Genomic DNA, 115,861 nt, shown 5'->3' with positions numbered 1-115,861 from the left:
CCCCATTGGTAACACAGACCATGTACTACCATGGTTTTGGGGTCCAGCACAGACCATGCAGAGTATCCACATGTCCATCGGTGGTAACATGGCCATCACTGACATCAACACAGATCCCCTCCTACAGTAGGGCCTCAGACCCTGAGGTGGCTCTCAGTGACAGCAAGGACCCATATATCACCATGGCTTCTGGTTGCAGCGCAGGTCATCCATATCTGCATAGCCCTCAGTGGTAACACAAGTCATAGAAATCAACCCAGTCCCCTGTAGGGCATGGCTTGAAGGAGCATAGGCGGTCATGGACTGGTTAGCTTGCCTGGCTGGCTACTGACTTTTTCACCCTTGTGCAACTGCTCAGATCTGGGGCAGGGAGACAGATCAAACATCTTCTTAAATCAAATATGTTTCAAAAGGGTCGTTCTGGTTAAGATGATAACTTATATATTAAGACGGGTTTCTTGCATATAAAGGCTCGTTCTGGTCAGATCTTATTTGTCTCTAAAGCCTCATTTTTTATTTACTGTCTTTTTTGGTTATTTATTTATTTATTTATTTATATTCCAGATTTTATCCCCACCCCCCTAGTATCCCTCTCCAACCCCTGACTGTTCCACATCCCATATCTCCTTCCCAACACCCTGTCTCCACGAGGATGTCCCCACCACCCACCCAACCAGACCTCTAAACTCCCTGGGGTCTCCAGTCTCTTGAGGGTTAGTTACATCCTCTCTGACTGAACCCAGACCTGGCAGTCCTCTGCTGTATATGTATTGGGGACCTCATATCAGCTGGTGTATGCTGTCTATTTGGTGGTGCAGTGTTTGAGAGATCTCGGGGGTCTAGGGTAATTGAGACTGCTGGTCCTCTTATAGGGTCACCCTCCTCCTCAGCTTCTTCCAGCCTTTCCCTAATTAACCACAGGGGTCAGCAGCTTCTGTTCATTGGTTGGGTGCAAATATCTGCATCTGACTCTTTCACCTGCTTGTTGGGTATCTCGGAGGGCAGTCATGGTATGTCCCTTTTTGTGAGTGCTCCATAGCCTCAGTAATAATGTTAGGCCTTGGGACCTCCCATTGAACTGGATCCTACTTTGGGCCTGTCGCTGGACTTTGTTTTCCTCAGGCTCCTCTCCATTTCCTTCCTTGTAGTTATTTCAGACAGGAATTATTATGGGTCAGAGATTTAACTGTGGGATAGCAATCCCGTCTCTCACTTGATGCCCTGTCTTTCTGCTGGAGGTGGACTCAATACATTCCCCTCTCCCTGTAGTCTATCTTTTTATCTAAGGCCCCCTCCTTTGAGTTCTGAGAGTCTCTTGCCTCCCAGGTCTCTGGTGCATTCTGGAGGGTGCCCCTCAATCTCCTACCTCCCGAGAATTCCTGTTTCCATTCTTTCTACTGACCCTTAGGGCTTCAGTCCTTTTCTGTCACCCAATATGAGATCAGGTTCCCCTCTCCCACCCCCCACATCACCCCCCGTCCACGTTTCCTCCCAAATCCCTCCCTCCATTCCCACTTGTGATTGCTTCCTTCTCTTTCCCAAGTGGGACTGAGGTGTCCTTATTTGGATACTTCAGCTTGTTGACCTTTTTCTTTTTTGAGTTCTGTGGACTGTATCTTGGGTATGCTGCACTTTTTTTTTTTTTTTTTTTTTTTTTGGCTAATCCAGTTATTAGTGAGTATACACCATGCATGTCCTTTTGGGTTTGAGTTACCTCACTCAGTATGATATTTTCTAGTTCCATCCATTTGATCCATTTGCCTGTAAAACTCAGGATGTCCTCATTCTTTTTTTTAATTAGGTATTTTCTTCATTTACATTTCCAATGCTATCCCAAAAGTCCCCCATACCACCCCTCCACTCCCCTACCCACCCACACCCACTTCTTGGCCCTGGTGTTCCACTGTACTGAGGCATATAAAGTTTGCAAGACCAATGGGCCTCTCTTTCCAATGATGGCTGACTAGGCCATCTTCTAATATGTATGCAGCTAGAGACACAAGCTCTGGGGGGTGGGGTGGGTACTGGTTAGTTCATATTGTTGTTCCACCTATAGGGTTGCAGATCCCTTTAGCTCCTAGGGTACTTTCTCTAGCTCCTCCATTGGGGGCCCTGTGATCCATCCAATAGCTGACTGTGAGCATCCACTTCTGTGTTTACTAGGCCTCAGCATAGCCTTACAAGAGACAACTATATCTGGGTCCTTTCAGCAAAATCTTGCTAATGTATGCAATGTTGTCAGCGATTGGAGGCTAATTATGGAATTTTAATAACTGAGTAGTATTCCATTGTGTAAATGAAGCACATTTTCTGTATCCATTCTTCTGTTGTGGGACATCTGGGTTGTTTCTAGTTTCTAGCTATCACAAATAAGGCCACTGTGAACATAGTGGACTGTGGTATGGTGGGGCATCTTTTGGGTAATATTCAAAGGGTGGTATACCTGGGTCTTCAGGTAAATCTATTTCTACTTTGCTGAGGAACCTCCAGATTAACCCTAACCATGGAATTCTCAAAGCTCCACACTGTAATCAGTTTTCTCAGACCCAGCCTTCTGCATATGCTGATCTTTCTTTACCTGCCCGATAACCAATAATAGTTCCTCTATTTCATTAAAGAAAACAATAATAACCATTTAAATATAATTTTGTATTTAACCTTTAGTCTTCATTTTAACAATACTTTTAAGTAACTGTTCTAAGAACTACTGTTGGCTTCAGATAATAAAAATGACTTCAGATACACTACGATTATTTGGCATCTTAGCAGCTTAGGAAAGATCCCATTTAAACTTAAAGGAGGTTATTAGACTAAATGATATTTAACATAAAGAAATCAGAACTGGGCTTTCATTGTGAGATATTGTTAATTAAGATATTAGCAGTGATTTAGTGATAAGAAGTTGAATTACCACAAATAGAAAGTGATAAGACTTTTATAAACTATTATGGATGATATTTTCTGGAAATGTAATATGCTATGGGCATATATTCACACAAATATACATGCTCATACTATTGAACTATAATGAGTAATAGGATTATGATGTATTAAGAGATCAGACTTACAAAACTCCTGAAAGAGCAAAGAACATAAATGAGAAACATCAATAATTATCAGAAGTTTTAACAAAACACAATAAGATCCTTAATAAATATGACATCATTTATTTCAATTAAAAACAAAATTTTTCATACAATATATTCTGAGTATGGTTTTCCCTCCCTCAACTCCTTCTAGATCTTTCCCATCTCCATTCTTTCGATCGAAATCCACAACTTTCTTCTCTTTATCTCATTTGAAAACTACCATGCATCTAAAAAAAAAAGAAGATAAAATAAAAACAAGGAATCAGAAAAAAATAGCCAAAGAAAACACACCATGCAAATAGGCACATACACAAACATGCACACACACATGCACACACACACACACACACCTACACAAAAAATACAGACTTAAACACACACAAATTTGCGTACATAGAAGTCCCAATAAAAATATAAATCAGAAACCATGATATATGTGCAAAAAACTTATAAGGTTTAAGAAAATGCTCAGACAAAGCATTGTGTTGGCCATCTATTGCTGGGTATGGTGCGTACACTTAGTTGTGGTTTATATACCCAGTGAGACTCTATTGGAGAAAACTAGTTTTTCCTTTGTGAGTGGTTATCAATTAACAGCAGCTTTTGCTTTAAGAATGGGGCTGCTGTCGACTTCCTTCTTAGTACTAGAGCACCACCTGGCTTGCCATGGTTTCTGTGAGTTCATATGTGTGTCAGTGTTAGTGTATCTAGAAGGCCTTGTTTTCTTAGAGTTTTCTGTCCCCACTGGCTCTTACAATCCTTTTTTTCTCCCCTTCCACAGAGTTCCCTGAGCCCTAAGGGGAAGAATTTGATAGAGATGATCCTTTAGGACAGAGTATTCTAAGGGTTTTCTGTCTCTGTACATTGTCCACTGGTGGGTCTCTCTATATATTTGTTCACCTCTGTTGCAGGAGGAAGCTCTTGATAGATGGCTGAGCAAGGCCCTGATCTATAAGTATAGCAGAATGTTGTTATAAGTCATTATTGTTAGGTTTCATGAGCAGAACCATGGCAGTACATTATCCCCTAGGCCCATGACCTATCTATTCGCAGATTCTTAGCCACCCAAACAGTGATAGAGCTTACATCTCACACAGTGGCCCTTAAATCCAATATCCAATCAGTTCCCACAACATTTGTGACACTCTTGCACCAGAGTGTATTGCAGATATGCCATAATTGTAGATGTAGGGTTTATAGTTGGGTTAGTGCTTACCTTTCTCCTTTAGTAATGTACCTTCTATTATCATGACCATTACTCAGTCAGGTTGAAGGCAATAGGTATTGTAAGGGTTCATGATTCACGAAAGAAGGATACCCTGGACTCAAATAGTATGCAAACATAAAGAGTGTTTTATGCTATAGAAGTCCAGCATGCTGGGTATACCATCTGCAAAGATTAAGAGACCCCAAAGTGAGCTCACAGGCCTGATCTAGAGCACATTAGGTGACCTCTATATTAATCTTGGCTCTATCTCTAGGGACATTTTGGAACATTGCTGGGAACTGAAGCCTGCTGCTGACCCATTGTCCTTGCCTCAGACCAGATTGCAAGGCAGCTTCTGAGGACTGGACTTGCTTGGAATTGCCCAGTTCTTGGAAACAGAAATTTAGGCCTAGACTTCTGAACTGCCAATTTGAAGGCTGTCATGGAGTCAGCCTAGCCTTCTCAGTAGGAAGCACCAGATGACTTCCCCATGTTCAATGGGTAATGAAGTGTTTGCCTTCATCAATAAAGTCTTGCCATCAGTTTGTAGATTGCAACCAATAACCATGGCAATAGCTTGGGTTGTTTGAGGATTTCCATGAGGCTCCTTTGGCCAACAAATAGACTATGACCCACTTCTGTCACTGGACCACTTAAAGGGTTTTATGGACACCTATTCATTCAAATCTTTTTGAAATATAGACAAACATGAAAGAAATTTAAGTGTAGTCACCAAATAATGGACATCTTTTACCACAAAATAACATCATATTTTTAAAAGGTGAGTCCATTGGAATTTGGCTAGATGATATTTTGACTGTAAGAAATAGAATATTTAGACTATATGATTTAGATTGTGTTAATCTAAGTAAGAAGTTACATACATGATAAAAATTATGATATACTAAAATCAGTAATGAATATATCATCAGTTTTGGAACAACCCTAGAAAGTGTTTTGTTTGTTCTCTTGGATTTTGTTAATCAAAACTATTATCTATGTATATTTTATGCATCTAGAGTAGAGATGTTGTTATTGTCCTGTAATTTATTTGAAATCAGAAAATCATTTTCCATATGTCACATAGTCTCTTGCACACATATGATGTTATCTTTCCATAGCACATGAGTTAAGATGGAATGGCCTGCCCTGGAGCATCTGTGGGTTTCATGAAAGATAAATGTGCTGAATGAGTAGATGGTTTTTCTACAGCATCTGGTTACTTTTCTAGAATTGATCTGTGACTTTTGAAGATCCAAAGACTGATCTAAATATAGGCTATAAGTGTATATACTCTCAATGTATACTATCAATATAAATTATACTATCAGTATATACCATCAGTAAATCCCTATGAAAAACAAGGAAATACAGTCAGGATTTTTTAAGGAGATAGATTTTTCTAAAGAGTTTGTTAATATACACCTTTAAATAATGCACATAGTATAGTAGCATCTGTGAATGTTAAGGACCTCAAATTTTCAAATAAAAACACAAAGTAGCAAGTTGTATAAAAAACATAAGACACAAATTTTTTGTTTACAAGTAATGCACATCACTGGTTATGACAAATGCAGTACAGAGGCAAGCTGAGAAATGTAAGGGAAAAACAGTCCAAGAGATTAAAATCTACTTTTTAAAAAATAGGTGTAGATAAGTTAATATCTGACAAATAACACTTGAAAATAAAATTATCAAAGAAAAGGTTATATTATATTAATCAAAGGAACAACCTATCAAATGAATATAACAATTCTATAAATATACATGCACCAAATATCAGTATACCCAATTGCCTAAAATAAGCACAACCAGATAAATAGGCACAGAGTGACAGTAATGAATTAGTGGTAGGTGACTTGGATGTACCACTCTCACTAATATACAGTTCAACCAGACAGAATAGGTCAGCAAGAAAAGATATGAGCTAAATGATATTATGGATCCATGGGCTTATCAAATATTTTCAGAATATTGCACTCTAACACTGGAGAATACATATTCTATTCAACATTCCATATCTCATCCCATATATACAACATCCCACTAACATACATCACTAACAAATAGCATATTGTAGAATGGAGAGGGAATTTCAATCAATATAAGAAAATATAAATGTTGTGTTCTATTTGATTACAATGTACTAAAACTAGAAATTAATATGAAGAGAATACATGCAAGCTTATGGGGACTTAATAACACAGTATTGAACGGTGATCAGCCATTGAAGTAAATTCTAAGAATTTCTAATTGCCCTCCTGATTGTTTCAATGACACATCACCTTTCAATACTGTGTTAAATCCCCATTAGCTTGTATGTATTCCTGTCTTGTTTAGCTCTAGTTTTGGTACATTGTAATCAAACAGAACACAAAGTTTATAACCGCTGCCAGTGTCCAGGTTGATGTGAATGGCCTGTACAACCATCTGAGGCCATGTTGATGTCTATGGTGCATGCTGCCACAGATGGCCATGCCTGGGTCCATGGACCGACTGCATCTGGGGGTTGTGTTGATATATATGGTTCATGCTACCTCCAAAGGCCATATGGATGTCAATGATTTGTGATTCCTCTTGAAGACATGTTATGGCAGGGACCATACTGGTGTCTATATCATATGTTACCCTGGAAGCCATGTTGATATCCTTGGCCTGTGCTGTGAGTGTTCTCTAATTCGCCCGCGAATAAGGACACCACACACAATAGGGTTCTTCTGCAGCAAGCTTTATGCGTCTTGAGAGGGAGAGCATAAGCTTCACAACCGGAGACCCCAGGCAATCCGAGCCCCTCCCTTTTATAAGAAATTCTCCCTGCCTCGGACGTGGCAAGCCATGATTGGCTCAACACTGATTGCCCCATCCCTGAGGCGGAGCTGCCCGGGGCGGGGATTTCCAGCACAGGATGTTTACGAGTTGTTATTGAGGAAATGACTCAGCACAGGATGTTTACGAGATAGTACTGAGGAAATGACTCAGCACAGGATGTTTACGAGATAGTACTGAGGAAATGACTCAGCACAGGATGTTTACGAGATAGCGGCGCTCCACATCTCCCCCTTTTTTGTCTAATAAAACCAACTGGACACCCAGTATGAGAGGACGGGAACATTGGCCGAATCCTCTTACTCAGAGATGTAAGAACTATGTCCGCAAGCAACAACTAGGCTTGAGTGGGACCCGAAGTTGCTCCGACCTGTCCCTCTGCCATTTTTTCGAGGAGGGGAAGACTAGGGCAGGAAACCCCCACTAGACGGCATATTCCCCAGGTGGGACGGGGGGACCACCTGTGCGATGCATTGCTCTACAATCCTCTAGGGCTGCTGAAGCTCACCCGCTAAAGCGCGGGCAGCCAGCGACCAGTGGTGCAAATCGATTTTGTTTAAGCGCCGCCAACCATACCTGTGCAGATTGCCCCTGCTCCAAGGCAGCAAGCGCCTGGGATATCATGATTTTGTCTCTATTATTTTTCTTATATAATTTGCAAATTAACCATAAGCTAGATACCGATCCGAAGCAAAGGAGAATTCCAAACAAACCCACCCCCACCCATTCCTTAAAATAAGAAACAGCAGAAGAAATCCATGACGAAAAGCCTTCGGTCAAGGAGAGGTCAAGTCTGGTGGAATTGATTTAGACAATGGCCAATCTAAGTTTCTGGAGGGTTTGATCAAAATCAGACGTCCAATTATATAGCAGCTGTTGGGACAAACTCTTAGAAAGATTAGCGGCATATGTGAAATTATAGCATCATGTTTTTTGCCTTGTTCAACCCTTCCTCCGACACGATTTTTTCATTGGACAGGGTTAGGCCCAAATGTTGCATAATGTCTCTCCCCCAAAGGTTTACTGGGAGCGGGAGCACATAAGGTTCGAATTTACCCTTTTGTCCCTCAGGAGCCTTCCAGGTCAAACTCATTGAGCTTATGGCAGGGCATGAATGATATCCCAGACCTTGTAGAGAGTGGGACGATTTTGTAGTGGGCCAAGCTTTTGGCCACCAGTGCGTGGATATAATGCTTTTGTCTGCCCCGGTATCAAGAATACCTTCAAACCTTTTTCCATTTACTTCGAGGCAGAGTTTGGGCCTTTCATTCAGGGATACAACAAGGTAGGCTGAATCAGTTCCTGACGACCCCATCGTTTTGGGACTGGGGCCTGGGGAGCCCTCCCAGAGGGTGTCGGGGAGGAGCAGCAATTGAGCTATCCTATCTCCTGCACTGATGGAAAACACGCCCCTGGGGCTGGAACATAAGACCTGTATTTCGGGGGAGTGTAGATGGTCAACAACCCCAGGATGGACCACTAGGCCCCGTAAGGTGAGTGATCCTCGTCCGAGGATAAGGCCCATGGTCCCAGGGGGCAAAGGTGACATTGGCTCTATAGGTACTGGTTGGATACTCATTTGGGGCATTAGTAGGAGGTCGGAGGCGGCACGCAGGTCCACCCTTGTGGGTCTTCCTGGGTCGCTTCTTCCGCCCTCCCGGATGTTCTGACAAACCGGTTCCCATATCTTTGAGGGCCCTGGGACCGTGGGCCCAGTGACCCGTTTTTTGACACATTGGGAGCAGGAACATTTAATGGAGGCAAAAGCCTTCCCTGTATATCTCGCACTGAGCGACATTGATCTGCTCTGTGGTACCCTTTACCACACCTCGTGCAGAGGGTCAAGACCCCCCCTTTCTTGTCTGGGGCTTTGCAATCTCTTTTGAAATGTCCAGGCTTACCACAATTAAAACAGGTCCGTTCACCGGTCTTCTTTTGTGGAGGATGCTTTTGTGCTAACATGATGGCGGCCGCGAGGCCAGTATTGCTAAGTGGACCTCCAAGCTCTCTACACACTCTTAGCCATTCTTGCAACCCTTTTGATTTTCTAGGAGCAATGGCATTCCTGCATTCCTGGGTGGCTTGTTCAAAAATCAGTTGCTCAATAAAGGGTCCTATCCCTCTGGGTCCCCAAAGATTTTTCCTGCCGCCTCCACCATGCGTGCGACGAAGTCGGCAAAGGGCTCCTGGGGCCCTTGAACAATTTTTGTAAGCTGATTGGTGGTTTCTCCCTTGTGATTAAGTGACTTCCAGGCCCGTATGGCTGTGCTGGAAATCTGGGCGTACGCCCCCCAATGGTAATTAATTTGATCTGCGGCCCACGGGCCTTGGCCTGTTAAAAGGTCAAATGTCCAATCCCGCTGCTCTTGCGTAAGGGCTATTGCGTTGGCCCTGGCCTGGGACTGGGCTGCCTCATGCCACAAGGCTTTCCATTCTATGTATTGTCCCATGGTAGGCAAGGCGGCCTTAACCACCATTTGCCAATCACTAGGTGTCATGGCAGTTTGTGCCATTCTTTCAAGAATCATAATAGTAAAATTAGCATTGGGACCATATTTTCTTACTGATTCTGCAAGATCTTTTATCTGACTATAGTCTACAGGAGCGTAGATTCTCCCCCCTTCCTGTTCATAAACAGGAAACGCTAAGTGTAGCTTGCGGAGGATCCTTTGGGGAAAAAAGGAAGTTGTGGATGACCGGGCCTCATAAGGTGGGGGAGTGGAGGGAATGGCGGCAGCCAACAATCTCCTATCCTTAGAGAAGACACCGGACGCGGGCTTACTTGACTCAGGTCGCCCGCCTTCATCTGGGTGATACCTTTCTCCTTTATATCTAACTGCTTCTTCTTCTAACTCGCCCTCTTCCTCCGAGGTCAGCTTACTATCCTCGGTTTCAGAAGAATCCGAGGTATCTCTTAGGTGGAGGGCAGCCAGTTCTCGGGTCGGATATAACCCGGGCCTGCTGCTCCCCTTCTCTCCCTTTCTATTTCTCCCGGGAGGTCCTTTTTCACTTCCCTTTTTTGCCTTTTTTACGGTTTTTGTGCGCACACCCATCCTCTCACTACGCTCGGATTCTGACATACCTTCCTGCATAGCTTCTAAAACCTTTTGCCCTTTCTTTCGGGCTAGGAACCATACAACCAAAGCCACGAAGACGATAATTAAAGCCTCGGGCAATCCCTCCCACGGCCCAGTTAGTTGAAGGGAGTGCGAAAGGGTCAGGTAAAATTCAGGCATACCTTTCTGAGACGTAGTTCCTGCAGTTCTGGACCCTCCCCGTCACCGAGGGATCTCCGACAGTGCTCACGATGTTCTTTGTTTTCCCGGGTTTTCGGCACCAGATGTGAGTGTTCTCTAATTCGCCCGCGAATAAGGACACCACACACAATAGGGTTCTTCTGCAGCAAGCTTTATGCGTCTTGAGAGGGAGAGCATAAGCTTCACAACCGGAGACCCCAGGCAATCCGAGCCCCTCCCTTTTATAAGAAATTCTCCCTGCCTCGGACGTGGCAAGCCATGATTGGCTCAACACTGATTGCCCCATCCCTGAGGCGGAGCTGCCCGGGGCGGGGATTTCCAGCACAGGATGTTTACGAGTTGTTATTGAGGAAATGACTCAGCACAGGATGTTTACGAGATAGTACTGAGGAAATGACTCAGCACAGGATGTTTACGAGATAGTACTGAGGAAATGACTCAGCACAGGATGTTTATGAGATAGCGGCGCTCCACACTGTGCTGCTGCTGAGTGCTATAATGATGTCTATGGCCCTTGTTGCAACAGAGGGCAGTGCTGATGTCCATGACCTTTACTATAACCGGAGACCATGCAGAGGTTATTAATAAACATGGAGGCCAGAGACCATGTGGATATCTGTGGTTTGTGCTGTTGCCAGAAACTATGTGGAAGTTTATTATCAGTGCTTCCACTGATGGTAAAGAGCAAGAAAACTACTTTTGCAGTGATATCTATGAAGGAAGACTCACAGTTGAGAAAGAGGGACACAGAAGGTTTCTGTGAAAACCCCTATTCCTCCCAAAAGTAACAGCCTAGACAAAAAGCCATCAAAGATAACTCTTAAAAATTGATAAAGATACTAAAGTGTAGCTCTCCACAACTGATCTCTTCTGGCAGGTGTACAAGTGGGCAAGGAGTCAGTTTTCTTTCAGGGGCTAGAGACTGGTAGTTGGAGCATGGACCAGTAAGTATATAGGCAACACAAATTGGACTTGTTCTCTTCTTCTTCCTCCTTCTCCTCCTCTTCTTCTTTCTTGGAGGAGTAGATCACAGAGGCTGGGTAGAGGTGAGAGAACTGGGAAGTAAATGTGAGCTGGGAACATAATATAAAATTATCAAATAATCAGTAATCAGTAAAAATATTTTGATGGAAAATTCATAGAATTAAATAATTACAAAATATCAGAGTCTATGGTTGTGATATAATTAGGCCTAGAAGGAAGTTTATTACCACAAATGCTTACACTAAAAAAAAAAAAATAGAGAGGTTTTAAGCAAAAATTCAATTATACACCCAGAGTCATTAAAAAAAAAAAGAACAAGGACAAAACAAACACAAGATCAGTAGATGGAAAGTAAAACCACAGCAGAACATAATCAAACCGAAATTAAGTTACCATCAATGAACCAGAGTAACTTCTAAGAAGAAATAAAATTGTCAAACCCTTAAAAGAGAAAGAAGTTCAAGTGCCTCCAAGATTCAGAAAATAATTAAGGTACAATGTAAAAATACATTGTAAAAATTGAAGAAACAGATAAATGTCTACAAATACATGGCATAACTTTGTTGTATATGTGCTCACATGCATATGTATGGCTGCATAATGTGTGTGTGTGTGTGTGTGTGAAAGCCAGAGGTTGAAACATGCTTTTTTTCTTTCATGCTTTCCATTTTATTTCTCTAGACAGACCTCTTTTGAAGCTAGAGCTCATTGTTTTAGTAAGACTAATTTGCCTGCAGACCCCAGGTAACATTCTGTTTCTGCCTTTCCATCACTGGGATTAGAGGTGTGTGTAGACAACCATGGTGAGCTTTTTATGTGGGCTCTGGGCATCTAAACTCATGGTTACACAGTAAACATGTTACTGACTAAGCCATCCTCCTTGTCCTCTTGATATGGTATGTTGTTGTAGAAATAATAATATCATTGAATATTCCCATTATTTTTATTTTTTATTTAAGGATTAAGATGACTAAAATGTTATCAATAATTAATTAACCAAAACATCTCTCATTATAAAATACTAAAATTTCAAGCAATAACTATTTTACAATGTGAATTTAGAGCCGTCTTTTATGGAAATATGAAATCTGCTTTTATATTTTGTAAATATATACGTGTGTATATATGTATATATTATATACACATAAATAATTATTATAGAATATTTCATATGAGAAAGGTATTATGAAATAAAACTTGGTCTACCTACTGCTTCTTTTCAACTAGTAACAGTCTTTTTCAGTTGTTTCTGATTGTCTTAGATAGCCTTATAATAGGTATTACTACAAACTCTGTTTACTATTTGAAGAAAGACTTCTATTCTCCCATAATGAGGACTATCAATCCATTGCTACCTGAGGCAGGCTTCTGGTCTAAGATCTGCCCTGGGCTACACACTCGAACTGTTGGACTAAACAACATTGTTCATCCCTCAGGAGAAATAGAGAGTGAAGCCAAGCTGTCAATGTGACCATTTTCTCCCCAAAGAACAGAATCTGAGAGAGGGACATAACTGTACTAGAAAGGTACAATGGTAGTTCTTCAACATTTTTCTTGTTTTGTGACCTACTTGTATATTGTCAGATAAAAATAATTTGTTTTTTTCCTGAAGCTTCTATGTCAGCTTTTGGGTGAGTTCAGATGATTTTGTGCTGTACAGAGCCTCTTGGAGTGTTTTCTGAGAGCAACACATTTACGATCACATTTCCCAGGAGCTGTACTGTGAAGCAGTATCTAGCTTAATGTCCTTCTCTCAGCTGCCCACCAACTTTCCATCTTTCGTATCAGCTAAATCACTGTGGACATTGCTATATCCAGGCATAAGACTAAACAACATAAATGCGGAACCTTCTGCAATGTCAGTTACTGAGTGGTGGATGACAGCCTTTAATGGCAAAAAGCAAGACTCCCCTGCCTAAAAAACTACTTCCCTCACATTCTACATCAGATGAGGCTTCTATATATGGATAGAGGATAAGGAAATATCTGGATATGGAATCTGATATACAAGAAATATGACAATGATCTCTCAAATTTCCATGAGTGCAATGATTATTTTAGTACAGTTCCCCCTCTGCTGTCAGAACCAAACATAATACTTGTTCTATACACACACACATTTTGTTAGGGTTAAATCTTGGTAGAGATAGAATGCTCATTTTTTTCTATAATATCATCATTTATTCTGCACATTTGTGGCAACTAAAAATTATTACGACCAGAGTTGCAAAGCAAATTGAGAATTGTAATTGGGAGAAAACACAGAACTGAACTGTTTTACATCTGGTATGCCCTGGCCCTAGTAGTTTTCAGCTATTGTCTGACATATCCATGTGTCATAAAACCACTGGTTACTATACTAGAAAACCATTTCAGTTTAAATGTATAATGAAAATAATAGGTAATCTTGGAAAAATTGAGAAATAGAGAAAAATCATAGCTATATTCTTAAAGATTTCAGTTGAGGTATTTCAGGAAATGCATTTTGTCCTTAGGTGACCATGTTTTGTGTCCCTACTCAATAGGCATGCATTGTTGGATAACATGTATTCCTATCATACTTTACTTTCTAGTACTCTGGCTTCTCTTGAATGTAGCTCTTTGAAGTAGTTTGCTTTTTCTTAATTTTCCATCCCTATTGGCATTTGACTTAATTTTCCATTGGATATTTAAGTGATTAATAAAGCCTTTTCACAGTCTAAGTATTATGCAGAAACTAATATATAAGTGAGTACATATAAAACTACCACCATAACTTTCAAGGAGGTCAAGAATGAAAATTACTACTTACTGGGGCAGACAAGAGCAAAATCCAGAGTTTTAGGTCAGCATGGGTAGCATAGAAAGATCCAGAGAAAGTAGACAGTGCAGGAGGGAGCACACTGACATTCAATGATAAAGTCTTGAAGGTTACAACCCATTATTATGAACCATCAGAATTTCACTAAGTCATTTCAACAGAGCTCTTTAGTGGCTTCCAAAACATGGAAGCAAGTCTCTTAAAAAAAGAAACCACTAGGCAGACAGAGAATAGGCTCATTGTTTAAGAGCACTGACTGCTCTTCCAGAGGTCCTGAGCTCAGTTCCCAGGAATCATATGGTGACTCACAACCATCTGTAATGGGATCCAATGCTCTCTTCTGGTGTGTCTGAAGACATACATTGTACTCATATACATGAAATAAATAAAATCCCTTTTTAAGAAAAAGGAAAGAAAACAAAACATTATATGGAATTCCAATGGGGAAAAAAAAAAAACCAGATCAGTGATCAACCTCCCAAGTAGCTGGGATTATGGATGTCGTCACCATGGCCAGCAAGAATTATAGTTTTATGTGTATGATGAATACATTGATTTGAAGTTAGTTTTGACTGAAATCCTTTCCCCAGTGTCTAGTTCTCTAAAGCAGGAATGTCTATGGGAGAGTTTTCTATGCTTTTGGCAAACAGCAGTTTCTCAGCCCCAGAAGCACTGACAGGGAAGAACAGATGAGACTCGTCACCTCCCATTCCTTTGAGCATCTTTAATGTTTCTTAGGAGAAGTGTATCGTTTTCTTCACTGAGAAAGGCACTGATAAGTTATCCATGCTCTAGTAAATAAACTCTCACCCACACTCACTTGAGAAACTCAAATCAAACTCCATGTGCCATGTACACACAAAGCATCCAAGTAGAATGGAGACTTGTAAAGGAGAAGGTATTACAAGGAGAGGGAGGAGGAGATGGTTTTACCAGGAGAAGAAAGTGATTGAGCAAGGAGAATAGGAAATGAAAATGATTGACATTCATTGTGTACATGTATGAAACTGTCCAACACTTATTTTTTTATATTTTTATTGGTTTGTTTTTATTTACATTTCAAATGTTATTTCCCCTTCCAAGTTTCCCCTCACAACACCCCCCCATCCCATCCCCCACCCCCTGCCTCTGTGAGGGTGCTCTCGCAACCCCCCAGTCCCCCGACTCCTGCCTCAGTGCCCTAGCCTTTCCCTATCCTGGGTCATTGAGCCTCCATAGACCCAAGGGCCTCTTCTCCCATTGTTGCCAGGAAAGGCTATCCTCTGCTACATATCCAGCTGGAGCCATGGGTCTCTCCCATATGTACTCTGTTTGTGGAGAATGAGATACAAAGTGCATGCCTGCAGAACTTGCATTTTATTGGTTGATGAAGTTAAAAATCTAATGTGTCCTACATATCTAGTAGACACCATGATCCAAACTGCTGGATCAATAAAAATAAAATGTGACATTTGCTCCTTCTTCTGTGCAAAGAGGTTAGATGTTTGCTTTGAAATAAAGTGTATTTCTTTTGTATTATGAACAAGGAAGAGCCCCTTGTCTTCAAAGGTGTTTTATTTGCATAAAGGTCAAGCAGGAATTAACTATATCTAACTTGTTCCTTCGACTTCTAAATTCATAGAGGAAAAGGAAGAAACCAAATACCAAAAGACATTTTGTACAAGTTTCACTTCAACAAAACCAAACGCACAAGTATTCCAATAATAGAAATGGCTTCTCATTACCCAATGCCTTTGTTTCCTCTATGAACTGCCATAGCTGTTCCCTGAGAATCTGCCAGCCACACCTTCTGAGGAAGCAGGTAGGCAACGTTTGCTCTCCGTCCTCTCCTTCAAACCCACTCCTCCATTCTCACCTCATCTCTGATGCATAATCTTCTGTAGCCTTTCCATACTTTCTGCTTCCATTCTCTAGAAATTAGGCAGATCTTGGTGGAACATGCTGCTTTCTTCCCTCTTGAGGACCCCACATATCCTCCTCCTTGCCTATCCCCATTCCTAACTGTCAGCCTCCAATACCTAGAAACATGTTCTACCAGTGGCCACCCCTGCCAGAGACTCAGAAGCACTCCTTACCAGGAAACTCACAGCCACCACATTCTCATAAGAACCAGAGAGAAGAACAGAAACTAAGTAGCAGAGGCCCTACCTAACAAAGATAAGACCAGATATCCACACCTAGAATTGCAGTTATCCTAATTCCAGATGCTTAGAAACCAGCACAAAAACAGAATCAATAACAGCCAGGAAAGCATGTCTCCACTAGAGTCCAGCAAGCTTATTGCACTAGCCACTGAGCAAGGCACAAGATAAGGACTTCAAAATAACCTTTAGAAATATATTAGAGGTCTTTAAGGAAAGTATGAATAAATTCACTAATGAAATGGAAACACAAACAGTGGAATGAAATAAAGAACAGAGTTCAAGACATGAAAGTGGAAATAGAATCAATGAAGAAAACACAAGGTGAAGTAAAACAGGAAATGAAAAATTTAGGAACTGAAAAAGGAACTTCATAGGTATGTCTCACTAACAGACTAGAAGAAATGGAAGAGAGAATCTTCGGCATTGAACACAAGATAGAAAATTGGGTACCTTTAGTCAATGAAAAAATTAAACGTAAAACCCTGGCCTCCAATAGAAGCACAGATGAAGGACGTCCACAGTCTCTGGGCGCTGCATGGACTGAAAGCATCAGCACTACCTGCTGCAGCAGCACAGACTGACTGTGGACACCAGCAAGTCCCCAGCTGTAGTGCAGATCATGGATACCACCATGACTTCTGGGCGACAGCATGAACCTTGAAGGGCTTCAAAGAATCTCAATCCAGTAAATGAACCATTCTCTCTCCAGGCATCCTCTTGTTGCCCAGAGTCAGGGTGATAGTGGGACTGGGCAGCATGCTTAGGGTCAGAGCCTGAACAAGGTCCAGGCTGTGCACACCACCCTGTCAGCCCTACGTTGCAACAACACACTCTCCTTTCCACCTCAGCCCTCTCCCACACCTGTCACTGCCATTGCATCTCAAGTTTTGCATCTCTGTACTATGCCTTACCTCCTCCCACTCCTCTATCTGTCTTACTTCTCCATCATATATTTGTTCATTGAAGTTGAAGTCACACTGGAAACTGCAGTGTATCATACAGTATCTTCTTTTTCTGCCTCAAAAGTTTTACATGCAAATAATCATTTCACCTAAAAGTTGGTCTGGTTTGACTTTCTAGAGCACTGTGTACACTGGACCATCACTGACACTCATCTCAGATACTGTGCTACTGCTGCCCAGGGTCAGGGTGACCTTGTTCTAAGCAGAGTCCAAGGGTCAGATCCACGAGAGCTCCACGCCACCACACATTTCCCTGCCTGTGGTGCAGCTATCCCAAGGCTCCCTGAGCACTATTGTGCCTGCAGCCTATTGGTGGTGCCATAGCCCCACATTCTCCTCCTCCCATCAAGGCGAGTCATAGAGACTGCAGCTGCAGTGGCAGCTCACTGCTGCCTGGCCAGCCAGCAAAGAGCTGTCTCTATTCAGTAATGACATGTTCCTAAGGAGCTCCAGGCTGAGGTATACCTCCCTGTCTTAGGTGCCACAACCTTTGCACTTGAAGCCTGTGGGAAACACCTCAGCCTCTTTCTCCCCTTCTTCCAGTAGGGTGAGCAGCAGCAGGGGCTCTGTGCTGTGGGCCAGCATCAAGGAATGACTTGTTCTTTGACCCTGACACCACATTCTTCCATAGCTCTCCCATATCATTCCCTCACTTCTCTAGTTCCACCATTCCCTGCCATACCCACACTGTTTGGGCTCTGATGCACCATCCTTTCTTCCAGTCCTATGAGACCACTTTTTAAAAGCATCTTTCCAGCACACCTGACTTTTTTAGTTGTTCTGGGTATACTGAAGGCTCTGCAGACTCCATCTCACAGCAGGGCAGTACCCCAGCTTGGACTTGGGTTCTGACACTGTTGCTTTTCCATGCTGTGTGCAGGGCTGACAGCAAAGACAGGATGGGACACTGGCCCCTGCAGTGTCTGCTGGGGCCATCAACTATGGCCTAGTGCAGGATAGCCTAAGCCAGGGGATGCAGGGAGGACTTACTTTCATCTCTGCCTCTATGCAGCCCCAGGAGCTGTGTGTACCTCCACCTTCATGGCTCTGCTTCCCTCACAAATCACCCTTTGATACTAAATGTTCCATGTCTGTTTATCATCCTGGACAAAACTCTACTCCAAACTGATCATGGCCCTTAATGTAGGTCAGATATGCAAAATCTGATAGAAGAAAACGTGGAAAATAGTCTTTAACTAATTGGCACAGATAAGGACTTTCTGAAAATAGTACCAATAGCCTAGACACTAAGAGCAACAGTTAACAATCCTCATGCAATGGAAAAGCTTCTGTATATCAAAGAATATCATCATTCTGAGAAAGTGGCTGGCTAGAAAATGGGAAACGTTTTTTTAAACTACATATCTGATAGAGAGCTAATATCCAAAATATATAAAGAAGTAACAATAACAACAATAGCAACAGCAACAGCAACAGCAATAGCAACAACAACAACAACAACAACAACAACAAAAACCCAGACATCAAGAAAACAAATAACCCAGTTACAAATTGGGTACAAATTTAAACAGAATTTGCAGAAGAGGAAACACAAATAGCTAAGAATCACCTAAATGTTCATCATTTTTAGTCATCAGGAAAATGCAAATAAAAAATAGGATTTCATTTTACATCAGTTAAAATGGTCAAGGTCAATAAAATAAATATTGCTCTTGCTGGTAAAGATGCAGCATGAGGGGAACACTCCTTCGTTGCTGATGGGAGTACAGACTTGTACAGATACTATGGAACTCAGTATAGCAGTTTCTCAGGCCACTGGGGATCAGATCTACCTGAAGAGTTTCAGCTCTACCACCCAGATTCATCTCTACCACCCAAAGGACCCTACCCCCTCCCACCTTTGCTCACTCATTTTCATTTAAGCTCTATTCACTAATGACAGAAACTGGAAACTAAATAGATATTCACCAACAGATTAATGACTAAGGAGAATGTGGTATATTTATACAATGGGATATTACTTAGATATTAAAAAATACACTTTGCAGTTAAGTGAATGGAGCTAGGAAAAGAAACTGTCCTTAGTGATATAACCCAGATCCAGAAAGAAAAATATGGTAGGTATTATATGTGGATGTTTGCTGTTAAGTCATTGATAAGCAGGGTATCATTCATGTAACCACAGTGATTAGATATAGAGTAAGGGGCTACTTGGAAGGGATGGATCTCCCTACGCAGGGTGAAATGGAAGTTTCTGGTTGTGTCATGTGATACAGACTCAAGTCTTGTTTTACATATATAACTATGACTTCTGGTTTTATGTTTTTATGGGATTTCTGTATGTGTGAACATGTGTGTCTCTGCATTTACATGTGTTTCTTTTGACTTTTCTTTGACTATTTTTCTTCTGTTGTGTTTTTTTTTTTGCCTATTCAGATTTGTTTGTTTTAATCTATCTTATTTTATTTCAGTATTAAATCATAAGCACTTCTTGTTTTTAAATGAAACTCAGAAAGGGTGTGCATCTGGAAGGGAGGAGCGATGGGGGGTACAGAGGTTAAAGAAATGGAGTAAGGAAACCATAAAAAATATGTCATATGAAAAATCAATTTTTAATAAAAATAATGACAATGAAAGCAGTGGACATTGAAGGATGGTTATAGATGCCCAAACACTCCCTTCCTACTATATCCATTTCATTTCTGAGGTCAAGATTCAAGTTACACCACAGTTCAGACAAGTCCTCATGAGCAATGTTCACTGTTAACCTATTCTGGAAGCAGAGGAGCTCCTTTGACAAGCTTCCAGAGAGTGGTAACAAGACCTCCTAGATGGCCACGTTGCTAGGTAACAGCATGTTTCTTTGGTCACGGTGAATCCATGGAAGAATTCTGTCCCCAAAGTAGCAGCAGATTCTTGGTGGACAGTTCTCATATTCTTGAAAATGTGTGATAGATCATCTACAGGAAAATAGCTTTTATGAAGCAAGAAGGACTTTTATTTTCACCTCCCAGACATGTTCAAAAGGTAGGAAAAAAAGGAATTTAAAGTAACCTTTCTTATTATTTGAGAGTGATCACAAACGTCCAGCAAGTATAGATCATGTTTCCAGACTATATTGCAATTAATGTTGTAATGTCCTGACCTGGTGACTGGTGAAGGTTGCTGCTTCTAGAGTCAAGCAAACTCAGCATCATCAGTTCAATACTTGCAACTAGCTGTAAACTCAAATGCAGTCCTAATCATTACCTTATCAAATGAAGTGTGCTGTTTTTAGTAACTATGTCTGCAGATACTCTTTAAGATGTAGGGGCAAACTTCAAGAGGATAAATGGTACAGCTAAAATGGAGTATCTATTAACCTTAACTAGGTAGGTGCAAATAAATCTATTTACTGTTGAAAGACAACTAAAGATGAGCTAAGGACAAAGGCTGTTCCTTCATTCATCATTCCACATTACATCACTGACTCCTAAGTGTTTCACAGATCTTGCAGGTAATTCTAAAATGTGCATTTTGGCAAACTGTAGGGTTTTTTCAAGTTTTTAAAAATTGTATATTGCTATATAACTTGGTTCTCATCTTTTAAAGCATGAGACTCACACTTTCTGCCTTCAATATTATGTATCGTACAACTTCCTAAGGTATAGGAATTAGTTGTGGCTTCCAGGTACTGCCAGTAGTTCAGAGAAAAGTTCTTAGGTAGGGAGCTGATGAGATGACAGAATGCTCTCTTTCCGAAAGTCAACTGTGCACACCTCAAGAAGTATCATAATAGGATAAATAAGTGCCTGATCATTTAGAGACTTGACAGGGAAAAGTAATCATCTTCAAATGGGTAGAGATTCTGTACCGTATTATGGACTTCATTTTTACCTGCCCCCGATGGAGGTAAGTTTTGAGCTCTCTGTAAGCTGACATTTACTATGAGCAATGTTATTTTTTAATGTGTCTTCATGAAACAATATTTAAAGACAATGTAAAAAAAAAGTTACACCGAGATACAATTTATCTTCCATTACTGAATATTTGAAGGACAAAAGGAGGAAGAAATGTGAAAAGGGAGGCAGGGACAGGGATCCAAAGGAATGGAGGGGGCAAGATGAGAAAAGGACAGATAGAGGAGATCTGAGAATGGGAGGGAAGTGAAGAAGGAACATATTCAGTTTTCTTAGCTTTGATACTTTTCCAGTCACCTTGTCTGCACACTGTTATCCATAATTCTTTCCCAAAGGAGTCCCCTTCATTTGGGGTTACACGGTTTTATCTTTTATCAGAGGACTGATACCTATCACCTGTCTGTCAGTATTACTCTTCTCCGGAACCTGGTTACATTTCCAAAATTGTAACGATCTATAGGAAGGACAGGGTGGAAACCCAAGCAGGACTCGTGTCCTAGGACAACAAAGGTCACCAGTTTCTAAATATGACTTTTAGAGAGGATATGGAAGTATTTCTATCTTCCTTGACCTAAGTACTTGAGCCCATCTTTTGCTTTAATAACTATCAGTGAATGTTCTAGTGACTTCTGCAATTTAAAAGCTTTTTCTTTATAGAGAAGGTTCTTCTTTGTTTTCTTGTTTTTATTGCATATAGATTTGGGAGGCACTGATGTTTATTAAGCTAGGCATAGAGATGTGGCAATGGGAGCATATAAAATTTATAACAATAAAAAAATGTTCTCATAAAATTAAAATCCAGCTCAGCTGTTAATATATGTAGCAAAAATAAACAGGATAAAATTTAACTCAGACTAAAGCATAGGAAATAAACAAATATAGTTGTACAGTTTTTCACAATGAAATATTCTTTCATCATCGCTTCTCAGCCTTTTGGCTAAGATCATGTGTAAATATTATCTCATAACAATATAAACAATCTCAGGCTTGCCTGTTGTGATCCTAGGCTTTGGGTTAATGGAAAGAATTTAGAATCTCTCTAAAAGTCAGTTTTCTAGAAGAGTTGGTTAATAAAGTATTATATGCTCAATTTATGGATTTAGTCCTAAGAATTTAATAGAGAATTATTTGAGAGTACTAGTAAATTCTGAATTTAAACCTGGTACATTTCATTTGCCACTTGAGAAATTAACCATTCTTAAATATCAGATTAAGAATTCTGCCAATTTTTCATTATCATCTCTAGCTTGCTGATAGCACAAACACTGCCAGTGTACAAGCAAACAAAATATAGTCCCAGAAAGAATTGAAATACTAGGTTAAAAATAAAAAGAACAGTGGGAGGAGGAGCAGGGCAGGATTGTGTGAGGGAGTGACCCGGAGGCGGGCAATGAGTGGGATGTAAAGTGAATAAGTCAAAAAAGTAAATTAAATTAAAATTTAAAATATCTGAAACACATTGTATCCCAATGTGATGCTCCATTTTGAAAGCATTTGTGTCATGCCTCATATTGCCTGGTAGAAATGAAAATTTCATTGGATTTCAGAGCTCAACATTCTCTCTCTCTCTCTCTCTCTCTCTCTGTATGTATGTGTGTGTCTGTCTGTCTCTCAATATGTGTGTGTGTGTTAAAAACATATAATATATAAGATTTAAATATATATATAGCATATTTTAATATTTATATTCAAGGATGAAGGAGGAGCATTCCTTGAGAAGAGTGCCATTTGTTAACTGTAAAATGAACTGAACTTTCGTTCCCCCTCCAGGAATAGAAAACCGTCATGGGAAATCCATTAATAGAAATGTAAGTCTTAGAAACTGAGTAGTACTGAGTGCTATTTTGTTCATGCTGGGTGTCATAGAGAAGCCCCTGGCCTTGATGTGGGCCTAGTGTCTCTTCTTCCGACCAAGAAGCACAGCTCACCCTGGGAAGTAGGTTACCCGCTACTTCCTCCTTAGGTTACCTTACAAGTCATGTATCTGCCGACTACACATTTTAATTAAGTGGCTCTCACTGCTGCAGACATGTTATGAGGCCCATAAATTCATGACTGTAAAGGACACCATGGTCTTCTGATGGAAGGTGCTTGGGAACTGATAAGTTTGTATTGTTATTTTTCATCCTGCCTTCTCAGCTCACCTGATGACTTCTCGTTAGTCATTCTACATGTTTAAAAACTAGAATAGATGGCCACTTCAGACAATGCCACCTATTTTTAAATACACCATAAATCAAGCCTGATGGATGCTATGTGGTTGCAGCCATGGAACCCTCTCTAGGACAGCTTTATATCATTGCATTAATAATATTAATTCTTCTGTTACAAGAGTTTAGATTTGTAATTTATGATAGCTGTTTGTTCATGGCTGGAAGAAAGATTAAAAATGAGCAAACCAATATACCAGGTAAATCACATGTGTCTGGTTTATTTCGAAGTGAGGGGATGAGGAAAGAGTTTTATAGGCAGAATGCTGCTGTCTACAATGCTCCATGTTTGAAAGTTTAACTAGTGTTTAAGGTGAATGAGACCTGTTCAGATTTGCAAGTTCTATTCAGTAATGCAATTATTTGTACATGGACAAGTGGGACACTCACTATAAGACAAATCCATGGTAATAATTTTCTTTATCAAGTGTACTCTAATAATGGCAAAGCCTTATAATTCCTTAAAGAAGTGTAATACTTATCTGATACTTGCATTTCATTTTAATCCTAGTGGTTAACTCATGAACACTTATTAAGGGGGCTTAGGAAAAACTAATTGTTTTGTATTAGTTATATCACTGTTGCTGTGATAAATTAACATGGCCAATCAATTTATAGAAGAAAGAGTTTATATGGCCTTATGGTACCCAAGGGAGAAGAGTTCATTGTGGGACAGAGATGGCAGCACGTAGGCATGGTAAATGGGGAAAGAAGTTTAAGGATCATGTGCTCAACTTCAAGCAGGAATCAGAGACTACGTAATTTTACCTCCTACCCCTGGTGACAAAATCTCTTCATCAAGGCTGCACCAACTATGTCTCCCCAAACAGTGTCAGAAGCTGGGCATGGAGTGTTTAAATGCCTGAACCTATGGGAGACATTTATCATTCAAATCATCCCACACTCTGCACGTCAACTGTGTCATCTACAAGACCAAAATCAAAATGTTTTATATTTTATTAGAAACATAGAAATGATGAAAGCATGAATCCATCCAAAATTTTTAATAGAGTGCCTTAGCAAGTAGTAGGTATTCATTAATATTGTCTCTAACATTATGTTTGTTAGTAGTATGAGCCAGCAAGATGGCTCAGTAAACAAAAATACTTGCCTGCAAGGCCGAGAATTAGAATTCAGTCCCTGGAACCCACATGGTAGAAAGTGAGAGCTGAATTCTTTGGGTTTTCTTCCTATCATCTCATATTCTGTAACACACACACATACACACACACACACACACACACACACACACACAGAGAGAGAGAGAGAGAGAGAGAGAGAGAGAGAGAGAGAGAGAGAGAGAGAGAGAGAGAGAGAGAGGTATGCAAAAATGAAAAAAGTTATTATGTGAGTAATAAGAGCTAGAACAGTCCATAACCAGCACAGCATACCCTTTCCATCCAGAATCATCTGCTTTAGCTTCTGAATGCTGAAGCTAAGAAGTGATGGAAGTAGCTGCTGAGTGCCTTGTCTGAGTCACAGCAGTCACCACCCCTCAGATGCCTCGGACTCACTTGTTCTGTACTGTTGCCCTCAACATTGTGCACGTTAAGACTGCCCTGGAGAGAGCAGTAACACCAGGTAGTTACATAACCTAGATGATTTGTTCGCTTTTTCTTCTCTCAAAGGCTAAGAACCTGTCTGTTTTATTGCTATTTCTCAATAAAACCACAGCCAAGAAAAAAACAGAATGTAAAGAAAATTCCTCCTGACATTTGGATGGAAGTAAAATCATGGATGATTTTCAGAGTTCTAGAGGCTTTATTATAATGTTGTCCCAGGGCATAGCTCTAGTCACTGCTTACAGCCATGCTGCCTAGGACTGACAGAAGAATGTAAGGGCAGAAATGCAGAGATGTCACACTTAATATGTCAAAGTAGTTACCTACTACCCTAATCTTTTTATGTCCCTTTCAGCAGCAAGAAGGGGTTGAGAGAGAGAAGTTGGGTGACGAGGCATATCAGGCAGAAAGGGTTGGAAGAGAGAAGGAGGGTATTGGATACTTATCCACTATTATTGCCAATGAAGCATAGCCTGCTTAGGTTAATAAATGATTCATTGTTATTAGAATAATGGCACAAAGGAGTTCTACTTTAAACCACAGAAATATGCACCTAAGGATGTGGCTCAGAGGTAAAGCATGGGCTTCACAATGACAATGTCCTGGCTTCAATTCCAGCACAACAAATAAAACAATGAACCAGAAAATATTAACCCAAGGTTGGGTGATAGGACATCTTTCACTTGATTCTACACTTCTTTCACATTGCACCCCCTGTCCCCAGCATACAACACAGATACACAGACACACACACAGAGACACATAGACACACACACACACACACACACACACACACACACACACACACACCAGAGAAAACCAAGTTTTCTACTCTCTGCTCTGTACATCAAGGAACTTATACACCTAAAAGGTCATGTATGAGACCCAAGAGAGAAATGTCTGTCTTGTGGCACCTCACAAATTTGGGCCATAAATGTTCCCTGAGTTTTACCATTAAAATTGGTGGCAACCAAACTTAAAAGGGAAGCTCTGTAAATAACTCTGTCCATTTTGAAATCTGCCCAGTCATTCCACTGAATTCCCTGGCTTCTTCCACTTAAGTTAACTCAGTCTCACATTTTCTGAACATAGAGTTGAGAACATTAGCTACCATTTACCTGTTGTTTACTAGCATTCTGATTTCATTTATACTTGTGGACTTTTTTTTAAATTGAATTAAAAAGTCAAACCTGCATCCACTGTTAATCCCTGAGGGTATTATTTTATTTTTGTTCTGTTGTTTTCATTATGATTATTAGCTAAAAGTGTGTTTATAGACATCAGGACCTGGTTATATTCGTATTTATGAAGGTCATAGACTGTAGTGTTGTTCTTCAAATGCCTGTAAAATTGTTTCCAAAACAAAGTAATCTGGGAGAACATCTAGAACAGGATAGAAACTGTTATACTGGGTGAGGAACAAGGACACACTTCCTGACTTTAAAAAAATATATATTTAGGAGAGCATGCCCATGGAAACAGCAACAGATTCTCAGAACCTGAAATATGACCTGCTGGGAGAGGAGATAGCTTAGAATCAGAGGGTTAGCTTCTGAACAAAAATAATGTTTATTTTAAAATTATTGATTCTTAAATTATGTCTAGCATCAATCACAGAAAGAGAAACCTATAATGATTGCTGATAGAAGTTTAAGAATAAATGAAAAAGTGTGGAATTGGCAGAGAAGAATACCAATAAAAAAAAACCAAAGACACTGTCTATTTCAGTGTGGAGACAGGGATGTACGTGAAAGAAGCCAGGGAATTAAGTGGAATGGCTGGGCAGATTTCAAAATGAGCAGAGTTATTTACAGAACTTCCCTTTTAAGTTTGGTTGCCACCAATTTTAATGGTAAAACTCAGGGAACATTTATGGCCCAAATTTGTGAGGTGCCACAAGACAGAGTAAGGATGCTGGCAGGTGCCAACTTAACTGCATAGCTCCACGGAGAAGGACATTACAGTGCATGACCTGAGCAACTTGGCATTTTATGAACTTGGTAGGTAGTATGCTAATGTATCTAACATATTTCTTTTCCTAAGACAGGCAGTTCATGCATGCATTCTTGTCTTGGAGATGAGGGACATTTGTTTTACTATGTGTGTGTGTGTATGTATGTATGTATATGTATACATTATATTATAAATTATGAAACTATGTATAATAACTCTTTGAGTATCATTTAACTCTTCTCTTGATGAAAGTTTTTGCTTATAATTTGCTTTTATTTTAAACAGAGATACTTAATTTTAGAACAACAAAAGAGACACAAAAAGACTTTAAATACATCCTTTCCCTCAGCTCCTCAGAACAAACCACAAGTTGCCAGGAGACCTGCCCGTCTATCACATCATACTACTCTGGTCCCAGGGAGCCTGAAAGCCATTCAGCTCTTTCAAGGAACAGACCATGTCCTTCACGTTCATATTCTGGAATATCATCCTTGGTAAATATTTTTTATTATCAATTTAACTTACATTATGATTCAAAAAATACAAGAACTTATATTTAACATAGTCCATGAATGTTCTTATTTCTTTCCCTTTCATTAAAATGGTTCCACTTAGCCCATAGTTTCAGATGAGTTTTATATGTCTGTTCTCAAATTATAGGACATGACTCAAACACAGTTACTATATTTTAATCAATTTTGTATTCCCAATGTCTGGCAAAAGCATGTCACCCAACATGTTCTTCTATGTGTTGGGCCAAGAATTAAAGGCATTATGGCTTTAAAGCCCACAGAAACAATTCACAGTATAGACTTACATGTGTACTAGCATGCTAGCAGTTCAAAATCTCATAGAAAAAACTTATGTTTAAATTTATATTAACCACATAAAAAAGATTATCTAGCAGTTGAAATATTTTTATACTGGTTACACAAATTTATACCTAGGAAAAACATAGGCTATGTGAGAGGTTCTGTAAGATGAATGCACTTTTTCTTAATGCTTTGAGGGCATTTTGTTAAGCCATGTGTTCTGAATTGGTCTCTTCTATCTGTGTGTCAGAATGGATAGCAGAGGAGTGAAATCTATGATTTATTTATATATTTAGCATAGTATTTCTTCAGTAATATAAATTTTGTTTATGTTAACCTTGAAACTGTCATCAGAGATACAAAATCCTGGGAATTTAGACTATCCACAACCTTTGCAATGAGGCAGAGGCACTGTAATCCCCTGAAGCCAGAATCCTAGGCAATTGTGAAACGCTTATTATGTGATATGGAAACTGAGCTTAGGTCTTCTGGAACAGCAAGAAGTGCTCTGTGAAATTTACCCAGAGATGGTTTCAGTACATATTCTGGTCAGTGCTATACTGGTCACAAAGATGAAGATGACCAAGTCTGAAATTCTTCATTCAATGAGAGCTGCCTACTTAAACTTAGCGTTAATAAAGAGAAGTGGTTTACAGCAGGGGCCATCGGGATGTGTAATAGTTTATAAACCCAGATCTGTGTGAGAACTAAATGACTTAAGAAGATAATTAACAACATCACACATTTAATATTGTAAGCACAGACTGAGAGATTATTTTATGTAATTACACAAGGGCAGATGTTGTACACGCGGAATGATTTAGAGGAGTTATACAATAAAAAGTGTCCATTTAAGAAAGCAACCTTACCACTCAGAACTGTTCTACAGTCAATTAATCCTCATGAAATAGTAAACAGACATTAAAGGGTATTTAACATAATTTCCTAAATTAGACCCATGATGCTTCTGTGCATGTAAATATATAATATGTGATATATATTTATATGTATGCTTATTTATTTATTCTATTGTTGACCATCAAACATAAATAGGTTGCAAGTGCTGGGATACAGAGCATGAAGATGCATAACGTTGACTCCACTAAGGTGACTTCCATTACAGGACACTTGGAATCTAATTTGGCTGAATGTTTGACACGTAGAAGCAAAAGAAATACATTATATTCTAGAAATACATTAAATGATATTTCTTTTCTCTCTTATTTTAAGCTTCCATCAGATTCTTACAAATACCTCCCTTGGTACTGTATAGAACAGCATGAGATTCGGGGTAGTCAGCTACATTGCCCAAGAATAAGGAAAGGTAAAAAAATCTTATTCTCTGATTAGATTGTGTGTGTGTGTGTGTGTGTGTGTTACAATTCTAATGCTGTGAAAAGACACCATGACCAAGGCAACTCCTATAATAGAAAGCATTTAATTAGGGTTTGTTTATCCTTTTGTAGCAGGCAGAGGTGGGGGATTGTGGAGACTGGGCATGGTGGGCACTTTTAAAACTTTAGAGCCCATTCTTAGGCTCTAACACATTTCCTCTAAAAAGGCCACACATCCTAATCTATTCCAAACAGTTCCACTAACTGAGGGCCAAGTATTTAAACATACAAACCTATGGTAACCATTCTCCATTCTCATTCAAACCACCACAATATATTCCTTAGGGGTGGAATTATGCTGGCATATTGAATTTTTGTGTAGTAGCAAAGGATTGCTTATGTAGTGACTTCATCTTTAAAGCATTGTATAAATAATAATATTTTGTTCCAAATATTAAATAAGGTTACGATAGATGGTTACAGGTCCTATTATCTATATATCTACATCTATATCTACATCTATCTATCTATCTATCTATCTATCTATCTATCTATCTATCTATCTATCTATATTTTGTATGCTTATGTTATCAAGTAAAACATACTTTTTAAAGTTGTATATACGTATACTACATTTACATTTAAATGGATTTAATCAATGATCATCTTATAGATATTAGATTATTAGTTTTTATGAATAATATCTCAAGTAATGAGCTAATACTGCTTTAATTTTGTATAAATGTATATTAAGATCAATAAAATATTATATTCAGTATACTAGGATTCTCCAGAAAAAGCATACCCAACAATATTTTGTCTATATATAAAATTACATATGAGTTATAATAATTGACTAACATGATAACAGAAGATATGAAGCCCCCAAATATGTCAAGCAGATGAAGAACGAGGGAAGCTGATGATGTGACTATCTTAGTTGTAGTCTCAGGGGAAAATTCTCATACAAGGCCTAGAGTCTAAATGCCAGGGCACGCGAACTTCTGATGGCTCCCAGCTCCAGAAGTGAGCATGGACTCCTTTTCTTTCTTCCATTTAGTTCTCTCTGAGACTCAATGATTGGGTGATGCCACCACAGGACCTTGAACATGGGTCTTAATTATTTGTACTGAAGCACCCTCTGACATTGTCATCCTACCTGGATTAAGGGATATATAAAGAGATGACAAATTGTTATATCAGGTTTTGCCTGTATGGATACTATTGAAAGCCTATCATTTGAATTAGTAGAGTTGGTTTTAAAAAAAAAAAATTCCCTTACCCAGAACAGGTGGAAACAATCCAGTTTTTTGAAGACCATGATAGAATAAAAGAACAGAGAAAAGATGAGTGGTATCTCTCTTTTGGGGCAGGGATAAAAGTGTACTTGGAGATGTTAACCTGTTCATTTATGTCTAACAGTAGCACTATTTAGTCACACAATACATGTCTTTTCATCAAGCTCAGCTAACAAAGGAAGACTTAAATATATTCTTTTTAATATGTTTTTATTGGCTATTTTCTTTATTTACATTTCAAGTGTTATCGCCTTTCCTGGTTTCCCCTCCACAACCCCCCTATCCCATCCTCATCCCCTGCTTCTGAGTGTGCTCCCCCACCCACCCATGCACTCATCTCCCATGCTTGGACAACAGAATCCTAGTTTCTCAAATCCTAGCCTTGAACTTTAATGAACTAAAACTGAGGCTTATATATTTCTCATGTCACTATGTATTTAAGTCAGCCATATAATGCTATGTCACTTCTATTTCACCAAACTTTTAGTTTTTATGAAATTTTAAGTACTTTGGCTTTTTCCTCATCTATATTTAAAGTATATTAACACTGTATATTATACAATTTCATAGTTATAAATATTATTATATATGATATTTATGTTATATATTTTATATCTTTATAAATAATATATAATATAGTATGTATATAGCATATGAATATAAATACATATTATATTACATAATACACATAATATATATTTTAATTATATAATGAACTGTATATTGTATAACACTATATTATGTAATTTAATGACTGATTTTGAAAAAGTATGCTTAGAGATGTTATCCTATCCATTTATATCTAACAGTAGCACTATTTACCCACATGATACATGCCTTTCACTCAAGCTCAGCCAACACAGGAAGATCTAAATACATTCTTTTTAAATGTATTTTTATTGGATATTTTCTTTATTTACATTCCAAGTGTTATCCCCTTTCCCAGTTTCCCCTCCACAAACTGCCTATTCCATCCTCATCCCTCTGATTCTATGAGGGTGCTCCCCACTCACCCATGCACTCCTGCCTCACCATCCTAGCATTCTCTTACAGCAGGGCATCAAGCCTTCACAGGACCTCCTCTCCCATTAATGCTAGATAAGACCATCCTTTGCTACATATGCAGTTGGAGCCATGGTTATCTCCATGTGTACTCTTTGGTTGGTGGTTTAGTCCCTGGGAGCTCTGGGGGTTCTTGTTGGTTTATTTTGTTGTTCTTCCTATGGGATTGCAAACCCCTTTATCTCCTACAGTCCTTCCCCTAACTCCTCCATTAGAGTCCCTAATGCTCAGTCTGTTGGTTGCCTGCAGGCATCTGCATCTGTATTGGTCAAACTCTGGCAGAGCCTCTCAGGAGACAGTTATATCAGGCTCCTTTCAGCAAGCACTTCTTGGCGGCACATGGGATAGATACTCAAGTGAGGCAGTCTCTGGATGGCCTTTCCTTTGGCCTCTACAGACAGAAGCAATTCTGGGTTAAAATTGTGGAGTTAAGTGGGTGGCCCCATCCCTCAACTGGGGATCATGTCTAACCTCTGGATGTAGTCTCTACAGGTTATCTCTCCCCTTTGTTGGATATTTCAGCTAATGTCATTCCAGTTGGGTCCTGGGAGCCTTTTGCTTTCCTGCCTTCTGGAACTTTCTGGTGGCTACCCTCTGTTCCCCATCCCTCATTGATGCACAACTTTGTTCAATTTCCTGACCCTCTGTATTCCTCCCCCACCTCCTCCCATACCTGATCCTGCCCCCTTCCAGCCTTCTTCTTACCAAGTCCCTCTCACCATTTACTTCCTGTGATTATTTTGTTCCCCCTTCTAAGTAGGACTGAAGCATCCACACTTTGATCTTCTTTTCTCTTTCTTTTTTCTTAGATATTTTCTTTATTTACATTTCAAATGTTATCCGCTTTCCTGGTTTCCCCTCTGAAAGCCCCCATCCCATCCACCTTCTCCCTGCTTCTATGAGTCTGTTCCCCCACCCATCCACCCATCCATACCCTCTTCCTTGTCCTGGCATTTCCCTACACTGGGACATCTATTCTTCACAGGACCAAGGGCCTCTCCTCCCATTGATGGGCTACATATGCAGCTGGTGCTATGGGTCGCTCCATGTGTACTATTTGATTGGTGGTTTAGTTCCTGGAAGCTCTGGGGTGTCTGGTTTGTTGATATTGTTGTTCCTCCTATAGGATTGCAAACCCCTTCAACTCCTTGGGTTCCTTCTCTAACTCCTCCAGGGTGCTTTGGGGACCCTGTGCTCAGTCCAATGGTTTGCTGTGAGCATACACTTCTGTATTTGTCAGGCTTTGGCAGAGCCTCTCAGGAGACAGTGATATCAGGCTCCTGTCAGCAAAGCACTTTTTGCAATTCACAATACTGTATGCATTTGGTGACTGTATGTGGGATGGTTTCCCATGTAGGGCAGTCTCTGGATGGTCTTTTCTTCCATCTCTGCTCCACACTTTGTCTCTGTATTTCCTCCTGTGGTTATTGTGTTCCCCCTTCTAAGAAAGACTGAAGCATCCACACTTTGGTCTTCTTTCTTCTTGAGCTTCATGTGGTGTTTGAACTGTATCATGGGTATTCCGAGTTTTTTGCCTAATATCCACTTTTCAGTGAATACATACCTTGTGTGTTATTTTGTGACTGGGTTATCTCACTCAGGATGTCCATTTGCCTGTGAATTTTATGAAGTCATTGTTTTTAATAGCGAAGTAGTACTCCATTGTGTAAATGTACCACATTTTCTGTATATATTCTGAAACCTGGTACAAAACATGCTCACATACTTTAGTGCTATTAACTCTATAGGCAGCTAAGCATTAACTCATTTCTTAAAATGCCAGTAAATAACATTAAGACACATTTTAGGCATGGCCTTTAGGAACATTAGAGTATTTTTTTGAAAAAGAGAAATTTTAGAAAATTAAGAAGGAGTGAGATCAGAAGATACAGAGACTAAGTAGGTACGAATCAAAGAGGAGTTTGCCATTGCATGGGGGTACAAGCCATACCACTGAGTGAGATGAACAGGAATCAGCTGGGATCTTTAAGTGTATTGTGTGAAAATTTTCATTTCTGAGCCTTTTATACCACAATGTGATGTAGTTCCCATAGGATGGACTTCTGGAACCTCCTTGGACTTGTTGAATGATGGCAGCAAATTCTCTTGGAGACTATCTGAAGGCCTTCTTATGAGACATACTGAGTGTTTTGAGAAGAGATATCTGATAGACAGTAAATAAAGGAAGTGCATTGGTGTGTGTGTGTGTGTGCGTGTGGTATTATATACATACACACACACACGGTTGGGAGATGCTTGATGATTTTGTCAACTGCGATGATGCAAGAAGAACTTGTATTCTGCAACTGACTAGGATTCATGGGAAATTAAGAGATCAGGAAACCTGTATGGCTCTTACCTAAGTTCTCTGCATATATGTAATGGCTGAGTAATTTAGTGTTGTTGTGGAATCCTAAAATTGGGAGCAGAGGCTGTCCCTGACTCTTTTGTTCGCTTGTGGGACCCTTTTACTCCTATTGCATCACGTCATTCAGCCTTGATGTGATGGCATGTGGCTAGTCTTAGGGTAGATTGTTATGCTCTGTTTGTTTGATGTCGTTGGGGAGACTTTTATGAGAAGAGGCAAAGGGAGAGTGGATCTGGAGGAAATGGGTAGTGTGGGAAACTGAAGGAGGTTAGGGAATGGAAACTGTAGTTTGGATGTAATATATGTGAGAAGAATGAATAAAAATAGAAGCTATAGTCTGACCATAAGTATAGGGCTGAGATGTGGTGAGAACTATAGAACTGAAGAAACATGAGGGCATGAAAACAGTAGTAAATGTGAGAGGAAAATGACAGTGGGTATATACAGAAATAGTTCGCCAAACTTCCTTCCCTCCTTGATTTAAAGGGCCAGGTCAAGTGCTGAGGTCATCAATCAGCAGATCCAATCCCACTCCATGACAACAGTAACCACTCATGCAGAGGACACCATTGCTCTTTTGCGATAAAGGCACATTTCCTTTCCTTAGATCATTAACAGAACCCAATCTCTCTTTAAGTGACTAGTCATAAAAGAAACAGAGCATTACCTAGGGGAAGGAAAACACTGGGCAAAAAAACCCATCACCTCAAACTATAATGGAAATAGATGTCCTTTCTAAAATGGCCTCGATTTGATTTAAGTTTGTTTTGTGAGATGGAAAACAAATGTTTTCAAGAGCACACAGATAAGAATTATCCTGCTCTGACATTAACTCCTGAACCACTTATCAAAACTATTTTTGTTGATCTCAAGTGTCCCAATTGTCTATTCCCAAAAGTGTTGGTAAGGAAAGCAAGGTTATCTGGTGTGTGATAAAGAGCAATTTCCTGAAGCTTTGATTGCTGGATCAAGACTGCCTTAGCTTCTTCCAATTAAATGAAGCAAAGAAGCCAATTGTTAGCAGAATCCTTCTAAAGGATAGATTTATTTCAATTGAAAATCTCCCAGCAAAGTGATTCTTTGACTGCCATTTCTAGTCATAAATCCACTGAGGAGACAAAGAATGAGCTGAGAAATAGCAAGTGAGAGCCAACATCCCTGGGCTATCAGATACTCTGCTCTATAGTTTTAGATGCTAAGATATATCTTCAATTACTAACCCAGTAGGAGAAAAAAAAAAGAAAGAAAGTCAGTTTAATGTAGCTTCTCACAGAGGAAATGACTTTGACCCCCAATACCAAAGAAATCTTTGGACTCTACTGCAAAATGAAATAATTAAAAGAGCAGAAAATCAATTGCACTCAAACAAACAGTACAGGGCAGAGCTTAAAAACTCTGGGATATTCATCACACTGTGAGCGTTACCAAATCTGGAGATGGTTCAAGACAATACCATTTGAAGGTATCTAAAGACAGTTGGGTGGATTTTTCAAGCTTTCTCCACTGTGGATTTTAGTTCCAATCATCTTAATCAGTGAAGACCATTTCCTAACCACGGCTATCTTATTTGCAAATTTGTTGACCCTACCACAGTGGGGGTCAAAAGATTTCTTAGGTTACCACAGTAGGGTTCATTTTGACAGAAATAGGCCAAATGACTCTTTGACCTATACCTCCCCCTGGCAAAAAAAGATTAATGCTTGTGTCAAAATAATGAAACAGAGGGTTTTTTCTCTTATTGCCTCCATAAATCCTTTACAAATGGAATAGTTACTTCCTGTCATTGTCTAGTGGTTCTCAACCTTCCGAATGCTGCAACCCTTTAATATAATTCCTCATGTTGTGACCCCAACCACAAATTATTGTTATTGATACTTCATACCTGTAATTTAGCTACTGTTATGAATTGTAGTATAAATATTTGTGCATTCTGATGGTGTGAGGTGACCAGTGGGAAAGAGTCATTACATCCAAAAAGGGGTTGCAATCCACAGGTTGAGGACTTCTGGACTAAACAAACATGCCATGTGAGAAATGTTGATCCTTGGTGCTTCCATATGTTGCTTTTTATGTTATTTATCTTTGAAAAGATTGGAGACATGAATTCCTTAAAAGTAGAGGGACAGAAATGAGGACAAAGGGCAGGGGTACAACACATATAAACACAATATGTTGGTGCTAGAGGCATCCTTGAAAGCTTACCACTGAGTTGTTTTAGTGCCCCTGGATGATGCAAGAATTAGCTTTGCTTGGGTAGCTCAATAAAACATGCAGCAGATTGTGGAAATAAAAAAGCATATGTTGGCCAATTTGTAGAAATAAATGTCTTATAAATAATCATAAATACAAAACAAATATGTTTTATATCCAAAGTCAGCTCACTTTGGGTCATTGCTTCTGTTCTTTCTGCTAATTTTAGATATGCAAAGAGCTGAAGGTCAGAACCTGAAAATCCATTATCTAGACTCACAGGGATCATTTCCACCCACCTTACAGTCAGAAGCAGAACAATCTTTCCTAACCTTGAGAAGTGTGAACGGAGAAGATTGGAGAACAGTAGGAAATTTCTTTAGAAATACAAATTAGGATAAGATGTGGGCAGTTCTGTTGACCGAGGTAGGGTTTGTGGGCCAGGAGTAAGTCACGCCTGTCATGTTTTGCCTGCGCATGCTCCAGGGCAAATGTTTCCTGAAAGCTTGGTCTCAGCTTCAAGTGAGATGTCTGGAAAAGAAGCTTGAGCTTTATGGGATCTGAGTGTCCAGACACTGAAAGGGAAGGGATGGAGTCTCACTCTGAAAAACGATCAGATAAAGAACTCACTGAATTAGAACATCAAAAATAAAATCAGGGATGGCTCTGCACTCCTCCACACAAATTATATCAAGATTAGATATACTACTGGCTTCACTCATTTTTGTGTGGTAGATATAGTCTATATAGGCCTATAGGCTAATTCTACATACTAATTTTTCTGTATTAGTTAAAGTAACTTCTTTACTTTTTATTAGTTGTAGAAAAGAATATTGAATTATATTTGAACTTTAAAATCTATGCCCAGAATTTAGGTTGGTCTAATAAAATGGTGGATAATATATAGTCTAATTACTGTTTTTCCCTAGTTATATGCTACTTCAAATTCTAAAGGTGAATATGTGTGTGTGTGTGTGTGTGTGTGTGTGTGTTGACTGAAGATTAAACCCAGGATCTTCTGTATGCTAGGCAATTGTTTTACCTCTGATTCACACTTAAGTCATTTTACTTATTTACTCTTAAAGATCTTTAGAAATAAGGTCCATATATATGTGTATGTGTGTATGACATATATGTTTGTGTGTGTATGGATGTGTATTATGCATATATATTAGTGTATCTAATTAATATATTTATATATATGTACATACATTATCATTGGTCCATTATATATGTGTGTGTGCATATGTGTGTATTATGCATATATATTGGTATATACATATCTAATTGATATATATTATCTTGGCCCATTATACACACACACACACACACATACACACATACACACACACACACACACACACACAATCTGCAGCTATAAATTCTCATTTCTGTAATTTCTATTGAAAATTAAAATTAATAGATTAAAAACAAATAAAATTACTTGCTAGTTCTCCTCCTATGCAATGAATCTTGTGATGGGGATATTTAGATGATAAGCCATTAGACAAGGCTTCTCCAGTAGGGGGAAGAACAGGAGAACAGGGTTAGGGGTCATATGTATGAATCTGGTTCCCTGTTTCCAAATCAGAGTCTAGCATCCTAGTTGACCTTCGACCATGGGTTATACATCCTTAGTTTCAACCAATGACCGTTAGGGAGCCTGTGGATACAGAGACTGACCTATACTTAGCAAGATATGAGAGGAAGTCCAGTGGGCAGATTTTAAGACAAACCTTTCTAGCAAGCCTTCAAAAGTGGGAAATACAGTAAAGTCATTTGATGGGGTCAAGTGATCCAGCTTCCTTCTACCTGGACTAGGCATAGAAATGGGGTAGAGCACACACTGGATGGAAGCAATATGATTAAATCATCTTATTTTCCAACCAGATAGAGACTAACGTTTCAAACACTTGACAAAAAACAATCAAGCAAAGATGGTTTCCTAACTTCTGAGGTTTCATGTTATATTTTTGGTTCAGGACCCTCTGAAGAATGGTTCCTTTCCAGACAGGTGGGATGCAGCTTGCCTTCAAAGAAAAGAGTACTGGAGAAAAAAGAATGGGAAACGTGGTTACAAGAAAACTGGGAAGACTGTAAGGTGAGCTCTGGTAAAGCCTATACCCCGTACTGATCAATTACATTACTTATTTAAAATAATAGGCTATTTTCATTAATTCACTGAAAATTCATGCAATGCATCTTTCTTAAGGGTTAATATCCAGCATAAATACCAAAATATTTAGCATCTCCAGATAAGAACCCACAATTCTATATCTTTCTTCTACTTTCCAATTTAATCTGAACAATGTTGTATATTTTCTACCTACATGGTGGTATTGTTAAGCATTGGGAAAAGTTGAAAATTAAGTTGTTCCCTCTGTTTATAAGAAAGCCAAATTTAGGGCAGGAGAGATGGTTCCATGGTTAAAAGCACTGACTGTTCTTCCACTGGACACAGGTTCAATTCCCAGGCCCCACACTGTAGCTCACACTGTCTCTAACTCCAGTTCTGGACGATCCAATGCCCCATTTGTTCTCTACCGGCACTACCTCTGTGTGATGTGAATAGACATATACACATGAAAAACATCTGCACACATAAAACAAAAATAAAAATATTTTAATGTCAAATTTGTTAAAATGGTGTGTATCATTAATTTTATGATGTTATCTAAAACTTTTTGATTGACTTATTTTGGAAAAAGTCTCGAAGAGTCAAAGGAGCCAAAGAGCTTTGCATGGAATCTGTACAAATGAACTTTTTCACTGGGGATGGTTTGAGCTGTGATTTCACAGGGTGAGGATCAGCTGACTGAGTTAGTGGAACTGAGACAGTTTGATTAGTCATCCCATTCATTGCACAGGTGATGGTGGCTGTGATCACTTGGCTCTAACTTAGTTCCCTTAAAATCTCCTGTAGGGAGAAGACTGTATATTTATGTGGCAATACCATTGGTAGCATTGCTAGCAATAAAAGAGAAAGTCACCCACTTAGCAGCTGTGTGGGAATGATGACATGACGCTGGAGGATTTTAGGACATCTAGAGAGGAACGTGAGTGCTGAAACTTCTTGTTTCTTGTTGGGTCCTCCCGATTGGTCCCTTACTTTACAACTTAACTTTGTACGTCATAGATTTAGTGCATGGAAAGGAATTTTTAGGAAGGTCTGTTTTAAATTTCCTCCTTTGAGGAGAAGTCCAATAAAACAAAGCAAAACAAGCAAACAGTCAAAATTAAAGTGGTTTTCTCAAGGTTGTAGAGCTTATTACTAGAAGATATAAAGCCATAATACCATTTACAATATAATGCTTCCTTTAGATTAATTTTAGATTGGTCCTATAAAATAAATGGATACATACTACATGCTACTGTTTTCAAATTTCACAGTGTGCGCACTCATTTATTTTGAAAGATAAACAGTTCACCAAGGCTCTGACCTCCAGTGTCAGGCTTCTCTCTGGTGGGGATTTCTTTTGTGTATTTACTGTTTACAGCTGTAATTTAAAGGATGGAGCAAGCATAAAGGTCAATGGAGCTTGTTAATCAATGATCATCAAAAACACAATCAACCCTTGAGTAACTATATAAAGCTGACATGATAAATCTAAACTACCATGGAAGACTTAATTGTAAAATAACAGAAAATAAGAAAACTGATCGATAACATTGACATGTAGGTGATGTAGTTATGATCTTGCTTCATTCCTTAGGTTTTATTTTTAGAAAAGAGCCTTTTGTGCTTATAGAAAACAGAGCTTTAAAAGCGAAATTTTATAATGTTTAATGTTAACAATGGTTCTCAACCTGGGGGTCATGACTACTTTGGCAAACCTCTATCTTCAAAAATATTCACATTATGATTCATATCCATGACAAAATTCCACTTATAATGTCAAAATGAACATAACTTCATGGGTGGGAGTAACCAAAACATGAGGAGCTGTATTAAAGTAAAGGTTGAGAACAACTGGTCTAGAATATCAAGACCTGAATCTTGTTTTATTTTACCTTCTTTTCATGTATGTATGATGTCTGTGTGCTTGCATGTGTGCATGCACATGCATTTGTGTGGGTGTGCACATGCCATGTAACATGCACACATATCTGTGTGGGTGTGCATATATATACCATGTAGAACATGGGATCAGAGGATAGCATTTGTTGTTAGTCTTTTGTGTTTTATCTTCTTTGAGATAGGAATTTAAAGGATATAAGTTTTGTTCAGACTACCCATGTCAGGCTAGCTGACCTCAGAGATTTGAGGATTTCCCTTTTCCCCACCTGCCATCTCATGGTAGAACTAGGAGTATATGTGCTTGCTGTCATGCCCAATCTTTAAATGGCTTCTGGGTGTTCAAGTTTGGGTTCTCACTATTCAGTAGTAAGTGTTTTATCCACTGAGCCATCTCTCCAACCTCAGACTTTAATTTTCTAAAGTAAGACATCTGTAGCTCTTTAAATAGAGTAAATTATTTTGCTTCAAATATTTAATAAGGAGGTTACTATGCTACTCAACAGCTTTTGTTGGCAGGAGTTAGTGGTGACACCTAGGTTGAAATGTTACATTTTCTCTAAGAAAGGAAGATTTCAAGCGCAGTGTTACCACCAGGAGTGGTACTGCTTCCTATACTCTAAAGTTGACTGATACTAAAAGTAAACCAACATTAAATTACTGCCTTGAAATAAAGTAATTTATAAATATGTGTTCCTAGTTGTTTTAAACACAGCCAAATTTCATCTTTGGATAATGTTGTCTTTTGCTGGATATTTTTTAACATTTGAATTGCAGCTTCTCCTCCCTCCTTTTGTCACCTTCTCGTCTCTGCCTCTTCGCTCACTTCCCCCTGCATCCACCACTCCCCCCCCCATCTCCTCAGAAAATATGGGCTCTCATGGATATCAACCAGCCTTGGCATATTAAGTTACAGTAACACTAGGTCCATCTCCTTCTATTCAGGCTAGACAAGGCAGCAAGGGTAGGGTAAAGAGATTCTAAGACAGGCAGTATAGTCAGAGACAGGCCCTACTCCCACCCACATAAAGACCCATTTGTACAACTATTACATATGTGCAGAGGGCATAAGCCCATCCCATGCATGCTTTCTGGTTGTCAGTGCAGTCTCTGTGAGCCCCTATGGGCTCAGATTAACTAATTCTATAGATTTTTTTGTGTTGTCCTTGACCCATCTGGCCCCTTCAATCCTTCCTCCCCATCTTCCACAGGATCCCTCAACCTTCATTTAATGTTTATCAGTGGGCCTCTGCATCAGTTTCCATCAGTTGGTGGGTGAAACCTCTCTGATAACAGTTACTCTAGCTCCTGTTTTCAAGTATAGCATAATATCATTAATAGTGTCAGGGGTAGGCTCTCTTTCATTGCATGGGTCTCAAGTTTGTCTAGTCATTGCTTGGCCATTAGCCCAAATTTTGCTCCATCTTTTACCCCTGCTCATCTTGTAGACAGAAAAATGATGGTTCTAAGGTTTAGTGTCTGGGTTGGTGCCCCAATCCCTCCATTGGAAGTCTTGCCTGGTTATAGGATATAGGTGGTTCAGGCTCAATATCCCCCATTGTTAGGAGTCTTAGCTACGGCCACCCTTTTAGATTCATAGGAATTTACATTGTCCTAGCTTTGAAGCTCAATCTATAGATATGCCCCCCTCAATCCAGTTGTGTCTCCCAGTACTTTCTCCCTCTGTCCTCCACACACCTTATCCCTTCTCTTTCCATAAGCAGCCCTCTCCTACCCAGTACCCTACCTCTGTCTCTTTTGATATCTAATCTATTTCCCCTTGTCACAGAGATTCCCGCACCCTTTCTTGGGCCCTCCTTGTAACTTAGCATGTTTGGGTCTGTGTTTGGTAGAATGTTATCTTGGACTTTATGACTAATACCCACTTATAAGTGAGTACAAAATTATCTTTCTTGGTCTGGGTTACTTTTCTAGTTCCATCCATATGTTTGCAATTTCATAATGTAACTGTTTTTAATGTCTGAGTAATACGCCACTGTCTAAATGTACCACATTTTCTTTGTCCATTCTTCAGCAGAGGGACAACTAGTTTGTTTCCTGTTTCTGTATATTATGAACAAAGCTGCTATGAACATAGTTGAGAAGGTGTTCTTCAGTCAGAATGGCTAAGATCAAAAACTCAGGTGACAGCGGATACTGTTGAGGATGTGGAGAAAGAGGAATACTCATCCATTTCTGGTGGGATTACAAGCTGGTAATCAGTTTGGCGGTTCCTCCAAAAATTGGACATAGTACTACCTGAGGACCCAGCAATACCACTCCTGGGTGCACCCAGAAGATGCACCAATATGTAATAAGGACACATGCTCCACTATGTTCATAGCAGCCTTATTTATAATAGCCAGAAGCTAGAAAGAACCCAGATGTCCCTCAACAGAGGAATGGATATAGAAAATGTGGTACATTTACACAATGGAGTACTACTGAGCTATTAAAAATAATGAATTAATGAAATTCTTAAGCAAATGGATGAAACTAGAAAATATCATCCTGAGTGAGGTAACCCAATTACAAAAGAACACAAATCATATGCACTCACTGATAAGTGGATATTAGCTCAGAATCTTGGAATACCCAAGATACAATTCAGAGACCACGTGAAGCTCAAGAAGAAGGAAGACCAAAGTGTGTATACTTCGGTTCTTCTTAAGAAGGGGAACAAAATACTCATGGAAGGAGTTACAGAGACAAAATGTGAAGCAAAGACTGAAGGAACGACCATCCAGAGACTGCCCCACCTGGGGATCCATCCCATATACATTTCCCAAGCCCAGTCACTATTGTGGATGCCAACAAGAGTTTCCAGACAGGAGCCTGATATAGCTGTCTCCTAAGAGGTGCTCCCAGTGCCTGACAAATATAGAGGTGGATGCTCTCAGCCAACCATTGGACTGAGCACAAGGTTCCCAAAGGAGAACTTAGAGAAAGGACCCAAGGAGCTGAAGTGTTGCGGCCCGCCCGCGGTCCACAACACGAACGGTTCACTGAGAATGGCGGTTCCCTGCAAAGAGAGGAATCTAGACGGGGCGGAAGAAACAATGGAGTCAAGACAAGACTCTGATCAAGACTCAATTTAATATTTCCAGACACTCAGTTTATAAAGGAATGGGGAGGGAACCCAATTTCCCGCCAAGTAACTCAGGGTCCAGTAGCAGGACGAACACGTGTGTGACTCCAGGCAGCAGAGGCAGGTTCCAGCAGTGGGCGTGGCAGGACGAATGAGCCGGTAGCTCCACCCTTGAGCAGGCAGGTTCCAGGCTGGGGGGAAGGGAGGCCACATTTCCCCCCATTAGATAACAAAACAAAAATAAAAAAGAAGGGGTGGCCTGTGGCAGAAAAATTATCTATGTTCAATAGTTCTGCCTGAGTTCCTAGGGCTAAATAAAAAACTTGTTTCCGTGGGGTTCCCTAACTTTTCTAATGGTAAACTGTATCTGGCTAAGACTGTCTTTAAGGCACTGACTGAATAGCAGCACTGGGCTGTAGGCTCTGACTTTATAATGCTAATTAGTGCTGAATAGGTAGCTACCTGTTTGCCTTTTAAGTAGGGCGTTGGAACCCTGGCTGAGTTTAGCTAAACAATTTTAGAATAACACTGAACTGATAATTATCCACAATTTTGGGTGAAAGGCAGGGAAACAGTGAGAAGAGATTAAGACTGGCTGGCTCCTAGTACAAGGCCAATTGGCTTTTTTATTTTTTGGGTGGGAGGCAGTGAAGGGCTTGCTCTTACAACAGCAAGGTCTCCAATCTCTCTCCCCCCTATTAATTAAGTTTAAATAGGCAATGCTTAACAGAGGTGATCAAATGATTTTTTTCATCCATAGATGAGTGGGCCTTAACCTTGACTTGGGTGGACATTGACCTGATTCCTCCCGTGAGCATTGTAACAACTCACATCTGTGGCTCTTGGTATCTTTTGGGGAGGGGAGGCAGAGCCTTAAGTATTTTTAGTGTTTAGCTGGAGTCAGATACCAACCTCTTTCAAATCAGGTGTGTCGCACAGGGAACTCAGATACGGTCAAACTGGACCTTCCCTCCGCAGTAATCTCCTGCGCCAAGCGGTACCCATACCGTATTCATATGATTATGAATCAGTATCGCAATTCTGAGTTATTGCGAGGTCTCTATATGAGACTTGTCAACCTCAGATTTAGCAAGGCCTAGACAAGAATTATGTCACTATTAACACCATTAATTTTGGTTAAAATAGGAGCTGAAAGTCTTTCCTCTTCATCCCTGTTATTCCCAGTAGCCTGAGGAACTAAGGACACCTTGCAGTAACAGCAAGGGTGAAAAGCCAGAGGCCAGCTAAGGGACTAAGCCTATATCTATCAAAATAAGAACTAATCTTTGTAAATATATATGAAATTTCTACTTCCCTAGCTCTCCTGGTAAATCTAAATCTTATTTTAGACTGAAAAGCCACATGCTGGGATGTCTCTGGAAGGGAGATTAGCAGAACCACCTGTTTGCTCTTAGGGGCGGGGCGGAGAACCGGAGAATGTAGATTGACCTGCTTGAGAGAAGGAAGAATACTAAACAATTAGAGTGTAGTAATGTAAATTTTCTGTTTGGAGAAGTCAAGGTACTTTATTTAGATGCAAATTGTAAAGCTAAAGTTAATCTCCGGCCTCTTGTAGGGGAATTGGCTCAGAGGAAACAGTGTTTTTTGAGAGCTTCCACTCCCAGCTCAAGAGGAATTTTAGTCTTTAAAATGATACTTACGAGGAGAGACAGAATCTGTGTTTACCTGACGAATTAATCTCTCTGGTAGCCACCGTGCTTCATCTTCATCTCGTGAAAAAACACAAACCGAGCCTCTTCCCCAGATTAGAACTGGATCTGGACCCTTCCATTTATTAGTCAGGGCGTCCTTCCATTTTACCAATGCATAAGAATTAGAAGTAACTGGGTGCCAGTGGCGTTCCGCTGCAGACTGACCTTTAATGTCAGTTTGCAAAAAGTTTAGGACAAATAAGGTAAAGGCAAGATGAGCCTTTGGTGACTTTGGGGAATATGCTCTGAATTAACTTTGCTAGGTAATTTAGAATATAGGAATCTCTAATAATTGAACTGAATATTAGACCAGTCTAAGATTGAGTTAGAATGGCTGGTCACACTGAAGAAGAGTGAAAAATCATTATGACTCTATTAAATGACTAATTTTACTAAGTCTGAATATACAGTCTCTGATGTACTATTGCCATAAAGTTAAAAGGCTAGAAGCTAGTCTAAACTGGAAAAATGACAAGCAAGGATGGATCTAAAACATGAATTTAATCCTTTAGTCCTTTTAATCAGGACACTGAGTTAACTTACCTGTCAGCTCAGCACACGAATTACCAATATGCTTCTGTAGAGTTCTGTGGAGAGAACTTGTTTTTCCCTTTCCTAATAAGGTAGCTGTTTTAGGATCAATCTATAAGCCAATAAGTAGACCCTTTTAAGATACTAAAAAGCACTTATTAAATTTGATATTTTAATCTCAAATTTTGAAAATAAAGGTATGTTTTAAATAGTGTGCATGGAAATGCACTAAATAGTATATATGGGGATACAATTTCTCTCTTTTGTCTTTTAAGAGGTTAAAGTTTAAAATTTTACAATATCTAACCTTTTGAATTAATAACTTTTTGGACAAAACATTTTAAATATTTGGCTGTAAAGGGGCAGTGACTAATTGCACTTTCAATTATTTTTCTTAAGGAACGGTTGTAACTAGAAGGCTAGAAAAGTTATTAAGAGTCACACGTGCATAATTTATTTATCTATTAACTAGAAATATGTATAAGCAATTGTAAATTTGAGAATTAATAGTATCTGAGGGACGAACAATTTTAAGTAATTATGAGCTCAGAGATATAGCATTGACTATTAATATATAAATTAAGGTTTGATTGTTCAGCATTTTAAAACACCATCTACAGCACACAACCAGATTATTTGTGCTGGAATAGGGGCAACTGTGTGTCTTAAGACTCTGCTCCACAGCAGCTAGTTGGGCCCACGTGGCCAACGATCAGCTGGGAGGATGAGAAAAATGACTTTACAATAATGTTTTTTCTGGCCAAAGAATTGTCTTCGGCACAACTAATTTTCAATTACCAATTAACAACAATTATAAAAGCTTTCTTTATTTTTTGTAAAACCTTTTGCAGCAAACCAAAACACCAAATAACAAAAGGATACTGTCTCTGAATCTTTTGGGTGAGAGCAAGGATTTAAGGTAAACTTCCCTTGAGAAGCATTAGTTAATAAAATACTTTCCACTTAGGAAACAATATATACTGAAAGATTAAAACTTTTGGCTTCTTGTAAAGAAGCAGAAACAATAAACATTTTTCTTACATAATGTAAAGCTATATTAGCCATACATAGAGGCAAAATTTTCTAGTGATTACCAGTTTACTAGAAGCAAAAATCTTTGAATTTAAGCATTATTTTAAACATCTGAATAGATCTGTAACACTGTTAAAAAGAAATTTTCTTGAACACAGGGAAAAACTTTTTTAGGCATTGTTTGCAAAACAAAAGAAAGGGCCACAAGCCGCTCTGGGACTGCCCAGAGCCCTGTATTGACTCAAAGGTAAAATACTTTTTAATCTGAGCATTAATCTTAACTTTGCAATCAAACTGCAAGCTGCAGTCAATGGAACAATGGCAGATTTAACCATAATTTTTAAGTTTTTGTGCAAGGTTAGGATAATATCTACAACTTTGGGAAAGCAAAACCTATGTTTAAAACAATTTATCACTGTTAAAATCAATATTAGAAGCATTACTATCATATTACGAAGTTTGGATATCAATTAATACCTATGAATACCTATTAAAGCAAGCTTTAACGCTTTAATAAAGAGGCATTGCTTTATATCTTATCTTAAATTTTACTATTTAGGATAGGAACCACATTTATCATTATCTAAACTAGAAATATCTTAAGAGACTCAGCCTCTAGGGCTGCCTTAGGCCACGTGTCGGAAGGACTCTAAACTTGAGTTATCAAATTTAACATTAACCATCTGTAGCAATGTAACAATTATTAATTTTAACCAACAACTTATGAGCTGAATGCGAAAACATGCAGAGCACATTTTTAATAAAGAACCAAATGAAGCAGTTAATTTTAGACCAATCAGAGAATATTAATCTTTGTAGCTACAATCATAGAATAAAAAAGCACTTTACCATTGTCAAACACATTAATCATGAACCATTTATCAGATTCGAAACTAAGAGGCTGTGTACTTGCTGCTTTTTCTTAAAACGAACATTTTTTTCCATCAGGGGCCCTCCTGCCACGTGTCTGGTTTTTGGCTGAAACACGTGGCAGCTCTCGGCCTTGCAGATAAAGTTTTTTATACCATTTTTATTATCCAACATAAAACATAGAACATTCATTCATACAGACTGGACACGAACATACATGAATTGAACACGAGAACAGATTGGTGCACCAGACATAAACAAGACACAAAATGGGGCAGAGTACTCCTGCTATTTGGGACAATTTCCTCCCTCATGATGCAGTTTTTATAACTGCGGCAATCCGCCTGTATTAATTTCCTTTTAATAAACCCTTTCCTTTCTCACACCTAACAATGTAGCTTTTTTCTAGCCACGGCCTACCGCCTGTGCTTAGCTCCTCTTAAGCTTCACTGCTGAACCTAAGTGAACCAGCGCTCAGGCTTAACGCTGTCTCAGCTTAGCCCATACCTTCTCCGGTATGAATTTCCTTTATCCTTAAGCAACTCTTGAAAACTAAACACAATCGCCTGATCCATGATTTTGAACCCTTCTTTCTTCCACCTAAGCAGTTTTCTAAAAAACTGCGGCACACCGCCTGTCTCTGTATCTAGTTCCAATTAACGAAACTGCTGACCCCAAGCAGAAACAGTGTTGGGTCAGCACTGCTTCAAACTTGTTCGTATCCTACCGCATCCCCAGCAACACCTTCAAAACTGAAATTTTTTAGGCTAGCGCTAGCATGTGTACCTGTCCGTTGCTCCGATGCTCCTCCGATACGAAGATTCTTTTCTTTCTTGTGGAGCTCCACACAGCAGTCGTTTCTCTTAACATCTCTCTGCCATTCTTCAGGTCCCAGTTCTGGCGCCAACTGTTGCAGCCCGCCCGCGGTCCACAACACGAACGGTTCACTGAGAATGGCAGTTCCCTGCAAAGAGAGGAATCTAGACGGGTGGGAAGAAACAATGGAGTCAAGACAAGACTCTGATCAAGACTCAATTTAATATTTCCAGACACTCAGTTTATAAAGGAATGGGGAGGGAACCCAATTTCCCGCCAAGTAACTCAGGGTCCAGTAGCAGGACGAACACGTGTGTGACTCCAGGCAGCAGAGGCAGGTTCCAGCAGTGGGCGTGGCAGGACGAATGAGCCGGTAGCTCCACCCTTGAGCAGGCAGGTTCCAGGCTGGGGGGAAGGGAGGCCACACTGAAGGGGTTTCCATAGGAAGAACAACAATATGAACAAACCAGTGCGCCCAGAGCTCCCAGGGACTAAACCACGAACCAAAGAATATACATGGAGGAACTCATGGCTCCAGCTGCATATGTAGCAGAGGATGGCCTTGTTGGTCATCAGCCTTTAGTCCTGTGAAGGCTCTGTGCCCCTGTGTAGGGGAATGCCAGGGCCAGGAATTGGGAGTGGGTGGGTTGGTGAGTAGGGGTAGGGGGAATAGGGGGTTTTCGGAGGGGAAACCAAGAAAAGGGATAAGAGGCAGGCAGATTTCTGAGTTCAAGGCCAGCCTGGTCTACAGAGTGAGTTCCAGGACAGCCAGGCTACACAGAGAAACCCTGTCTCAGAAACAAACAAACAAACAAACAAACAAAAAACATTTTAAATGTAAATAAAGTATCTAATAAAAAAAAAAAAGAGGTGTTCTTGTGGTAGGGTGGAACATTCTGTGGGTATATTCGCAAGTGTGGTATAGCTGGTCATGAGGTAGATTTATTTCCAATGTCCTGGGACACTGCCAAATTGATTTCCAGAGGGGTTGTACAACTTTGCACTCCTATCAGTTATGGAGGAGTGTCCCCATTGCTTTACATCCTTGCCAGTATGTGCTCTCATTTGAGTTTTGTTCTTAGCCATTAACTAGGCATCAGGTGGAATCTCATAATCATTTTGATTTGCATTTCCTTCATGGCTAAGTGCTTCTTAGCCAAAAGAGATTTCTCTATCGAGAATTATTGGTTTAGCTCTGTACCCCATGTTTAATTGGGTTATTTGATTTGTTAATGTCTAGTTTCTTGAGTTCTTTCTGTATTTTGGATGTCAGATCTCAGTCAGATATGGCATTGGTGAAAGTGTTTTTCCATTCTGTAAGCTGCCATTTTGTTCTTTTGACAGTGCCTTTTGCCTTACAGAACATTTTTGAGTTCATGAGGTCCCATTTATTAATTGTTGATATTAGTGCTTGAGCTAGATTTTTTATAAATGTTATTTCTGAGTAATTCTGAGTTAGGCCAATGGAGTGATCATTCAGACCAGTCATTCTCCAACAGATTTTTATGCACTATAATCTGTGCACCCTAGACAATTTCAGAATATTTTTTAAGGCTCCTGCCCTCTCATTCACCTCTAACTTTATATCACTCAGCAGTTCTGATTAGCACCCTAACATTTCTGGCAACACAATTATGAGTGTTTAGGAGCATGAATATTGTGAAAGAGGAAGAAGGAGATGATTTAATTAGTTCAACAAAAGATTCATTATCACATTTGAAGTAATAACTGCACTAATATTAACAACTTATTACTTTTTTTTCTTCAGAAATTGAACATTTCATTTCAGGATTTGGGGGACCCTAATCAAGTTGAAAATTTTAACAGGATTCTTAGAAGACTGATTCGAGTTGAAACCCTTTGGTTGGTGGATAATTCACTTGTCGATTTAAGTGCCATAAGATTGCCAAGGTACTACTGACTATTCTGAATTTAACATTTGCTCCTTGGATATATGTAGGTATTATATACAGAGAATACACCTCAATTTACAAAGGTCTTAGGATAATCATTTTGGCTAAATCTAAAACAAACCCAAAAATGTTTATGCCAAAATAACATACTTCAGAATGAAAAATCTGTTTTCATATATATATATAAATATACATAATATATATATAATATATATATAATATATGTATATTGAAACCAACTCTCAGCATAGGAATCTGTGATCCAAAACTCTTGCTATTTTACTTGTGTTGTAAACTTGAAAACACATTTCTATTACATATATATTATGGTTGTAGTATTTACTTAGTTGCATTTCTTCAACACTTACAAGATAATACTCTATAAAGTTGTTAACAAGAATATTATCTTCAAGGCCACATAATATAGACAGTAAGACTGCTATCCTGGAGACAGAAACAAATAAAAGACATTTTATGAGAACTTTTTTTTTCACAGACCCTTTCATCACTCAAAAGATGCCAAATTTCTTTCTTTTTTTTTTTATTACGTATTTTCCTCAATTACATTTCCAATGCTATCCGAAAAGTCCCCCATACCCACCCCCCCACTTCCCTACCCACCCATTCCCACTTCTTGGCCCTGGTGTTCCCCTGTACTGGGGTATATAAAGTTTGCATGTCCAATGGGCCTCTCTTTCCAGTGATGGCCTACTAGGCCATCTTTTGATACATATGCAGCTAGAGTCAAGAGCTTCTGGGTACTGGTTAGTTCATAATGTTGTTGCAGCTACAGGGTTTCAGATCTCTATAGCTCCTTGAATACTTTCTCTAGCTCCTCCATTGGGGGCCCTGTGATCCATCCAATAGCTGACTGTGAGCATCCACTTCTGTGTTTGCTAGGCCCCGGCATAGTCTCACAAGAGACAGCTATATCTGGGTCCTTTCAGCAAAATGTTGCTACTGTATGCAATGGTGTCATCGTTTGGAGGCTAATTATGGGATGGATCCCTGGATATGGCAGTCTCTAGATGTTGCATCCTTTTGTCTCAGCTCCAAACTTTGTCTCTGTAACTCCTTCCATGGGTGATTGTTTCCAATTCTAAGAAGGGGCAAAGTGTCCACACTTTGGTCTTCTTTCTTCTTCAGTTTCATGTGTTTTACAAATTGTCTCTTATATCTCCGGTATACTAAGTTTCTGGGCTAATATCCACTTATTAGTGAGCACATATCATTTGAATTCTTTTGTGATTGTGTTACCTCACTCAGGGTGATGCCCTCTAGGTCCAACAGTTTGCCTAGGAATTTCATAAATTCATTCTTTTTAATAGCTGAGTAGTACTCCATTGTGTAAATGTACCACATTTTCTGTATCCATTCCTCTGTTGAGGGGCATCTGGGTTCTTTCCAGCTTCTGGCTATTATAAATAAGGCTGCTATGAACATATTGGAGCATGTGTCCTTCTTACCAGTTGGAACATCTTATGGATATATGCCCAGGAGAGGTATTGCGGGATCCTCAGGTAGTAATATGTCCAATTTTCTGAGGAACCGCCAGACTGATTTCCAGAGTGGTTGTACAAGCTTGCAATCCTACCAACAATGGAGGAGTGTTCCTCTTTCTCCATATCCTTGCCAGCATCTGCTGTCACCTGAATTTTTGATCTTAGCCATTCTGACTGGTGTGAGGTGGAATCTCAGGGTTGTTTCGATTTGCATTTCTCTGATAATTAAGGATGTTGAACATTTTTTCAGGTGTTTCTCAGCCATTCGGTATTCCTCAGGTGAGAATTCTTTGTTCAGCTCTGAGCCCCAAATTTTTTTTTTAATTTTTCAAAAATATTTATTTTTATTTCATGTGTATTCATATATTACTTTCATGCAAGTATGCCTACCACATGGGTGTCTTTTTTTTGATTTTTAATATTTTTATTACATATTTTCCTCAATTACATTTCCAATGCTATCCCAAAAGTCCCCCATAGCGCCCCCCAATTCCCTACCCACACATTCCCATTCTTTTGGCCCTGGCATTCCCCTATAATGGGGCATATAAAGTTTGCAAGTCCAATGGGCCTCTCTTTCCATTGATGGCCGACTAGGCCATCTTTTGATACATATGCAGCTAGAGACAAGAGCTCCGGGGTTCTGGTTAGTACATCATGTTGTTCCAACAATAGGGTTGCAGATCCCTTTAGCTCCTTGGGTACTTTCTCTAGCTTCTCCATTGGGAGCCCTGTGATACATCCAATAGCTGACTGTGAACATCCACTCCTGTGTTTGCTAGGCCCCGGCATCGTCTCACAAGAGACAGCTATATTTGGGTCCTTTCAGCAAAATCTTGCTAGTGTATGCAATGGTGTCAGCGTTTAGAAGCTGATTATGGGATGGATCCCTGGATACGGCAGTCTCTAAATGGTCCATCCTTTCATCACAGCTACGAACTTTGTCTCTGTAACTCCTTCCATGGGTGTTTTGTTCCCAAATCTAAGAAGGTGCACAGTGTCCACACTTTGGTCTTCATTCTTCTTGAGTTTCATGCGTTTATCAAATTGTATCTTTTATCTTAGGTATCCTAAGTTTTGGGCTAATATCCACTTATCAGTAAATACATATTGTGTGAGTTCTTTTGTGATTGTGTTATTTCACTCAAGATGATGCCCTCCAGGTCCATCCATTTGGCTAGGAATTTCATAAATTCATTCTTTTTAATAGCTGAGTAGTACTCCATTGTGTAAATGTACCATAATTTCTGTATCCATTCCTCTGTTGAGGGACATCTGGGTTCTTTCCAGCTTCTGGCTATTATAAATAGGGCTGCTATGAACATAGTGGAGCATGTGTCCTTTTTACCGGTTGGGACATCTTCTGGATATATGCCCAGGAGAGGTATTGCTGGATCCTCCGGTAGTACTATGTCCAATTTTCTGAGGAACCGCCAGACTGATTTCCAGAGTGGTTGTACAAGCTTGCAATCCCACCAAAAATGGAGGAGTGTTCCTCTTTCTCCACATCCTCGCCAGCATCTGCTGTCACCTGAATTTTTGATCTTAGCCATTCTGATTGGTGTGAGGTGGAATCTCAGGGTTGTTTTGATTTGCATTTCCCTGATGATTAAGGATGTTGAACATTTTTTCAGGTGTTTCTCTGCCATTCGGTATTCCTCAGGTGAGAATTCTTTGTTCAGTTCTGAGCCCCATTTTTTAATGGGGTTATTTGACTTTCTGGAGTCCACCTTCTTGAGTTCTTTATATATATTGGATATTAGTCCCTTATCTGATTTAGGATAGGTGAAGATCCTTTCCCAATCTGTTGGTGGTTTTTTTGTCTTATTGATGGTGTCTTTAGCCTTGCAGAAGCTTTGTAATTTCATGAGGTCCCACTTGTCAATTCTCGATCTTACAGCACAAGCCATTACTGTTCTATTCAGGAATTTTTCCCCTGTGCCCATATCTTCAAGGCTTTTCCCCACTTTCTCCTCTATAAGTTTCAGTGTCTCTGGTTTTATGTGAAGTTCCTTGATCCACTTAGACTTGACCTTAGTACAAGGAGATAGGAATGGATCGATTCGCATTCTTCTACATGTTAACAACCAGTTGTGCCAGCACCATTTGTTGAAAATGCTGTCTTTCTTCCACTGGATGTTTTTAGCTCCCTTGTCGAAGATCAAGTGACCATAGGTGTGTGGGTTCATTTCTGGGTCTTCAATTCTATTCCATTGGTCTATTTGTCTGTCACTATACCAGTACCATGCAGTTTTTATCACAATTGCTCTGTAGTAGAGCTTTAGGTCCGGCATGATGATTCCACCAGAGGTTCTTTTATCCTTGAGAAGAGTTTTTGCTATCCTAGGTTTTTTGTTATTCCAGATGAATTTGCAGATTGCCCTTTCTAATTCGTTGAAGAATTGATTTGGAATTTTGATGGGGATTGCATTGAATCTGTAGATTGCTTTTGGCAAGATAGCCATTTTTACAATGTTGATCCTGCCAATCCATGAGCATGGGAGATCTTTCCATCTTCTGAGATCTTCTATAATTTCTTTCTTCAGAGACTTGAAGTTTTTATTATATAGATCTTTCACTTCCTTAGTTAGAGTCACGCCAAGATATTTTATATTATTTGTGACTATTGAGAAGGTTGTTGTTTCCCTAATTTCTTTCTCAGCCTGTTTATTCTTTGTGTAGAGAAAGGCCATTGATTTGTTTGAGTTAATTTTATATCCAGCTACTTCACCGAAGCTGTTTATCAGGCTTAGGAGTTCTCTGGTGGAATTTTTAGGGTCACTTATATATACTATCATATCATCTGCAAAAAGTGATATTTTGACTTCATCTTTTCCAATTTGTATCCCTTTGATCTCCTTTTGTTGTCGAATTGCTCTGGCTAGGACTTCAAGTACAATGTTGAATAGGTATGGAGAAAGTGGACAGCCTTGTCTAGTCCCTGATTTTAGAGGGATTGCTTCAAGCTTCTCACCATTTACTTTGATGTTGGCTACTGGTTTGCTGTAGATTGCTTTTATCATGTTTAGGTATGGGCCTTGAATTCCTGATCTTTCCAAGACTTTTATCATGAATGGGTGTTGGATCTTGTCAAATGCTTTTTCCGCATCTAACGAGATGACCATGTGGTTTTTGTCTTTGAGTTTGTTTATATACTGGATTGCGTTGATGGATTTCCGTATATTGAACCATCCCTGCATCCCTGGGATGAAACCTACTTGGTCAGGATGGATGATTGTTTTGATGTGTTCTTGGATTCGGTTAGCAAGAACTTTATTGAGGATTTTTGCATCAATATTCATAAGGGATATTGAAGTTTTCTATCTTTGTTGGGTCTTTTTGTGGTTTAGGTATCAGAGTAATTGTGGCTTCATAGAATGAGTTGGGTAGAGTACCTTCTGTTTCTATTTTGTGGAATAGTTTGTGAAGAACTGGGATTAGATCTTCTTTGAAGGTCTGATAGAACTCTGCACTAAACCCATCTGGTCCTGGGCCTTTTTTAGTTGGGAGACTATTAATGACTGCTTCTATTTCTTTGGGGGATATAGGGCTGTTTAGATCATTAACCTGATCTTGATTCAACTTTGGTACCTGGTATCTGTCTAGGAACTTCTCCATTTCATCCAGGTTCTCCAGTTTTGTTGAGTATAGCCTTTGGTAGAAGGATCTGATGGTGTTTTGGATGTCTTCAGGATCTGTTGTTATGTCTCCTTTTTCATTTCTGATTTTGTTAATTAGGATGCTTTCCCTGTGCCCTCTAGTGAGTCTGGCTAAGGGTTTATCTATCTTGTTGATTTTCTCAAAGAACCAGCTCCTTGATTGGTTGATTCTTTTAATAGTTTTTCTTGTTTCCACTTGGTTGATTTCGCCCCTGAGTTTGATTATTTCCTGCAGTCTACTCCTCTTGGGTGAATTTGCTTCCTTTTGTTCTAGTGCTTTTAGGTGTGTTGTCAAGCTGCTAATGTGTGCTCTCTCTAGTTTCCTTTTGGAGGCACTCAGAGCTATGAGTTTTCCTCTTAGAAATGCTTTCATTGCGTCCCATAAGTTTGGGTATGTTGTGGCTTCATTTTCATTGAACTCTAAAAAGTCCTTAATTTCTTTCTTTATTCCTTCCTTGACCAAGGTATCATTGAGAAGCATGTTGTTCAGTTTCCACGTGAAGGTTGGCTTTCTATTATTTATTTTGTTATTGAAGATCAGCCTTAGTCCATGGTGATCTGATAGGATGCATGGGACAATTTCAATATTTTTGTATCTGTTGAGGCCTGTTTTGTGACCAATTATGTGGTCAATTTTGGAGAAGGTACTATGAGGTGCTGAGAAGAAGGTATATCCTTTTGTTTTAGGATAGAATGTTCTGTAGATATCTGCCAGATCCATTTGATTCATAATTTCTCTTAGTTTCTCTGTGTCCCTGTTTAGTTTCTGTTTCCATGATCTGTCCATTGGTGAAAGTGGTGTGTTGAAGTCTCCCACTATTATTGTATGAGGTGCAATGTGTGCTTTGAGATTTACTAAAGTTTCTTTAATGAATGTGGCTGCCTTTGTATTTGGAGCATAGATATTCAGGATTGATAGTTCCTCTTGGATGATTTTACCTTTGATGAGTATGAAGTGTCCCTCCCTGTCTTTTTTAATGACTTTGGGTTGGAAGTCAATCTTATCAGATATTAGAATGGCTACTCCAGCTTGTTTCTTCATGCCATTTGCTTGGAAAATTGTTTTCCAGCCTTTCATTCTGAGGTAGTGTCTATCCTTTTCTCTGAGATGAGTTTCCTGTAAGCAGCAAAATGTTGGGTCTTGTTTGTGTAGCCAGTTTGTTAGTCTATGTCTTTTTATCGGGGAGTTGAGTCCATTGATATTAAGAGATATTAAGGAAAAGTAATTGTTGTTTCCTGTTATTTTTGTTGTTAAAGTTGGCATTTTGTTCTTGTGGCTGTCTTCTTTTAGGTTTGTTGAGGGATTACCTTCTTGTTGTTTCTAGGGCGTGGTTCCTGTCCTTGTATTGGTTTTTTTCTGTTATTATCCTTTGAAGGGCTGGATTCGTGGAGAGATAATGTGTGAATTTGGTTTTGTCGTGGAATACTTTGGTTTCTCCATCTATGTTAATTGAGAGTTTGGCTGGGTATAGTAGCCTGGGCTGGAATTTATGTTCTTTTAGTGTCTTTATAACATCCGTCCAGGATCTTCTGGCTTTCATAGTCTCTGGTGAAAAATCTGGTGTAATTCTGATAGGCTTGTCTTTATATGTTACTTGGCCTTTTTCTCTTACTGCTTTTAGTATTCTATCTTTATTTAGAGCATTTGTTGTTCTGATTATTATGTGTCGGGAGGTATTTCTTTTCTGGTCCAGTCTATTTGGAGTTCTGTAGGCTTCTTGTATGTTCATGGGCATCTCTTTCTTTAGATTTGGGAAGTTTTCTTCTATAATTTTGTTGAAGATGTTTGCTGGTCCTTTGAGTTGAAAATCTTCATTCTCATCCACTCCTATTATCCATAGGTTTGGTCTTCTCATTGTGTCCTGTATTTCCTGGATGTTTTCAGTTAGTATCTTTTTGCATTTTACATTTTCCTTGATTGTTGTGCTGATGTTCTCTATGGAATCTTCTGCACCTGAGATTCTCTCTTCCATCTCTTGTATTCTGTTGCTGATGCTCGTATCTATGGTTCCAGATTTCTTTCGTAGGGTTTCTATCTCCAGTGTTGCCTCATTTCGGGTTTTCTTTATTGTGTCTACTTCCCTTTTTAGGTCTAGTATGGTTTTGTTCATTTCCATCATCAGTTTGGATGTGTTTTCCTGTATTTCTGTAAGGACTTCTACTTGTTTGATTATGTTATCCTGTTTTTCTTTAAGGATTTGTAACTCTTTAGCAGTGTTCTCCTGCAATTCTTTAAGGGATTTTTGTGCTTCCTCTTTAGTGTCTTCTGCCTGTTTAGCATTGTTCTCCTGTATTTCTTTAAGTGTGTTATTAAAGTCCTTCTTGAAGTTCTCTACCATCATCAGGAGATATGCTTTTAGATCCGTGTCTAGCTTTTCCGGTGTGTTGGGGTGCCCTGGACTGGGTGAAGTGGGGGTGCTGGGTTCTGATGATGGTGAGTGGTCTTGGTTTCTGTTAGTAAGATTATTACGTTTACCTTTTGCCATCTGGTAATCTCTGGGGTTAGTTGTTATCGTTGTCACTGTTTAAAGATTGGAGCAGAAGCTGTGTTCCACTCACCAGCAGTCCCAAAATCCTGCGGCGGGGGGTCATGGGTAGCTGGCGGTTGTCAGGCAACCCTGCGCTCCAGCTACCCCGGTGCTGATCCAGCCGGATGAGGCCTGTGGCCCTACTCAGGCCGGTTTCTGCTTCCCTAACTAATGCAGTCTCAGGTCCCGCACGCAATTGGATTGGAGCAGAAACTGTGTTCCACTCACCAGAAGTCTTAAGATCCTGTGGCGGGTGTTGTGGGTAGCTGGCGAGTGTCAGCTGACCCTGCGCCCCAGCTGCCCTGGTGCTTTTCTGACCGGATGAGGCTTGTGGCCCTATGTAGGCCGGATTTCTCTCTCCCCAACCAGAGCAGTCTCAGGTCCCGCGTGGTTGGACTGGAGCAGAAGCTGTGTTCCACTCACCAGCAGTCCCAAAATCCTGCGGCGGTGGTCGTAGGTAGCTGGCGGGTGTCAGGCAACCCTGCGCTCCAGCTACCCCAGTGCTGATCCGGCCAGATGAGGCCTGTGGCCCTACTCAGGCCGGTTTCTGCTTCCCTAACTAATGCAGTCTCAGGTCCCCCGCACAATTGGATTGGAGCAGAAGCTGTGTTCCACTCACCAGAAGTCTTAAGATCCTGTGGCGGGTGTTGTGGGTAGCTGGCGAGTGTCAGCCGACCCTGCGCCCCAGCTGCCCCGGTGCTTTTTCGAGCCCCAAATTTTAATGGGGTTATTGGAATTTCTGGAGTCCACCTTCTTGAGTTCTTTATATATATTGTATATTAGTCCCCTATCTGATTTAAAATAGGTAAAGATCCTTTCCCAATCTGTTGGTGTCCTTTTTGTCTTATTGACAGTGTCTTTTGCCTTGCAGAAGCTTTGCAGTTTCATGAGGTCCCATTTGTTAATCCTTGATCTTACAGCACAAGCCATTGCTGTTCTATTCAGGAATTTTTCCCCTGTGCCCATATCTTGGAGGCTTTTCCCCACTTTCTCCTCTATAAATTTCAGTGTCTCTGGTTTTATGTGAAGTTCCTTGATCCACTTAGATTTGACCTTAGTACAAGGAGATAGGAATGGATCAATTCACATTCTTCTACATGATAACAACCAGTTGTGCCAGCACCATTTGTTGAAAATGCTGTCTTTTTTCCACTGGATGGTTTTAGCTCCCTTGTCGAAGATCAAGTGACCATAGGTGTGTGGGTTCATTTCCGGGTCTTCAATTCTATTCCATTGGTCTACTTGTCTGTCACTATACCAGTACCGTGCAGTTTTTATCACAATTGCTCTGTAGTAGAGCTTTAGGCCAGGCATGGTGATTCCACCAGAGGTACTTTTATCCTTGAGAAGAGTTTTTGCTATCCTAGGTTTTTTCTTTTTATTCCAGATGAATTTGCAGATTGCCCTTTCTAATTCGTTGAAGAATTGATTTGGAATTTCGATGGGGATTGCATTGAACCTGTAGATTGCTTTTGGCAAGATAGCCATTTTTACAATGTTGATCCTGCCAATTCATGAGCATGGGAGATCTTTCGATCTTCTGAGATCTTCTATAATTTCTTTCTTCAGAGACTTGAAGTTTTTATCATACAGGTCTTTCACTTCCTTAGTTAGAGTCACGCCAAGATATTTTATATTATTTGTGACTATTGAGAAGGGTTCTGTTTCCCTAATTTCTTTCTCAGCCTGTTCATTCTTTGTGTAGAGAAAGGCCATTGATTTGTTTGAGTTAATTTTATATCCAGCTACTTCACCGAAGCTGTTTATCAGGTTTAGGAGTTCTCTGGTGGAATTTTTAGGGTCACTTATATATACTATCATATCATCTGCAAAAAGTGATATTTTGACTTCATCTCTTCCAATTTGTATCCCCTTTATCTCCTTTTGTTGTCGAATTTCTCTGGCTAGGACTTCAAGTACTATGTGGAATAGGTAGGGAGAAAGTGGGCAGCCTTGTCTAGTCCCTGATTTTAGTGGGTTTGCTTCAAGCTTCTCTCCATTTACTTTGATGTTGGCTACTGGTTTGCTGTAGATTGCTTTTATCATGGTTAGGTATGGGCCTTGAATTCCTGATCTTTCCAAGACTTTTATCATGAATGGGTTTTGGATCTTGTCGAATGCTTTTTCTGCATCTAAGGAGATGATCATGTGGTTTTTGTCTTTCAGTTTGTTTATATAATGGATTATGTTGATGGATTTCTGTATATTAAACCATCCCTGCATCCCTGGAATGAAACCTACTTGGTCAGGATGGATGATTGCTTTAATGTGTTCTTGGATTCGGTTAGCGAGAATGTTATTGAGGATTTTTGCATCTATATTCATAAGGGAAATTGGTCTGAAATTCTCTATCTTTGTTGGGTCTTTTTGTGGTTTAGGTATCAGAGTAATTGTGGCATCATAGAATGAGTTGGGTAGAGTTCCCTCTACTTCTATTTTGTGGAATAGCTTGTGCAGAACTGGAATTATATCTTCTTTGAAGGTCTGGTAGAACTCTGCACTAAACCCATCTGGTCCTGGGGTTTTTTTTTTTTTTTTTTTGGCTGGGAGACTATTAATGACTGCTTCTATTTCTTTAGGGGATATGGGAATGTTTAGATTGTTAACTTGATCCTGATTTAACTTTGGTACCTTGTATCTGTCTAGAAATTTGTCCATTTCGCCCAGGTTTTCCAGTTTTGTTGAGTATAGCCTTTTGTAGAAGGATCTGATGGTGTTTTGGATTTCTTCAGGATCTGTTGTTATGTCTCCCTTTTCATTTCTGATTTTGCTAATTAGGATGTTGTCCCTGTGCCCTCTAGTGAGTCTAGCTAAGGGTTTATCTATCTTGTTGATTTTCTCGAAGAACCAACTCCTCATTTGGTTAATTCTTTGAATAGTTCTTCTTGTTTCCACTTGGTTGATTTCACCCCTGAGTTTGATTATTTCCTGCCGTCCACTCCCATTGGGTGAATTTTCTTCCTTTTTTTCTAGAGCTTTTAGATGTGTTGTCAAGCTACTAGTGTGTGCTCTCTCCAGTTTCTTTTTGGAGGCACTCAGAGCTATGAGTTTTCCTCTTAGAAATGCTTTCATTGTGTCCCATAAGTTTGGGTATGTTGTGGCTTCATTTTCATTAAACTCTAAAAAGTCTTTAATTTCTTCCTTTATTCCTTCCTTGACCAAGGTATCATTGAGAAGAGTGTTGTTCAGTTTCCACGTGAATGTTGGCTTTCCATTATTTATGTTGTTAATGAATATCAGCCTTAGTCTGTGGTGGCCTAATAGGATGCATGGGACAATTTCAATATTTTTGTATCTGTTGAGGCCTGTTTTGTGACCAATTATATGGTCAATTTTGGAGAAGGTCCTGTCAGGTGCTGAGAAGAAGGTATATCCTTTTGTTTTTGGATAAAATGTTCTGTAGATATCTGTTAAGTCCATTTCTTTCATAACTTCTGTTAGTTTCACTGTGTCCCTGTTTAGTTTCTGTTTCCACGATCTGTCCATTGATGAGAGTGGTGTGTTGAAATCTCCCACTATTATTGTGTGAGGTACAATATGTACTTTGAGATTTACTAAAGTTTCTTTAACGAATGTGGCTGCCCTTGCATTTGGAGTATAGATATTCAGAATTGAGAGTTCCTCTTGGAGGATTTTACCTTTGATGAGTATGAAGTGTCCCTCCTTGTCTTTTTTGATAACTTTGGGTTGGAAGTAGATTTTATTCGATATTCGAATGGCTACTCCAGCTTGTTTCTTCAGACCATTTGCTTGGAAAATTGTTTTCCAGCCTTTCACTCTGAGGTAGTGTCTGTCTTTTTCCCTGAGATGGGGTTCCTGTAAGCAGCAGAATGTTGGGTCCTGTTTTTGTAGCCAGTCTTTAGTCTATGTCTTTTTATTGGGGAATTGAGTCCATTGATATTAAGAGATATTAAGGAAAAGTAATTGTTGCTTCCTTTTATTTTTGTTGTTAGAGTTGGCATTCTGTTCTTGTGGCTGTCTTCATTTTGGTTTGTTGAGGGATTACTTTCTTGCTTTTTCTAGGATGTGGTTTCCGTCCTTGTATTGGTTTTTTTCTGTTATTATCCTTTGAAGTGCTGGATTCGTGGAAAGATAATGTGTGAATTTGGTTTTATCGTGGAATACTTTGGTTTCTCCATCTATGGTAATTGAGAGTTTGGCTGGGTATAGTAGCCCGGGCTGGCATTTGTGTTCTCTTAGTGTCTGTATACCATCTGTCCAGGCTCTTCTGGCTTTCATAGTCTCTGGTGAAAAGTCTGGTGTAATTCTGATAGGCCTGCCTTTATATGTTACTTGACCTTTCTCCCTTACTGCTTTTAATATTCTATCTTTAGTGCATTTGTTGTTCTGATTATTATGTGTTGGGAGGAATTTCTTTTCTGGTCCAGTCTATTTGGAGTTCTGTAGGCTTCTTGTATGTTCATGGGCATCTCTTTCTTTAGGTTTGGGAAGTTTTCTTCTACAATTTTGTTGAAGCCATTCGCTGGCCCTTTAAGTTGAAAATCTTCATTCTCATCTACTCCTATTATCCGTAGGTTTGGTCTTCTCATTGTGTCCTGTATTTCCTGGATGTTTTGAGTTAGGATCCTTTTGCATTTTGTATTTTCTTTGATTGTTGTGCCGATGTTCTCTATGGAATCTTCTGCACCTGAAATTCTCTCTTCCATCTCTTGTATTCTGTTGCTGATGCTCGTATCTATGGTTCCAGATTTCTTTCCTAGGGTTTCTATCTCCAGCGTTGCCTCATTTTGGGTTTTCTTTATTGTGTCTACTTCCCTTTTTAGGTCTAGTATGGTTTTTTAATTTCCATCACCTGTTTGGATGTGTTTTCCTTTTTTTCTTTAAGGACTTCTAACTCTTTGGTTATGTTTTCCTGTTTTTATTTAAGGACTTGTAATTCTTTAGCAGTGTTCTCCAGTATTTCTTTAAGTGAGTTATTAAAGTCCTTCTTGATGTCCTCCACCATCATCATGAGATATGCTTTTAAATTCAGGTCTAGCTTTTCGGTTGTGTTGGGGTGCCCAGGACTAGGTGGGGTGGGAGTGCTGGGTTCTGATGATGGTGAGTGGTCTTGACTTCTGTTAGTAGGATTCTTACGTTTGCCTTTTGCCATCTGGTAATCTCTGGAGCTAGTTGTTATAGTTGTCTCTGGTTAGAGCTTGTTTCTCAGGTGATTATGTTTGCCTCTATCAGCAGACCTCTCTGCAGGCAAGCTCTCCTCTTGCAGGGAAGGTGCCCAGATATCTGGTGTTCAAACCTGCCTCCTGGCAGAAGTTGTGTTCTACTCACCAGAGGTCTTAAGATCCCATGGAGGGTCCTGTGAGAAACTTGGGGGTGTCCAGAAACTCAGCACACAAGGAACTTCGGTGCTGGAGTGGACCAGAAGGGACTTGTGTTCCTAATCAGGCCAGGTTATCTGTTTCCCTAGTTAATGCAGTCTCAGGTCCCGCATGATTGGATTGGAGCAGATACTGTGTTCCACTCACCAGAGGTCTTAGGATCACGTGGGGGATCCTGTGTGGGTCCTTATGGGTGTCCGGAGACTCCCCGGGCCAGGAATCCCGGTGCTGCAGTGGACCGGAAGGTGGTCAGATGTCCGGAGCCCGAAAAGGGCACTGCCTCAGAAACTCTGTGGCTCCCACCTGTCCCTGAAGCTGTCTGCTTCTGTGTGCACACTCACCTGTGCAGACTACTTTTCGGTGGAGTCCCTGGACCAAGATGGCTCCCACCATTTCTGAGGCAAAAAACCTTCTGGGCAGGGTGGACAGCTGTCCTCTGGCCAGGGAGGTGGTCGGATGTCTGGAGCCCGAAACGGGTGCTGCCTCATAAGCTCTGTGGCTCCCGCCTGTCCCAGAAGCTGTCCACTTCTGTGTGCTGCCAAATTTCTATTGTCAACACGATTCTGAGTTTCCAGTCAGTGTTGTGAAAGAACTGTTCTTTCAGAGAGCTACTATTTGGTCCATCAGGCAGAATGGGTGGGTGGTATGAGCTTCTGAAAGCCTTAAGAGCCAGGATGAAGTTTTCAGGAGTCAAATAGAAGACTGTCATGATTCCTTTAGCTGTCACTTTGACACACCTGGGAGGAGGGAGTTTCAACTGAATAACTGCCTTTGTCACATTGGTTCTGTTGTCATGTTTGCCCAGCAAATTCTTGATTATTATTTGATGTGTAAGACCTCATTCCATTGAGAGCAAACCCATGCCTATGTAGGTTGACCTGGCTATAAAGAAAGCCAGCTGAACATAAATTTCAGGGTAATCCAGGAAATGTTCTTCTTACATGGTTTCCATTCCAAGACCTCACCTTGGGTTTCCCTGGTGATGGTCTGTAACCAGTAAGCTAAATACATCCTTTCCTTACCCAAAGTTGCTTTTGTTGTGGTGTCTATCAGAGCAGCAGAAAGCAAATGAAAATAGTGTGGAGGGAAACAGAGACTCAACATAAAAGGAAAGTAAAATCTTGCTAGTGTATGCAATGGTGTCAGCATTTGGAAGCTGATTATGGGATGGATCCCTGGATATGGCAGTCTCGAGATGGTCCATCCTTTCGTCACAGCTCCAAACTTTGTCTCTGTAACTCCTTCCATGGGTGTTTTGTTCCCAATTCTAAGAAGGGGCAAAGTGTCCACACTTTGGTCTTCATTCTTCTTGAGTTTCATGCATTTAGCAAATTGTATCATACACTAGCAATATTTTGCTGAAAGGACCCAGATATAGCTGTCTCTTGTGAGACTATGCCGGGGCCTAGCAAACACAGAAGTGGATGCTCACAGTCAGCTATTGGATGGATCACAGGGCCCCCAATGGAGGAGCTAGAGAAAGTATTCAAGGAGTTAAAGGGATCTGCAACCCTATAGGTGGAACAACATTATGAACTAACCAGTACCCAGGAGCTCTTGACTCTAGCTGCATATGTATCAAAAGATGGCCTAGTAGGCCATCACTGGAAAGGGAGGCCCATTGGACTTGCAAACTTTATATGCCCCAGTACAGGGGAACGCCAGGGCCAAAAGGTGAGAGTGGGTGGGTAGGGGAGTTGGGGGGGAGGGTATGGGGGACTTTTCGGATAGCATTGGAAATGTAAATGAGGAAAATACCTTATTAAAAAAATATATATATATAAAGGAAAGTAAATCCCAGAGAAATTAAGCTGTGACTCTGATCGTGGGTTGATAAGGCTACAGACACACACTAGCATCACTTTACAGGAGAAAAGAAAAAAAAAACAGCTGGGGAGATGTAAAGCAGGCCAGAATATGCAAAGTGTAGATATATCTATTGCCACCTTCACGCATTTTCAAAGTCCTTGTGAAACATACATAGCATTTAAATGTACTTCTATTTATTTCTAAAAATGAGTTTAAAAGAACACAAAAATTTTAAAGAAATTTTATGATATTAACACATACGCTTACACACACACACATCCTGTATCACACAACACCAACTTAGTAACATTGTTGATTTAATTTGCAAATTAAGATAGAAGGGACACATAGCTATATTTTGCCAATACTCATGGAAATAAACATGCAACAAAAGCAATTTGACAGTCACAGAAATCCAGAGCATATTTAGCTCTGAATTTAAGCTAGGTTTTTTCCTGTCTCTGTCATATCTTGCTGCCTGAAGCTGTCTGGGATGGAGTTATTCTAGGTGATAGTGTGATGAGTCAGGATGAGAAAACAGAGAGGGAATATATGACTGACCATTGTGGAGAGAACTGGCTTCAGAGGAGAATGGAAACAGAGCAGAGCCGCAGAAACTGCTGGCTGAGTTTACAATTAAACAGTGCCAAGGTTCTGAAGTAGTAAAGAGCAGACACCAAAGGTTATTAAAGATATCATTAGGCTATATAAAGTGTATATGGAATTGAACTGGTAGAAGAACAAAGATATTAGATATGCAAAGGGAAGGATGGATTCTGAGGGCTTTATTTGGTTTTATGCCTCTAGGTTTCCTTTGATTGCTGGGAATTATTTACCAATACCTGTTCTCATATCAAAGTCAGTGCGCTGCTTCTTTCTTGTGGTATTAAATGCCACATATTCATAAAGAATGCATTTTTCCTTAAGACAGTATTCTAGAGATAGAGTTTGAGTTATTTCCTCCATCATCACAGTCTCATATAATTATGATTTTAAGGCAAAGATACAGGGAAACATTAAATATCAGAAAATGCATTGAATTTAAGTGTCTAACATACATTTATTTTTAAGGGTACCATATATATTTCTTTTCTATATAAATCAAGATTACATCTGATTTAAAATGCTATTTTCTCATTGTAGAATTTTTTAAGTATACAATAGCAAGAAGAACAATTATGTCATTACTTAGGGGCAATATTCTTCACAAGTTGAGTTTCTCTGTATATACTTATTTGCTGGGGAAATAGTATGGGACTAGTCACTCTTTCAAGATGTATGGAACATTCAACACCCACTAAACACATGGGAAGAGAAGGCAGATGCGTGTGTACAGCAAGCTTATATCTACTCATCTAGGTCTCTCCCGTGGAGATCATAGCTCATGATTTGTAAACTTCCTTTGTGGTAATTGTCACTGTCACTCTCTGGCATGGCTATGGGCTATGATATTAGCAGGACTGGAAAGTGGTATCAGATTTGGTAATTCAGTGCCCACTTTAGAAGAAGGCCTGATATTTTCAGAAGGGAAACTGAGGAAGAATGGATGTGGGAGAGATCCACATGGGAGGTGGTGATGAACTGGGAAGAGAGGAGGGAGGGGAGGCTGAAGTTCAGGAATAATGTATGAGGGAAGGATAAAGATTTTTCAAAAAGGCAAATAATACAACTTATATTGTCTCCAGCTGCAGAGTTTTAAATATGAGCAAAAACTATCTCACATCTTTCAAACAACTACCAAAGATACCTCAGATACAACATTTATCACTGGCTGAAAACCACATTGAGACACTGACTGGCCTCTCCAGTTTACAGTGCACACCACTGGAATCTCTCACCTTGAAGAGGAACCCCTGCGAATTTCACCAAAACTACAGGAAGCAGTAAGGCTCAAATGTCTGGGTCACCTTTTGTTGAATAGTGAACTGTTAGCCATAGCCATGTTGCATGTTGTTCCTCTCTTGTTTACATTCATGTAGCAAAGGTTTGCTCTTTACTGCATGCACTTATGTGTACTGTGTGCACATTTGTACACTAGCAGAATGTAGGTGCCTGAGGCATGTATGTGTGTGTGTGTGTGTGTGTGTGTGTGTGTGTGTCTGTGTGTATCTGTGTGTGTACACATACATAGTTTTGGGGTGAAGAGTATCTTCTCAGACCTTAGTGTCTCTACACATGCTTTCTCTTTCCAGTTCCTCCACAGAGCACAACTTTCTGTGATCCACAGCCCAAAGCTTTACTGGACTTGACCAAAGGGTTGCTTTTCTTTTAGGTTTGTTAAGTGTATATTAATACTTCACATATTTCTACTTTTATACTGTTTGGTATTTTGACGATTCTTGTTTGTTTTTCTATTCTCTAGTGTTATTGGCTCCTTCCTGGGACTTCATGGATGTAACTATTTTGGCCATCAGTGTTTTGGATTCCTTCAATTATCTTCTTTATTGCATGCTTAGTTAGCATGTCTTTCTTTAGTTTGTGTTAATCATGATAAAATGTGCCCTTTCCTTTAGTTGTAAAAGGTATTGTTACAGGACATATAAATATAGGTGCCAGCTATTTTTTTCAGAAATTGTAATATGTTATTCTATTCTTTGGACCTTTAAAGTCTTAAGAATGGTGCGGTTCTGATGGCTTTACCTTTATAAGTGACTTAGTGATTCCCTGTTGCAGCTTGCAATATTTGTTGCTCTCTATATCTACTATAAATTGATGGAGATGAATATTTCATGGTCTTATTATTCCCAGTGCCTGGGGATGGTCACTCCTTTTTCTATATTTGGGAAATATTCTGCTGTGAGTTTGTTGAATACACATTTTGTGTTTCTGTCTAATACATTTCCTCTTCCTTTCATGATCAATTTTGTCTTCTAGTGGTATTACTTCCCTCTTGCATTCTTGTTTCTTCTTATTGTTTCATTATTACTGCTATTCTGATTTATCTACTTGTTCTCTAAGCCCTGATATTTTATATTCTACTTAAGTTATCCCTTTGTCAAAGCTTTCCACTAAGGGTTTTATTTGACTTACTGTAATTTTCATTTCCAAAATTTATGTTGACTTTTTTTTTTGTATTTTAAAAATCTCAATTTATTTTTGTTTCCATATTTTAAATTGACCTCCTTCTTTCTTTCAGTTGTTTCGTTCAGTCATTTTCTTTGATCTAGTTAAGAAATATAATTAAGTCTCTTTGCTTAGAGTGAAAATGATGGGTATTGATGCTTTACTTGAATGTATATGCTCTGTGTGCATGTTTATGCCTACAGAGGTCAGAATATGGTGTCAGATCTCTTGGAACTGGAGTTATAGGCAAATGTAGGCATTCTAATGTGGGTTCTGAGAAATGAAATCTGATCTTTCACAATAGCATCATGTACCTTTAACCACTGAGCAATGTCTCTAGCTCTCTCATTTTACATTTAGTTGAACATTCTTTTTTTTTTTTTGGTTTTTCGAGACAGGGTTTCTCTGTGTAGCCCTGGCTGTCCTGGAACTCACTCTGTAGACCAGGCTGGCCTCGAAGTCAGAAATCTGCCTGCCTCTGCCTCCAGAGTGCTGGGATTAAAGGCATGTGCCACCACACCTGGTTTAATTGAATATTCTTATAAGCATTCTTTTGAATTCTTTGTCTGTGATTTCCTTTAACTTACTGTCTTTGGAATTCATTATTATTGAATTGGTAATTTTCAAAGAAATCTTGTTGTCTTGATTTTGGACAGGGTTCTTACATTTTTGTCCTGGGATTTATTATTTGTGCTGATCTCATTGGTTCCATTATTTTAATCAACCATTTTCTTTAAGCCGATGAACTAACTACAGCAGCAATCACACCTGAAAGAGAAGCCCTTGCAGCTCCATGTTCTCAGCTCACCAGGCCTTTCCAGCTTTTCTGGCAGTGTTCACATTCTAGTCGTTCCTCTGAGTTTTAAATCATGTCGTCTCAATATGGCTATATGCTTCTCTGCGTCTCATGATCTTAATAATTTGTGAAGAAGCTTTGGGTTTGGGCATGTAGATGTGCCAAGTTGTTTTTAACATATCCTTTGAAGACAGTTTGATCACAATCTAGCTTAAGATTGGCTTGAGGTAGTAGAATGTGACGCTGAACAGGTGGCAGTGGATAATTTTCCAGTGTCTGATTCACATGGCTTATAACACTGTCATGCAATTTTCTGTTTGTAATGTTGTTGATTCCAAAGATTTTCCTTTTCCATTAATCTGTGGGTCCAGAGAGGGGCCCTATTAAAGGGGTTTTCTCCTCTTCTATACTGATTTGTTCAGAGCTCTAACTTATAACATGCTAATTCCTTTATAATTTGAACACTCTATATTTCTATATGTGATCTAATCTCTAACCATCAGCTGTTGAGTGTGAGCCTTCTTTGACTTTCCAAGTACCTTGTCTTCGTTTTGAAGTTACAGATCAGAGTTCTTTCAACTTTACAGGGTCATATACAAGCATTGTTTTTCCTTACTTACCATTTCCATTTGATGTTAATGGGACTTTCCAATACATACAAAGAAATGTCATTTTGCTTCCAAATTTGATATATATTCTCTCAAATGTTTAAGGGATACCATGTCTTTAGCTTTTCTCTAAGTACATATTTCTAAAAGGTTTTTATAAGATTGACTTATTCATTTTCTACTCTCTGATTTTATTTTCATGATGATCCATGAACACCACAAAGAGGTAATTGATTAAGTCTACTGAAGTGATTGAATGAACTTAAAATCTGCCAAGAAGAAATGATTTTATTAGTTTGTCACTGCTGGGAACACCCCTAATGATGTTAGGGCAATTTAAATAGACTTGGATTGCATACTAAGCAAATGCTTACTAAGATCATAGATATATCAGTAGTTAAAAGGAAGATAGATGATAGATAAATCAGTAGATGACTAGATGATAGATAGATTGATAGATAGGATAAATAAAAACAGATAAACATCTCCAGCTAATTCTGTGTGGTTGGTATTCTCATGGGACTTGAAAAGAAGGGAAGTAAAGGACTTCTAATCTTATATTTGTTACCATATGACTATAGATTAACTTATCTCTCAGCTAACTCTTTTCTACTAAGGGCCAAATCATCTCTGGGGACAGTCTAATCCCATTCTTTGATGGAAACCCTTTGCAGCTATCAAGCTTCAATAACAGATGTGATTATCCCTATCTTCCCTTCTCACAACTGCCAATTTTCACATAATAGCAAAACAGCTTTATGTAAAGCTATATTGTGTGACTCCTGCTGTACAATGACAAATGTTCAAAATTTGTATTCTAATTTGTGTTGTTACGACACGAATCTCATTATTGCAGTTGTCTCCCCTATGACTGTAGTTGGAAAGCAAAATTTCAAATTGCTTTTACAAAGCAGTGAGAACTGGCAGCCTAGTGACTTTAATATTGAGCTAGTATTTAATCATAATAATGTTTTGAAGCTTAAAATAATATTTTCTGAATTCAGGGAAGACTTAAGCAGACATTTCATCATCATTCATAAGAAGTCTCATTCTTAGTCATAAGGATAAGTTAATTCTATGATATTTTCAATTTGTTAATATGTGGGATTTTATAAAGCATTTTGGTGCCAACTCAAGTCACTTGACTTCCTCCAGAAGACATATTACAGTAAGAACATTAAGACTATATTAAATCTGATATGCCCTGCCATTTCACTACAATTCTGTCTTCAGAATTCATGATGTGGTATACAGTCAGATGAAAATAATTCTTTTCTGTTTTCCAGTATTAATTCTATTGAACTGGGTCTGAGATGGATGTATACTGACTTTTAAGCTACAAAAGGCAGACTGTGTTGACTTGCATACTTGAGAGGTGCTTTGGAGAGAGAGATGAAGTGGTTTTAACATAAGAAGAAAGGATTTAAGCTTCCACTCCTGCTGAGTAGATAAGACAAATTGTGAAGTCTATTTAAGTTTGAGTTCAGTTACCAATCCAGTAATCCCTACTTTGAAGATAATACACCATTTATTTTGTCACTAGGTGTTCATATCAAGGATTTGGGCCAAACTCTAGAGAGCGTTGACACCCTGTTTGTAATTGTTTTATATGTAGCTTCTCTGGGATACTGTCACCTAGAATAATAACTTTTTCCTTTTGTCTTCCCATGTTCAGATCAGACAGCATGGTTCTAAAGGAAAAGGACTGAGATGGAGGGTAACCTCACTTCCAGGATATGCTCATTTAGCACAAGCTAAATTCTCTGCCATTTTGCAGAAGCCAATGTCATATTATTTTCATCACAGCTTTGTGTTTTGGAAATCTGGGTGGTGGTGGAGTCTCCTGAGCTAAGTCTGAACACTGGCCCCTGAGGACTTAGATTTTAATTCTTCTCTGGCTAAGACTGAGATTCTGAATAAAATACTTGAAGTAGGGAATCACAGTCAGCTTGATAGATCTGCTGGGAGGACTAAGGGAAATAATGTGCAGAATGCATTTTTAGCGCTCAGAAAAGCAGGCACTGGACAACAGGAAGTCATAAGCAGGTCAGCAGCACCATTAGGTGACAGGTTTAGGATCTTCCATTTCATTGCAAAGGCCATAGATTCCACTTGCTTGAAGTCTAAGAATTCTCAAATGTAGGGGGCCTGTCCACTTGAAGGAAGACATTGCCTTGTAACAGTTCTTTCCATATGATGACTGTTTTAATATACTGATCAGAAGGATCTCTTTTGACCTTGGAATTGACTTCCTAAATTTGAAATATGACTGACAGAAGAACTTTCTGTCAAGGCAAAATATCTTACAGAATATATCTCATCTTGCTTTTATTCCTCTCAGCTTTCACGAAATAGCACTGCCTTCCCGCAAAGCCTCACTGAACTTTTAACTCTATAACAGGCACATTTGCCCTCATAGGCCCATTTGTTCCCTTAGAGTGTATTGGCTGAATTCACTCATGGATTTTTTTTTTTTTATTAGAGGGCTTTATGAAAACTAGACTGGAGTTCTCTTATAAAAACTGATTGAATTCTTTCTCACTTCTCTGATCAATGTTTACCCTTGCTGAAAGATCGGTTAGATCCAAGAGAGGGCAGACTATGGCCTGGTCATTAGCTCTAGGAATTAACAATGGCTTGTTTTCACCCCTCTTCAAGATATAGAGAGCAGAATAAAGTGACAGCTGTGTACTGTTTCTTATTTGAATAAGCCAAATACATTTATTCATAAAGTAAGTAAAATATTTTTCTTTGTTCCATATACTTATTTAATTTTTGTTTTGTTTTCTTTTAGAGTATTCTTGTGTTTGCCAAACTTAAAGGTTCTGGATGGGATCTTGAAGTCACCAGAAGATTGTTCCCCTCCAGAACACAATATTTTTTCCAAACTATGTATTTTATCATAAAAAACTCTGCATAGAAAGAAAACAGTTACTGTTACTGACAAAAAGCTAAAAATAAAAGTAATGCATCATTATATACTATGTGAATTTATATGTGCATAATAGCTACATGTGTAATATATACATATCCAGTATTTATTCTCTCTTGAAATCATGGTAGGAGAATATTTCTTAAACAGACCATTTCCTGGCAGGGATCTAAAGCTAGGTTCATGCTCTATGATAAATTTCCCAACACTGTACAAATAAAGGATTGTTTGATATACTGGTGGCTGGGTTTATTTATTTATTTATTGCACTTGCTCACCTCGGCCCCTGTAGAGCAAAATCTAACAGAAACAATGTAGAAAAGTGTGAGTGGGTGGCAATGTCTCTGCAAAACTCGTCTTCTCAAATCACAATACCATGTATTGTATTGATTTCTTCTCCAAGTTTCAATGCCACAGAGTTGGTTGCATTACTTGTCACATATCCACCTGCTTTCTCTGAAACAGGCATTGATTTCTCCTTCTCTTGAAGTCAGACCTTCCTCCCGCCAGTGAGACAAAGGATTGTGTTGCAGATCACCTACAGGCAGGCAGAACTTTGAGGACCTAGTTTGAATTTTGTTACAGTTTTTGAAAAGCTATATCACACCATTGAGTAAATAGGAAGATAAAAGTGGCTTCTAGGGCCTGGCATGAGTGTGATGTAAGGGACAGAACCATTATCATTCTTAGGGAAGATGTATATAGGCAGAGAAGAATTTCATAATGTTTTGCCATAGACATACCTCTACCACTGAACAGCTCCATACATTTAGGGACTGAAACATACCTTACCAATGATGTGTCTCCTTCCACAGCATAGTGAGCATTCGAAATCTTAAGTGCATGAACACATGCGACCACTACAGGAAACCATTAGTGCCTGCCATAACTTAAAGGTACAATGTAATTTTAGGCGTTTCAGTAAAATTAATTGGAAAACTTTCTTTGGGGTAGTCATGATGAGCATTTAAAACTTATAAGAACTCTAGAAATTGAGTATGATGGGGAACTGTGAAATAATACTTCACTGGTTACACTAGTTTGAATTGGCTTTTCTGCTACACATAGGGAAAACATTATAGCTGGCAAAGAAACCACGGGTTTAATACATGGAAAATAGGAGATACAAAACTGTTGTAGTTATCTCTTAGAAATAATGGCCAGACTCTCTAGTCTTAGAGTTTTCAAAACTTACTTTAATGATGGTTCCTTAATGCTTCAACATCCTTTCTATACTGCCACCCACCAGAGGTAGGGGGAAAGAAAAGTTAATATGAAACCAGGCTTGTGAAGCTGTTTACAAATAAGTGGGGAGCGGGGAGCAATTCCAAACATTGTCAGCAGTCCAGTCCACTCAGCAAACACCAAACACAAAAATCAGTAGGTGTCTTGATCCAGAAGAAAATGCAAGGTTCCACCCCTCTGCATGAGTCTGGAGAAGCAGCAAGAAGTAGCTGGAATACTGTCAAAAGTTCTTTGGTGCATTTGTCTCTATGAAGTCACAGCTAAGATCAATAAGGAAAGCAAGATGAATTCAATACAAGAGAGTCAGCAAAGACCAGGTTCAGCAGTGTCTGATGAAGATCAGCAAAGAACTTAGGCTCTAAGCCTGAATTCTAGCCCCATATGCAATGCTCCATTTGTAACTGTGGTGTTTTCCACCCTCTGTCCTAGTTCCCCAACTAATGACTCTGAGACTTATAATTTATGAATAAATGCCTAGACCAGAAGCTTGGGCATATTCATGAACTAGCTCATAGTTTAATTAACCCATTTATTCTATTCTGAATGCCACATGGCTGGTTAATTCTCCTTGGTTTCTTGTCTGTCTCACCCAAGTTCCAGGCAAATCTCTTTTCCCTCCTGACTCTGTCCTCTCTCCCTATCTGAACTCCCACCTTCTATTTTCTGCCTCAGCTCATAGACCATCAGCTTTTATTGACAGCTGATGCTTCCATACAGTAAACAAGAGTCTCTCTACATACCTGCCTCTGAGAACTTCCAAGATCTCTCTTAAATGTATCAATTGTTCTACTAAGTCCTCTTAGAATTTTACTCAGGACTTTGAAATCATCCTGATATTTTGTGTTTTACTATAATAAAACCAGAAATAGTTACACTGAGATTCCAGGAGGTTGGGAAAACAGCAGTGGGACATAACCGAAAAGAACCAAGACAAGAAATAGACTATGGTGGTTTGAAAGAGATATCCCCACAGATTCAGGCATTTGAATCCTTGGTCCATAATTGATGGAGTTATTTTGGGCAGGATTAGGAAGCATAGCCCTTCTGGGGGAGAGCTTTGAGGTTTTAAAGCCACATGTCACTTCCAGTGTGCTCTAGCTTCTTTTTAATTATTATTATTAATAATTATTATTATTACTATTATTGGATATTTTATTTATTTACATTTCAAATGTTATTCCCTTTCCCTGTTTCCCCTCCAGAAACCCCCTCCCATCCCCTTTCCCCTTGCTTCTATGAGGGTACTTCCCCCCCCCACCCCCCTGGCATTCCCCTACACTGAGGCATCCAGCCTTCATGGGACCAAGGGCCTCTCCTCCCACTAATGCCCAACAAGGCCATCCTCTGCTACATATGTGGCTAAAGCCATGGGTCATTCCAGGTGTACTCTTTGGTTGATGGTTTAGTCCCTGGGAGCTCTGGCAGGTCTGGTTGGTTGATATGGTTGATCTTCTTGCTTGAAGTTTATGACATGAGCTCTCAGTTGTTCTTGCCACCATGGCTGCTGGCTACTGCTATGATTCTCTGCCATGATGGAATCTTATCACTCAAAATACAGAGCCAGTAAACATTTTCTTCTCTAAATTGCTTTGGTCATGGTGTTTTACCACAACAATAAAAAGTAATCAATACAAAATGTAGTTTTCTTGAGTATGTTTAAGGCACAGACAGTGAAAACTGAAAGATTCCCAAAATAAGTCTTTATAAAAATTTGAAAACTGAGAGTAAACTTATTTTATTCTCTTAGATACCATCTATTTTCAATTATTATTTCTTTTTACAATAGAAGCAATGTAACTTGTTGCTTATTATTATACTACCAAATGACAATGATGAATTGGCAGCTTTTAAAGGCTAATTATAGAGATGAAATGAGTTTCTGATTAGTTTTAATGCTCTGGAACAAACAAACAAATTTTTGAATCACTTGCAGTGCTTTTGTTTGTTTGTTTGTTTGTTTGTTTGTTTGTTTTCAAGACAAGTTCCTCTGTGTAGCCCTGGCTGTGCTGGAACTCACTCTGTAGACCAGGCTGGTCTTGAACACAGAAGTCCTCCTGCCTCTGCCTCCCAAGTGTTGGAATTAAAGGTGTGCACCACCACTGCCCAGCATATTTTTTTATTTTAAGAAAAGAAATATTCTATGGGTTTTTTTAGAACTTCTGAAAGGTCACATCAAAATTTTCACACTACTTTAATAAATGCCTTGTGAAACATGTGGCTAATAAAATCTTTCTTTTTTCTGTAATGTGTTAATGTCCTTGAACACAACATGTTCTATGCCATATTTTACTTTATATTTCATATTCTAATGATTCTTTACAATATATTACAGAATGTGTGCTTCTTAGAGAGTAGAAACATCTTTTTTATGGTTGTGTATGTAAGATATGTGTTTGATGTATTAATGATATGCATATGATTTGTATGAATGATATATATGGTATTATACATGCTATATAAATTATATGTTTGATAAGTCTATTATGTGTCTATGAGTTGATTATAATTGTGTAATACATATGGTGGTAAGTATGTATGTATTAGATGTGAGCATACAAATGTAAGTATATATGTGTGCATATGTGTACTTTCAGGTGTGAGTGTGCCATGTTGGTTATCACAAGGCTGTAAGAGGACAACCTTGGGTATAGTATAGGGTTGTCTTTTTACCTTGTTTGAGACAAGGTATCCTCTCCATAACTACATAGTCTACTTCCCATTTTCCCAAGGAGCCTTCAACCTACCACACTACTGTATCTTGTCTGGCTTTACAGTGCTTTGGGGGATCTAAACTCAGGTATTCATGTTTGCATCATAAGAGCTTTACACACTCAGCCATCTTCAAAGCATCTTTGATTATCTTCATTATTCTTTATATATCTCAAATAACTAAGTGGGAATCTCAATGAGTGCCACGTAGACAAGTAAAATTTGATTATGTCTTCATAAAAATAAATTGATTTCTAGCCCTGGAAAAACATCAATCACATTTTAAAGCCTAAAGTAATAAAAATAATAGTATTTAGAAGAGGATGGCCTTGTCGAGCATCAATTAGAGGAGAGGCCTTTGGTCCTTGATGCCCCATTGCAGGGGAATGCCAGGGCAGGGAGGCAGGAGTGGGTGGGTGGGGTGGGTGCATTCTCATAGAAGCAGGGAGAGGGAGGATGAGATAGGGGGTTTCCAGAGGGGAAACTTGGAAACGGAATACCATTTGAAATGTAAATAAACAAAATATCCAATTAAAAATGGTGTTAAGTAGATGATATTAATCTTGGACTTGCTCTGACATTTCACCTTGTCCCATGACCAAATCAGACCAATAGTTCTGCCCTCATTGTTCCTTTCCTGATAAATGAGGAGAGGAATGTACTGCTTGAATTCTCATTACCAACACAGCTAAGGAATTTATAGTTAGAAATTTGAAGAGGGCTTTGAGGTTTTACTTTTCCTAATAGCCTTCCTTCCACTCAATGACCAAAAGTTCAGATAACTGCTTTCTTTGTCTGTCTTCTGGTCAGTCCTTCTCCCTCTGTTCCTTTCAAGACCGTGCCCTCTCCCCTTCCAGTCCTCTCTGATGATCCATGGAGCATAAAAACTGGAAAGATATGTGTGTGTGTGTGTGTGTGTGTGTGTGTGTGTGTGTGTGTGTGTGTGGTGTCTGTGGCAGGTGGTCTTTGCTGAAAATGAAACCAAATGGAGCAAAAAACCTTACTACTTACTTCTTTTCTTATTTGCATATTTTCCTGAGACTAGAGAATATATCTCTTTGTTTGAGAGAACAGAAAATTTCCAAATATTAGATGTAGGCATAGTATTGTGACAGAAGCATATCCTACTTTAGATTGAGTTCTATTAAATCTCGATACAATTTACTAGATTCACTGGCTCTTGGGAGTGAAAACACAATTTGTAATAAGATGTATTTTGTTTAGCAGGTTATCTTTACCATGGTTTATCTCTATTCAGAGGACTGGGAAAGTATTTTTCTAGAAAAGTCGTTTGATTCTCTTCAGTACTCTAGTCATGTATATTTTAATGTCATGCTGCTATTGCCAAGTCTCAATACAGTTTATGCTTTCATGCAAAACACAAATGTTCTTTTAGAGATAAGCTATGCATTAATAGTGTTCCAAAATCTTAAGTAATTCTTCCAGGTGTTAAACATTTAGCTGCTCACCCTGATGATGCACAGTTTGGTGCATCAATGTTAAGAATGGCAATATGCTTTAGTTGTATTTTTTAACTTTGAGGCATATATAGTATTCTTCTCTACCTCTTCTGGTTAGTTTTGGTTTGCAGTCTATTTTGTCTGATATTAGAATGGATATACTGTCTTGTTTACTTTTTCCTTTGCATTATTGTTCTCTCATGTAATACATCCTAACCACAGTTTCCCCTCTCTCTACTCCTCCCAGTACCCCCTACACAACTTCCATATACCCCAAGATATGTTGCACTTCCATTTCTCTTCATAAAACTGCAGGTTTCCCAGGGATATCAACTGAGAACTGAGTAGAGTAAGATGCGGTAAACCTAAGCACGAACCCTCATATCAAGGCAATGTTGGTCATGGGCTCCGTCTCCTGGTGTGTGCCTCAAGTTAGACCAGTCAGTGTTTGTCTACACCTACAAGCTCTGAGCCAACATTACCCAACACAACTTGCCTAAAGGACAGGTTGTAGGTGAAAGGTTTTGTAACTGGGATGTGTCTTAGTACCAATACTGGAAGTTTTGCCTGGTTATAGAAGATGGATGATCAGGCTCTATTACTAGGATTCCACCACAGAGTTACCCTCACAGGTTTGAGAAAGTTTCTGCTGCACAGATTTCGACACTGCCTCCCAAATATTCCCCAATTACAGCCACCTCTTCCCAAATTCTTTCCTTCTTTTCTTTTCTTTTCTTTTCTTTTCTTTTCTTTTCTTTTCTTTTCTTTTTCTTTTTGTAATTTTTATTAGATATTTTCTTTATTTATATTTCAAATGCTATCCTGAAAGTTCCCCATAACCCCCCCTGCCCTGCTCCCCTACCCACCCACTCCCACTTCTTGGCCCTGGTGTTCCCTGCAGGAAATAATCAAACTCAGGGATAAAATCAACCAGGTGGGAACAAAAAGAACTATTCAAATACTCTACCTTCTGTTCATTTCTATATCCTCTACTCTGCCACCAACTTGCTTAAGTTCATTTGCTTGGGATTCCTTTTTTTTTCTATCTGTTTACCCTGAAGTAATATGTATTCTAGATATTAAAGTGTGTTTCAGGGATGTAGCAAAAGGCTGGATTCTGTTTTTCCTTCCATTTTGTTAGTTAGTCTGTGTCTTTTTTTTATTGATTATTTGGAAATTTCACATAATGAATCCTGATCACGCTTACTTCCCAGGTCTCCCAAATTTACTTTCCCACCATTATGTCCTTCCCTGTTCAAATCTCTCTTTTTGTTCTCACAGCAATTAATTTCCAGAATGTTAGTAGTGGGAAGTCCATTGAAGGTATTGAAACTTAACTCTTCTTCCTCCTCCTCCTCCTTCCATCATCATCATATGAGAAAATTGAAGCTACAGGTTAATTTTGGGTCTCACAGCTAGTTTAGGTGACTGTGGGCATGAAAGCCTGTTCCAACATCTTTGCTATGTCTAGTCCCATCTTATATGAGGACCACCTGAGCTGTTTAGCAAACTAGCAAAAAATAATATTATCTAACATCTTAGACCAATTAAGTCAGACAGGCATTAAGGTTGGGTTCGAGTTTTGTTTGGTTTTCAGGATCCTGATGATTCTATCCTAAACCAGGACTGAGACTCCTGTTTTATGCCACTATCTTGCAGAATGCCAATATTTACAAATACTATTTTAATTTTAAAACTGTCTTTCATAATTTCTTTTGCCTCTGGCACCCTAACCATAGATACACAAATATTCATTGATTTTAATGTGAGGAAGCAAAACAAAACAAAACAAAAATTCTAGGTTGACTAGGTCTCCCTAAGCATAGGCACACATATATCAATTGATTTTAAACTAAGAATGATCATAAGAAAACAAAAGAAAAAGCCATTGTCCAGTTTGACTTCAAATGACTTTTAAAAATACATAATGAAGTGATTTTAAAAGCTCAGCTTTCAGTGAAATGGATGAAGTATATGAGGCTTCTTTTTTTTTCTGAATTAGATCTTTTAAATGCCAGAAATCATAAGTAGATGGACTCAGGCATGAAAGATAAGTGAATCACAGAAGAGGAAAGATAAAGGATGTATTAGAAGAGTCAGAGAGATGAAATAAAAACAGTAAATAATAATAACCATTTCTCTTTGGATAGGGCTTGGAAAAAGTAGAAGCTAACAAAGATATACATTTTGGGGTGATTCCCTTGTATATTAGTTAAGGTGCTCCAGGAAAACAGAAGCAAAATGACAGAAAAGGGAATGGAGGAATGGAGGGAAAGGGGAGAGGAGATGGAGATAAAAAGGAGATGAGAGGGAAGGGAAGCCTATGAGAAGAGAAGGGTATGCCGAGAAGTTCCAGGGAGAAGGTCCCCTTGGGTAAAGTTCTTTCATAAGGGGCCAGAACAGAGAGCCAATCTTTTTCTTTTCAAATCCTCACCCTACTTGATGATGCTCACTGTTTTAGGAAGTACTATTTGAATCCAAATCTACAAAATGTAAATGGTAATTTCATTCAAAAATCTTTTCAAAGAAACATCTAGGATAGGTTTGTCCCAGTGAAGTTGAAATATAAAATTAGTCATCACACTCTGTCAGTTGTGTTGATATTAAATTAACTCTTTCTCCTATCTACTCTGACTTTGTGAAAAAAGAATATCTGTGTATAGGTGGATCTGAAGTCCAGAATCTAAAAGGAGTCCATGGAGACAGCTTTGTAGACAAGAACAGTATGAAGGTTCTAGAAACTCAAACTGTTATCTTGTAGAACTATTTTTTTAAGATTAGAAGAGACGTTACATATATGACAGCCAAAGATCTAGAAATAATTACAGAGTCTTAAATATTTCAGGTGTAAAACCAATGTTAGTTACACCAAAAGCATTCCAGAGTATCTGAATCATCTGTGGGGACTTGCCACCATATCTAGATATGACTTGAACTTCACAGCTCTCAGTAAGAGCTAGCTTATATGATGTCATTTCATGTAGATGGCATATCTGAAGAAAATTGCACTGGAAACATTTGAGGCAGAAATGCACGGATGCTTTCCTCAAACCTGGAAGTACTTGAACAATAAAACTTTATTGTAAAAGGCAACACATTCTTATTCTCTCATTGTAAATATGTTTTCTTTTACAATAAAGACATTTTCTATTAATACATGGGTATTTTGTTAAAAGAAAAAGGTACAAAAGGATTTTTTTTATAAAGAGTTTTGGACAGACAATATTTTAGAAATATAGAAAATGTATATAGTCATTGAACAGGTGTATGCTTAGAAAAACAGGAATTAAAATTTTTTTCACCAATGTGAACTTCACTTCTAAAAACTGATGGAGTGATTTGTCTTATATACATATACTTTCATACAAATTGACATGAAAGTTGCCATATATATATATATATATTTTGAGTCTCACAGCTAGTTTAGGTGACTGTGGGCATGAAAGCCTGTTCCAACATCTTTGCTATGTCTAGTCCCATCTTATATGAGGACCACCTGAGCTGTTTAGCAAACTAGCAAAAAATAATAAATAATAAATAATAAAATAATATATATATAATAGGTAATTGGTTTGTCATTATTGTAGAGGAATCTTACACTTGTCAGGATGGCTAACATTAGTCACACAAGTGACTAATGCTGATGCTCATGCTAATGCTAAAGCTCATGCTGATGAGGACGTGGAGCAAGGGGATCACTCCTCCATTGTTGGTGGGAATGCAAACTTGTATAGCCACTGTGGAACTCAATATAGTGATTCCTCAGAAAAATGGAAATCAATAGTCTTCAAGATCTAGTTATACTGCTCTTGGGCATATACTCAAAAGGTACTTCTCCCAATCACCAGAATGAAGTAATCACAAGGTCACTTACTTAGCTATGTTCATAGCAGTCTTGTTTATAATAGTCAGAAACTGGAGACCCCCTAGGAATCCCTCAGCTGAAGGATGAATAAAGAAAAAGTGCATTTACATAATGTGATATTACTCAGCTGTTAAAAATGACACCATGGACATTTCAAGCAAATGTATAGAATGAGAAAATATTATCCTGAGTGAGATAACACAGATCCAGAAAGACAAATATGGTATGTATCCAACTGTAAGTGGGCATTAGCTTTGAAGCTATAATCCACAGATCCAGAGAGATTTTGAAAAGAAGAGAACTCTGGGGGGAATACATAGAACTCCCTAAGAAGGGAAAATAGGATAGATTTTGCAGATGGACTGGTGTGGTTAAGGACAGGAGTGGGAAGGATCAGGTTGGGGGAAAAGGATTGAGGAAAAGAATGTCAGAGAGACTGGAAAGGGAGGGGGGATTTAGAAAGTGGTATGGAGCCAGGCAGTGGTGGCACACGCCTTTAATCCCAGCACTTGGCAGAGGCAGGCAGATTTCTGAGTTCCAGGCCAGCCTGGTCTACAAAGTGAGTTCCAGGACAGCCAGGGCTATACAAAGAAACCCTGTCTCGAAAAAAGCAAAAAACAAAAAACAAAAAACAAAAACAAAAAAGAAAGAAAGAAAGTGATGTGGAAATTTACTTCAGAGGAAACTTTTAGAAGTTATGATCCTAGTGGAAACTCATACTGGAAAAAACTCATAATGGAAAACAGAGTCTGAACTGGCCATCTTTTGCAGTCAGGCAAGGCTTCCAGTGGTGGTACTGGGTTGCATTTCATTGAGTTGTTGGTCAAGGGCATTTCCTGAAGATGTACAAGGAACCCAGGCTGGTGTTAGGAAAGAGGGTGACTCTCTGAAAACTGACAGTGGGGCCTTATTTCTGAAAACAACTTCTAAACAGCTCATTAAATAGAGGTTGACTTGGTGCTTGCATGGGGCCTTCACTCCTAATTTCTAGTGGCTTTTGTGTAAGAAGATACTCTGTAGGTTACTGAGAGAGAATCCTGGACAATTCAGTCACAAATTCTATATCAAAAATAATGGCAACAACAGAAAGCTTACAAATTAATGGAAACTGAACACTTTATTATTGAATGAAAATGAGTGAAGACAAAAATTATGAATTAAATTAAAGATGTTTTAGAATTGAATGAGAATTAATCTTCAGTATATCAAAATTCATGGGACAAAAGAAAGGCTATTCTAAGAGGCAAAGTAGACTGGTGCATAAAAAAATTGGAGAGGTTCAATACTAGTAACAACGGCATATCTTAAATCTCTACAACAAAAAGACAAAGATCATATACAAAAGCAGTAGATGGCAAGAAATAATCAAACTGAGGGCTGAAATCAACATAATAGAAACAAATACACAAAAACCCCAATCAATTAAATTGAGTTAATTTTTTGAGAAAATCAGTAAGATTGACAAACTGTCATTCAAGTTAGCTAAAAGGCCAAGTGAAATTATCCATATTACCAAAATGATAAATGAAAAAGAAAGCATACAAACAGATATCAAGGAAATTCAGGGAATCATAAGAACATAAGTGAATAACCTGTACTCTACTAAATTTGAAAATCTTAAAGAAATGGATCATGTTCTCAATACATATTCTTTACCAAAGTTAAATCCAGCTGAGATTAGTAATTTAAATAGATTTTAAACTTCCAGTGAAATAGAAACAGTAAATCAAAGTCTACAGAAAATCCAGAGCAAAATTGTTTTAGCACAAAACTCTACCAGACTTTGTTTTCTTTTTTAAAAAAATCCTTTAATTTTAATTGTATTGATTTTATACCCCAATTCCACTTTCCCCTCCCTCATTTCTTTCCAGTTCTTCCTTCTACCTCTTCTCTTCCTTCTCCCTCCCCTCCCAGTCTACTCTGCCTTCTTCAAATCTCTTCAAAAAAGGCCTGGCCTTGATGAATATCAAGAACCATGACATATCAAGTTGCAGCAAGGCTAGGCTCTTTCTCTTCTATTAAGGCTGCACAAGGTAACCCAGCATAGGGAAAGGGTCTCAAAGTTAGGTAACAAAACCAGAGTCAGCTCTTGTGTCCACCAAGGTACACAAGGTAACATATATGCAGAGGGCCAAGGTCAGACCCATGCCTGCTCCCCGGCTTCTGGTTCAGTCTCTGTGAGACCCTTTGCCTCCTTTAATCCTTCATCCCATTCTTCTGCAGGATTCCCCATACCCTGCCTAGTGTTTGGCTGTGGGTCTTTGAAATTTTTCTATCCATTGCTGCGTGAAGCCCCTCTGATGACAATTGGACTAGATGCCAATCTCCTTCAGAAATTGATGAAATTTTGACATTGAGAAAGAGGAGTACTCATCACAAAATCACATGTAACTAGGTGATGTGCACTGTGGTTCTGTTTTTTTTTTTTCTCTGCTTCAGGCACCAATGCACATCAGGTGGGAAAGGATGAAATGAAGTTTGGAGCAGATATGCCAGCAGGATCCTGGTGTAGCAGTGAATGCCAGGGGGAGAAGGTCTCTGAAGATTTCAGTGTTACAGCTCTTTGAGATGACATTCAATAAAACAGATCTCTTCAGCGATATTCAATGCAACAGCTTGTGTGCAAACACTTTATTAGGAGCGAATCGATGGCTGTATACACACACCTTTGCCATGACTGATGACTACTTCAGCACAGTGCCATATCCCCAGTTCCAACAGTCCTTTCTATATAGATAAGGTTATGTGACCAATAACTGTATTTTCAGAGAGTCTCAACAAACAGATAAACTGGATTCTTTTTAGTAAAAAAAAAAAAGAACATAAAAAAAGATTTAAGAATATTTCTTCAGTGAAAGATAAAGGAGCTTCATTTACTTATTAGAATAGTTTGTATCACATAGCTAATATAGGCATACAAATAAACTTCAAGTGATCCAATCTGAAGCAAACTAAGCAAATATACCAAAGATTTTTTTCTTACCACAAAAATATACTGCCAGAAATAAAGTTATGTAGAATTGCTTTGCAGAAATCCAAATGTTAAAGCTAAATATATAATTTTTTTGTTGTTGTTGTTCTGGAAATGCCCATTGAAACATCAGTTACCAGTGTAGTGTGAGGTCATGTTGCTTGATGTCTTATCTCGGTAAGGAAACATCAACAAATATTTCATTTATTTCAAAATGAAAGATTATGTCAATAAAATACAGGCAACCCAAATTTAAAAGCACGTCAAAAGTATCATCCACTATTCCAGAAATTAAGGGACTAAGTCAATGAATGCAATCCACCATATGAATAAACTGAAAACAAAATAATGACATGGTCATCTCATTAGATGTCAGAAAACCCTTTGAAAATTTCAACATTCATTCATGATAAAAAGTCCTGGAGATAGTAGGGGCACAAGGGACATACCTCAACCAAATAAAGATGGTTTACAGAAATCCCATAGCTAAATAAACTTAAATGGAGGAAAACTTAAAGCCATTCCACTAAACTCAAGAACAAGACAAGGTTTTCCACTCTCTCCATACCTGTTCAATATAGGTTTTAAAGTCAACTGAAGGAGATAAAGAAGATTCAAATAGGAAATAAAGAAGTCAAAGTATTGTTACTTGGAATGATATAATAACATACAAGAAATTTCTCCTAGGAAACGTCTACAGCTGATAAACACTTTCAGAAAAGTAGTTGGAAACAAAATTAACTCACAATAATCATTATCCTTCTTATATACAGATGATAAACGGACTGAGAAAGAAATAAATGACACAACAACTTTCTTTTTTTTGATTTTTAATATTTTTATTACATATTTTCCTCAATTACATTTCCAATGCTATCCCAAAAGTCTCCCATAGTGCCCCCCACTTCCCTACCCACCCATTCCCATTCTTTTGGCCCTGGCATTCCCCTATATTGGGGCATATAAAGTTTGCAAGTCCAATGGGCCTCTCTTTCCATTGATGGCCGACTAGGCCATCTTTCGATACATATGCAGCTAGAGACAAGAGCTCCGGGGTTCTGGTTAGTACATCATGTTGTTCCAACAATAGGGTTGCAGATCCCTTTAGCTCCTTGGGTACTTTCTCTAGCTTCTCCATTGGGAGCCCTGTGATACATCCAATAGCTGACTGTGAACATCCACTCCTGTGTTTGCTAGGCCCCGGCATCGTCTCACAAGAGACAGCTATATTTGGGTCCTTTCAGCAAAATCTTGCTAGTGTATGCAATGGTGTCAGCGTTTAGAAGCTGATTATGGGATGGATCCCTGGATACTGCAGTCTCTAAATGGTCCATCCTTTCATCACAGCTACGAACTTTGTCTCTGTAAATTCTTCCCTGGGTGTTTTGTTCCCAATTCTAAGAAGGTGCACAGTGTCCACACTTTGGTCTTCATTCTTCTTGAGTTTCATGCGTTTAGCAAATTGTATCTTATATCTTGGGTATCCTAAGTTTTGGGCTAATATCCACTTATCAGTGAATACATATTGTGTGAGTTCTTTTGTGATTGTGTTATTTCACTCAAGATGATGCCTTCCAGGTCCATCCATTTGGCTAGGAATTTCATAAATTCATTCTTTTTAATAGCTGAGTAGTACTCCATTGTGTAAATGTACCATAATTTCTGTATCCATTCCTCTGTTGAGGGACATCTGGGTTCTTTCCAGCTTCTGGCTATTATAAATAGGGCTGCTATGAACATAGTGGAGCATGTGTCCTTCTTACCGGTTGGGACATCTTCTGGATATATGCCCAGGAGAGGTATTGCTGGATCCTCTGGTAGTACTATGTCCAATTTTCTGAGGAACCGCCAGACTGATTTCCAGAGTGGTTGTACAAGCTTGCAATCCCACCAACAATGGAGGAGTGTTCCTCTTTCTCCACATCCTCGCCAGCATCTGCTGTCACCTGAATTTTTGATCTTAGCCATTCTCACTGGTGTGAGGTGGAATCTCAGGGTTGTTTTGATTTGCATTTCCCTGATGATTAAGGATGTTGAACATTTTTTCAGGTGTTTCTCTGCCATTCGGTATTCCTCAGGTGAGAATTCTTTGTTCAGTTCTGAGCCCCATTTTTTAATGGGGTTATTTGACTTTCTGGAGTCCACCTTCTTGAGTTCTTTATATATATTGGATATTAGTCCCTTATCTGATTTAGGGTAGGTGAAGATCCTTTCCCAATCTGTTGGTGGTTTTTTTGTCTTATTGATGGTGTCTTTAGCTTTGCAGAAGCTTTGCAGTTTCATGAGGTCCCACTTGTCAATTCTCGATCTTACAGCACAAGCCATTACTGTTCTATTCAGGAATTTTTCCCCTGTGCCCATATCTTCAAGGCTTTTCCCCACTTTCTCCTCTATAAGTTTCAGTGTCTCTGGTTTTATGTGAAGTTCCTTGATCCACTTAGACTTGACCTTAGTACAAGGAGATAGGAATGGATCGATTCGCATTCTTCTACATGTTAACAACCAGTTGTGCCAGCACCATTTGTTGAAAATGCTGTCTTTCTTCCACTGGATGTTTTTAGCTCCCTTGTTGAAGATCAAGTGACCATAGGTGTGTGGGTTCATTTCTGTGTCTTCAATTCTATTCCATTGGTCTATTTGTCTGTCACTATACCAGTACCATGCAGTTTTTATCACAATTGCTCTGTAGTAGTGCTTTAGGTCGGGCATGGTGATTCCACCAGAGGTTCTTTTATCCTTGAGAAGAGTTTTTGCTATCCTAGGTTTTTTGTTATTCCAGAAGAATTTGCATATTGCACTTTCTAATTCGTTGAAGAATTGATTTGGAATTTTGATGGGGATTGCATTGAATCTGTAGATTGCTTTTGGCAAGATAGCCATTTTTACAATGTTGATCCTGCCAATCCATGAGCATGGGAGATCTTTCCATCTTCTGAGATCTTCTATAATTTCTTTCTTCAGAGACTTGAAGTTTTTATTATACAGATCTTTCACTTCCTTAGTTAGAGTCACGCCAAGATATTTTATATTATTTGTGACTATTGAGAAGGGTGTTGTTTCCCTAATTTCTTTCTCAGCCTGTTTATTCTTTGTGTAGAGAAAGGCCATTGATTTGTTTGAGTTAATTTTATATCCAGCTACTTCACCGAAGCTGTTTATCAGGCTTAGGAGTTCTCTGGTGGAATTTTTAGGGTCACTTATATATACTATCATATCATCTGCAAAAAGTGATATTTTGACTTCATCTTTTCCAATTTGTATCCCTTTGATCTCCTTTTGTTGTCGAATTTCTCTGGCTAGGACTTCAAGTACAATGTTGAATAGGTATGGAGAAAGTGGACAGCCTTGTCTAGTCCCTGATTTTAGAGGGATTGCTTCAAGCTTCTCACCATTTACTTTGATGTTGGCTACTGGTTTGCTGTAGATTGCTTTTATCATGTTTAGGTATGGGCCTTGAATTCCTGATCTTTCCAAGACTTTTATCATGATTGGGTGTTGGATCTTGTCAAATGCTTTTTCCGCATCTAACGAGATGACCATGTGGTTTTTGTCTTTGAGTTTGTTTATATACTGGATTACGTTGATGGATTTCCGTATATTGAACCATCCCTGCATCCCTGGGATGAAACCTACTTGGTCAGGATGGATGATTGTTTTGATGTGTTCTTGGATTCGGTTAGCAAGAACTTTATTGAGGATTTTTGCATCAATATTCATAAGGGATATTGGTCTGAAGTTTTCTATCTTTGTTGGGTCTTTTTGTGGTTTAGGTATCAGAGTAATTGTGGCTTCATAGAATGAGTTGGGTAGAGTACCTTCTGTTTCTATTTTGTGGAATAGTTTGTGAAGAACTGGGATTAGATCTTCTTTGAAGGTCTGATAGAACTCTGCACTAAACCAATCTGGTCCTGGGCTTTTTTTAGTTGGGAGACTATTAATGACTGCTTCTATTTCTTCTGGGGATATAGGGCTGTTTAGATCATTAACCTGATCTTGATTCAACTTTGGTACCTGGTATCTGTCTAGGAACTTCTCCATTTCATCCAGGTTCTCCAGTTTTGTTGAGTATAGCCTTTGGTAGAAGGATCTGATGGTGTTTTGGATGTCTTCAGGATCTGTTGTTATGTCTCCTTTTTCATTTCTCATTTTGTTAATTAGGATGCTTTCCCTGTGCCCTCTAGTGAGTCTGGCTAAGGGTTTATCTATCTTGTTGATTTTCTCAAAGAACCAGCTCCTTGATTGGTTGATTCTTTGAATAGTTTTTCTTGTTTCCACTTGGTTGATTTCACCCCTGATTTTGATTATTTCCTGCCGTCTACTCCTTTTGGGTGAATTTGCTTCCTTTTGTTCTAGTGCTTTTAGGTATGTTGTCAAGCTGCTATTGTGTGCTCTTTCTAGTTTCCTTTTGGAGGCACTCAGAGCTATGAGTTTTCCTCTTAGAAATGCTTTCATTGCGTCCCATAAGTTTGGGTATGTTGTGGCTTCATTTTCATTGAACTCTAAAAAGTCCTTAATTTCTTTCTTTATTCCTTCCTTGACCAAGGTATCATTGAGAAGAGTGTTGTTCAGTTTCCACGTGAAGGTTGGCTTTCTATTATTTATTTTGTTATTGAAGATCAGCCTTAGTCCATGGTGATCTGATAGGATGCATGGGATAATTTCAATATTTTTGTATCTGTTGAGGCCTGTTTTGTGACCAAATATGTGGTCAATTTTGGAGAAGGTACCATGAGGTGCTGAGAAGAAGGTATATCCTTTTGTTTTAGGATAGAATGTTCTATAGATATCTGCCAGATCCATTTGATTCATAATTTCTCTTAGTTTCTCTGTGTCCCTGTTTAGTTTCTGTTTCCATGATCTGTCCATTGGTGAAAGTGGTATGTTGAAGTCTCCCACTATTATTGTATGAGGTGCAATGTGTGCTTTGAGATTTACTAAAGTTTCTTTAATGAATGTGGCTGCCTTTGTATTTGGAGCATAGATATTCAGGATTGATAGTTCCTCTTGGAGGATTTTACCTTTGATGAGTATGAAGTGTCCCTCCCTGTCTTTTTTAATGACTTTGGGTTGGAAGTCAATCTTATCAGATATTAGAATGGCTACTCCAGCTTGTTTCTTCATGCCATTTGCTTGGAAAATTGTTTTCCAGCCTTTCATTCTGAGGTAGTGTCTATCCTTTTCTCTGAGATGAGTTTCCTGTAAGCAGCAAAATGTTGGGTCTTGTTTGTGTAGCCAGTTTGTTAGTCTATGTCTTTTTATCGGGGAGTTGAGTCCATTGATATTAAGAGATATTAAGGAAAAGTAATTGTTGTTTCCTGTTATTTTTGTTGTTAAAGTTGGCATTTTGTTCTTGTGGCTGTCTTCTTTTAGGTTTGTTGAGGGATTACCTTCTTGTTGTTTCTAGGGCGTGGTTCCTGTCCTTGTATTGGTTTTTTTCTGTTATTATCCTTTGAAGGGCTGGATTCGTGGAGAGATAATGTGTGAATTTGGTTTTGTCGTGGAATACTTTGGTTTCTCCATCTATGTTAATTGAGAGTTTGGCTGGGTATAGTAGCCTGGGCTGGAATTTGTGTTCTTTTAGTGTCTGTATAACATCCGTCCAGGATCTTCTGGCTTTCATAGTCTCTGGTGAAAAATCTGGTGTAATTCTGATAGGCTTGCCTTTATATGTTACTTGGCCTTTTTCTCTTACTGCTTTTAGTATTCTATCTTTATTTAGTGCATTTGTTGTTCTGATTATTATGTGTCGGGAGGTATTTCTTTTCTGGTCCAGTCTATTTGGAGTTCTGTAGGCTTCTTGTATGTTCATGGGCATCTCTTTCTTTAGATTTGGGAAGTTTTCTTCTATAATTTTGTTGAAGATGTTTGCTGGTCCTTTGAGTTGAAAATCTTCATTCTCATCCACTCCTATTATCCGTAGGTTTGGTCTTCTCATTGTGTCCTATATTTCTTGGATGTTTTGAGTTAGGATTTTTTTGCATTTTACATTTTCCTTGATTGTTGTGCCGATGTTCTCTATGGAATCTTCTGCACCTGAGATTCTCTCTTCCATCTCTTGTATTCTGTTGCTGATGCTGGTATCTCTGGTTCCAGATTTCTTTCCTAGGGTTTCTATCTCCAGTGTTGCCTCATTTTGGGTTTTCTTTATTGTGTCTACTTCCCTTTTTAGGTCTAGTATGGTTTTGTTCATTTCCATCATCTGTTTGGATGTGTTTTCCTGTTTTTCATTAAGGACTTCTACCTGTTTGATTATGTTGTTCTGTTTTTCTTTAAGGATTTGTAACTCTTTAGCAGTGTTCTCCTGCAATTCTTTAAGGGATTTTTGTGTTTCCTCTTTATTGTCTTCTACCTGTTTACCAGTGTTCCTTTGTATTTCTTTAAGTGTGTTATTAAAGTCCTTCTTGAAGTCCTCTACCATCATCAGGAGATATGCTTTTAGATCCGTGTCTAGCTTTTCAGGTGTGTTGAGGTGCCCTGGACTGGGCGACGTGGGAGTGCTGGATTCTCATGATGGTGAGTGGTCTTGGTTTCTGTTAGTAAGATTATTATGTTTACCTTTCGCTATCTGGTAATCTCTGGGGTTAGTTGTTGTCGTTGTCACTGTTTAAAGATTGGAGCAGAAGCTGTGTTCCACTCACCAGCAGTCTCCAAATCCTGTTTTGGGGGTCGTGGGTAGCTGGCAGTACCCCGGTGCTGGTCCAGCTGGAAGAGGCCTGTGGTCCTACTCAGGCAGGTTTTCTGCTTCCCTAACTAATGCAGTCTCTGGTCCCGCGTGCAATTGGATTGGAGCAGAAGCTGTGTTCCACTCACCAGAAGTCTTAAGATCCTGTGGTGGGTGTTGTGGGTAGCTGGCGATTGTCAGCCGACCCTGCGCCCCAGCTGCCCCGGTGCTTTTCTGACTGGAAGAGGCTTGTGGCCCTATGTAGGCCGGATTTCTCTCTCCCCAACCAGAGCAGTCTCAGGTCCCGCGTGATTGGACTGGAGCAGAAGCTGTGTTCCACTCACCAGCAGTCCCAAAATCCTGCGGCGGGGGTCGTGGGTAGCTGGCGGGTGTCAGGCAACTCTGTGCTCCAGCTACCCCGGAGCTGATCCGGCCGGATGAGGCCTGTGGCCCTACTCAGGCCGGTTTCTGCTTCCCTAACTAATGCAGTCTCAGGTCCTGCGCGCAATTGGATTGGAGCAGAAGCTGTGCTCCACTCACCAGAAGTCTTAAGATCCTGTGGCGGGTGTTGTGGGTAGCTGGCGGGTGTCAGCCGACCCTGCGCCCCAGCTTCCCTGGTGCTTCACAACAACTTTCATAAAATAGCTTCAAAAATATAGGAAGTGAAAAACCAGGATAATATTTTTAAAAACCCTACCATGTTTTTAAGGACTCTGTACAGAACATTTCCAGTGGCAGGCAGGTTTATGTGATTCCAATACAAACTGTTTTGCTTTAGCATGAAGGCCAGTCATTTCTCACTGGTAGCTGTACCCAAGACCCTCAACCAGGGTGATACAACTACACTTGCTTGAAAGAAAAGAAGTCCTTGTCAGCCACTATAGGATCACCTTGGTATTTCAAGGGATCCTCCTTGCCACTGTGGTCAGTCACACCAGTCACCATAGGTCTATGCAAGCTGATGACATGCTGACAGCTCCAGGTGTCTTCAAGCTCTCTCTCTAGGCTGCTGCTGGTAGCTTCTGGTCCTCAGAGCTTATTATGCAGAGCTCTCAAGACCCTGCTAGACAGGTCCTGTAAATGCTAGACAGGTCCTGTGAGGCTATGCCAATGCCTGGCAAATACAGAAGTAGATGCTCACAGTCATCTATTGGATGCAACACAGGGTCCCCAATGAAGGAGTTAGAGAAAGTACCCAAGGAGCTGAAGGGGTCTGCAGCCCTACAGCTGGAACAACAATATGAATTAACCAATATCCCCAGAGCTCGTGTCTCTAGCTGCATATGTAGCAGAGGAGAGGCCCGTGGTCTTGAGAAGATCCTATGCCCCAGTATGGGGGAATGCCAGAGCCAGGAAGTGGGAGTGGGTGGGTTGGGGAGCAGGGGGAGGGGGGAGGATATAGGGTTTTTTCAGAGTGGAAACTAGGAAAGGGGATTGCATTTGAAATGTAAACGAAGAAAACATCTAATAAAAAGAGAAAGAAAAAAATTGAATGAGCTATCAGAAGATGAAAGTATCTCCTATATTCGTGTATCAATAGGATTAATTTAGTTAGAATTGCCATCCTATGAAAGGCAATCTACAGATTAAATGCAATCCTCATCAAAATTCCAACAGAAGGTGTGGTTTTTTGTTTGTTTGTTTTACAGATTTTTAAAGCACAATTTTCATCTCCATATGGAAATACAAATCTCAGAATAGCTAGTACAATTCTGAATAATAAAATATCTGCTGGAGATATCACCATACCAGATTGCAAATTGTACTACAGAGCTATAATAATAAAAACACCATGGTGTTTGCACAAAAACAGACATGTCTATTAATGGAATTGAATTGAAGACCAGTCACCAATCTGTATCACTTTGGATGCCTGATAGATTTGATAAGGAAGCCAAAAATACACATTGGTAACAAGATCACATCTTCAACAAATCTTGATCAGGATAAGTAATTTTTAAAAATGCAAATAGAGTCATATAAATCTCCTGGCACAAAACTCAACTACAAATGGATCAAAAACCTCAATGTAAAACCAGACATTCTGAACCTGGCAAAGAAAAAGAGGAGAAAAATCTTGCATTCATTGGCAGATGTGAAGACTTTCTGTAAAGATCACCATTAGTGCAGGTACTAATCAATATCGATATATTGGTCTCATGAAACTGGAAAACTTCTTTTTTTTAATTTTTAATATTTTTATTACATATTTTCCTCAGTTACATTTCCAATGCTATCCCAAAAGTCCCCCATAGCGCCCCCCACTTCCCTACCCACCCATTCCCATTCTTTTGGCCCTGGCATTCCCCTATATTGGGGCATATAAAGTTTGCAAGTCCAATGGGCCTCTCTTTCCATTGATGGCCGACTAGGCCATCTTTCGATACATATGCAGCTAGAGACAAGAGCTCCGGGGTTCTGGTTAGTACATCATGTTGTTCCGACAATAGGGTTGCAGATCCCTTTAGCTCCTTGGGTACTTTCTCTAGCTTCTCCATTGGGAGCCCTGTGATACATCCAATAGCTGACTGTGAACATCCACTCCTGTGTTTGCTAGGCCCCGGCATCGTCTCACCAGAGACAGCTAGCTATATTTGGGTCTTTTCAGCAAAATCTTGCTAGTGTATGCAATGGTGTCAGCGTTTAGAAGCTGCTTATGGGAAGGATCCCTGGATATGGCAGTCTCTAAATGGTCCATCCTTTCATCACAGCTATGAACTTTGTCTCTGTAACTCCTTCCCTGGGTGTTTTGTTACCAATTCTAAGAAGGTGCACAGTGTCCACACTTTGGTCTTCATTCTTCTTGAGTTTCATGCGTTTAGCAAATTGTATCTTATATCTTGGGTATCCTAAGTTTTGGGCTAATATCCACTTATCAGTGAATACATATTATGTGAGTTCTTTTGTGATTGTGTTACTTCACTCAAGATGATGCCCTCCAGGTCCATCCATTTGGCTAGGAATTTCATAAATTCATTCTTTTTAATAGCTGAGTAGTACTCCATTGTGTAAATGTACCATAATTTCTGTATCCATTCCTCTGTTGAGGGACATCTGGGTTCTTTCCAGCTTCTGGCTATTATAAATAGGGCTGCTATGAACATAGTGGAGCATGTGTCCTTCTTACCGGTTGGGACATCTTCTGGATATATGCCCAGGAGAGGTATTGCTGGATCCTCCGGTAGTACTATGTCCAATTTTCTGAGGAACCGCCAGACTGATTTCCAGAGTGGTTGTACAAGCTTGCAATCCCACCAACAATGGAGGAGTGTTCCTCTTTCTCCACATCCTCGCCAGCATCTGCTGTCACCTGAATTTTTGATCTTAGCCATTCTGACTGGTGTGAGGTGGAATCTCAGGGTTGTTTTGATTTGCATTTCCCTGATGATTAAGGATGTTGAACATTTTTTCAGGTGTTTCTCTGCCATTCGGTATTCCTCAGGTGAGAATTTTTGTTCAGTTCTGAGCCCCATTTTTTAATGGGGTTATTTGACTTTCTGGAGTCCACCTTCTTGAGTTCTTTATATATATTGGATATTAGTCCCTTATCTGATTTAGGATAGGTGAAGATCCTTTCCCAATCTGTTGGTGGTTTTTTTGTCTTATTGATGGTGTCTTTAGCCTTGCAGAAGCTTTGTAGTTTCATGAGGTCCCACTTGTCAATTCTCGATCTTACAGCACAAGCCATTACTGTTCTATTCAGGAATTTTTTGCCCTGTGCCCATATCTTCAAGGCTTTTCCCCACTTTCTCCTCTATAAGTTTCAGTGTCTCTGGTTTTATGTGAAGTTCCTTGATCCACTTAGACTTGACCTTAGTACAAGGAGATAGGAATGGATCGATTCGCATTCTTCTACATGTTAACAACCAGTTGTGCCAGCACCATTTGTTGAAAATGCTGTCTTTCTTCCACTGGATGTTTTTAGCTCCCTTGTTGAAGATCAAGTGACCTTAGGTGTGTGGGTTCATTTCTGTGTCTTCAATTCTATTCCATTGGTCTATTTGTCTGTCACTATACCAGTACCATGCAGTTTTTATCACAATTGCTCTGTAGTAGTGCTTTAGGTCCGGCATGGTGATTCCACCAGAGGTTCTTTTATCCTTGAGAAGAGTTTGCTATCCTAGGTTTTTTGTTATTCCAGATGAATTTGCAGATTGCACTTTCTAATTCATTGAAGAATTGATTTGGAATTTTGATGGGGATTGCATTGAATCTGTAGATTGCTTTTGGCAAGATAGCCATTTTTACAATGTTGATCCTGCCAATCCATGAGCATGGGAGATCTTTCCATCTTCTGAGATCTTCTATAATTTCTTTCTTCAGAGACTTGAAGTTTTTATTATACAGATCTTTCACTTCCTTAGTTAGAGTCACGCCAAGATATTTTATATTATTTGTGACTATTGAGAAGGGTGTTGTTTCCCTAATTTCTTTCTCAGCCTGTTTATTCTTTGTGTAGAGAAAGGCCATTGATTTGTTTGAGTTTATTTTATATCCAACTACTTCACCGAAGCTGTTTATCAGGCTTAGGAGTTCTCTGGTGGAATTTTTAGGGTCACTTATATATACTATCATATCATCTGCAAAGAGTGATATTTTGACTTCATCTTTTCCAATTTGTATCCCTTTGATCTCCTTTTGTTGTCGAATTTCTCTGGCTAGGACTTCAAGTACAATGTTGAATAGGTATGGAGAAAGTGGACAGCCTTGTCTAGTCCCTGATTTTAGAGGGATTGCTTCAAGCTTCTCACCATTTACTTTGATGTTGGCTACTGGTTTGCTGTAGATTGCTTTTATCATGTTTAGGTATGGGCCTTGAATTCCTGATCTTTCCAAGACTTTTATCATGATTGGGTGTTGGATCTTGTCAAATGCTTTTTCCGCATCTAACGAGATGACCATGTGGTTTTTGTCTTTGAGTTTGTTTATATACTGGATTACGTTGATGGATTTCCGTATATTGAACCATCCCTGCATCCCTGGGATGAAACCTACTTGGTCAGGATGGATGATTGTTTTGATGTGTTCTTGGATTCGGTTAGCAAGAACTTTATTGAGGATTTTTGCATCAATATTCATAAGGGATATTGGTCTGAAGTTTTCTATCTTTGTTGGGTCTTTTTGTGGTTTAGGTATCAGAGTAATTGTGGCTTCATAGAATGAGTTGGGTAGAGTACCTTCTGTTTCTATTTTGTGGAATAGTTTGTGAAGAACTGGGATTAGATCTTCTTTGAAGGTCTGATAGAACTCTGCACTAAACCAATCTGGTCCTGGGCTTTTTTTAGTTGGGAGACTATTAATGACTGCTTCTATTTCTTCTGGGGATATAGGGCTGTTTAGATCATTAACCTGATCTTGATTCAACTTTGGTACCTGGTATCTGTCTAGGAACTTCTCCATTTCATCCAGGTTCTCCAGTTTTGTTGAGTATAGCCTTTGGTAGAAGGATCTGATGGTGTTTTGGATGTCTTCAGGATCTGTTGTTATGTCTCCTTTTTCATTTCTCATTTTGTTAATTAGGATGCTTTCCCTGTGCCCTCTAGTGAGTCTGGCTAAGGGTTTATCTATCTTGTTGATTTTCTCAAAGAACCAGCTCCTTGATTGGTTGATTCTTTGAATAGTTTTTCTTGTTTCCACTTGGTTGATTTCACCCCTGATTTTGATTATTTCCTGCCGTCTACTCCTTTTGGGTGAATTTGCTTCCTTTTGTTCTAGTGCTTTTAGGTATGTTGTCAAGCTGCTATTGTGTGCTCTTTCTAGTTTCCTTTTGGAGGCACTCAGAGCTATGAGTTTTCCTCTTAGAAATGCTTTCATTGCGTCCCATAAGTTTGGGTATGTTGTGGCTTCATTTTCATTGAACTCTAAAAAGTCCTTAATTTCTTTCTTTATTCCTTCCTTGACCAAGGTATCATTGAGAAGAGTGTTGTTCAGTTTCCACGTGAAGGTTGGCTTTCTATTATTTATTTTGTTATTGAAGATCAGCCTTAGTCCATGGTGATCTGATAGGATGCATGGGACAATTTCAATATTTTTGTATCTGTTGAGGCCTGTTTTGTGACCAATTATGTGGTCAATTTTGGAGAAGGTACCATGGAGGTGCTGAAAAGAAGGTATATCCTTTTGTTTTAGGATAGAATGTTCTGTAGATATCTGCCAGATCCATTTGATTCATAATTTCTCTTAGTTTCTCTGTGTCCCTGTTTAGTTTCTGTTTCCATGATCTGTCCATTGGTGAAAGTGGTGTGTTGAAGTCTCCCACTATTATTGTATGAGGTGTAATGTGTGCTTTGAGATTTACTAAAGTTTCTTTAATGAATGTGGCTGCCTTTGTATTTGGAGCATTGATATTCAGGATTGATAGTTCCTCTTGGAGGATTTTACCTTTGATGAGTATGAAGTGTCCCTCCCTGTCTTTTTTAATGACTTTGTGTTGGAAGTCAATCTTATCAGATATTAGAATGGCTACTCCAGCTTGTTTCTTCATACCATTTGCTTGGAATATTGTTTTCCAGCCTTTCATTCTGAGGTAGTGTCTATCTTTTTCTCTGAGATGAGTTTCCTGTAAGCAGCAAAATGTTGTGTCTTGTTTGTGTAGCCAGTTTGTTAGTCTATGTCTTTTTATCGGGGAGTTGAGTCCATTGATATTAAGAGATATTAAGGAAAAGTAATTGTTGTTTCCTGTTATTTTTGTTGTTAAAGTTGCCATTCTGTTGTTGTGGCTGTCTTCTTTTAGGTTTGTTGAGGGATTACCTTCTTGTTGTTTCTAGGGCGTGGTTCCTGTCCTTGTATTGGTTTTTTTCTGTTATTATCCTTTGAAGGGCTGGATTCGTGGAGAGATAATGTGTGAATTTGGTTTTGTCGTGGAATACTTTGGTTTCTCCATCTATGTTAATTGAGAGTTTGGCTGGGTATAGTAGCCTGGGCTGGAGTTTGTGTTCTTTTAGTGTCTGTATAACATCCGTCCAGGATCTTCTGGCTTTCATAGTCTCTGGTGAGAAATCTGGTGTAATTCTGATAGGCTTGCCTTTATATGTTACTTGGCCTTTTTCTCTTACTGCTTTTAGTATTCTGTCTTTATTTAGAGCATTTGTTGTTCTGATTATTATGTGTCGGGAGGTATTTCTTTTCTGGTCCAGTCTATTTAGAGTTCTGTAGGCTTCTTGTATGTTCATGGGCATCTCTTTCTTTAGATTTGGGAAGTTTTCTTCTATAATTTTGTTGAAGATGTTTGCTGGTCCTTTGAGTTGAAAATCTTCATTCTCATCCATTCCTATTATCCGTAGGTTTGGTCTTCTCATTGTGTCCTGTATTTCTTGGATGTTTTGAGTTAGGATCTTTTTGCATTTTACATTTTCCTTGATTGTTGTGCCGATGTTCTCTATGGAATCTTCTGCACCTGAGATTCTCTCTTCCATCTCTTGTATTCTGTTGCTGATGCTGGTATCTATGTTTCCAGATTTCTTTCCTAGGATTTCTATCTCCAGTGTTGCCTCATTTTGGGTTTTCTTTATTGTGTCTACTTCCCTTTTTAGGTCTAGTATGGTTTTGTTCAATTCCATCATCTGTTTGGATGTGTTTTCCTGTTTTTCTGTAAGGACTTCTACCCCTTTGATTATGTTATCCTGTTTTTCTTTAAGGATTTGTAACTCTTTAGCAGTGTTCTCCTGCAATTCTTTAAGGGATTTTTGTGCTTCCTCTTTACTGTCTTCTACCTGTTTACCAGTGTTCCTTTGTATTTCTTTAAGTGTGTTATTAAAGTCCTTCTTGAAGTCCTCTACCATCATCATGAGATATGCTTTTAGATCCGTGTCTAGCTTTTCAGGTGTGTTGGGGTGCCCTGGACTGGGCGAAGTGGGAGTGCTGGGTTCTGATGATGGTGAGTGGTTTTGGTTTCTGTTAGTAAGATTATTACGTTTGCCTTTCGCCATCTGGTAATCTCTGGGGTTTGTTGTCGTTTTCACTGTTTAAAGATTGGAGCAAACTTTACATGCCCCAATATAGGGGAATGCCAGGGCCAAAAGAATGGGAATGGGTGGGTAGGGAAGTGGGGGGCGCTATGGGGGACTTTTGGGATAGCATTGGAAATGTAATTGAGGAAAATATGTAATAAAAATATTAAAAATCAAAAAAAAAAAGATTGGAGCAGAAGCTGTGTTCCACTCACCAGCAGTCTCAAAATCCTGTGGCGGGGGTCATGGGTAGCTGGCGGGTGTCAGCCGACCCTGTGCTCTAGCTACCCCGGCACTGGTCCGGCCGGAAGAGGCCTGTGGTCCTACTCAGGCCAGTTTTCTGCTTCCCTAACTAATGCAGTCTCAGGTCCCGCACGCAATTGGATTGGAGCAGAAGCTGTTTTCCACTCACCAGAAGTCTTAAGATCCTGTGGAGGGTGTTGTGGGTAGCTGGCGATTGTCAGCCGACCCTGCGCCCTAGCTACCCTAGCGCTTTTCTGACCGGAGAGGCTTGTGGCCCTACTGAGGCCGGATTTCTACCTCCCCAACCAAAGCAGTCTCAGGTCCTGCGTGATTTGACTGGAGCAGAAGCTGTGTTCCACTCACCAGCAGTCTCAAACTCCTGCGGTGGGGGTCCTGGGTAGCTGGCGGGTGTCAGCCGACCCTGCGCTCTAGCTACCCCGGTTCTGGTCCGTCCGGAAGAGCTGCTGGTCCGGCTGGAAGAGCTGGAAAACTTCTTCATGGCAAAGAATACCATCTCTCAAACAAACTGGCTAGCTATAGAATGGAAAAAGTTTTTTTTTTCCAACTACACATGATAAAGGGCTAATATCTAAAATATGTAAAGAACTCAAAAAATAGAAACAGCCCAATTGAAAATGAGATGTAGATCTAAATAAAGAATTCTTAGAAGAGGAATTTCAGAAAGCTGATCAACATTTAAAAGAAATATTCAAGATCTTTACTCATCAGGGAAATTCAAATGAGAACTACTTTCAGATTTCATTTTACACCAGTCAGAATTACAGAGTGATAATACAAATTGTAGCTTGTGTAGGCAGCATGGGGAATAAGGGCAATACTCATTCATTTCTGGTAGGAATCTAAATTTATGTGTCACTATTGAAATCTGTGTGGCAATTACTAAGGAAGATGGGAATTGATCTACCTCAGGATCCAGGTATACCACTTTTAGGGAAGAAAGGAAGAGCATATATTCAAAGAATGCTTCATCCTAGCACAGAGACACTTGTTTAACCATGTTCATTGGTGTTCTATTCATAATAGCTAGAAATTAAAACAATTCAGAACCAATCATCAACGGATGAATGTAGAAAGAAAATTTATATTTATACAATTGAGTATTACTCAGACATTAAATAAAAAAACAATGAAATCCTTAAATTTGTAGGAAAATGAATGGAAGTAGAAAAAATCACACCAGGTGTGGTACCCAGACTCAGAAAGACATGTATAGTAAGTAAGTCCTTATATGTGAAGATCAGCTGTTCTCAGAATTGTAATGAAATTCCCATTATGGCTTCCAGTTTAATGCACTCGTGGGATTCCTGAATATGTAAGACACAGTCTCTGTTTGTTTTGCCTTTCTTGGGTTCTTCTTTGTTTTCTTTTGTCCTATTCTGGTGAGTCAGCTTTTATTTTATCTTATCTTTTTAAAAATTTTATTATTATCCCTTAATTAGAAGCCTGTTTATTTTCTAATGAGAGGCATAATGGAGTGGATCCAGATAGGAGGGAGGTGAGGCTACTGGGAAGATCAGAGGGGGGGAAAACTGTAATCCAGATATATTTTGTTAGAAAAATGGATTTTTAGTAATGGGAATAGAAAGACATAATAAAGCTTAAAACTTTAGTTAATGTATAAAACACATTTATCTAAGCATCCCTATTTTCAAACTCTCTTCTCATCACTATTTTTGCTGTGTCTAGCCCATATTACAAATATAAAATATAGCACTTTATGCTTGTATACCAGTTAGATCCAGTTGCTGCTGCTGTTTGATTCTAGAGAGTAAATACAAGAAAGAAGTACCCTTGTTGCTGACATATGGCTGCATAACCTTCCTGGGTTTGATAAATTAGTACAAGGGTCAGACTGTTTTTCACTGGAGGTCTTAGACAGAGAGTCAGAAAATCAAAGCATGGAATTTGAGGCAATAATTTGATTATACCAGAGGTTGATGGTGGCCAGAACACCTTTCCTCCCTAAAATGCCATTTTAAAAGCTTTTGTGGCACCATGCCAAGAATCTCAAAAGATTTAATGCATCATTTTCAATGTCAGTCAAGGATGCATTTAAGTTTTGGAAAGTGTGCTTTTCCAGGAAGAGGATAAAAGAGACACATACTTTAGATTTTGTTAATTACTAGAGCTTTAAAATGGTCATATTAATAATCGCCCTCACTATTATGCATTATCTAGTACAATGGAAGATAATGGAAGATAATTATTTAGCAAAAGAAAAATCACAAATATTTCAGTTAAGAAAAATAGTTAATGTGAAATGACAAGAAACTTAAAATTAAAAAATTATATTCTTATTAAATAAAATGGCGATATAAAACACTTAGCTGTCTTTTGTATAGTACATTCTTAAATCTAGATTAACTCTCATTATTACTGATACTATTATTACTGAGGTAAAGCCAAATTTCTAAAGGAAATCATTATATTCTATAGCAAATCCATAATAGGCATAGCTTATTCATGAATAAGCCAGTCACTCTATCTTGTCATAGCCAGATGTAAATAGTTAAGTAGCTTTTTGTTTGTTTGTTTGAAATGTCAAATGTCATTCATTTCAATGGTTCTATTTCCTAGTGAAAGATAACATCCTCAATCCTTGAAAGTATACATTACACCTACCTGTCAAGTTTGATGATGGGTAGAAGTTGATATATACAGTAAGAACCACTCTTACAACTGTCTACTAAATGTGGCATTTAAAATTTTATGTATTAACTGTAAAACTGAAGTACCTTTGCCAACTAGCAGAGCCCAAGTGGCATTCATGGGATAGACAAATGATACTACTTAGAATACAGACTCCATTTAAGATTGAAAATTTATGTAATTCATTCCAACTCAGATTGACACTCAGCAGTGATGGACCCTATATTCTGAATCTGACAGATTTGAAGTGTATACTTGTGTGTATGTGAAGCAGAGCCACACATACCGTCCCAGATAGCATTCATCTTGAGCTATAAGACAGGTATGCCTAACCCTTGACATCAGGATAAGACTAGCTTTACCTCCATAACTGTGGCTGATATTTCACAGTGTTACCAAATTGTCATAAATCATTCCTCACTATTATCAAATGAGGGCCTCATTTACACCCTGGCAATCATTTTAAAATACAATATAAATATTAAAATTACCTCAGTATTTTGAAATTTCAGAAGTTAACAGCAATGCACCTCACCCAAAATAAAAGTCCAAAAGTCTTCAGAATATGCACAAAATACAAACAGAAATTATTCATAATTTCCCTTTGTAGATCACCATGGAGCAACAGAGGGAGATAGCAAGACAGGGAGAAAGAAACAAAGTAACTTGGACACAGTCAGAAAACAACAGAATTGTAGTTATAAGTACTATGTGAGTAAAATAACTTCTTCAATAAAAACACAGAGAGTATAGGGTGAGAAAAATAGGTTTATATACATTATTTTGAGAGGGTATTTATTTCATTGACATTTCCAATGCTATCCAAAAAGTCCCCCGCATGCTCCCCACCCACCCACTCCCACTTCTTGGCCCTGTCGTTGCTCTGTACTGGGGCATATAAAGTTTGCACGACCAATGGGCCTCTCTTTCCACTGATGACCAACTAGGCCATTTTCTGACTCATATGCAGTTAGAGACACGAGCTCCAAGTGGGGACTGGTTAGTTCATATTGTTGTTGCACCTATAGGATTACAGATCACTTTAGCTCCTTGGGTACTTTCTCTACCTCCTCCATTGAGGGCCCTGTGACCCATCCAATAGCTGACTGTGAGCATCCACTTATGTGTTTGCTAGGCCCCGGCATAGTCTCACAAGAGACAGCTATATCTGGGTCCTTTCAGCAAAATCTTGCTAGTGTATGCAATGGTGTCAGCGTTTGGAAGCTGATTATGGGATGGATCCCTGGATATGGCAGTCTCTAGATGGTTCATCCTTTCATCAAAGCTCCAAACTTTGTCTCTGTAACTCCTTCCATGGGTGTTTTGTTCCCAATTCTAAGAAGAGGCACAGTGTTCACACTTTGGTCTTTGTTCTTCTTGAGTTTCATGCATTTAGCAAATTGTATCTTAGATCTTCAATATCCTAAGTTTCTGGGATAATATCCACTTATCAGTGAGTACATATTGTGTGAGTTCCTTTGTGATTAGGTTACCTCACTCAGGATGATGCCCTCCAGGTCCATCCATTTGCCTAGGAATTTCATAAATTCATTCTTTCTAATAGCTGAGTATTTCTCCATTGTGTAAATGTACCACATTTTCTGTATCCATTCCTCTGTTGAGGGGCATCTGGGTTCTTTCCAGCTTCTGTCTATTATATATAAGTCTGTTATGAACATAGTGGAGCATGTGTCCTTCTTACCGGTTAGGACATCTTCTGGATATATGCCCAGGAGAGGTATTGCGGGATCCTCCAGTAGTACTATGTCCAATTTTCTGAGGAACCGCCAGACTGATTTCCAGAGTGGTTGTACAAGCTTGCAATCCCACCAACAATGGAGGAGTGTTCCTCTTTCTCCACATCCTCGCCAGCATCTGCTGTCACCTGAATTTTTTATCTTAGCCATTCTCACTGGTGTGAGGTGGAATCTCAGGGTTGTTTTGATTTACATTTCCCTGATGATTAAGAATGTTGAACATTTTTTTCAGGTGCTTCTCTGCCATTCGGTATTCCTCAGGTGAAAATTCTTTGTTCAGCTCTGAGCCCCATTTTTTAATGGGGTTATTTGATTTTCTGGAGTCCACCTTCTTGAGTTCCTTATATATATTGGATATTAGTCCCCTATCTGATTTAGGATAGGTAAAGATCCTTTCCCAATCTGTTGGTGGTCTTTTTGTCTTATTGACAGTGTCTTTTGCCTTGCAGAAGCTTTGCAACTTTATGAGGTCCCATTTGTCAATTCTCAATCTTATAGCACAGGCCATTGCTATTCTATTCAGGAATTTTTCCCCTGTGCCCATATCTTCAAGGCTTTTCCCTAGTTTCTCCTCTATAAGTTTCAGTGTCTCTGGTTTTATGTTGAGTTTCTTAATCCACTTATATTTGACCTTAGTACAAGGAGATAGGAATGGATCAATTCACATTCTTCTACATGATAACCACCAGTTGTGCCAGCACCATTTGTTGAAAATGCTGTCTTTTTTCCACTGGATGGTTTTTGCTCCCTTGTCAAAGATCAAATGACCATAGTTGTGTGGGTTCATCTCTAGGTCTTGAGTTCATTTCCACTGGTCTACTTGTCCATCGCTATACCAGTACCATGCAGTTTTTATAACAATTGCTCCATAGTACAACTTTATGTCAGGCATGGTGATTCCACCAGAGGTTCTTTTATCCTTGAGAATAATTTTTGCTATCCTAGGTTTTTTTTGTTATTCCAGATGAATATTCTGATTGCCTTTTCTAATTCGTTGAAGAATTGAGTTGGAATTTTGATGAGGATTGCATTGAATCTTTAGTTTGCTTTTGGAAAAATAGCCATTTTACTGTATTGATCCTCCCAATCCATGAGCATGGGAGATCTTTCCATCTTCTGAGATCTTCTTTAATTTCTTTCTTCAGAGACTTGAAGTTATCATACAGATTTTTAGATTCCTTAGTTAGAGTTATGCCAAGGTATTTTATATTATTTGTGACTATTGAGAAGGGTGGTGTTTCCTTAATTTCTTTCTCAGCCTGTTTATCCTTTGTTTAGAGAAAGGCCATTGACTTGTTTGAGTTAATTTTATATCCAGCTACTTCATTGAAGCTGTTTATCAGTCCTAGGAGTTCTCTGGTGGAATTTTTAGGGTCACTTATATATACTATCATATTATCTGCAAAAAGTGATATTTTGACTTCTTCCTTTCCAATTTGTATCCCCTTCATCTCCTTTTATTGTCGAATTGCTCTGGCTAGGACTTCAAGTACAATGTTGAATAGGTAGGGAGAGAGTGGGCAGACTTGACTAGTCCCTGATTTTAGTGGGATTGCTTCCAGCTTCTCACCATTTACTTTGATGTTGGCTACTGGTTTTCCTGTAGATAGCTTTTATCATGTTTAGGTATGGGCCTTGAATTCCTGATCTTTCCAAGACTTTTATCATGAATGGGTGATGGATTTTGTCAAATGCTTTCTCCGCATCTAACGAGATGATCATGTGGTTTTTGTCTCTTTTTTTTTGTTTGTTTATATACAGGTTTATGTTGATGGATTTCCGTATATTGAACCATCCCTGCATCCCTGAGATGAAAACAACTTGGTCAGGTTGGATGATTGTTTTGATGTGTTCTTGGATTCAGTTAGCAAGAACTTTATTGAGTATTTTTGCATCGATATTCATAAGGGAAATTGGTTTGAATTCCTCTATCTTTGTTGGGTCTTTTTGTGGTTTAGGAATCAAAGTAATTCTGGCTTCATAGAATGTGTTGGGTAGAGTACCTTCTGTTTCTATTTTGTGGAATAGTTTGTGAAGAAGTGGGATTAGATCTTCTTTGAAGGTCTGATAGAACCCATCTGGTCCTGGGCTTTTTTTGGTTGGGAGACTATTAGTGACTGCTTCTAGTTCTTTAGGGGATATGGGACTGTTTAGATCATTAACCTGATCTTTATTTAACTTTGGTACCTGGTATCTGTCGAGAAACATGTCCATTTCATCCAGGTTCTCCAGTATGGTGTTTTGGATTTCTTCAGGATCTGTTGTTATGTCTCCCTTTTCATTTCTGATTTTGTTAATTAGGATTCTTTCCCTGTGCCCTCTAGTGAGTCTGGCTAAGGGTTTATCTATCTTGTTGATTTTCTCAAAGAACCAGCTCCTCGTTTGGTCAATTCTTTGAATAGTTCTTCTTGTTTCCACTTGGTTGATTTTGCCCTTGAGTTTGATTATTTCCTGTTGTCTACTCTTCTTTAGTGAATTTGCTTCCTTTTGTTCTAGAGCTTTTAGCTGTGTTGTCAAGCTGCTAGTGTATGCTCTGTCTAGTTTCTTTTTGGAGGCACTCAGAGTTATGAATTTCCATCTTAGAAATGCTTTCATAGTGTCCCATAAGTTTGGGTATGTTGTGGCTTCATTTTCATTAAACTTCAAAAAGTCCTTAATTTCTTTCTTTATTCCTTCCTTGAACAAGGTATCATTGAGAAGAGTGTTATTCAGTTTTCACATGAATGTTGGCTTTCTATTATTTTTTTGTTGTTGTTATTGAAGATCAGCCTTAGTCTGTGGTGATCTGATAGGATGCATGGGAAAATTTCAATATTTTTGTATATGTTGAGGCTTGTTTTGTGACCAATTATGTGGTCAATTTTGGAGAAGGTACCATGAGGTGCTGAGAAGAAGTTTATATCCTTTTGTTTTAGGATAAAATGTTCTGTATGTATCTGTTAGATCCATTTGTTTCATAACTTCTGTTAGTTTCACTGTGTCCCTGTTTAGTTTCTGTTTCCACGATCTGTCTATTAATGAATGTGGTGTGTTGAAGTCTTCCACTATTATTATGTGAGGTGCAATGTGTGCTTTGAGATTTACTAAAGTTTCCTTAATGAATGTGGCTGCCCTTGTATTTGAGCATAGATATTCAGAATTGCAAGTTCCTCTTGGAAGATTTTACTTTTGATGAGTATGAAGTGCCCCTCCTTGTCTTTTTTGATGACATTGGGTTGTAAGTTGATTTTATTAGATATTAGAATGGCTACTCCATCTTGTTTCTTCAGATCATTTGCTTGGACAATTGTTTTCCAGCCTTTCATTCTGAGGTAGTGTCTATCTTTTTCTCTGAGATGGTTTCCTGTAAGCAGCAAAATGTTGGGTCCTGTTTGTGTAGCCAGTCTGATAGTCTATGTCTTTTTATTGGGTAGTTGAGTCCATTGATATTAAGAGATATTAAGGAAAAGTAATTGTTGCCTCCTATTATTTTTGTCGTTAAAGTTGGCATTCTGTTTTTGTGGCTGTCTTCCGTCCTTGTATTGGTTTTTTTCTGTTATTATCCTTTGAAGGGAGGGAATCGTGGAAAGATAATGTGTGAACTTGGTTCTGTTGTGGAATACTTTTGTTTCTCCATCTAAGGTAATTGAAAGTTTGACTGAGTATAGTAGACTGGGCTGGCATTTGTGTTCTCTTAGTGTCTGTATAATATCTGTCCAGGATCTTCTGGCTTTCATAGTCTCTGATGAAAAATCTGGTGTAATTCTGATAGGCTTGCCTTTATGTGTTACTTGACCTTTCTCCCTTACTGCTTTTAATATTCTATCTTTATTTAGTGCATTTGTTGTTCTGATTATTATGTGTCGGGAGGAATTTCTTTTCTGGTCTAGTCTATTTGGAGTTCTCTAGTCTTCTTGTATGTTCATGGGTATCTCTTTCTTTAGGTTTGGGAAGTTTTCTTCTATAATTTTGTTGAAGATATTTGCCGGTTCTTTGAGTTGAAAATCTTCATTCTCATCTACTCCTATTATTCATAGGTTTGGTCTTCTCATTGTGTCCTGTATTTCCTGGATGTTGTGAGTTAGGATCTTTTTGCATTTTCCATTTTCTTTGATTGTTGTGCTGATGTTCTCTATGGAATCTTCTGCACCTGAGATTCTCTCTTCCATCTCTTGTATTCTGTTGCTGATGTTCGCATCTATGATTCCAGATTTCTCTCCTAGGATTTCTATCTCCAGCGTTTTTTCACTTTGAGTTTTCTTTATTGTGTCTACTTCCCTTTTTATGTCTTGGATGGTTTTATTCAATTTTTCCATCACCTGTTTGGTTGTGTTTTCCTGCAATTCTTTAAGGGATTTTTGTGCTTTCTCTTTAATGTCTGCTACCTGTTTAGCAGTGTTCTCCTGTATTTCTTTAAGTGAGTTATTAAAGTCGTTCTTGATGTCCTCTACCATCATCATGAGATATGCTTTTAAACCCGAGTTTAGCTTTTAGGGTGTGTTGGGGTGCCCTGGACTGTGCGAAGTGGGAGTGCTGGGTTCTAATGATGGTGAGTGGTCTTGGTTTCTGTTAGTAATATTCTTACATTTACCTTTCGCCATCTGGTAATCTCTGGAGTTAGTTATTATAGTTGTCTCTGGTTAGAGATTATTCCTTTCATGATTCTGTTGGCCTCTACCAGCAGACCTGGGAGACTAGTTCTCACCTCTGAGTTTCAGTGGCCAGAGCACTCTCTGTATGCAAGCTCTCCTTTTACATGGAAGGTGCACAGATATCTGGCATTTGGACCTCCCTCCTGGCCGAAGATCAAGGCCCAAAACAGGACCTGTCACAGAAGCTGTTAGCTTCTATAGTCTACACTCTCACCTGTGCAGACTACTTTTGGCGGAGTCTCAGAACCAAGATGTCTCCCCAGATGCTGAGGCAAAGCCCTCCAGTGCAGGGCAGACACCTATCCTCTGGCCGGGGAGGTGCCAGGATGTCTGGAGCCTGAAAAGGGGGCTGCCTCAGAATCTCTGTGGCTCCCTCCTGTCCCAGAAGCTGTTAGTTTCTGTAGTGCACACTCTAACCTGTGCAGACTACTTTCTCGGCGGAGTCCCGGAACCAAGATGGCTCTCCTGCAGATGCTCTATATACATTCTTGACATAGGAATTCATTCCACTTTTTATGACACACACAGAAAGTGATAGCATGAAAAATATTTTTTGCAAATGGTAGTCAGCACAACAGAAGTAGCGCCATTTATAGCAAAAAGCAAATGGTTTAAGTATTTTAAAAGTCGAACAAAGAACATATTATATGAAAAAGTGGTCAAATCATAAGAGAAATTATCTGTAAACATATATTTCCAAATATATATATATATATATATATATATATATATATGACTACAAAAACATTAAATTAAAAACTGTTAAGAAACCTGAAGGTAGAGATATTATAACACAATGACAGCTAAGTACTTTGACACCCAATTTTCAATGATGACAGATCATCTAATCAGGGAATTAATAAGAAAATTTGGGCTAAAAGAAAGTTTTAATCCAATAGACAAAACAAAAATATAGATAATATTCTGTTAACAACACTGTAATATATAGATATAGATTTCAACAAAAATTACTCTTAAAAGGACACTCTAAGCCGGGCGTGGTGGCGCACGCCTTTAATCCCAGCACTCGGGAGGCAGAGGCAGGCGAATTTCTGAGTTTGAGGCCAGCCTGGTCTACAAAGTGAGTGCCAGGACAGCCAGGGCTACACAGAGAAACCCTGTCTCGAAAAACCAAAAAAAAAAAAAAAAAAAAAGGACACTCTAATTGAAGAAGTAAAATTATGCATTTTCTTGATGATGAATATATGTATGTATATATATATATATGTGGGCTCCCACAATTTCTTTAAAAATAATAAATGAATTAAGTAGAAAGATTTAAATTAGATATAAAAAGTAAATCACATTTTATACCAACAATTTATTCATAGAACAGTTCAAGAAAATAGTCTCATTTATAGTAGCTACAAGAAGTAACTGCCGTAGTTATACATTTACCAAGAAGGTAAAATGTGTGTAAAGTTCACTCAAAATTAGATGGAAATAGGAAACTCATACTATGTAAAGGTAGTACAACCCAGAAAGACAAATACTGTGTATGTGGAAGCAAAACCGCAATCACAAAACCATTATTCTTTTGGCCCATGCTGACCTCGGTCTCTTTATAAAGCATATGAGGATATAGAACCACTGATCTTTCTGTCTCAGTCTTCTAATGCCTGAGATTGTAGACATGAACCCTAAGGTCAAGTTTCTAGGGTGTTGGCAATCAAACCCAGGACCTTACACAGGATCGGCAGGAACTCTACCAACTTAGCTATATCTCAGACCTCACAAAAGTTAATCTCAACGTGATTTACAGCTGTTTAGGGCTTGGAAAGATATTGGAGAGGAAAGGGAAAGAAATTTTGGGTAATAAGTAAACCTAAATGTAGAGGAAGAAGTTTTAAGTTATATTGCTTTACAAAATATTGGTATAACTTTAGTGTACAAAATTGTTATATATTTAATGTGTAAAGAAAAGACTATTGAAGAAAATAGATAAAATATTAAGGGAAAAACATTACTTATTCTGGCTTAATAGATATTGTACAAACATGTAGAAATATCACAGTATTCCATGAAAGCACAAAAACTTCTATGTGTTAATCAGAAATACTAAGACAAATTGATATAAATAGTAGTTACTCCTAGTTGGTAATTACAGATTATATAATGTCGCAAATATTACATGGAGAGCCTCATACAACTAAAATCACAATACATTTTTGAAGAGACTGAATGAGATCAAGGAATATGCAAACCAATAGGTAAACATACTTTTTTCAAGGTTGTAAAAAGATAGGGCAAATAACCATACAGATACAAAAGTCCTTAACAGCCAAGCAAGAAAACAAATCTGGTGACATCATACTCTCTCATAGCAGACTATTTTCCAAAGACGTAATGAACAACCTACATGATTCTGGCATAAAAATAGACTTACCAATCAATAGAACATAAGTCTCAATCTTATCAGTTCTAAAAATTGAAAACAAAAATTGACTAAAGACTGGAATGTGAAACAAATATAGAAAAAGTATAGGGCCAATCATGATCAGAGATATTTTTTGGAATTGATTCCAGAATCACAGGAGATAATACAAAAGCAATATAATGGGACTGCAGTAACTGTAAAGGTTCTGTACAACAGAGAAAATGTCAACAGAGTACAGAGGAGAGTTTGCAATTCATTTAAAAAGGGCTGGTACCCAGATTATACTAAGAACTCAAACAATAATAGGAAAAAAAAATTCATGATCCTAACGGGACAATATTAAGAAAAGGACAATTGACCTAAACAATGTCCAACAGCTATGACAATGACTAAATGCCATTAATCACTAGGGAAATGGAAATCATAACTGCAAGAAAATATCACCTCCCTCTTGTAAAATGGCTATATAAAAATCCTGAAGATAACAAGAGCAGGGCTGCAGCGAAGGCTCAGAGGAAAAAGTTCTTGTTGGGCAAGCCTAACTCTCAGAATTTGAAATCTCAGAAACCATGAATCTGACATTATCATTTTTAATTTCTTTAAAGTTATGTTATATTTGCCCATTCTCCCTACAGATTTCTATCCCATTACTTGTTTTGTTTTCAGCTTGTTCAGAGACAAGATTTCAATGTGTAGCACTAGCTATCCTGGAATTTGCTTTGTAGATTAGGCTGAACTTGAACTCAGAGATCCACCTGCCTCTGTTTTCCCAGCGCTGGGTAGAAAGCAAGCACCACCACTACTCATGATTCTTTATGCTATCACAGTTTTTCTTTGTTGGAAATGTGCTTTTTCATTGCAGAGTCTGGCAAACAGCTAAATACTTGATGACCCGGTTGTAGGGAAATTGAAGACCACTCTGTGCAAAGTTAAATGGTAGCTGGCTGGGCAAATGCAAATCTGACTTAATTAATCACAGTCCTTATTCCTCTGAGTTAACAGCCCAAGAGGAGAGAAAGTGACAACACATATTCTACAATGTCTGAGAAAGATGCTGGGAAAACAAGAGCCAGAATGTTTACACTTTAGAGAAACTTTCTAATTTATAATCGTGTAAAATTTGCAGAACCACATGTATCCACAGTAATAAAACTCACTGTGCTATCCTCATTAAGAATTTACTAGATCTGTTATCAATCCATGTATTGCAATTACTGTTAGTTATTGCTTCCCATGTGTACAGTGCTATATAAGTAAACACTGAAATACACAATTTATGACACCTAAAATAAAATGTGAGCGACTTAACTCCTTAGAGTGAAGCTTATATACTTTTAATTGGGGTTTCCTAGAGAATTTACACTTACTTTATAGAAATACATCTTCACTTTCATCCAAACTTCTTACTTATTTTACTGAAATTTGAATTTGAATACAATTTATTCTGATTTTCTCTCCCCCAAATCCTCCCAGATCTTCTCCTCTCCACTGATCCAAACCTACAAATGTTGTTGTCCTTTCTTATTAGAAATCAAACAGGAAACGCCAGCAAGAAGCCTTCTCTACTGGAGGCCGTATCAGTACCCAGAACCCCATGTACCCTGCCCATACCCACCCCCCCCCACCATGCCCAGCTTACTTCAACAGCAACTCCTATCCTTGTCTCCATATCTAAGTCCACAATTCTAGCAAAAATCCTCTACCTTACTAGAGGCCATACTGGTACCTGAAAACCCCAGAGGCTACACTGGTACCTAGAACACCACAGATCGCAGCACTGAGCAGAACCTCTGAACACCAGAAGAAACTTTGGCACCCAAAAACCCAGAGGTCACACAGGCCACCAAAAACCCAGCAGAGATATCCTATTGGACCTGAGGACTCAACAGTTACCTCATAGGCCAGTCAGGTCAGAAGACAAGAGAGAAAATAGAAACCAAGAAAAAAAATCCATTCAAAAAGATAAACTCAGAAATCAGCAGGAAAACCTATAATTAACCCAAACTCAGATGCCTAGAGGCCAGCATAAGACTACTATCAATAACAGCCAGAACAATATAGCAACATGAGAGCCCAGCTATCCTACCATAGCAAGCCCTGAATATTCCAACACAGCTGAAACTCAACAAAGTGACCTTAAAACTAATTTTATAAACACGATAGAGCTCTTTAAACAGGAAATGAATAAATCTCTTAAGGAAATTCAGGAAAACACAAGCAAACAATCAGAGTAAATGAGTAAATCCTTTAAGAAAAGCCAAGAAACTGAAGAAAGGAAAAACAAACAGGTGAAGGAAACACATGAAATTGTGCAAGATCTGAACATGGAAATAGAAGAAATAAAGGAAATGCAACCTGACAGAATCCTGGAGATGGAAATCTAGGTAAGCAAACAGAGGTACAGACGTAGCATCACCAACAGAATACAAGAGAGAGAGAAGAGAGAAGCTCAGGCAGAAGATACCATAGAAGGAATTAATACCCTGATCAAAGAAAATGTGAAATCTAAAAACTTCCTGATACAAAGCAACAGGACAGCTGGGATACTATGAGAAGAGCAAACGTAGGAGTAATAAAATACGAGAAGAGGACACTTCCTAGTTCAATAACCAAGAAAAAAATTTAAACAAAAAAAAATCATAAAGAAAAAGTTTCTAACCTTAAGACGTCCCTATAAACATACAAGAAACTTACAGAACAACAAATAGATTGGGCCAAAAAGTTTGTCTACCATATAATAATAAAATACTAAACATACAGAATAAAAAGAATATTAAAAGCTGCAAAAAAATAAAAATGCCAAGTAATATATAAAGGCTATTAGAGTTACACTGTCTTCTCAATGGAGAATCTAATAAAAGCCAGAATGGCATGGATAGATATTTTATAGATCATAAGACATCACAGGCACCCAGAAAAACTTTCAGTCACCATAGATGTTCCATGACAAAGTTGAATTTAAACAATATATAAACAAAAATCTAGCCCAACAGAAGGTACTAAAAGAAAAACTCCACTTCCCAAAAGCTAACTACCCCCAGGAAAATTCAGGAAATAATCTCACACCGGAAAAAACAAAAGGAAATGCATGTGTGCACACACAGTTTCTCAATGGAGACTCTAAAAGACAGAGTTCCCGGACAGATGTCTTATATATTATAAGAAACCACATATGCTAACGAGGACTATGATAACCAGCAAAACTTTCAGTTACTGTGGATAACAAACTCAAATTTAAACAACATCTATCAACAAATCTAGTCCTATAGAAGGTACTAGTAGGAAAACTCCATCCCAAGGAGGTTAAATACACTCATGAAACTCAAGAAATTAATAATCTCACCATACCTCAGTATCAAAGATGGATATTACCTCAGGGTCACAGATTTTCCAAGATAATGGGCAAAACAAAAACAAAAACAAAGGACAAAAAATCCAAACTGGTATAGCTATTCTAATATCTAACAAAATAGACTTCCAACCAAATTTAATCAAAAGAGATGGGGAAGGACACTTTATTTATTTATTTTTTAAGATTTATTTATTATATGTAAGTACACTGTAGCTGTCTTCAGACACACCAGAAGAGGGAGTCAGATCTTGTTAAGGATGGTTGTGAGCCACCATGTGGTTGCTGGGATTTGAACTAAGGACCTTTGGAAGAGCAGTAGGGTGCTTTTACCTGCTGGGCCATCTCACCAGCCCCAGGACACTTTATTTTGATCAACAGAAAATTCTGCCAAGTTGACCACAGTTTTGAACAATTGTCCCCAATGCTAGGGCACTCACATTTGTAACAGAAATATTATTAAAACTTAAATATGATATTGGACCCCATACATTAATCATGGTAAACTTCAATACTTCACTCTCACCAAAGAACAGATCATACAGACCAAAAGTAAACATAGAAATAATAGAGCTAGCAGATATTATGAGTCAAGTGGACATAGCAGATGTCTACAGAACAGTTCACCCAAAAAGAAGAAACTATACATTCACCTTAGCTCCCATTTCTCCAAAATTGACCACATATTTAGTCACAAAACAAATCTCAACAAATATAAGAAAATTGAAATATCCCCATGTATTCTATCAGACTACTACAGATTAAAGCTGGATTTCACAAGAGTAAGCCTACAAAATCATGAAAGATGAAAAACCTCTACTGAAAAACTATTGGATCAAGGTAGAAATAAAGAAATTATAGAATTCCTAGAATTCAATGAAAATGAATACATAAAATACTCAGACTTAATGAAAGTGACTTCATAAAGAGATCTTCATAGAGAGATCTTATGCTAGCAACTTAATAGTACATCTATGAGCTCACGAGCCAAAAGAAGCAAACACATCTAAGAAGACTAGAGGGTAAGAAAAATGAAATAGGGGACTGAAATCAATAAAATAGAAACAAAGAAAACAATACAAAGAATCAAGTAAATAAAGAGTTGATTCTTTCAGAAAATCAACAAGAGAGACTAATTGAAACCTTATTGAGACTAAATAAAGTCAAAGAGAGAATATTCAAATTAACAAAATTAAAAACAAAATTGGGACATAACAACAGACACTAAGGAAATCCAAAGAATCATTAGAACATAGTTTCAAAAACTTGTATGCCTCAAAATTGTAAAATCTAAAAGAGATGAATATTATTGATAGATACCACTTACCAAAGGCAATACAAACTCAGGTAAGTAATTTAAATAGGTTTATAACCCCTAATGAAATAGACACAGTCATTAAAGTTCTGTTAACAACAAAAAGTCCAGGCGCAGATAGTTTTAGTGCATAATTCTACCAGACTTTCAAAGAAGAGTTAATGTGACTCTTCCTCAAATTATTCCACAATATAGAAACAGAAAGAACCTTGCCAAATTCATTTTATGGGTCCACAGTCCCCAATACTGAAACCATACAACCAAGAAGGAGAATTATAAACCAGTTTCCATCATGGACATTGATACAAATGTACTCAATAAAATAATTGCAAACTGAATCCAAGAATACATCAAAAAGACTATCTACCATGATCAAATAGGCTTCATTCCATAGATGTAGGGATAGTTCAACATATGAAAATCTGTCAATGTTATTAGCCTTATATACAAATTGAAAGAAAAAGGAGCACATTCTCATCTCAATAGATGCTCAATAAACCTCCTATGTATACAGCACTTCTATATATG

At 38.8% G+C, this 115,861-nt stretch overlaps 1 protein-coding gene and 1 pseudogene across 1 annotated transcript; both read left to right on the top strand.

The window, feature by feature from the left end:
- The first annotated feature begins 21,089 nt into the window (after positions 1-21,089).
- Positions 21,090-72,105, top strand: LOC147005615 (uncharacterized). Its single transcript, XM_085836067.1, has 7 exons — positions 21,090-21,121; positions 27,156-27,348; positions 28,897-28,990; positions 37,901-38,019; positions 49,751-49,893; positions 66,418-66,615; positions 71,994-72,105. Exons 1-7 carry the CDS (start codon positions 21,090-21,092, stop codon positions 72,103-72,105), a joined length of 891 nt encoding a protein of 296 aa, XP_085692193.1.
- LOC147005616 (U2 spliceosomal RNA) lies at positions 22,047-22,153 on the top strand (annotated as a pseudogene).
- Positions 72,106-115,861: the final 43,756 nt, after the last annotated feature.

The sequence above is a fragment of the Mus caroli genome, unplaced genomic scaffold (assembly GCF_978045245.1).
Source record: "Mus caroli unplaced genomic scaffold, Mus_caroli_1 scaffold_3, whole genome shotgun sequence".
Taxonomy (NCBI): Eukaryota; Metazoa; Chordata; class Mammalia; order Rodentia; family Muridae; genus Mus; species Mus caroli.
This window is presented reverse-complemented; position numbering and strand designations above follow the sequence as displayed.

Bases quoted from the DNA above. Each gene is read 5' to 3' on its own strand.
- LOC147005615 (XM_085836067.1), top strand. From the start codon at position 21,090: ATGGACTTCATTTTTACCTGCCCCCGATGGAG. The intron at 28,991-37,900 runs GTAAAAAAATCT...TTTTTGGTTCAG, and splicing joins TTGCCCAAGAATAAGGAAAG to GACCCTCTGAAGAATGGTTC. The intron at 49,894-66,417 runs GTACTACTGACT...TATTGTCTCCAG, and splicing joins AGTGCCATAAGATTGCCAAG to CTGCAGAGTTTTAAATATGA.